The 144,179-nt window shown below is 40.0% G+C and overlaps 11 protein-coding genes and 1 gene segment (V, D, J or C); 1 reads left to right on the forward strand and 11 right to left on the reverse strand.

Annotated features, from left to right (window-relative positions):
• Nucleotides 1-12,115: 12,115 nt before the first annotated feature.
• LOC309703398 (uncharacterized protein) lies at nt 12,116-13,955 on the reverse strand. The gene is made up of 5 exons (XM_082528184.1): nt 13,804-13,955; nt 13,381-13,713; nt 12,719-12,844; nt 12,602-12,624; nt 12,116-12,503 (listed from the first exon to the last, which is right to left on the reverse strand). Exons 1-5 carry the CDS (start codon nt 13,922-13,924, stop codon nt 12,387-12,389), a joined length of 720 nt encoding a protein of 239 aa, XP_082384310.1. The 5' UTR covers nt 13,925-13,955; the 3' UTR covers nt 12,116-12,386.
• Nucleotides 13,956-23,647: 9,692 nt separating this feature from the next.
• LOC309703032 (uncharacterized protein) lies at nt 23,648-25,365 on the forward strand (the record flags this gene model as incomplete). The annotated part of the gene is made up of 5 exons (XM_082527739.1): nt 23,648-23,714; nt 23,791-24,135; nt 24,226-24,558; nt 24,954-25,174; nt 25,270-25,365. The coding sequence occupies exons 1-5, from the start codon at nt 23,672-23,674 to the stop codon at nt 25,363-25,365; spliced, it is 1,038 nt and encodes a 345-aa protein (XP_082383865.1). The 5' UTR covers nt 23,648-23,671.
• Nucleotides 25,366-27,163: 1,798 nt separating this feature from the next.
• Nucleotides 27,164-29,143, reverse strand: LOC309703033 (uncharacterized protein; the record flags this gene model as incomplete). Its single annotated transcript, XM_082527740.1, has 5 exons — nt 28,997-29,143; nt 28,576-28,920; nt 28,153-28,485; nt 27,343-27,468; nt 27,164-27,249 (listed from the first exon to the last, which is right to left on the reverse strand). The coding sequence occupies exons 1-5, from the start codon at nt 29,133-29,135 to the stop codon at nt 27,164-27,166; spliced, it is 1,029 nt and encodes a 342-aa protein (XP_082383866.1). The 5' UTR covers nt 29,136-29,143.
• A 7,512-nt stretch (nt 29,144-36,655) lies between these two features.
• On the reverse strand, nt 36,656-43,152 carry LOC309703850 (uncharacterized protein). Its single transcript, XM_082528767.1, has 8 exons — nt 43,048-43,152; nt 42,230-42,928; nt 38,402-38,476; nt 37,981-38,325; nt 37,564-37,890; nt 37,267-37,374; nt 37,136-37,167; nt 36,656-37,040 (listed from the first exon to the last, which is right to left on the reverse strand). The coding sequence occupies exons 1-8, from the start codon at nt 43,100-43,102 to the stop codon at nt 36,945-36,947; spliced, it is 1,737 nt and encodes a 578-aa protein (XP_082384893.1). The 5' UTR covers nt 43,103-43,152; the 3' UTR covers nt 36,656-36,944.
• A 2,152-nt stretch (nt 43,153-45,304) lies between these two features.
• LOC309703034 (uncharacterized protein) lies at nt 45,305-49,612 on the reverse strand (the record flags this gene model as incomplete). The annotated part of the gene is made up of 6 exons (XM_082527741.1): nt 45,305-46,006; nt 46,116-46,159; nt 46,248-46,364; nt 46,486-47,186; nt 47,309-47,380; nt 49,536-49,612. 6 exons carry the CDS (start codon nt 49,610-49,612, stop codon nt 45,890-45,892), a joined length of 1,128 nt encoding a protein of 375 aa, XP_082383867.1. The 3' UTR covers nt 45,305-45,889.
• Nucleotides 49,613-54,197: 4,585 nt separating this feature from the next.
• On the reverse strand, nt 54,198-56,312 carry LOC309704069 (immunoglobulin kappa light chain-like). The gene is made up of 5 exons (XM_082529013.1): nt 55,855-56,312; nt 55,036-55,737; nt 54,816-54,938; nt 54,679-54,722; nt 54,198-54,592 (listed from the first exon to the last, which is right to left on the reverse strand). Exons 1-5 carry the CDS (start codon nt 55,952-55,954, stop codon nt 54,506-54,508), a joined length of 1,056 nt encoding a protein of 351 aa, XP_082385139.1. The 5' UTR covers nt 55,955-56,312; the 3' UTR covers nt 54,198-54,505.
• Nucleotides 56,313-60,614: 4,302 nt separating this feature from the next.
• On the reverse strand, nt 60,615-61,719 carry LOC309703035 (uncharacterized protein; the record flags this gene model as incomplete). The annotated part of the gene is made up of 4 exons (XM_082527742.1): nt 61,204-61,719; nt 60,993-61,118; nt 60,866-60,906; nt 60,615-60,734 (listed from the first exon to the last, which is right to left on the reverse strand). The coding sequence occupies exons 1-4, from the start codon at nt 61,577-61,579 to the stop codon at nt 60,615-60,617; spliced, it is 663 nt and encodes a 220-aa protein (XP_082383868.1). The 5' UTR covers nt 61,580-61,719.
• A 6,812-nt stretch (nt 61,720-68,531) lies between these two features.
• LOC309703036 (uncharacterized protein) lies at nt 68,532-69,963 on the reverse strand (the record flags this gene model as incomplete). Its single annotated transcript, XM_082527743.1, has 5 exons — nt 69,906-69,963; nt 69,117-69,818; nt 68,906-69,031; nt 68,777-68,820; nt 68,532-68,651 (listed from the first exon to the last, which is right to left on the reverse strand). Exons 1-5 carry the CDS (start codon nt 69,958-69,960, stop codon nt 68,532-68,534), a joined length of 1,047 nt encoding a protein of 348 aa, XP_082383869.1. The 5' UTR covers nt 69,961-69,963.
• An 8,458-nt stretch (nt 69,964-78,421) lies between these two features.
• On the reverse strand, nt 78,422-92,584 carry LOC309703391 (immunoglobulin kappa light chain-like). 2 transcript variants are annotated; one of them, XM_082528175.1, is made up of 5 exons: nt 92,491-92,584; nt 91,638-92,345; nt 79,040-79,165; nt 78,910-78,953; nt 78,422-78,806 (listed from the first exon to the last, which is right to left on the reverse strand). In XM_082528175.1, exons 1-5 carry the CDS (start codon nt 92,552-92,554, stop codon nt 78,693-78,695), a joined length of 1,056 nt encoding a protein of 351 aa, XP_082384301.1. In that variant the 5' UTR covers nt 92,555-92,584; the 3' UTR covers nt 78,422-78,692. The 2 variants fall into 2 exon arrangements, with proteins under 2 accessions (XP_082384301.1, XP_082384302.1); XM_082528176.1 differs by lacking the exons at nt 91,638-92,345; nt 92,491-92,584 and adding exons at nt 79,247-79,945; nt 80,033-80,102.
• On the reverse strand, nt 85,956-87,158 carry LOC309703399 (uncharacterized protein). Its single transcript, XM_082528185.1, has 4 exons — nt 87,020-87,158; nt 86,797-86,922; nt 86,703-86,725; nt 85,956-86,607 (listed from the first exon to the last, which is right to left on the reverse strand). Exons 1-4 carry the CDS (start codon nt 87,117-87,119, stop codon nt 86,503-86,505), a joined length of 354 nt encoding a protein of 117 aa, XP_082384311.1. The 5' UTR covers nt 87,120-87,158; the 3' UTR covers nt 85,956-86,502.
• A 25,583-nt stretch (nt 92,585-118,167) lies between the features above and the next one.
• On the reverse strand, nt 118,168-120,009 carry LOC309703037 (Ig kappa chain V-II region 7S34.1-like). The segment is given in 2 exons: nt 119,965-120,009; nt 118,168-118,711 (listed from the first exon to the last, which is right to left on the reverse strand).
• Nucleotides 120,010-127,000: 6,991 nt separating this feature from the next.
• On the reverse strand, nt 127,001-142,431 carry LOC309703038 (uncharacterized protein; the record flags this gene model as incomplete). The annotated part of the gene is made up of 6 exons (XM_082527744.1): nt 127,001-127,087; nt 127,173-127,204; nt 127,288-127,413; nt 127,528-128,241; nt 134,996-135,364; nt 142,332-142,431. The coding sequence occupies 6 exons, from the start codon at nt 142,429-142,431 to the stop codon at nt 127,001-127,003; spliced, it is 1,428 nt and encodes a 475-aa protein (XP_082383870.1).
• Nucleotides 142,432-144,179: the final 1,748 nt, after the last annotated feature.

Below are 144,179 nucleotides of genomic sequence, written 5' to 3' on the forward strand. Positions count from 1 at the left end.
GCCTCCAAGCTCTTAACCATGCTGCCTTCAGTGAGCCCTTTCTGAGAAGTCGCACCTGTCGTTCCAATCCCAGCGGGCAGCCTTGTGGGGGTTTGAACAGCCGGTTCCGCTCTCTTAATTCTCCGATAAGCCAGGGCCAAGCCAGCTCCGATCAGCAAGAACCCTGTTATCATGGCTCCGAACAGGTAGATATCTTCAGCGTCGTCGATCGACAGTCCCGCCAGGCACACGATCCTCTGCCACCCGTCCATCGTGTATCCGGCAGGGAAAGTCCCTCCAGGGCACTCGGGTTCTCCCGAGCCCAGACTTCTCGTTAAAGGGTGTCAATAGCATTCAGAGACCAGTTGATCAAATCCATAATTCTCTTTTAGGTTTTAGACACAGACTGTGAGAGAGTGTTGCAGGGAAAGTAATACAAAAAAGACACGAGACTAGACAAGGACATAAGAACTAGCAGGGAAGATAAGGGAGAGGAGAAAAGTGCGTCCGCCTCCTCCGAGAGCCAAAGACTGATGATTTTTCACTGGAGATCTGCAGGCGGAAATTCTGGGAGCAGAAGACACTGAAGCATAGATGACTCCAGATCTACTCTGAAAAAACATGAAATATATATAGATACATCACACATGTTCTGACTGCTTGGACAAAGAGAGACAACAGCTCATATTTTATTTTATGAGGTAAAGGGCCATTGGTCCTCATGTAGTTATAGTTCAAATAAAATGTCAACACTTTTATGCTTGAAATCCCCTGTCTGTAATAGCATAGCAGTAAGTCTATTTATTCCCAAATAGCTAACATATTGCACTATAAAGCCAGTATTTACGTTGTTTTTGATTATGTACAAGGGCTGAAAACTATGACCACAAATCTGGCACAATGCTCACAACATTTTTCAAATTCTTAACTCTGAGGTTGCATTTCTCAAAATAGCTGATGCATGCAAACAGGAGAAAACAGGAATTTCTTTACAGCGATACTATTAAATTAAGTCAGCAGTGTAATGCATATGCATGTATAGATAGGTGGCAGTATATGTAGAAAGCAAAATCAAGAAAGCCAAAGAGCAGGCTGTAGGTGTGTTTGAGAGTCATAGAGACAAGGCGCAGGAAGGAGGGAGCTGAGCACACCAAGCCCACACCAAACCATCGAAGCTCGTGCAGCCAATGAATCTTCAGTTAACTCCTGCATGACAAAATATAGCACAAAAGAAAACAAAAGAGAGACACCTAGTGCCAGGATGATCTTGAGATAACCAAATGTGCAAAGAGGTGTAGCTCTCTCACAACCTTTAATTCATGTTTCAAAATGCCAATTTTCTTTGTATGAGAATAAACCATCACAATGATTGTAATACACTGTGTACTAAGGAATAATCGTTCACCTAACAAAGCAGGAAATATAAGCCCTGTCTTCCTGACAAGAAATTTAAAGCTTTACCCTCTTAAAATCTCAATTTCAAGAGATTAACTTGATTGACAGAGTCTGCAAAGACATTTAGAACAAAGCCTAACAGACACACAAAAGTCCACTATTCTGAGAAAGTTTCTAAAAACTTTGATGACTCCAGTTTCTATAATGTCAAGGAACCATGTTTGTTACTGCTGATGATTTATTCATCATCACTGAAATAAAGATTTTGAGTGATTTCAGGGATTTTGGAGACTAACTATAGTTTTTAGTTAAGTGTTTTGGTAAATGCACTTGGACCTCTTATTTAAAGGCTAAAACTAACACATTTATACTGAGTATAGTATATTTTGGATCTAATCATTGGTATATGCGGTTTGCATTTAGGTTGTAAGGTATCTAACTAGTGTGGAAAGAATAATATGAGCCTTTTAAAAAAAACTTTAGGGTATAAAACTTGCAGAATAAACAAAGGACAAAAGATACAAAAAACATTCATGCAATACTTGGCTGTCTTGTGGAGATCCATCAGATTCGGATGTTACTGTAAACAAAGATATAGACAATCAGTGGTAGTTACTGTATATATTTGAAATGTCAACATATAGAATCAAAGCATTATGTACTATAAAGTAACATTTAGCCTTTCAGCTGGATAGATAAAGAGAGAGAGCATTCAGTGTAAAGTATAATTTTACATACTTTTCAGGTCTTTTCCGTGATTCTTCCAATGTGCCCATGCAAGTAGAAGAGTCGTTATCCCAAGGATAATATTTGAAAGCATCAATGCAATAAAAGCAGGGCTGATATCATGTAATTTGGTGACACGAGAAGAATAAAGAAGAAATAAATAATTACATTTACATTACATCAGCTTAGGTATGTTAGACTTACTGATACAAAACATGCACGTCTTACTGCGAATTTTGATTGTGGTTCCATTTGCAAACATTGTATGTCCACATGAAGTCACAGCACAATAGTAGGTCCCAGCATCGTCCAAGGTGAGGTTCCATATGAACCTCACCTTGCTGATTTCAGTCCTCCCATATGGAAAAGATACATATAAATCTTATAAAGTTTGTATCTGTCTTGTGTGAAACTTGTATGAAAAGCATATAAGAGTGAAAACAGATATAAGATCCCTTGAAAAATTATATAATGAAACTAGTATGTTTCGGATACTTACTAAAACAATATATGAAAGTAATGAGAAAGTGGCCAATTTCATGAGTAAATCATGTAAGCCTTATATGATTTACTCATGAAAGTGGCCACTTTCATGAGTAATCACATATAAGTTTTTACTATTTCTTTTCCATATGGGCTCTGACATGTGTTCTCATTTTCAGATGAATAAATCATCTCTGGAGCAGAATTCTCAGAGTTTTTTATCCATGTGATACTAATATGTTCTGGTGCACACTGAGCAGAGGTAACTGAACAGCTGATAGTCACAGAGTCTGCTGACTGCACTTTCTGGGACTCTGACTGATGGATTACAGAGTCACTGATCAGGTTTGTACCTTGGAAAAGAAACCGTTGACCCAGTTATTAGCTTTGTAGTCAATTTGAGAGAAAGAAAAAAAGATAAATGAATGAATAAAAACTTTTGAAATGTAAACACATTGTACCTTTAATCAGGAGAAAGGTTCCTTGTCCAAATTCACACTTATTTAGTGTTAACACTCCACAGTAGTATGCACCAGTGTCGTCCTGTATAGTCTTGGATATGGTCAGATGACTCTTGAAGCTTTTAGATTTTAATAAAAAAAAATGCTGAGACGGTTCTTTGAATATTGTCAGATAATACAGATTTCTGGAAGAGCTGTACCACGAACAAGCCACTTACTAAAGGACCATTAGGTACACATAGAAACGTCCACTCCAAACTTACCCACCGTACACCTCCTATCAAGGAGAAGCAGCTGAAAAAACAAACTGTAAGAAGAACTACCTCAAAGCCAACTCTGAAGAACACTTAAAGGTTGGAAAGTCAGATTACGCTGATAACTAACCAATTACATCATGTTACAATGGATCTAAATACTTTTACTGAATTTTTCCATTTTTGTGTTTTGCACATTATATAGAAGCTAGTTTGTTACATCCATGAAATGCTGGTTTGCCATGCGCCATAATGTTATCATAATGTTGTCATAATTGGGGTGGCTGTGGCTCAGGTGGTAGAGCAGATCAGCTACTGATTGGAAGGTTGGTGGTTTGATTCCTGGCTCCTCCAGTCTGCATGCCAAATATCTTTGGGCAAGATACTAACCCCAAATTGCCCTCCGATGCGTTCATCGGAGTGTGAATGTGTGTGAACTTGAGTTTAGTGTGATTGCGTGAATGAGGCATGTTGTGTAGAGCGTTTTGAGTACTCCAGGAGAGTAGAAAAGCGCTATATAAGAATCAGTCCATTTACCATAATGTTGTCATAATGTTGCTATCTAAGGTCATTTAGGATACCGCAGAACAGGCCAGGAGAAAACAGAATGACATTATGGGTAAATGGTTTAAATGCATGGTTCTCATAATCCAGAATTGTGAAGGCTTTTTTTTACTCTACTGACTATATACTGCATTCACCTGCTTTTAGCACAGACAACAAATCAACCTCAGCAAACTGAGAGCCACAGATGCTGAGACATCCTGCTTAAACCACAAGGCATTTTTACTGTTAACAGCAAAGAGTCTATAAAAGTATCCTGCTTCTATAGTTAGAGTCAACAAGTAGAAATAACATGTCAAGACATATTTAGAAGACTTGACCTAATGTATGTTCACACCTTACACGTAATTACTGTGTGACAGAACCTGTTGGCTAACCTCACCAGCGCACAGAGGTTTAGGTGATTTCTTTTTCTTAGAAAAGGTCCACCCATTTGTGGTAAGTGCTTAAATTTGAGCTTCACTGCACCTAGCATTTGTTAGAAACTCTTTCAATAAGCAATGAATCAAATGTCATGAGTTACATTACTCTGATGAACCCTTGTCTTTTAAAAGTTCTGAATAGGATAAATAGTAATCTGTAACATATTGCATATCAAAAGTAACCCTCCTGAAACCTATTATTAAACGTGAACCCAAAACACAATAAATGGCCTGCATTTGTATAGCGCTTTTCTAGTCCATAGGACCCCAAAGCGCTTTACACTACATTCAGTCATTCACCCATTCACACACTGCAAGCTACATTGTAGCCACAGCTGCCCTGGGGCGCACTGACAATAACTGGATACACATGTAGAAACACATGTTTCTGCACATGTAGAAATCATGGAGATTGTGCAAACAGCTGTCACCATCCTTGTATCTTCTTCTGTGGTTCCCTATTACACACCCTCCTCTTTTCTTTTTTCTTTTTTGAGGGTTTGTTTCTTGTGTTTTTACTTCCTGGCTTTGTTCTTTGGGTTCCCTTTTAAGGTCTATTTTACAAAGAAAGTTTAACATGGACTGCATCTTTTGCTAATCTGCTTTCATAATTGTAACAGGTTACTTAAAATTCCAAGGAAACTCACCAATGAAATTGTACCATAATATAATCTTTTATGATTAGCTGATAAGGTCTGTGGCCCATTAGCCACTACTACCCAAGACTCTGTGAAACCAGCCATTTCAAGATGCTTGTCTAAGTGTGGTTGTATATAGACCACTAATTTGCACCTCCTCTTGCATGTTGAAGTGTCCTTAGAGAAGATACTTATCCTCAGTACCCCCAGGTTGTTTGTACACTTTACTTAAAAGGTCATTTTTAAATCAGGTCTCATGTTTGCCCCCTGCCTTGTGGAGTTCATTTGTCATTACAATACAATGTTAGGCCAGTATAACATTATGATGAAGTGCTTTCTTGCATGGCTCTCATAAACCACACATCAGAGTGCTTTTTTTTTGTTTTTACATGAGACAACAAATCAACCTGTGAAATACTGATGCTACAACATCCTGGTGAAACCACAGAGTATATTTTACTGTTAACTCCAAAGAGACTATAGAACAGCATCTCTTCTTTTTGATGGTACACATCAGCAAGAGGAAAGATGCTTCTCTGTGTAGCAAACAGAAAAATAACCCACCAAGAGTTGCTCATAATGAGTTTGACCTGGTATTTAGTAGATGTTATGCCAGTTAAGCAGCACTGAAAGATGGTTGGCTAATTTTGCATGCAGTGTGTTGAGGGGGCAGAATGCACAGCTGTGAATGTGAATCTTCTCTTTCAAATGTTGAGCTTGGTTGTTGACATGCATCATCATCATTCTGTGTTGAAACAGCATTGGTCACTTCATGCAAACCCCCCAAATACATTTTCAAAGAGCTTTTATTAATAAAGGGCAAACCTGTCATTTATACAATTTCAAACAAATTTAAAGTACATTCTTCTGAAACCTCCAGAGCAACTTAAATAAAGACAGTTTTGGTCCACTTCTTCACCTCTGTTCCTTCACACTGGAGTATACACACTCACTCTGGGTTTGATCTGTTTTTTTTCTTGATCTGTTAGTCTTGTGGTTGCGCAAAGCAGCGTAATGAAGGTTTTCTTTGTATTCGCTGTCTTGATGTAACTGGTGATAAAAAAAAAAGAAAAAATGGTCCACCATTATTGTATAAGACGTTATAAGAAATTATTGTATAAAGAGCTAAACTGCAGCAGCTTACAGGAGAGAAAGAATAAAGATGCTATGCTATTATTAGTTTTTATAGTAGAAAACGATTCCTACCTCTGTGCAAGTTGTAGAAGTTTCTGAAGGTGTTACAAAAGAAATTAAAACATTATTTAGATTTCAATGGAACAGGATGATCAAAACTTAATGTTGCCTTAAAAGTGTAACACTTACCTGCGCACCACCTGTGCTGTTTGCTCAGTTTGTACAACTTGAATGCCAGAAAACCAGTGAGGATGGCAGTTAATGCCAAGGCTCCACTGAAGAAATGCACCAAGAGAAGAGATTCTGCTTTTTCTGCAGAGAGCAACAAATATGACAGTGCTTTTAGCCTTTTTTTTTCTGGTTTAGGAAAAAAAGACTTTGACTACGTTCAAACAGTACTAAAATGCCTGTTTCTACTGGTTGATAGTGGTTGTTGCAAATTGCTGGTCTTAATCATGATTATCACAAAAAGACACCAAATTAAAGAAATTTACTTTAGGCTGATATAGGACAGAATTCCAAAGTATCCATGAAAATGCATTTTACAATTATCTCCAGCTAATATGGATGCAGCAAGTCGGTGAAGTGGTCAGCAGTTATGCCTCACAGCAAGAAATGTAAACCTGCTGATAAACAGGAACCTTTCTGTCTGCAACAGAAAGGTTTATATGTTCTTCCTGAACCTGTATGTTTTCCTTTGGTTTCTCCAGCATCCTCACACAATTCATTTTTAATGGTCAGATAAGAAAGGCTAACAGCAGCCTGAGTTGGAAAATATGTTTATGAAAAATCATTATTCTTGATGGGTTGTACGTATTATATCTAGATCTACTTTTATGCTTTAAGGAATTAATCCTACAAAGTTACTTACCCTTCACTGCAGTCCCACTTCCATACAGTATGTGTCCACATGAGGCCACAGCGCAATAGTGCTGAGAAAGATTCAGGCTCTTCATCGGCAAGTTGTACCCACAGGTGCTACCTTGTGTGTTGGGTTTCCTCTCACAGGGATTGTTCCTGCTTCCATTGGTGTAAATGATTCCTGGAAGAGTTGCTTCAGCCTTTCTGAACCAGTAAACACTGTGTTCTCCATCACAGGTCCCAGGTTGTACTGTACAGTTCAGAACCATAGAGTGCACTGGCTGTAGGGTTTCAGATGACAACTGGTAGACTAAAGCTTGGATGTTCTGATCCGAACCCTTTACACTGACAATTGTGCCTTCACAAAATTTAAAGTCATATAAATTGCTCATTACGCAGTAGTAAGTAGCTGAGTCTGAAGTTCTCAAATCTGATATCTTCAGTAAGTTTCCAGTACCCAGTGAAAAACGGGAAATGTTGAACGGATCCTGAAAAGTACCATTATGATTGTGCTTGTAGTATGTAGACATCAGCCTTGGTCTATTTCCTAAAGTTTGCTTATACCAGTAAAGCATCACTGCTGATTTGTCTTCACATTGGCATTCAAAAGTCAGAGTTTCCCCAACATGGGCTGGTTTAAAATGTAATGCTGTATTTTTCAAGAGCGTTGTATGAGCTGAGGAGAAAATGAGGACACAAATCACATAAATGTAAAAATAAATGTAATATATATCCAAAATATGCATCTTCCACCATAAGAATGCAACAAGCAAACATGTTGGTTTTAGGTTAAAATGAACAAGAAGGTACAAAGCACAACTTACCCATATTTGCCACGAGCAGACAGATGAAATACAAAGCACAGGTTGGAGGTGTCATCTTGCTTCAAATGCTGTGAGGAATGAACACAATCTGTATACGTTTTCCACTCTTCACAGAGAAGACTGTCTGATTGGCCAGTCAGTCTGAAGGTCCTATTTTGGAAACAGTCATGCACTCTCTCCTTAACAATAGATTGCATGGTTTATATATTTATACAATTCAATATCTATTTGAAATTCCAACAATATTTATATTAAGTCAATTAACTATGATTACATGTATAAAATATAAAACTTTATAAAGTTATATCAAACTTCATCAAAGCTTCAAAAGGTAAGTTTTTGTAATTAAACAAAACTATAGCGTTTAACTTTGTTATAACCCACAAATGAAGAAGAAATGAGGATTTACTTCCCTGCTTGGTAATATTAGTACAGTCCAGCAGCGGGACAAGCAGTGTATTCACTGAATTGGCATTGTTAGCAGTGTAACTTTAATTTTTACACTTTGTAAAGTTATTCGGTGGATTAGATTAAACCTTCAGGTCAGGGAATATGTTTGACAGCTCTGCACTAGAATAAGAATCACATATGGAAAAGAAATAGTAAAAACTTACATGATTTACTCATGAAAGTGGCCACTTTGTCATTACTTTCATATATTGTTTTAGTAAGTATCCAAAACATGCAAGTTTCATTATATAATTTTTCAGGGGATCTTATATCTGTTTTCCCTCTCGTATGCTTTTCATACAAGTTTCACACAAGGCAGATACAAACTTTATAAGATTTATATATATCTTTTCCATATGGTACCACATACCACACAATATACCACAATATCACAGTGGCCCATAGCGAGGGTGGGAGTAGGAGTCAATGCAACTACTGTTGGTTTGATTAGCTTAGCAGCATCAGAAATGTTCATGATTCAAGTGCAAATTTCTGAAGTAGTTTAGGACATGAATGTCTGTTTTCAAAAAATTAGTCACCTTCATTTTTCAATGGACACATTTGAGTTGGTTATGTGTACACATGATTGAAATGAGACAACTGACATCTGACCCATTTGGATAATCTCAAGAAGCCAGTGCACAATTCAAGCAACATATAACTTATAACTAACTGCCATCAGTGATTGCATTGGTAAGGGAACGCCTAAGACTGTTCACTGGTTGATAGACATCAACAGTATGATGTCTGTGATGCCCAACTCTTGGTTTTATTTCATCACTTTATAAACCACTTCACTATAAATTATGTTAAACAGTATCAAGTACATTTAGTGATTAAAACACTGCAAAGTGTTTGCCAAAGTAAATGAAGGAGCGCTTCAGCTCATGGAAAGCTGAATGTAACATGGTATTCGCTTCAATACTGCATCTCCCACTGCATTAAACATGAACGTGCTACTCCGTTCAGACATTTTCTAAACAGGGTTGTTGCCACTAATGAGGTAACACGCAATACACAAAATGGCTTCTCTTGACTCTTCTGTCTGAACTTGAGCACACTGTGGCCTAGAAGCCACAGGCCAGCCTTCCTGTACACAAGATACGTCTCAAGTTTCCACCAGTGGAAACCTGTTCTCACCTTATTCACCACAGGACTCAAAACAAAAGTCAACTGCTATGCGCTGGCTACTTTAAAGGTTGCACCCTCCACTCAAGTCACTGGTTACACGGGAGTATTAATAGATCAGATGGGTTTTTTGTGTTCGTCTTTGTCAGCATCTATTTCTCACCATTACATTACCTTGTTTCTACTCAGTGGTTTTGTTTGGTTTTGCTTTTTTTAACCGTAGTAAACAAACTGTACACTAATTTCTTTGTGTTGTGTCATAACTTTTGCAAAGTGTAAAGCCTCCTGTGGTCGTGGGCGACTGTTTTCACACATTTATTCCTGTTCACACTTCACCAACTACATTTAAGGTGTAGTTGAAAAATACTTTCACCACTGCATTTCATGCTGTTTTGGTTTTGCTTCCTGGAGTTTTGAGATATGCATCTATAAGAGACATCATATTTTAAGATGGTCAAAACTTTGTAAAATTGCATTAGATCTTCCACACAGCTACAGTGGGGCATAAAAGTACTTAGTCAGCCATCAATTGTGCGAGTTCTCCCACATAAAAAGATGAGCGAGGCCTGTAATTTTCATCATAGATATCCCTCAACTATGAGAGACAGAATTAGAAAGAAAAACCCTCAGAAAATCACATTGTCTAATTTTTAAAGAATTTATTTGCAAATCAGGGTGGAAAATAAGTATTTGCTCAATAACAAGACTTAATGTCAGTACTTTATTACAAACCATTCAAATGTTTAAACGTTTTCTTTAAGTCTTCAGAAGGTTTTCACACATTGTTGCTGGTATTTTGGCCCATTCGTCCATGCAGATCTCCTCTAGAGCAGTAATGTTTTGGGGCTGTCACTGGGCTAGACAGACTTTCAACTCCCTCCAAAGATTTTTTATGGGGTTGAGATCTGGAGACTGACTAGGCAACTCCAGGACCTTAAAATGCTTCTTATGAAGCGACTCCTTTGTTACCCGTGCGTTGTGTTTGGGATCACTGTCATGCTGAAAGACCCAGCCATGTTTCATCTTCAATGCTCTTGCTGTTGGAAGGAGGTTTTCAATCAAAATCTGACGATACATGGCCCCCTTCATTCTTTCCTTTACATGGATCAGTCATCCTGGTCCCTTTACAGAAAAACAGCCCAAAGCATGATGTTTCCACCCCCATGCTTCACAGTAGGTATGGTGTTCTTTGGATGCAACTCAGCATTCTTTCTCCTCCAAACATGTAGAGTTTTTACCAAAAAGTTCTATTTTGGTTTCATCTGACCATATGACATTTTCCCCATCCTTTTCTCGATCATCCAAATGCTCTACAGCAAACTTCACACAGGCCTGGACATGTACTGGCTTACGCTGGGGGACACAACTGGCACTGCAGGATTTGAGTCCCTGGTGGCGTAGCGTGTTATTGATAGAAGCTTTTGTTACTTTAGCCTCAGCTCTCAGCGCGTCATTCACAAAGTCCCCCCATGTGGTTCTGAGATTTTTGCTCACTGTTCTTGTGATTATTTTGACCCCATGGGGTGAGATCTTGCGTGAAGGAAATAATGGAAATAATTAGGTTGCTATAATAACATGTTACCATATGTTGCAAGTGCACTCCAGGCCAGCTACCTGTTAACCAGACTGTTGACAGCTAGCCAAGTGACCTTTTCAGTTTCAGCTGACTGCAGGTTTCCCCAACTTCATAAACAGATCATGAAACTGATGTCATTGTTAGTCAGTGGTGCCAGTTTCAGTCATTATGCAAATGTACTGTTTTTACGGTTGGGAAAATCTGCAGTCAGCTGAGACTGAAGAGGTCAAGTGGATGAGTGATGAAACATTTCTCTCATGGCTACGTCCAGATGAACAGAAATAACTTTTTGGGATTTTGTTACCTGGATGATTGAGCATGCATCAAGACATCTGACTTGTATAGTTAAGTTATAATTCTTTTCATAGCTATCGTATCTTCATCTCCTGAAATACAAAAACTTAATCAAAATTACGTTTTGAAAATGTAAAATAGATGGATAAAATTTACAGAATGTTTGAGCCCTCAGACAGACTGCAAATCAACTTTGTGTCAATGATTCCCACAAAGACGACAGTTTACTGTGTTAGCATCCCATCTGAGTGGGGTTTGAAAGTTTTTGTCCTTCTGTGGGAGATGTGACCAAGAATCTGTCGTATTACTAATGATAGCCTGTGCTGTCTGACCTGTACGTTCTTAAAACTATGATGGCAACTTTTCAAACAAATTTTTTACACTAAGGTGTGGACCCTCCTCTTTTGGAGTGCCCATTTTAAAGCACACTTTTGGAGGAGAGATGTAAAATGAATAATAGAAAATAGTTTGTTTTTGTGGACAATGTATCAATCACGTGAGAATAAGTGTGATAACTGCCTATGAGTGGCTTTTTATTTGAAAAGTCAGTAATGAGTGTGCAGTTTATACAGATGTGTTTTCAGGAGCTGAGCTTCACAACCTATTTCTGTCTCTCAGTAATATTGGTATTTGAATGTAACAGTGCAAAGAAGAGCATTTGCCCAACACAGGCAATAATTGCCACGTATGTATTAAAGTTATTTTTTATAGCGAGCAAAGTGGTTTGTAGAGTCACAGCAAACAATTCCACACGTTCACATCTCAGTCACCCACAAAAAGAAAGGTAGCACAGCATTCTTCAGGACAATTTGTGAAATGGAAAGACTTTCATCCAAAAGTAGCATTATTTTAAAACAGTAGATTTTGTTTCTACAGTGCAATGTACAGTAAATAACTGAAGAGAAATACATTCTGTTAGTGGTAAGCAGGGTTTTAAATATGACATTCCATGGAAATCATGCTGGTTTTTGAATCTTAAGTATATAAAAATATAGTTTAGGTGAAGTTGCCGAAATGTACTAAGCTTCAGTGACTGAGAAAGATCTCCAATCAGGAAGAACCTGCAGAAACTCTTAAAGGCGCAAGAAACAAACAAAACAAAATCCAGCAACCACCATGAGCGTTGCAAGACATCCCTTAGCCATTATTTATCATAGCTTGGTCGTATTCCCATGATGAAACTTTGATGTTCAGTTGTCAGGGTTTGAGTGTAGAGTAAATTACAGTGTCTCTATTGGCTTTTACTGTAGGTTGTCTGGGCCTGATACTACTGTGAGCCAAACCCACAGATGTATAGACGACTGTATCACCAGTCTGTGAACAAAGGAAATTCCAATAAAATAATCTATTGCTGTTTGATGACTGGGATAGGCCATCATGGGGTGGATGGATGGATTAAGACAAACTCTCACCTGATCGCCTTCATCGGCCGCTTCTGTGAAAAACAAAAGCATTAAAAGATACCAATAGTTAGTAGTTACTGCAGAATAACAGAATGTGGATATCGTCCTGCATAACTGTTTACACACCTGCAGATTTTTTCATTCTTGTCTTGCAAAATGTCACTACAAGGAGGAGCGTCACAGTTCCAAGAACCATGTTTGACAGCATCAGTGCAATAACGGTCGGACTCAGTGATATGCTTCCAGTATCTGCTGTAAACATGATACATGATTTAACATTTAAAATTTGATTTAGAGAAAGCTAATTGTGACAAATTGGATTTTTGTAAGTTTAGCTACTTACTCTGACCACAGGCATTTCTTTTTCTACACAAATGAGCCAAATTCAAACAGCAGAGAAACAGATAAAAATGAATAAATAAATAAAGTAAACACCATATTTAGAATTCCTTTTATAACGTTCTCTGTGATAACCTGTTGGCAAGTGAAAACCTTATCTCATCTCTGATCTCTTCAAAGCTACCACATTTCTTTGACAAACACTTATCTCGGAGAGGAGGATCTGCCACTTGACTGAGCGGTTTGTGGGGTTTGGGGGTATTGGTATTTTTAAAGGGTTTAATTTGATCTGACATTCTGATAAAAAGGACAAATCTGGCAAAGTTTCACAGACTTGTTGTCTTTGGATCTAATCTACTGGAAACTACACTTTAAAGAAACACATTTAAAAACTGTTGAACCTTAAAGTGGAAGCCTTAAAAAGTTGAAAAAAGCACTGTGTGTCTTACCATTATTGACTGTTGTCCCATTTCCAAGCAGTATTTGTCCACATGCATTGACAGCACAGTAGTAGACCCCAGCATCATCCCGGCTCCTGACGACAAAGTTGTACTCGCAGGTAGTTCGTCCTCTGTCAGTTCTCTGGGAGATGTTGTTCTTCTTGTCAGAGCAATAAATCATCTCTGGAGCAGAACGATCCGAGTTTTTCAGCCACATGAAACTAGTGAGTTCTGCTGTGCATTGAGCAGAGTGAACAGAACAGCTGAGAGTCACAGAGTCTCCGGACCTCACTGACTTTGATTCTGGCTGCTGGACGACAGAGTCGCTGATTGTCTTTGCACCTTGGAAAACAAACCATTTGGAGTGAGATTGTTAGCACTGTGTTCACATTCAATTGAAATTATTTGAAATGCAAACATGTCCAAACATACCTGTCAACATCAGAAATGTTCCTGACCCAAACTGAACCTCACTTATGTGTAAGACTCCACAGAAGTATGTTCCAACATCTTCCCATGATGTTTTATTTATGGTCAGATGATTGTTAGTCATGTCAAATTTAACTGAAGAACGGTTAACAAATTCTTCACTGAACTCTCTCACATTATACTGAGAATTAGTTTTTACCACCAGCTGTAGTTTCCTCCCTGTAGTCACCTTGTACCACAAGGTTTTCTTTGATGCGCTCTTTATGAAGCATTTAATAGTAGCTGAGTCGCCAATCTTCACTGTTTTCAAAGATTCAGGCTGAGAGACGTCACTTAACTGTGCTGCACCTGAAATAATTCAGACAGACTCAGTTTCACACAAATGAAGATCAAAAGTTTACACAAGTAAATTTCTTTTACTTACATAATGAGCAGATCAGGAAAACGTTCACAAAGAACATCTTCATCTTGTCTCCTTCTTCAGTACAGCAGTCCACACTTAATGAAGCAGCAGTATACTTCTCAGATTTAAAAACGCCAGCTTGTCCTACATTTTGCCACATCTGACAGGTCTGATTGGTTCATCACCATCACACTGCAAAACATGATTGGCTCTGTCGAGTAACGTGGCGTAATGAGAGAGATTTAGGTCCCCCTGGCCGCCCCCTGCCATCAAAGCTGAGGGGGTAAAAGGACTTGACATTCAGCCTTGTGTGTTAAAAAAGATCAGAGTGCTAAAACAGAACTTTTTCCTACAGTTTTTTGATCATCTTCATTCGTAATCAAAGACAAATCACAAATGTAAGTGATCAATATGCAGAGAAATGCAGTTTGAGTTTTGGAAATGTCTGTTCTAATGTTTAGAGTTTTGTGTGTAGACATGAGCCATAATCAACCTTTTGTATTCATCTGTTGGACTGAGAAGATAAGAACTGTGTCACCAACCCATCATTATACTTTTGAACGAGTGTCAAACACAGGTTGATGGTTCATGTGGTTTTTCCGGGATTGTATTGAGTAAATTGTGATTGAAAAACACAGTTTTAAAGAGAAAAAGTATTTGGATTAAAAGTGAATTTACTAATGAAATCTAAAATGAATGAAACTTGAAGTGAAGAATGATACGGTGTGGCGGAAGATCAGTTGACCTGATTGATTGACTATATATTAGAGAGAGAGAGAGAAGTGGCGAGTCAGCACTTGACAAAGTCTCAACTGGGATGGATGGAGGTGTTGTGGGTCAGTTCTCAGCGGTCCTGTGAGATTAACAGCAGAGTCCAGCCGAGATGCAAAGAGGTAGCAGACTGCCCACAATCTGGACTTCCTGTGATGTCAATAATCCAGTCATTCATAACACAAAGAAAATCCAGGCATATCTTGAGTATTTTTGAGTATTTTTACTGAGCACATTACATACTCCAGCTGTGGTTTGTGTATACTGAGGCGTAATAAAGCATTTGATTTTTTTCCCCATGTTTTTTACACTTAATGTTTCAGTTTGTACTTAACTGTGCTGCACCTGAAATGCGATCCACATTCGTATATACGCAGTTAATCAAGTGGTTGGCAGGCTATGACAGCGTCCTTATGTGCCGACACCGGTGTTTTAGCTAGCAAAGCGGTGTAGCTGATGTGGAGTGAAGCCACGTTAATGACAATGTGTACAACCATTGGAGATGTGAGCAGGACAGACGGAAATTGACGGAAAAATTGTGGACTTTATACCAGTTTTTAAATTGTGTTGATAGACCACGTAAAACCAGAGTTATGATAAAAATATGCAATGTTTTGTTTTCTTCCTGAATACTATCGTTGTTTATATTTACTGCAGGAAGAAACGGTAAAAATGGCGTTTTATAAGGAAAATGCTCGAAAGCGCTCTCCACCCGTGAGCAAAAACAAAACCGAAAAAACCCGACCCTTTCCTATTGGTGGAAAAATGTACCATGTTGACCAATCAAAAAATGATATGGCAACATGGCATTTAGTTGTTTAGGAAGGGGGAAGTTTTAGGAGTGACGGCGGTGTTTTGAGATGTGAGAGATTTGCGACGTTTAGCGCAAATCTTGTGTAGTTAGTGTGTAGTGTAGTCAATAGTTTTGTTGTGTGTGTCAGAACAATGAGGCGACTGCTGAATGTTACAGGTGTTACAGGAGTGATGCATCTCCTGTTATCAGGCCTGCAGGTATCAGGCTGTTGTTCTCCTTTATCTCATAGTGGACAGAAATTATTTTTGGAGTGGCACAAATAATTTGTGTGGCAGCAAATTTGATGCAGAACACCTGATTGTTCTGTAAATAGTTTGAAATGTTTATTTAAAAAAATGCCTTGGCTGCATTTTCAGGTAAACAGCTGCAAAACACTTTGTTTGCATAACTCAGTTACTTTTTTGAAGAAGTAACTATAGAATTAATTGCCCAACATTGGTCATTATATACTGTATTTTGCAGACAGAGAGTTACAGGAATCTCTCCCAGACCACAGACTCATAGTACAAGTCATATATATGTATATATATATATATATATTTTTTTTTTTTAGGGGTGCAACGATACACAAAATTCACGGTTCGGTTCGATACTTTGGTGTCACGGTTCGATATTTTTTCGATACAAAAAAGAATGTTCATGCCTTTTTAATTTGTCATTTATTAAAATTATAAATATATATTTTAACTCAAAGGTACAGTTTTTAAATTTAATGTTGCTGACACAACAAAGTAATAAAAAATAAATAAATCTATCTGATCGAGAAATCACTCATGTTTGGAAAAGAGAGTTTATTACAGAGAAATGGCTCTTTCCAAAATAAAAGCTATACTATACGCTTCTTCTGGGCTATATTCTCAGCAGCATATTAAACATATCAGGTCCCCATAAGGAGAATCATGTGCTAACGGCTGTCTAAATGACTCGGGTAAAGTTTGTAGCATGCGTGCTTGTTGTTTTTGTCTGCTTCCACTTGTCTTTGCACTAGGATGATGTCGGAGTAAATGTGCAGTCATATTCGTTTTGTTCCCTCTAGTGCTGTCAGCGTTAATCTCGTTGAAATGACGTTAACGCCACAACACGGCAAATCTCTGTTAACAAGCTACCGCGGATCGCCCCATGCGTGGGGCTGGATGGCGTCAACACGTTAATGAGCTAACTGCGCTAACGCAGTAGTTCCCACCAATGTAATTGAGCATTGCGTGGCACATCCAACATACTGTTTTACTTTTGTCCATGACCCGCTTACCTTCAGGGTCATACGTCACATGAAAACCAAAATAGTTCCAAACGCCAGATCTGAATCAGGGTGGGGGAGGTTCAATTTGCCATGTTGGAAGGAGAGCTTAACTTCTGTCTCGCTAGCTTGCCCTGCGCTCAGTGAATCTGCGTTCGACTACTCCGCCTAGGCTGCACTGTCGAGCGCAGATCCACTGAGCGCTCAACACAGACAGCATCATCAGAAGAAAAGTTGATAAAATAAATTAAAAATTTTGTATTGTTTGATACATATGCGTACCGAACCGAAAGCACTGTATCGAACGGTTCAATATCGATACGAGTATCGTTGCACCCCTAATATATATATATATATATATATATATATATATATATCCTATTTCAGGTCAGTTCCTCTCGCACTCAACGATCTTTCTCCTATCGCACTTGGGGCTATGTACCCAATCTGTTAGTGCAGCACTACGGACAATACCTACAACCACGATTACCGACACTAACAAGCTGATCTACAATACGGCAGCAGTGATCAGTGAGATGCTTGGGTACAAGTTGAACAGCCACAAGGGGCAGTACCCTCCATGGAGAAGGAGGCTAGAGGGCAAGATCAAAGTAGCACGGAGGGAGGTTAGCCAACTAACGGAGTTGCAGAGAGGTGCGACAAAGAAGGTGCATAAGAAATACAGCAAGCTGTCCATACCTGAGGCCTTGGAAACTGCCAAGCAAAGACTCACAGCCTTGGCCAGCCGCTTGAGGAGGTACACCAGGGAGATAGAAGGCAGGGGAATAAACCAGCTGTTCTCCACAGAACCAGCAAAGGTGTACTCTCAGTGGCAAGGGAACAATAATAATAAGAGAACAGCACCACCAAGGCTGGAGACGGAGCAATACTGGAAGAGCATATGGGAGAAGGACGCAACCCATAACGGCAATGCTCAGCGGCTAGTGGATCTGAGGGCAGACCACAGCGACCTCCCTGAACAGGGTCCAGTAACCATCACAGTGGCAGATATCCAAGAAAGGGTCTCCAGTATGAAGAGTTGGACAGCACCAGGGCCCGACATGGTTCACGCCTACTGGCTAAAGAAGCTGACTGCACTCCACGAGCGTCTGGCAGCACAAATGAACCAGCTGCTAGTTAACGAGAGACACCCGGAATGGCTAACCGAAGGTCGGACGGTCCTGATCCCCAAGGACCCCAAGAAGGGACCGGTCCCCTCCAACTACCGACCAATAACCTGCCTCAGTACTACATGGAAGCTCCTGTCAGGCATCATATCGGCTAAGATGAACAGGCACATGGGTCAATACATGAGCGGGACACAGAAAGGAATTGGCAAAAATACCACAGGCGCAAAACACCAGTTACTGGTAGACAGAACAGTCAGCCGAGACTGCAAGACCAGACTGACCAACCTGTGCACTGCCTGGATTGATTACAAGAAGGCCTATGACTCAATGTCCCACAGCTGGATACTGGAATGCCTAGAATTGTACAAGATCAATGGGACCCTAAGAGCCTTCATCAGGAACTCAATGGGGATGTGGCGTACAACACTAGAGGCCAACTCCAAGCCCATAGCACAAGTCACCATCAAGTGCGGGATCTACCAAGGAGATGCTCTGTCCCCACTGCTGTTCTGCATAGGCCTGAACCCCCTCAGTGAGATCATTAACAAGACTGGCTACGGATACCGACTACGGAACGAAGCAGTTGTCAGCCACCTCCTGTACATGGATGACATCAAGCTGTATGCCAAGAGTGAACGAGACATTGATTCACTGATCCACACTACCAGGCTATACAGCAATGACATTGGAATGTCGTTCGGACTGGAGAAGTGTAGTCGGATGGTAACAAAGAGAGGGAAGGTAGTCAGAACTGAGGGGATTGAACTACCAGAAGGCAACATTGCAGACATAGAGGACAGTTACAAGTACCTGGGGATCCCGCAGGCAACTGGGAACCATGAAGAGGCCGCTAGAAAGGCTGCAACCACCAAGTACCTGCAGAGGGTCAGGCAAGTCCTGAGGAGTCAGCTGAATGGTAAGAACAAGATCCGGTCCATCAACACGTACACACTGCCCGTGATCAGGTACCCTGCTGGGGTAATAGGCTGGCCAAAGGAGGAAATAGAAGCCACTGACATAAAGACAAGAAAGCTCCTTACCATGCATGGAGGGTTTCACCCCAAGGCAGCACCCTGAGGCTGTACGCTAAGCGGAAGGAAGGGGGCCGGGGACTGGTGAGTGTCAGCACCACAGTCCAGGATGAGACAACGAACATCCAAGAATACATTGGGAAGATGGCCCCAACTGACCGAGTGCTCAGTGAATACCTCAGGCAGCAGAAACCCAAGAAAGAGGAGGGAGACGAGGAACCATCATGGAAGGACAGGCCCCTGCACGGTATGTACCACCGGCAGATAGAGGAGGTGACTGATATCCAGAAATCCTACCAGTGGCTGGACAAAGCTGGACTGAAAGACAGCACAGAGGCACTAATCATGGCAGCACAAGAACAAGCTCTGAGTACAAGATCCATAGAGGCTGGGGTCTATCACACCAGGCAAGACCCCAGGTGCAGGCTGTGTAAAGATGCCCCAGAGACAATCCAGCACATAACAGCAGGGTGCAAGATGCTAGCAGGCAAGGCATACATGGAACGCCATAACCAGGTGGCCGCCATAGTGTACAGGAACATCTGTGCCGAGTATAACCTGGAAGTCCCGAGGTCAAAATGGGTGATGCCCCCAAGGGTGGTGGAGAATGACCGAGCTAAGATCCTGTGGGACTTCCAGATACAGACGGAAAAAATGGTGGTGGCTAACCAACTGGACATAGTGGTGGTAGACAAACAGAAGAAGACGGCCGTAGTGATCGATGTAGCGGTTCCGAATGACAGCAATATCAGGAAGAAGGAACACGAGAAGCTGGAGAAATACCAAGGGCTCAGAGAAGAGCTCGAGAGGATGTGGAGGCTGAAGGTAACGGTGGTCCCCGTGGTAATCGGAGCACTAGGTGCGGTGACTCCCAAGCTAGGCGAGTGGCTCCAGCAGATCCCGGGAATAACATCGGAGATCTCTGTCCAGAAGAGCGCAGTCCTGGGAACAGCTAAGATACTGCGCAGGACCCTCAAGCTCCCAGGCCTCTGGTAGAGGACCCGAGCTTGAAGGATAAACCGCCCGCAGGGGCGTGCTGGGTGTTTTATATATGAAGAAAGACAGTTGGGTTTTCAAAATTGGAGTTTCATGTAAGTGGGCTAAAGCAGTTAATTAAAAGTAGTCTAACATAAATGTAAATGCTGTAATTTGATTATTTTAATAAACCATGTAACTTGGATGGATTCGATGCTGCCGTGACCACAGTGTACACGTCTAATGTTGCTCACAGTGGTCCAAGAGACCGCTCAGGGAGTTTGTGTGTTTGCTCAGACACATGAAAAATTAGAGGGAACATTTCTGAACATTGCCCCCCACCCCCCAATTTCCTGATTTCTAATGTTTTTATTTTGTCAAATTTAAATTTACGAGATCATGAGACGAATTTAAATGTTTGACTTATGTTTAACTTATTGCATGTAATCTTTATAAGTAAAGATTACATGCAATTTCTAAATGATCGTGTTTATTATCAGGGCAAAAAACCCTACATGACCCTGTGTGAAAAGGTGATTACCCCTAAACCTAACAACTGGTTGGGGAACCCTTAACAGCAACAACTGTATTTATGTGATAACTGGCTGTCATGGTCCTGAGGCTGACTCAGTGTTTGTTTTTTGATTATTAGTATTGTTTGTGTCTGTGAATATCTGGTTGTATTTTAGTGATTTTTTTCTTTGTTTCTTTGCCTGTCCTGTGTTACATGTTTCTCGTCTAGTCTCCTCCGTGCCTCCTGGTAAAGTCTGTGTCTCCATGCCTATTTTGTGTTTCCTGTTTTACTTTGGTAGTCTTGCGTCCTGGAGAGACCAAACAGCCACTTCACAAGCGCATGGCACAACATAGAAGAGCCACCTCCACGGGACAAGACTCAGCAGTCCATCTGCATCTAAAGGACACAGGACACTCTTTCGAGGACGCCAATGTTCACATTTTGGACAGAGAAGACAGATGGTTTGAAAGAAGCCATTTATGTCCACTGTGAGCGACCATCTTTGAACAGAGGTGGTGGCTTACGACACCAACTCTCTGCCATCTATAATCCAGTTTTGAGTTCCCTCCCCAGGCACCTTATCACCCACTCACATCCTGGGCCATCTGACATCGAGAAATCACATGATAGGGTGGGGCCAGGTTTCACAATGAGCTCACCCGAAACCCTGGCTGATTGTGACCCACACCTGTTTTCACACCTTGGCTCATGTGATTAGGTCGAGGATCATCAGGGGGTCCTTTGTCCCTCTTTGGGGGGAAACTCCCACTGGGTTTAAATCTGGGACTCTCCACCATTTGACCTTAGAACTGAAGAAGCTTCTCGGATGAGAGGTGAAACGTCTTCAAGTAACTTGAAGAAGTCCAGACGCTTTTCTTTCCAAGCTCCTTAGACTACGATGACCTGGATGACTGAGAACCTTCACAGACATCTTGTGTCCTGTGTTCAGTGGTGTGTTTTGCTTCCCCCTCGTCTCATTAAGTCAGATTGGTCCCAGCTGTGTTTCCCATTCCCTTTTTACTTCCTTGTGTATTTTAGCCCTGTGTTTTCCTCTGCCCTTTGTCATGTTGTACCCTCACAGTGCTGTGTTTTTCCCTTTGTGTTCCTGGCCAATTCTACTCTGAGTTTCTTGTTTTTGGTCATGTGTCAAGTTTAGTTTCATTTTTGATGTTACAGTTTTTTCCCAGCAAATAAAGCTAGAATAGAGCTGTTGAGTTCACCTGTTTGTGTTCGAGTCCTGCACTCCGGTCCTATATTCTATATTGTCTAATGTTGAAATTTTTTTTGATGATCTGAAACATTTAAGTGTGAAGAACATAAAACATTAAAAACTTCTTATTTAATTAACCCACTCCGTGCTAATGATGATTGTGTTCATATCTTTGAGGGAGAGAGAGGTTGGTGGTGATAGGGACTTCCAGCACTGAAGATGTCTTCCACTTTAATGCTCTGTGTTCATTGATATAATGGGAAAAGGAGGACTTCTTGATAGATCCCACAACTTCTCAAAGTTTTAATCCACAGGGAAGGCCTTGGAAGTCTAGAGAAGCTGCAATCCACCTGGAAATGATCCAAGCCACTGAATTGCTAACCTCACAGGCTGCTGGAGACCGACCCAGAACACCTCCAGGCATCCCAATTTATGCTGTCTATTCTTGTGTAAAGCAGAAGAGTGGACAAGCTTTTGGTCTCAGTGTAGAAACACAGGACCTTATGAGAATCTCTTTGAACCCCCAAATCCAAATTAAAATTATTTCAAATTTTCTGATGTTTGTGTGTTTAGCTCAGAACGTGAGTGGAGTGTGTATACAGTGGTTTGAAAAAGTGCCCGCCCCCTTCCCTTACACAGCACTGTAAAAGACTGATTGCCAGCGAACGCTCGACTGCAGTTGTTGTTGTTGTTAAGGGTGGCCCAACCAGTTATTAGGTTCATTAGGTTATTAGGGGCAAAGGCGTTTTCACACAGGACCATGTAGGTTTTCTGTTCTTATAAATAAACACCTTCATTTGGAAAAGGCATTTTTTGAAGTTTGTGTTATCTAAAGTTTTTGATGATCTGAAACATTTAAGTGTGACAAACATAAAAAAAAAACATAAAAAATAAAAGAAACCACAGATGGAGTATGTAATTAGCTAAAAGTACTCAAGATATGCCTGGATTTGCTTTGTGTCATGAATGACTGGATTACTGACATAACAGCAAGTCCAGATTGTGGGCAGTCTCCTGCCTCTGAGCATCTCTGCTGAACTTCTGAGATCCAATCGTCTGAACTGTTAACCTCTTAACATCGACAGTTCTGTTACATTTGAACATTCAGTCATATATGAATAAGCTTTGCTTTATATTTCATTCATTTTAGATTTCATTAGAGCATTCACCTTAGCATATTCCTTTAATCCAAATACTTTTTCTTTTTAAAATTGTGTTTGCCAATCAGAGTTTACTCAATACAGTCTCCGTTTTAACGAAATCATGAACTTGAAATGTCAGATATTCAGAGATCAGAATATACTGTGTGCACTCTCATGTAGTCTCTCTCTCTCCTTTCTTCATATTCATATTAAGCACATGAATACAAAAGATTAATTATGGCTCATGTCTACACAGAAAACTCTAAACATTAGACATATGCACTACTTAAACTGCATTTCTCTGCATGATCACTTACGTTTTTGATTTATTGTTGATTAAAAAGAAAGATGATTGCCATACTAGTAGATCAGGAAAGGCTCTGTTTTAGCACTCTGAACTTTTAAAAAACACATAAGGCTGAATGTCAAGTCCTTTTACCCCCTCAGCTTTGATGGCAGGGGACCTCAATCTCTCTCTACGCCACGTTACTCGAGAGAGCCAATCATGTTCTGCAGTGTGATGGTGATAAACCAATCAGACCTGTCAGATGTGGCAAAATGTAGGACAAGCTGGCGTTTTTAAATCTGAGAAGTATACTGCTGCTTCATTAAGCGTGGACTGCTGTACTGAAGAAGGAGACAAGATGAAGATGTTCTTTGTGAACGTTTTCCTGATCTGCTCATTATGTAAGTAAAAGAAATTTACTTGTGTAAACTTTTGATCTTCATTTGTGTGAAACTGAGTCTGTCTGAATTATTTCAGGTGCAGCACAGTTAAGTGACGTCTCTCAGCCTGAATCTTTGAAAACAGTGAAGATTGGCGACTCAGCTACTATTAAATGCTTCATAAAGAGCGCATCAAAGAAAACCTTGTGGTACAAGGTGACTACAGGGAGGAAACTACAGCTGGTGGTAAAAACTAATTCTCAGTATAATGTGAGAGAGTTCAGTGATGAATTTGTTAACCGTTCTTCAGTTAAATTTGACATGACTAACAATCATCTGACCATAAATAAAACATCATGGGAAGATGTTGGAACATACTTCTGTGGAGTCTTACACATAAGTGAGGTTCAGTTTGGGTCAGGAACATTTCTGATATTGACAGGTATGTTTGGACATGTTTGCATTTCAAATACTTTCAACTGAATATGAACACAGTGCTAACAATCACAGTCCAAATGGTTTGTTTTCCAAGGTGCAAAGACAATCAGCGACTCTGTCGTCCAGCAGCCAGAATCAAAGTCAGTGAGGTCCGGAGACTCTGTGACTCTCAGCTGTTCGGTTCACTCTGCTCAATGCACAGCAGAACTCACTAGTTTCATGTGGCTGAAAAACTCGGATGGTTCTGCTCCAGAGATGATTTATTGCTCTGACAATAAGAACAACATCTCCCAGAGAACTGACAGAGGACGAACTACCTGCGAGTACAACTTTGTCGTCAGGAGCCGGGATGATGCTGGAGTCTACTACTGTGTCGTCAATGCATGTGGACAAATACTGCTTGGAAATGGGACAAGAATCAATAATGGTAAGACACTAGCAGTGCATTTTTCAACTTTTTAAGGCTTTCAATTTAAGCTTCAACGGTTTTTAAATGTGTTTCTTTAAAGTGTAGTTTCCAGTAGATTAGATCCAAAGACAACAAGTTTGTGAAACTTTGCCAGATTTGTCCTTTTTATCAGAATGTCAGATCTAATTAAACCCTCTAAAAATACCAATACCCCCAAATTCAAATTCTGCTTGGAAATGGGACCAAGATTGGTTTTAAGTGTAAGTAACTTTGCAGTAGAAAATCATGCATTTAAAATTTCCAAAATGCACATATGGTGGTTAACTTTTTAAGATCTTTTTTGCTTTTTATTTTATACATTAGAAGTTGCTTTGAACTGAACTTCTTATGCCTCCTTCTGTCTGCATTTGCAGACGGCATCAATTATCATGAGACACCAATACCATGCATCATCATCATCATCATCATGGGTGTTTATCTGGTTTTCGCTGTGTTCATGATCAGTAAGAGAAACTGCTACCACTGTACAGTAACCGATGCTGTTGATCTCTATACTGTATGTTCCACTGAGCATAACACCAATCACTTTGCCTGCTTTTCAGAGTTTAGCTCAGGACTTTCACCTCTGTCCAAGGTGTGTGCTGTTTAGTTGAATATTTATATAATCATTACACCATCCTAAGTGGCTCATAACTTTGATTTCATTCACATTATTGTACTGTTTCTCAGGTTCGAGGTGAAGAAAACCTCGAAATCAAGAGATCAAATGAACAGAGAGATGGTATCTGGAGTGAATGTGTGTACTCCAGGGTGAAGCTACACTGAACTGAAGCCGTTACGACTTTGATGCCAAATGTCTAGACATGAACTTATTACTGCAGCTTTGAAATGTTTAGGCTGTTCTCTAGCTCTTTCTAACATTATCCTGCTCAATCGGTTTAAAGCCTGCTCTTTTTTTCTTTGTTTTGTTCTAAATAAAATTTTTGTTATCTATTCTGTAAGACAGAGGCGTGTGAGATGAAAGCTGACATGTTGATGTAATCTCTTGCTCACTTTCTCTTTCTGTCATTTTTATATGACAGACCAGTTTCTTGATCATTAATAAACCCAAATCTTGACTTAAAGTAAAGCATTTTAATCTTTTCATGCATCGTATCTCAATTTTTTACTGTTAGCACGGAGGGGGTAAATTGGGTGTTTTTAAACTGTTGGTCTGCATCTATGGCCTTGTGAAGTCTTTCTTCTCTTTGGGGTTGTCTTTTGATCAATTATTAATTAATTCATGTTTAAACTTAAATTTGAGTTCTCATATGGGAATATTTTCAGTTTTGTTAACTAAAATTTTCAAGATTTTTTCTTCCAAAACATTGATCAGCAATAACTGCAGGCTGTATAGTTCTTCTTGCTCAACCTGAACTACTTCCAGTTGATATTTTCTGCAGGCAAGTATGTACAAAATGCTTTAGAGAAAGGTTCAAAATTATGATTCCCTGACAATTACAGAAGCCCTGAGCAAATTTAAAGTGCATGACAGCAGGTAAACAAATGAGCTTCTATTATGGCTGGTGGAAACACACGTTTTCCTATATCCTGCTTAAGGGTATACCTCTCATGGCTGTACACACTACATCACTGGCTCTCATTACTGTCAAAAACCAGCCAAGGACTGGTCAGGGATACAAACACAGTCCTATCACTGCCATCTTAACCTTCTGTATCTGTTCATGACTCTGTTTAACTTAAAATATTATATTGATTATGGAAGAAGGGTGTTATCGTTGGTGAGTGTAGGGTTTTTCCAAACATGAACATTTTTATTGTAAAACATTTTGCAGAAAAGATGCTCACTTAAAACATTCATATTAATCTGAAGAGAAAAGAAGAGAGGAATCTACATTTTAATATATTGTCGTGTATGATATAAGTCACAACACATTTCTCTGAATTAAAAGATTTTTTTTGTTACACTAGTTAGTGTAATTTCGTAACCAATAGCCTTGCTGCCAAATGCAAACCTACAGCAAACATCACATAGCAAAGTGTTCTGCAGGACAATTTGTGAAATGGAAAGAATTTCAATCCAAACATAAAAGTATATCAAAACAGTACATTTGGTTTTCACAGTGCAAAGCAGAGTAAATAATTGAAGACTTATACATTCCATTAGTGAGAAGCTGGTTGTTAAACGTGACAGTCCATGAAAAGCATGCTGGTTTTAAAATCCGAAGGATACAAAAATGTGAATTTAGCCTACAAAGAGGTGAAGTTGAGGAAATGTTCTAAACTTCTTTGATTATAGTTTGAATGCTTCTATGCACCACTGAACAGAGATATACTACCTATGAGGGTTGCAAGACATCCCTTAGCCATTATTTGTCATAGCTTGGTCGTATTCCCCTGATGAAACTTTGATGTTCTGTTGTCAGGGTTTGAGTGTAGAGTAAATTACAGCATCTTTGTTGGCTTTTACTGTAGGTTGTCTGGGCCTGATACTATTGTGAGTCAAACACACAGATGTATAGACGACTGTATCACCAGTCTGTGAAAAAAGGAAATTCCAATAAATAAATATATAATAAATATAGTCATGTCCTGACAAACAAATTAAAATATGTGAAATAATCTATTGCTGTTTGATGACTGGGATAGGCTGCCATGAGGTGGATGGACTAAGACAAACTCTCACCTGACCGCCTTCATCGGCCGCTTCTGTGGAAAAACAAGCATTAAAAGATACCTATAGTTAGTAGTTACTGCAGAATAACAGAATGTGGATCTCATCCTGCATAAAGTTTTACACACCTGCAGATTTCTTCATTCTTGTCTTGCAAAATGTCACTACAAGGAGGAGCGTCACAGTTCCAAGAACCATGTTTGACAGCATCAGTGCAATAACAGTCGGACTCAGTGATATGCTTTCAGTGTCTGCTGTCAACATGATACATGATTTAACATTTAATAAACACACATTTACTGATTTAGACAACACTAATTGCGATTAACTGGATTTAATGTAGAATTTGGCTACTGACTGTTACCACAAGCATTTTGTTTTCTACACAAATGGGTCAACAAAGTCAGACAGCAGTGAAACAGATAAAGATAAATGAAGTATATGGTATATTCAGATTTTTGGTTTTTTTACCACTTGCTGTGATAACCTGGTGCAAAGTGAAAACCTTATCTCATCTCTGATCTCTTCAAAGCTACCACATTTTCTTGACAAACACTTATATGAAGAAGATGATCTGCCACTTGACTTGAATGGGTGGTTTGTGGGTTTTTTATTTTTAATGCGTTTAACTAGATCTGACTTTCTGTGGACACCGTACGTACTTCACATTGCCTCAGTTAAAAATAAAAAAAATTAAAAAACTGAACTGATCGGTTTTTCACCCTCTCATTTATATATGTTAAGGTAAAGACTTTAAAAATATTTTTTACAAATAATCAGGTGGCAAAATAGTTTTTGTAAATTTGGACTTTTTGTTTCAGTGAAGGTTTTCTAACTTTTGAACAATTTGTCAACTGCACTTTGAAGAAAAATATTTCAATACCTTTGAACTTTAAAGTGAAAGTAAAAACTTTAAAAATGCACTGCTAGTGTCTTACCATTATTGATTGTTGTCCCATTTCCAAGCAGTATTTGTCCACATGCATTGACAGCACAGTAGTAGACTCCAGCGTCATCCCGGCTCCTGACGACAAAGTTGTACTCGCAGGTAGTTCGTCCTCTGTCAGTTCTCTGGGAGATGTTGTTCTTATTGTCAGAGCAATAAATCATCTCTGGAGCAGAACCATCCGAGTTTTTCAGCCACATGAAACTAGTGAGTTCTGCTGTGCATTGAGCAGAGTGAACAGAACAGCTGAGAGTCACAGAGTCTCCGGACCTCACTGACTTTGATTCTGGCTGCTGGACGACAGAGTCGCTGATTGTCTTTGCACCTTGGAAAACAAACCATTTGGACTGTGATTGTTAGCACTGTGTTCACATTCAGTTGAAATTATTTGAAATGCAAACATGTCCAAACATACCTGTCAACATCAGAAATGTTCCTGACCCAAACTGAACCTCACTTATGTGTAAGACTCCACAGAAGTATGTTCCAACATCTTCCCATGATGTTTTATTTATGGTCAGATGATTGTTAGTCATGTCAAATTTAACTGAAGAACGGTTAACAAATTCATCACTGAACTCTCTCACATTATAGTAAGAATCAGCTTTTACCACCAGCTGTAGTTTCCTCCCTGTAGTCACCTTGTACCACACGGTTTTCTTTGATGCGCTCTTTACGAAGCATTTAAAAGTAGCTGAGTCGCCAATCTTCACTGTTTTCAAAGATTCAGGCTGAGAGACGTCACTTAACTGTGCTGCACCTGAAATAATTCAGACAGACTCAGTTTCACACAAATGAAGATCAAAAGTTTACACAAGTCAATTTATTTTACTTACATAATGAGCAGATCAGGAAAACGTTCACAAAGAACATCTTCATCTTGTCTCCTTCTTCAGTACAGCAGTCCACACCTAATGAAGCAGCAGTATACTTCTCAGATTTAAAAACGCCAGCTTGTCCTACATTTTGCCACATCTGACAGGTCTGATTGGTTCATCACCATCACACTGCAGAACATGATTGGCTCTGTCGAGTAAAGTGCCGTAATGAGAGAGATTGAGGTCCCCTGGCCGTCCCCTGCCATCAAAGCTGAGGGGGTAAAAGGACTTGACATTCAGCCTTCTGAATAGAATAGAATAGAATAGAATAGAATAAACCTTTATTATCCCATCAAATTTGTTGAAAAATGTGTTGTGTAAACATCAGAGAGCTACAACAGAGCTTTTTCCTCCAGTTTGTTGATCATCTTTATTCTTAGTTAAAGACAAATAAAAAATGTAAGTGATCAATATGCAGAGAAATGCAGTTTAAGTTGTGGAAATGTCTGTTCTAATGTTTAGAGTTTTGTGTGTAGACATGAGCCATAATCAATCTTTTGTATTCATGTGCTGGACTGAGAAGATAAGTGCTGTGTTGCCAATCTGTCATTATACTTGTGAACAGGGTTAAACACAAAATTATGGTTGTGCTCAATAGTAATCAGAAAATATTTGGTTAAAGATAATTATGTTTAAGTTGACAATTTTATATTGTGAAAAACTAATTATTATTTTAAGGACAGGCTGTGCTGAAAGCCTGTGTACAAAATGCCTTCAGACATGTTTGTGTGTGTGTGTGTGTGTGTGTGTGTGTGTGTGTGTGTGTGTGTGTGTGTGTGTGTGTGTGTGTGTGTGTGTGAGAGAGAGAGAGAGAGACTAAATGAGAGTGCACACAGGACATTCTGATCTCTGAATGTCTCAACTTTAAAGTGTATGATTTAGTAAAAAGGGGATTATATTGAGTAAATTGTCACTGAGAAACAGTTTTCAAGAGAAAACGTATTTGGATTAAAAAGGATTACGATAAAGTGAATGTTAAAAATGAAAAGTGAAGCTTATTCAGATATGATTGAATGTTCAAAAGTAACTGAACTGTCCATATTAAAAGACATAATAACAATAAAAAATTTTATTTAAGAAAGCATCTTTCAAAAAACTCAAGGACACTGTACACAAGCAATAACAAATAGATAAACAAATAAATAGGGAAATAGAGAGAGAATGATAAGTTGTGGCTGAGGATCAGTTGACCTGATTGGTTGACTAGATATTAGAGAGAGAGAGGTGGGGCGAGGTGGGGCGAGTCTAAACCTGGATGTATGGAGGTGTTGTGGGTCTGTTCCCAGTGGTCCTGTAAGATTAACAATTTAGACGATTGGATCGAGAAGAGATGCTCAGAGAGTGCAGACTACATTCTGGACTTGCTCTGATGCCAATTAGCCAGTCATCCATAACACAAAGCAAATCCAGGCATATTTTGAATATTTTTATGGAGGTAATTACATATTCCAGCTGTGGTTTGTATTTACACAGAGCTGTGACAAAGCATTTGGCCACTACCAGATTTCCTGTTATTTTATATATGTCACACTTTATGTTTCAGTTTTTACTTAACCGTGCCGCACCTGAAATAATTCAGGCAGGATACACTCAGCTTCACACAAATGAAGCAGAATACAGTCACACATAGCAAACCTAGGAGCTCCGCCTTACTTTGAAATCTATTTAACATGCACCATGACAGGACGAATTATTAATTAATTCATGTTTAAACTTAACTTAGAGTTTTTATATGGGAATATTTGCACTTCTGTTAAATTAAACTTTTATGTTTCTTTTGTTTAGGAGCAACAGAAAAACAGGAGCACTAGGAGTCCAGAAACAACAAAAACAAAAAAACTAGGCACAAGAGTCAGGGCCAGCTGCGTGAAAAGTGGCAGCACCGACACAGTTCAGCGGGCCGACTGCGTCGAAAGCCACTGTAGCATAGGTGAAGCAGATCCCGACTCAAGCCACATGGAAACCCGCAACGGTGACACAGGTGTGGATGCCGACTGCTTGGAAAGCGCCAACAGTGAGACTGTCCAGGGCACTGGCCGTGAGGACAGTGGCAGCAGTGACGTTACGTAAATGAAGCAGGTCTGGAGGCTGACCGTGGTGGCAACACAGTTCAGGAGGCAGCCCATGACGATCCTAAGCTGATGGCCTGGAAAGTGGCCAGCGACGGTGAGGTGCAGGCCGTGCTGGACGTGCATGTGCAGGCTTGTCTGGATGAGGACGTGGTCATGGCCGTGGGCTCATGGACAGCTTGGCTAACAGCTGGTATGCAGGACCAGACGAGACGGGACCAGAAGAGGCAGGACCAGACGGTAGCATGGTGTTTGCAGGTGGTGGCACGGAAGCCGTGTATGGTGGCGCTGACGGTGGTGCTGATGGCTGGATGGGCTCGCCTGAGCTCCAAGCAGGAACAGAAAACAACTGGGTGGACTCTCCAGAGCCCCCAGTCAACACTGATGGTGGCGTAGAAGTCACGGATGGCTGAACCGACTTCTTGGAGTCCCCACCAGAGACAGAGAGCTGGAGTAGCTCTCCAGAGCCTCCAGCCGGAACAAATGGTTGGACAGACTCTTTGGAATCCACAGCAGAGACAGATGGCTGGTGAGGCTCACCAGAGCCCCCAGCAGAAACAGAAACAGGGCCAGCAGACACAGGGAAAGCAGGTGCAGAGACCCCTGGCTGAGACAAAGCTGGCTGGAGCTGTGCAGGGCATTTGCTCTCCTCAGGCAATGACAGCAAAATGAAGTCCTCAGCTGGCTGAATAAGCTCAGTAGAGCTTCCGGCAGAGGATGGAGGTGGCTGGAGTGGCTCACCAGAGCCAGCGAGAACAGGCAGTGGGCCACAAAGTGCAGAGGCCCCTGCCTGAGGCGAAGCAGAGCCAGCAGGTGTGGAGAACCCTCCCTGAGCTGGCGGCTTAGGAGGTGGATGAGCAGAAGACTGAGCTAGCAACTGAACTGATGACTCAGGTTGTAACAGAGTAGATGTCTGAACTGGTAACAGCGCTGTTGATTGACTCTTAGCTGCTCTTCTCTGGGGAAGTAAATACTGGATAAATACTTATATTTAAGTTTTTATTGTTTCACAAAAGGTTAGAAATGGAATGTCCACAGTTTAGAGTTTATTTGCAGATGTTTTTTTTAAATAAGCTTGGCAGAGGCAAAGAAAAAGCAAAAATAGAAAGAATAAAGAAAAGAATAATGAAATCACGTCAATTCTACTTAATTAACTCTGAGCTAATGATGAGTTTGCAGTGAGGTGGAACACATCTTCAGTGCTGGAAGTCCCTATCTCACCACCAACCTCTCTCACTCCAAAAATAGGAACATAGTGCAGATCAATTAAATGCATCACACTTATATCAGAATATATCAGTTCTCCCTGAGCTGCATCTTCTTAATCTAAATTGCGATGCTGTTGTAGAAACCTACAGTGTATCCAGAAAGTATACAGCGCTTCACTTATTCCACATTTTGCCATTACAGCCTTATTCCAAAATTGATTAAATAAAATGTTCACCTCAAATTTCTACACACCTTACCTCATAAGGACTTGTTGGTGAGGAAGTCTTCCCCCTCACAACGACCAGACTCTGTGTCTGACCTCGGCTGATGTGAGGAAAACTCTTCACAGAGTTAACCCAGGGAAAGCTGCTGGTCCAAATAACATCCCTTGGAGAGTACTCCGAGAACGTGCAGACCAGCTGACAGATATCTTCACTGACATCTTCTACCTCTCCCTGAGCACTGCTGTCGTCCCAACGTGTCTCAAGACCACCATCATCATTCCTGTGTCAAAGAAGTCTTCAGTGTCCTGCCTCAATGACTACCTTCCAGTTGCACTCACACCCATCATGATGAAATGCTTCAAGAGTCTCCTGATGAGTCACGTTAAGACCAGGCTGCCACCCACACTGGACCCACTGCAGTTCACCTGTCGCCTCAACCGGTCAACAGATGACACCATCGCCACCACTCTACATCTTGCCCTCACCCACCTGGACAATAAAGACACATATGTACAAATGCTGTCCATTGATTTCAGTTCAGCATTCAACAAAATCATTCCTCAGCACCTGATTGGAAAACTGAGCCTGCTGGGCCTGATCACCTCCCTCTGCAACTGGAGTCTGGATCTGTAACAGCATCTCCAACACAGCCACACTGAGCACTGGAGCCTCTCAGGGCTGTGTGCTCAGCCCACTGCTGTTCACTCTGCTGACTCACCACTGTGTAGCAGTGCACAGTTTGAACCACATCATCAATTTTGCTGATGACACGACTGTGGTGGGTCTCATCAGCAAGAACGAGTCAGCATACAGAGACGAGGTGAAACTGCTAACAGACCGGTGTAGAGTCAACAACCTGTCTGTAAATGTGGACAAAACAAAGGAGATGACACTCTTCACCCTGCTGTCTTCTGGAAAGAGGCACCAGAGCATTCATGCCCTCACTGCCAGACTGCGAAACAGCTTCTTCCCCCAGGCAGTGGAGTGTCTAGAAAATTTTTGTTGGTGGGGGCAGATAGGGGCACAGATTTGGAGAAGGGTGGCAGATGTAATTGGCAGATAATGTTAAAAACAATTCTACCAACCGTTAACCATAATTCAATAACCCTGTAAACCTAATAACCGAATGCGCTTTTAACTCCTATTAGAATGAGATTTTAACTACTATGGTGCAAAGTTTTTAGATACTGCGTTGATAAAGTACAAGAGATACAATCAGTCAGTGTTTATTCAGCAAGTAAATACTTTCTATGCTGCCTTATGGTAAACTTTGGTAAAATTGATGTATAAAGAACAACACTGGCTGATGATGACATACAGTCAGCTGGCATGGTGACACTGCCAGTATAACCTGCAGGGCTGGACTGGGACAAAAAAAATTGGGCATTTTCACTACAGACCAGCCCACCAGGTATTAAAGCCATAAAGCCTTTGAATGAAAACAAACGCTGTTGTGACAGTGATGTACACTGTCTTTTTGGTATATGGATGATTTCTATACATTTTATGTTAGATAAAAACTTTGTTCGCAAGATTCAGATAATTATTTAATAAAAGCTAGGTATTTGAATTGAGAATAAAAAAAGAAAAGTATTTCTTGGTGCCCCCCTTTCCCTGTTAATGCCCTACCTGGCCCCCTGGCAACACTTTGCCGCCCCTGCACAGTTACCAGCTGTCAGCTACTTAGAAAAGATCCTGGTGTTATTTGTCTCTCAGAAACAGTTAATAACTTCCCTTCAAGTCATTCATGTTAACTAAAAGGTAAACCTGTTTCTACATCACAGCTCTGATGATCCAGTAAGGACATCTCCTGGTTTCATCTTCATGTTTCCCTCTCATCACATATACAAACCGACATCATGACCAGCAGCTTTACAGCTGTGGCTCCAGCAAACATCAGCTGATACTAGAAATTAATATTAAATAAATTCTAACAACAGCTGATCAAGCTTAAACGTGCTGCTGTTGTTTACCACAACATCCGCTGGTTTCCTGTTTCTGGCGCAAAGTGGGCGATAAACAAACAAGAGAGAAAAGCCGATCAGCTGATCACTGATCAGTTTCATGATTGAAGTAGCAATAGAAGAGGCAGCTGTAAAGACAGGATAACTCCAGCTTTGTGTCTTTTTCCATTCTAGCTAAAGTCCGGGACAAACTGCGTCTCTTCTCAGCTCAATACGGAACACGTAAATTTTTCTCTGAATGAGGGACCATTCCATTTTTTAAGGAGCTGTTGGCAACTCTACTAACTAACCTTATGAATGAAATAAAGTTCACTATCAGTAACATCATAGCAACCGAACAGCTGTATAGAAACTCGTCATGCTAGCTCACGCAGTATGAGTTATTGTAACTGACTGTAAAAAGTCAGCACAACGAAAATAAACTGCACCTAAACTTGGTTTATATCTGACCCAGATAGACTGCAGGTCGTAACTTCTTACCTGAAGTTCACCTGACACTTGGACCGGCGGCTGCCTCGGCGCTCTCCTCCTGCTTCACCTTCCCTCATCCACCTGTTGCCTCTGTGGAAGCTCCGCCATAGCCACCACCAAACAACTGAGTTATTTTTACACATCGGCCAGCATCTGGCCAATCCACCACCTCTCATAAATAAGTCACCAGCCCACGTGCAAATGTCCGATGACTAGTCCAGCTATGTTAACTTGTTAATCTTTCGCCGAAAAAATGTTTTCTGCGGTGCCATCTTTCGTGCTTGGCTCGCCTACCTTTGCTAACATGATGCTCATAGTGCAGAAGCCGGTGCTGTATTCACTTACCCTCGGATATCTGAGCTTCACTGTGAAACCATAATCGTACATTTGATATTTCATTAAATTTTATTGTTTTAGCTTCGGGGTGGCACCTGGGGTGGCCAGTCTGGTTGAGCCTGTACCCCCCCAGGCCACCCCGCTGGACACGCCACTGCCCCCAGGCTACACACACACGTATCGTTCTGTTCTGTCTGGTGTTGAACTTTTTTTTTCTTGCAATTTTTGCACCTTGCACATTATGTAGTCACGTGTTTATTGTCTGTTATATGCCATATGTAGCGCCATGGTTTTGGAGGAACGTTGTCTCGTTTCATGGTGTACTTTACCACTACACATGGTTGGAATGACAATAAAACCACTTGACTTGACTTGATCACTACCAGCAGCCATGACTGTCGACATGAGGCAAGCTGGATCCATGCATGCAATGCTGAAAATCAGTCAACTCAAAAATAAATTAACTGTTAACAGTCTTTAAATTGTTTGATTTTATTGTCTGATCAACTTTTTTTATTAACTTTTTTAGTATTTCCGCAATGATTTATAATGTTTCACAACATTTTTTGGCACATGGCTGTGTAATTGCTAACATGAATAACATTACAACAACAGACGGTGCGTTTTTGAAATTATCATTATTGTTTTAGCTTTAGACAGTTCCTTACCTTATCTGATTATAAAATCTGCTTTTAAATATTGTTTTTAAAGGGATATTTATTCTGTTGACCAAATTCAATTTTCCCCCTTTATTTCCATGCAGTACCTGAGGCAACGTTCTTTAACTAGAAATGAAAAAGCAAAAGTCACATCCTCCAGGATTTCATTGAATAATTGAATTTTATCTAACAGTGGAGTGAGTGTGATTGCTATTGTGACAAATGGGACTATTGCTGTGAACCAACAACACGAGGCTGAGAGATCTCAAACCAAGTAACTCTCAGAAGTGTCTGAATCAACAGTTTATTATAACAGTGACACTAATGGATCATTTCTGGATCATCTCTGTGATGAAGAGCCCCTTTACATCAGCCACTGAAATGAAGAAAACTCAGCACGAAACAACAGCAAAGAGTATTACTGAGTATGGATTATAATATATAGGGTCTAACTTACAATACAAAGCACCTTGAGGCATTGTTGTGATTTGGCGCTGTATAAATGGAATCAAATTGAACTGAAAGAGAAGACTTCACAAGGTCACAGATGCAACCTAACAGTTTAATAACACACAATTTATAAACTTACTGCTTACAGTAAAACAGTGAGATATGCTGCATGAAAAGCTGAAAATGCATTTTTTTAAAGGCATGATATGTGTTAATGATAAAAAAGAACTATCATATAGAAATGATGAAAAGAGAGAGAGAGAAAGCAAGCGAAAAATGTCATCAGCGTGTCAGCTTTCCTCTCACATGCCTCTGTCTTACAGAAAAGATGCTAAAATATAAGTAAAATCAGTTAACAAGAAACTTTAGACTTAGAACAAAAAAAACTGGAAAAAAAAGAGCAGGCTTTAAACCGATTGAGCAGAATAATGTTAGGAAGAGCGAGAGAACAGCCTAAACATTTCAAAGCTGCAGTAATAAGTTCATAACTAGACATGTGGCATCAAAGTCGTAACGGCTTCAGTTCAGTGTAGCTTCACCCTGGAGTACACACATTCACTCCAGATATCATCTCTCTGTTCATTTGATCTCTTGATTTCGAGGTTTTCTTCACCTCTAACCTGAGAAAAAGTACAATAATGTGAATGAAATCAAAATTATGAGCCACTTAGGATGGTGTAATGATTATATAAATATTCAACTAAACAGCACATACCTTGGACAGAGGTGAAAGTCCTGAGCTAAACTCTGAAAAGCAGGCAAAGTGATTGGTGTTATGCTCAGTGGAACACACAGTATAGAGATCAACAGCATCGGTTACTGTACAGTGGTAGCGGTTTCTCTTACTGATCATGAACACAGCAAAAACCAGATAAACACCCATGATGATGATGATGATGATGCATGACAGGGTTCTCTCACGGACACAAAAACTCTCGTGATCATTGGTGTCGTCTGGCAATACAGACAGGAGACATTAGAATTTCATTTCAAACCAATTTCTAATGTATGAATTGAAAAAGCAAGAAAGAGGTTATAAAAAGATAATCATCATATGTGTATTTGGGAAATTATGAGTTTTAAACACAAGATTTTCTACTGCAAAAAAATCTTAAGTAAATTATACTCCAAAATTACTTATACCAATCTTGGTCCCATTTCCAAGCAGTATTTGTCCACATGCATTGACAGCACAGTAGTAGACCCCAGCGTCATTCCGGCTCCTGACGACAAAGTTGTACACGCAGGTAGTTCGTCCTCTGTCAGTTCTCTGGGAGATGTTGTTCTTATTGTCAGAGCAATAAATCATCTCTGGAGCAGAACCATCCGAGTTTTTCAGCCACATGAAACTAGTGAGTTCTGCTGTGCATTGAGCAGAGTGAACAGAACAGCTGAGAGTCACAGAGTCTCCGGACCTCACTGACTTTGATTCTGGCTGCTGGACGACAGAGTCGCTGATTGTCTTTGCACCTTGGAAAACAAACCATTTGGAGTGAGATTGTTAGCACTGTGTTCACATTCAGTTGAAATTATGTGAAATGCAAACATGTCCAAACATACCTGTCAACATCAGAAATGTTCCTGACCCAAACTGAACCTCACTTATGTGTAAGACTCCACAGAAGTATGTTCCAACATCTTCCCATGATGTTTTATTTATGGTCAGATGATTGTTAGTCATGTCAAATTTAACTGAAGAACGGTTAACAAATTCATCACTGAACTCTCTCACATTATAGTAAGAATCAGCTTTTACCACCAGCTGTAGTTTCCTCCCTGTAGTCACCTTGTACCACACGATTTTCTTTGATGCGCTCTTTACGAAGCATTTAATAGTAGCTGAGTCGCCAATCTTCACTGTTTTCAAAGATTCAGGCTGAGAGACATCACTTAACTGTGCTGCACCTGAAATAATTCAGACAGACTCAGTTTCACACAAATGAAGATCAAAAGTTTACACAAGTCAATTTCTTTTACTTACATAAAGAGCAGATCAGGAAAACGTTCACAAAGAACATCTTCATCTTGTCTCCTTCTTCAGTACAGCAGTCCACACCTAATGAAGCAGCAGTATACTTCTCAGATTTAAAAACGCCAGCTTGTCCTACATTTTGCCACATCTGACAGGTCTGATTGGTTCATCACCATCACACTGCAGAACATGATTGGCTCTGTCGCGTAACGTGGCGTAGCGAGAGACTGAGGCCTGGCCGCCCCCTGCCATCAAAGCTGAGGGGGTAAAAGGACTTGACATTCAGCCTTATGTGTTAAAAATGTGTTAATAAAAAGTGGTAAAACAGAGCTTTTTCCTATAGTTTGGTCATCATCTTTGTAATTTGTCATTTGTAATCAAGGACAAATAAAAAATGTAAGTGATCAATATGCAGAGAAATGCAGTTTAAATTGTGGAAATGTCTGTTCTAATGTTTAGAGTTTTGTGTGTAGACATGAGCCATAATCAACCTTTTGTTCGTTGGACTGAGAAGATAAGGACTGTGTCACTAACCAGTCAATATACTTTTGAACAACAAAAACAATGTTAAATGTTGTAAACGTCAAACACTCAATTGTCAGTTCATTGTCATTGTGCTGACAGTTAAATGTGCTCAATACTAATTAAAAAATAATCAGTTAACGTTAATTATGTTTAGGTTGACAATTTTAATATTGTGAAAAAAAATGACTTTAAAGACAGGTTTAATCCAGGCTGCGCTGAAAACCTATGTAGAAAATGTCTTGAGAGATATGAGTGTGCGAATGTGTGTGTGCGTGTGTGTGTGTGTGTGTGTGTGTGTGTGTGTGTGTGTGTGTGTGAGAGAGAGAGAGAGAGAGAGACAGAAACTAAATGAGAGTGCACACAGGACACTCTGATCTCTGAATGTCTCACAGTTAAAGTGCATGACTTAGTAAAAAGGGGGATTGTATTGAGTAAATTGTGACGGAGAAACAGTTTGCAAGAGAAAAAGTATTCGGATTAAAAGTGAATGTGAAGAATGGAAAGTGAAGCTTATTCAGATATGATTGAATGTTCAAATGTAACTGAATTATCTTTGATAAAAGAGAGAGAATGATAACGTGTGGCTGAGGATCTATTGACCTGGTTGATTGAGTAGATATTAGAGAGAGAGAGAGAGATGGGGCGAGTGGGCACTTGACAAAGTCTAAACTGGGATGTATGGAGGTGTTTTCGGTTTGTTCCCAGCGGTCCTGTAACATTAACAGTTTAGATCATTGGATCTCAGAATTCCAGCAGAGATGCATAGAGGGAGAGAGGACTGCCCATATTCTGGACTTGCTGCGATGTCAATAGGCCAGACATCCATAAAAACAAAGCAAATCCAGGCATATTTTGAATATTCTTCCTGAGCTAATTACTACTACAGCTGTAGTTTGTGGCTACACGCATTCAGTGGTGTGATCAAGCATTTGTCCCCTTCCTGATTTCCTGTTTTTTTGTATGTTTGTCACACTTAACGTTTTAGACCATCAAACACATTTAAATATTAGACAAAGATAACACATATAAACAAACAAGGGACTTTCCAAATGAAGGTGTTTACTATTAGGAAGAAAAACCCTACATGGCCCTGTGTGAAAAAGTGTTCACCCCGTAAAACCTAATAACTGGTTGGGCCACGCTTAGCAACAAACAAAGCGTTTGAGGGCAATGAGTCTTTTACAGTGCGGTGGAAGGGAAGGGGGCGGGCACTTCAAACCACTGTATTCACGCTCCACTCATACTCACGTCTGATCTCAACACACAAACGTCAGAATATTCAAAATATTTTTATTATTTTGGTTGAGAGGGGGGAGGGACTAAAATTCACGATGCAAAAAAAAAGTGATCATTATTATCATGATATTAAAATACAAATGCACATAATTCTTTTATATACATAACAGACACTTTTAATAGTCTGAAATACAAATGTCATTATTGTCCATGTTAAATTGTGGTGTGAGGAAATGAATGAAATAGTAACTTATAAATGTCTTTTATAAGGGAAGTCATGCTTCAAAGAGAACCTCACAAGGTCCTGTGTTTATACACAGAGACCAAAAGCCTGTCCACTTTACTGCTTTACACTAGAATAGACACATTTACTCCAGGTGTTGTCCATCTGCATTTCTGATCTGTTCATCTTCATGTCCCTCAAAGGTTTGAAATAGAGGTAGCCTCCTCCTTGGTCACCCTGGGGATGAAAAACAGTACAACAGCTGAGTCACTTTCACATTTATTAAAAAAAACTAACAAACATGGATGGAACGTAAAACTGTGCTTTTTCTTTCAAAAGAAAATGCACTTACATTTGCTTTGAAAAAGGGGGAGTTTTTTGCTGGATAATCTGGAAAACAGAAAACTGTGTCAATATAATGTCAAATTCACCGGAGGATAAAAAACAAACATAAGGAATACTAAACCACTTGCCTGTGTATGTGCTCCTGTTTTTCTTTCTTGTCATGCACATTAAGGAAGCCAGTAAAACACTCAGGACGCTGGTGAAAGCTGAAACCCCCCTCCAGAAATACAACAAGAGAAGAGTGTCCCCTTCATCTACTGAGATAGTAACCCAACAAATAAAGTTAAAACACAGATGTTGTCTTGTCAGCAAAACTGGCTTGGTTGGTAAAATGCTAAATGGCCTGTATTTGTATAGCGCTTTACTAGTCCCTAAGAACCCCAAAGCACTTTACACATTCAGTCATCCACACATTCACACACTGGTGATGGCAAGCTACATTGTAGCCACAGCCACCCTGGGGCGCACTGACAGAGGCGAGGCTGCCGGACACTGGCGCCACCAGGCCCTCTAACCACCACCAGTAGGCAACGGGTGAAGTATCTTGCCCAAGGATGCAAAGACCGAGACTGTCCAAGCCGGGGCTTAAACCGGCAACCTTACGATTACAAGGCGAACTCCCAACTCTTGAGCCACGATCACCCACTAAATAGACTGATTCTTATAGAGCACTTTTGTACTCTCCAGGAGCACTCTATACAACATGCCTCATACAGACAAGCACATTTTTTTCTGTTTAAGTGTTTTTGAATTTCTGTAACACACTCACTCATTGATGCATCAGAGAGCAGTTTGGGGTTAGTGTGTTACATGTAGACTGAAGCAGCCAGGCAACCACTCATACACCCACCTCATACAACGCAAACTGTGCCATAGACAAACAGATGTCGACCATGTCTGGTAATACTGATGACACTATTTTTTTATTATGGGTCAATGTCTGCTGCAAGTAGCGGACAGAGATTAACAATACTGCATGGACATTTTTAAATGTATTTATAGTTAAACAATTCTACCTAATAACATGTGACCATTTAAATTTACCATTTTAAAGCGTGCTGGATAATAAGCGTATTTGTCTGTACTGTTAGAAAGGCTGTCTCCCTCCTTATGTCAGCATTATAACAGCGTTGTCTAGCCTTATTTGTGTCTTAATCAGTTAAGTTATAAAGCAAAAGGTCATTAAGCTAGGGACCTAATACGTATTTACTTGTAAATGTCTGAACAATATGTTTAAAGGTTTTCCCATGATTATTTTTATGTTGGCTGGAAAGAAAATATTTTTATTTTCCGCTGTTAGTGCAGCTTAGTGCAAGTTACTACAACTTCTGCATGAATGTCCATTTCATGCTTTGGAGAGGCAAAGTGGGAAATGCTTTAAAAAGCAAAAGGTCATTAAGATAAGCAGTTAATATGTATTTACATGGTGGACTGGCCTGCCTTTACACACTTTGACATGATAGTGAGTAGCTTGTTCAGATAATAGAACCTTTCCCAAAATTACTTACCCTCAACATTCAGCTTGGTCCCATTGCCAAACAGTAAGCGTCCACATAAAGCAACAGCACAGTAGTAGGACCCAGCATGAGAGACATTCAAGTTCTTCATTGGCAGGCTGTACACACAGGTGTGTGCTTGTGCCTCAGATTTCTTCTTGCACTCATCATTCCTGCCTCCATGGGTGTATATGAGCCCTGGATGAGATTCTTCAGAGTCTTTGAACCAGTAAACCTTGTGGTCTTCATCACAGGTCCCAGTGCGGACTGTACAGTTCAGAGTCACAGAGCCTCCTGGCTGGATGGTCTCAGATAGTGATTGTAGGACAAAAGTCTGGATGTCCAAACTGGAACCTTTTACATTGAGATATGTTTCTTTGGTAAACTCTAAAATAAAAGTAAAGCTTGTTGCGCAGTAGTAAGTAGCTGAATCTGAGACACGCAGATCTGTTATTTTCAAGTGATTTTTACTGATGCCAGTAACTAACGTAAAGCGTGGATTACTTTTGAATTCATTATAAAATATGCCATTTCCCTCATATCTGTAGTAGGTAGAGATGAGTCTTGGTTTTTGTCCCAGAGTTTGTTTGTACCAGTAAAGTCTTGCAGCTTCACCTTCGTAAGAACAGTGCAGAGTTACTTCATCACCAACATCAGCAGAAACAAAATCAGTCTCTTGATGAAGAGATGAGTGCGGTTCAGCTGGCTGAGCTGAAACAAGATACAAGACAACGCACACACATTTCTTTCATTGCATATATATTTAGTGCAGTGGACATCTGAAACCTAATTGAGAAATGACATCTCAAAACAGCAAAATTAGAACTCACCTATTATTCCTACGCACACACGTATCAGATAAACTACAAATATTAAATGTGTCATTATGGTAAAATAATTTTTCTGCTCTTCAAAGAGGAAATTTCATGTGACCGGCCAACCACAGAATATGTGTAATGTCCCGTAAAGGAAACATGCTCATCGCTGTCATGTTTAGCGCTTGAAAAATGAAAAACCACAGACATCCTTGGTTGTGCAACATTGTGGACGTAAAATGGGTCGTGCTTTCTTTGAAGATTTGCTTCAGTTTCCATTTAGAGAAAGAAAACTACGACGCTCATCTGGTTTGCTTTGTTTCAGATGTGACACTGTGTGGCACTAACATTAAAGTGGTCCTGTCATTACTAATTTCAAACTCAACTCTATCTATCTTCTATTCTTTGACTCACATAAAATAGTTGGTTATTTTGACCACCTGGGATTAGTTTAAAAACGTTGTGGCGCTGCCGTGGTTTAAACTCGGCCTTCCTATTGGTCTTTCTTCCCGTGCCTAACTCATACTTTGCCTTCTGCAGCAGGCTTCTCCCTGTAATGATAAGAGCATTAAAATAACACAAACACACCACACGTTTTCCTCTAGGTTATCCTCACACCTTAAAGTTTCTGTGCCTTGCTGCGTCAGGACACCATCACCCTATAGTCGTGGTGATGGTGGGCAGGCTGTGAGACAAAGCTGTGTGAAAGGTACAGCCACGTTGCTCGGTGATAGCATAATAGCCTGTTTTAGCTAGCTGAAATGTATTGTTTGGGGGCAAATACAATAGTGTTAAAAATGCTTATATATGAATATTCAGTCCAGTACACCTAAAACTATGTTGAGATCGTGAAATGTTGGCATAGAACTATGGCGCAAGCCTGAAAACGTCCCACAAAAACTGAGCAAACAGGTGTTTTTTAACCTTTTTTTTAAACTGTGCTGCAATTAATTACTGCACAACTAATTTTGACTGCATCTCCACACAGGATGTGCTTACGAAGATGGAATATGGGGGCGAGCAGAAGTACGTTAAAGTTCCACAAAGTGATGAATGGAGGACATGCATATTGTATTGAAGAAAAGAGTAATGAACATGCTGTCATTTGCATTGACCAGCACACCTATGTCAGACCCTTTGATAAACAATATTCCAATGAGAGCGTGTACACTGTTCCATGTTTTAGAAAATGATTGAAAATTGAGGTTCACAGTTCAAAATAAATGTTTTTCAGAAAAACATTGGCTCTTTTTAATAAATGTGTATTTCCCAAGGAATTTCTGAAAGTTCAGAAGAGTAAAATTTAAACATTTTAGAATTAATTAGAAGATAACTCTTATGTAGTTAAAATAAAATACTCTGTGAGACTTGATATCTAAACTCTTAACACCTAGTTAGCATTGATAAGTGTTAAATTATCAACTCCAGACAGATTTGGTATTTAACACTAAATCTGAGTTAAGATACCAACTCTCCAAAAAGAGTTAAATTCACACTCTTTGGTGTGGACCCATATAGACACTTTAATAGTGTTGAAATCAAAGCTGACAGTGTTAATTTGTGTATACTGGATTTGCTGTGTACTAGGTACTTTTTTAGTACATGCTCGCCCGGGGTTTCCAAGAGTCTGACTAAAAGCCACAGACTGAGCAGCATTTATATTTTTGCGTCAACCGTTACCTTTGTGGTAGTGTTCCCATCACATATTAATTACGATCCCGGACTTGGTAATCTAGAGCAGAATGATCAAAATTTGACAGTTTCAGGCCTGAGCAGAAGAGCCGAGGAGGTGAAGCTGTCGACTGAGGCAGAACGGCGTGCATTGCAGAAGAGAAGCTGCCGGGTTAATAGTCAGGCAGATGTGGATGAGATGATAAATCCTGACTGTCGTCGTTTTATAATAATCATTTAACATTTTAAAACCAGCTGTAAGGTCAGTTTTAAAATAAAGCCATTCAGATAGTTGCAAATAAAATAAAGATGGTATAAAAACAGAACATTTATTGTGAAACAAATTCCACACATTATTCAAAATCAATTTTGAACTTTTCATAATGTTCTTCTGTAAAAATAACATCCTCAGATGTTGGTATACCGTTTATTTATTCTATTCTAATTTTAATGTTACGATCTATAATAGAATGATCAAAATCAGTGATAAAACTAACAAAACCTCCAAATACTTAAGTATTTTTTTGTCAAATATTATAATACTCATACTTATACAAATATTATCATTATTATTATAATAAGTATAAAACTTGTGGAAATCAACAACTTAATGTCGGTTGCTCAGATCGACACTTTAATAGAAACTGTTTGTCTTTGACATTAACTGTAATGATATTCTGTACAACTTGATACAACTCTAACTGAACACTCAAAGCACTTTACACAACTTGCCTTATTCACACATTTACACAATGTAAATGATTTCTATTTAACATTCACACACATTCATACTTCAGTGAATGCATTGGGGAGCAACTTGGCATTAGTATCTTGCCCAAGAGTATTTGTTACATATATTTATGTATGTAGCAAATACTGGATATTGACATAACAAATTTCATATTAAAATGATACCGTTTTAGTATGTCAATAATTTATCAGCCAATTAGGAAATATAGACTCTGTGAATAAAAAAAGAAAACAAGCATTTAATGTTTGGACATTCAGCAAATATTGCGATGTTATAATCAACTTTTCAGTTGTAATTTATATTAGCAATAAATGAGAAAAAGAAGAGAAATACAGCAACCAATGTACTTTTAAACTAGTCATATTTGAGACAAAATTACACATGATACTGCTACGCTTAAGCCCTATTACACAGAAGTAAACATGTAAAGTTTTATTATTTGATACTAGAATACAGACATTTATCCTCTGGATTCTCTCTTTTTCTTGTAGATCTGCTGGTCTTTTTTACCCTCAAAGCAGCATAATGAAGGGTTTCTTCAGGTTCACAATTCTGATAATGAAATAAATCCACAAATCACAATATGGCACATGTTATAAAATTTTAAAAATGACAGATATTTGTCATAATAACAAAATGATTTAGAATTGTATTATTCTACCTCTGTGTTTGTTATAGAGGAAGCTGAAAATTTTGCATTAGACCCTGAAACAAACAGACAGACACACAAATCATATTTCAACCATACTGGATGGTAATTTTATATAAATAGTATATGAACAGCAACATTTACCTGTACACTGCCATCTGCTTATACCATAAATTAAGAAAGCCAGTATAAAGATCAGGATTGTGGTGAATGCCAAGGCAGCAATTAAGAAATACACAGAGAGAAGAAAAGTCTCCTGAGCTGCAGTAACAAATATGACAATAAGATATTATGTTAGCAGCTTTTCCAATTTGTAATAACATTTTAATTGTAAACAGAACTATTCATCAGTAAAAGAAATGTGTGCTAAGCTTCTACTCACACCCAAAATCCAGCTCGGTCCCATTTCCAAAAAGCATGTATCCACACGAGGCAACAGCACAGTAGTAGATCCCAGCATGAGAAACATCCAGGTTCTTCATTGGCAGGCTGTACACACAGGTGTTTGTGTGTGTCTTTGGTTTCCTCTCACACTCATCATTCCTGCCTCCATGGCTGTAAATGAGTCCTGAATGAGGCTCTTCAGAGTCTTTGAACCAGTAAACACTGTGTTCTTCATCACAGGTCCCAGTGTGTACTGTACAGTTCAGAGTCACAGAGCCTCCTGGTTGGATGGTCTTAGATGCAGACTGCTGAATTAAAGGCCGGCTGTTCAAACCTGAACCTTTAACACTCACAGTGATTCCTTCTGCAAATTCAAAACTTACCGAAAAGCTACTCGCGCAGAAATAGGTAGCTGAGTCCGAAACTTGAAGATTTTTTATCATCAAATGGTTTTGAGCTTTTTCAGTAGACAGTGTGAAGCGTGGATTGTTCTCACATTCATCATAGAAAGTGCCATTTTTATCATACGAATAGAAGCTAGAAATGAGTCTTGGCTTCTCTCCCAGTGTTTGCTTATACCAGTAAAACCTTGCTACCACTTCACCTTCATAGAAACACTGCAAAGTTACACTCTCCCCGACATTAGTGGATATAAAAACTCTGTCTTGACGAACAGACGGAGTTGATGACTCTTCGGAGCTGAAATGATAGAAGGAAAGAAACAAAACAAAGAAAACTGATTTAAAAAAAGTAGAACTCATGTCACTGAGTGACCTTAATCTCTAAAAGATAAAAGTTACTGAGGAAAAAACACAACTCACTCATTTCCCCAAAGAACAACAGCATCAAATAGAAAACAGATGGTGGAGATATCATCATGTTCAAATCCGTGACTTGAATGGAAAGAATCTTTCTGTTCATAGTGTCTTCAGGGGCAAGACTGTATTTGATTGGTTGATTTAAAGTCACACTGTATGCAAGGAAACAGCTTCACATTCACAGCATAGTGTCAAAACGTGATGAGAGATTCACATGGAGAACAAAGTGGCTCTTGAACTTTCCACTGAACTTCAAGTTATTGAAATTTAACTGACCACTCAGTCTTACTCGGATTGCACTTCACGGATCTTACTGATCTAAATATTATTTTTTAATATCTAGTCTAGTACAGGAAAATGTAGCAACTTCAACTTAGTGTAAGTGTTGTTTGTACAACAAATAGCTCAGTGGTGAAGGACACTGCTGGCAGTACCAATTTCCTTCGCCACTGCCTGAACTTATAATCTTTACCCTTTTCTGTGTGCATGTTCTTACATGTTGTTATTGACATTTTTTTGTAACTAGTTCAAATCAAGAGAGGAGGTTCATTGGGGAAAAAATGCATATTAAACAAAAAACACCTTGGATCAAATAAGAGCATAAGGAAACTTTCAGATAAGCATGTCTGAAGTGACTTTGGATTTGCACTAGTGGCTAAAAATAATGTATTTCTATCACCATCTTTACTATATAAGAAAGTGATCAATTCGCCACTTTTACATGTAACCTACATATCAAGGAAGTGTACAGTTTCTTTATTCTATTCATAAGTAAACTGAAGGTTATTTTTAAATGCATTTAAGAGATTTAGAATTTTTTTTCAGTTATTCATTTCCTTGAAAAATGCAAAATATTTCACGCTTTAACCTGCAATATTTTGTGTATCTTAAAACCAGCTTATTTTTAACAGGGTTAAAAATAAATCCATACTGGTTCCAGCAATATAAATCATATTTATCCACAGTTATTCATGATGACCAATTTTATCAATGTTTTTTTCCGATCTTTGATGCATTTGTCAAATATTATATTAATTGACATTACTCTAAAACAGTGAGTATAGTACTGCTAGATGTTAGGAGATGAGTCAAAGAAAGAAATTAGAACGAAGAACTGAAGAAGTGCCATTTGGGAAATGTCACTGTATGATCCTGTGGTTTTTTCTTTGTGCTATTTACTACACTGTAAAAAAAATATATATAATATAAAAATATAAAAGTATTTTACTGTGTATTTTACAGTTTTGTACTGTTTTTTTTTAGAATATCATTAAAATTACATAAAGAAACTGTGATTTTACATTTCAAATGTAAATTAACATAAAATCAAAAAACAATTTTCTTGTTTTTTAAATGTATTTGTCTGTACATATGCATATTTAGATTGTTAAAATACATTCACGAATGTATCATAATTTCACAAATATTTGTCCGTTATTTCAAAGATTGAAGTGTTAAATTCAAATGAAATGCTATGGAAAAATATATAACATGATTCTAACTGATGATTACATGATTGTAACTTTTGTTACATCAAATAATAATTATTATTATTATTGTTATTTAGGGCGATCGTGGCTCAAGAGTTGGCAGTTCATCTTGTAATCAGAAGGTTGCTGGTTCGAGCCCCGGCTCGGACACTCTTGGTCGTTGCGTCCTTGGTCAAGACACTTCACCTACCACCTACTAGTGATGGCCAGAGGGGCCGATGGTGCGATATGGCAGCCTCGCCTCTGTCAGTCTGTCCCAGGGCATGCAATCCATTATTATTTAAACCAACTGTTAACTGTATATTTCTGTACATTTAAGTATTATTATTCATATTGCCACATTCATTGACTTTGTTTATAGGTAATTTCATTGTTTAATCAGATTAAAATGTTCCTAATTTAATGTTTAAAAGCACTTGAAAAAGGCAAAATCCCATGTAAAATTAGGGCAACAAACTGTATTGTCATTTCTGAAAATAATCATATTTTTATGAGAAAGTTATTTTCTGTTATTTTCTGGTATTATTTTGGCGCCCCAGCTGCCGGAATATTACTGTTTTTCTAGGATTTTTTTTTTTTTACAGTGTAGTGTAGATCTGCAGAACCAGCACCCCAATGCAACATGCCTGTGTCGGCTCTCTGTTTAAAACATCCCATCCTCTGACCCTATGAGTACTAGCCAAGGCAATGCAGAGTTCAGATGGAACTGGTGTGGGTGAGAGGACTCGCCCAGTTCTCACTGCCTAGAAGTCCAGGTGTGTCTTCCCTGTTTCATCTGATAAGCCACACCGTTAGCAGGAACTCCCCTCTCAGTCATGGTCCTTGGAATTTCTGGGCTGATTTTAGAGGCCTGGATTTGTATGGCCATGGGACTGTTATTTTTAAAGGGCTGGTGTAGGATTCATAAGATTCACATTTTTACTTTTACTTGGAGCAAGCTTGGAGGAGAGAGCACTAGAGAGCACATCGTTCAATGTTAAACAAAATAATCTAACAGGAAAGCAGGACTTTGTGGATATTCAGCCCTTCAGGAATACAGTGGGATCCCAAATCTTCACATAGTTGGGAAAGGCTGCGAGAAGCTTGGGAAGCTGCAATCCACCATGTAAGCAATGAAAGTACAAATTCTTCTCAGAAATACAATCCAAAACACCAATGATGATGATGAGCAGAGCCAAAGTCCAATTTGGAAATCCAACATCTGGGCAGCGAATGATCCCACTGGCATCTCTGCTGGAATTTCCAACTGCTCATCTTACAGAAGGCGCAGGGAGCCGTTCAAGAATGTCTATGGGTGCTTTAATGTATGCTCTGTCAAGAGCCCACACACCTCTCCCCCTTATCTAGACAGACAATCATGTTGTTTACATGAAATCTTCTGCTGTCCAGCCAAACCCTATCATTCTCTCTCTATTTCCCCACATACATGTTTTAAAACAAAGTTTAAACTTGAAAATCGTTTCATCCCTTTTTTCATCACTACTTCAATTAGATTTGTCTTTAGCACATTCTCACATGAACATTCATTTTAGCATAATTCCTTTTCAACTAAATCACAGAGGAATTCATTCTATTACTTTTTCTCCTTACAACTCTGTTTGACTTCAACCTCTCTTGATGCCACCTTTGATTTGTATTCAAAGTGTAGTCGCCTTCACTGTTCAGGGTCATTTACCTTGTTGTAGTAAAGCTGTCCCTCTGCAGCATGAAATAATTGTGTACATGGGGAAATGACAGTTTGTGCTTTAGATTATAAGGAGAGAAAAAAAGATTTCTAAAAACTGTGTTGATATGTAATACACAACATAACACACAAAAAGAAAGACGGCATGGTGAAAGATGTTTTATGCTGCATTTGAACTCACAACTATCAACATACAAGAGAGAACAGAGTGTGTCAAATCTGCCATTAAGCCAATAGACAGTACAAAATTTTGAAAATCTGAATAGAGACACAGCACACAACTGAGCCAGTCGCTTTGAAGTATGAATGGTCTTTTAGTCGGTGAAAAAGAAGTAAAATGGCAGACGCCAATAACATATACTGGGACTGTTGCAAATCCCAGCCCAGTCACTTTCTATCCCACCTTCAATGAGTCTGTCAGTTTCATTTCAGTGTGCTTTACTGATCTTCGTGCAGTCACTGGTTATTGGTGGGATTGTTGCACTGCAGCAATTCGTGGATATTTGGATGTTAGTCTGTTCTTCTTATTCAATACTGACATTATTACTGTAGTGCAATATTTTTTTGGACCACTTTCTGTGAGTCAGTCAGCTTCTATTCTGTGTGCTTTACATTTATGTGCTCTTCTTCTTCCCCATCCTCATCTCACTCTGGTCCCTCAGAGAGCTACCCAAGCCTTCATCTTTATATCTGAGATGACAGCATAGCTACAGTCTTTCAGTTGTGGTGAGAATGTTAATGGAAGCCAACATCTGGAGTTTACTTCCCAGCCAAATGCCATTCTGTTTGTAGGTATTGGCTATAGCTATTATTAATGGACTACACTTAATTGTGAACAACAACAACAATGATAATAATAGTAATAATGATGTGGGAAGTATTTGCAAATCCCAAACACAGATTTCCCACAGCTGTTTTAAATGCACAGACTAGATAACTATAAGCAAACAGTTTGTTTTCTCTAACTAATGTTGAACTAGTGATGGTAAATTTGATTCTTTTTACTGAATCGAGTTTTAATGAGTCACTCACCAAAGTGAATCGGGTTTTTTGAGTCATTTGATTCACTGAAAATCATTCATCTTAGCAGTGGGATTTACAGAGAGTGCAAAAAATTTACATTTTCACTCAAACTTAATTTGTTTCTCTTTTCATGTAAATCCCACTGCTAAGATGAATGATTCTTAAAAAAAAACCCAACTATTTTATAGAGCAAAAAAGAGCAAAAACATTTCTAAAATTAAGCAATTTCCTATCAAAATTGCTTAATAAACATTTATTTTGTTTATTTTTATTTTATTAGTATTTTCCTTAAATGTGTTAAATATATATTTTCTCATCTAAATGTCCACTGAGCTGTGAGCCAGGGGACGGTAATGCGCCTTAACATTGGTTGCCAACCAAGAAGAAGAAGACGCTGTGAGCCAGGAGGGAGGGGGTGAGTGAGTGAGTGATTTGTTCGTTCGCTCTATGATTCAGCACAGGAGGGAGGGGGTGAGCGAGTCCTGAGTGATTTGCTTATGCTTACGATTCAACACAGGAAGGGAGGGGGTTGTCACTACCCGATCCGTACCGGAAACCCGATCGGTACCCCGCATGCACGAAAGGTGTCTACTTCCGGTCGTAGCATTTTACGATAGTTATGGGTTAGAGTATCTGTTAAGACATTAAGAATAATAAGTATATCTTAAAATGTTTGCAATAATGAAGCATTTCAGTACAATGTAGACAAAAAACGAAAAATAAAAAGATACTTAAGGATCGGGACTCCCCGATCCTTACTGCGCATGTGCAAAGTCGGACCGTACAAATCGGGTCTACCCGATCCATACCGCGCATGTGCAGATGTTTTCTTCTTCTTCTGTTCGTTTAATGGCAGTTTACTCCCCAGTGTACGAGGATACTGCCACCTGCTGACCGAGCGAATGAACCCTATTTTAAACTGAATTGGCGTCATTACAAACGTGTGTTAAATTTGATTTAGTGATAGTCGAGTGTGTTTATGCTTGTCTGTTTGGAGAGGATTGACTGATGATGATGTCTGCTATCACTGTCAATTGTCAGTAAACACTTAATCCGGCTGATGAATCTTCACGTGACACATTCTTCTTATTTTACGGCGCTGTTGTTCAATCGGGGGACGCTCTCTGTTGAGGAGAAAAGCATGAATTTGTTTGTATACGGAGGTGTCCATTGTTTAAATGTCCCGGGCAGTCGAAAAGGAGGCAGAGCTGTTGACAAATGCTAGGAGCTAACTGGGCGCTAACCGTATCATTCAAATATATTAAATGTCGCAATGTTGGCAAAGAGAGGAAGTGACATAAGATTTGCGCATGCGGGGTACCAATCGGGTTTCCGGTACGGATCGGGTAGTGACAACGGTGAGTAGCTCAAATGTGCTGTTAGCATGTTAGCAGAGCGATGCTACTGTGAACCGAGGAGCTATTTTCTTGATGTGAGCTTCTACTCAGGGTTTTTTCTTCCAGTTCAGAGCAGAAATGCTTTTGTTAAGAAACTGGCTGTTGTGTGTCTCCCCCCCCCCACAATTTTAATTATAAGCTAGATATATTTCTACTAAGCGAATTAGTTTGCTAACCGAAACAGGGATGAGTCAGTGAGTCAGTTGGGCTTGTGAATCATGATTCACGAGTCAGTAAAGTGATTCTCGAGTATTGAACGATTCGTTCACGAATCGAACATCACTATGTTGAACTGATATTGGTTATTATAGATGGCAGTTAAAAAGGTTTTGTTCAATAAATCACAGCATTTATAGAATGTTCTCTCCAACTTTAGGTAAAATATAATTAAACTATTATGGTTGTTATGTTTTTATATCTTATGAAAAAACAGAACATGAAATTGTTTGAACATAAATGTTTTTCTCTAAAAATGGGCATAAATTAAAAGTACCAAAGAAAATCAGTCTTTCACCTTTCACCTTTCATCTCAGGCAGCGCTGTCATACAGCTCCTCTCCTGTCAATCTTTTACATTTCTACCATCATTTGTCCATAGTCAGATTTGTTGATGAAATCTCCGCTATATTCATAGTGATACATTCAAAATTGACTGTAATGACTGAGGTCAGCAGCTTTTTTCTTGTGGTTTGTGCATGTTCATTGTGCAAAAACCACTTGTCATTCAAGGTAAACTGATGGGACACCAGCATGCTAGGCAAGGTGGGAATGGCTCTGTTTCCAGTGTTTTTCGATCCATGATCTGTGCTTTGTGTTGCATTAGCATTAGCAACTGAGGCATCATCATAACAGATGAGTTTCTTCTTGCCAATCACCTTGGCCAACATGTCTGATGTAAAGAAGCTGGAGGGTAAAAAAGTTGTTAGTACCTCCTTTAGTATGTTAGCAAAGGAAGCTGAGCGTGATGGAGAGGGGATGGCTGGTCTGACTGTGTCCAGTTTAATAAAACAGACACGTTAGATTAGCATCTATGAGAATGTCTGAATGTAAAGTGTTTAACAAGCTTAATTTTTTATTTTGTCCCCTGTAGATTTTATCCATCACACACTGTTCAAACCATTTCATTCAGCTGATTTTGTTGTTATTTATATATTTTAATAAACTCAAAATCCAGGTCTGTGTTTCTGAGCTCATGAAAGCGGTCAGTGGTGGTCCACCTGTAATCATCATGCTTAGCTTTCTGTAAAAGTCACCACACACTAGGATTAATCATACATTTATTCATGTCAGACAGGGTATTTATACATTTTAATTGATCTGTAGCTCAAAATCTGTTGTATACATTTATGAGTCTTGTGAAGGCCTAGAATATAAACAGCATGTAAGGTTAAAGGCAGCTCTGAAGGCAAAAAGTTGTCTCCAACTGACAAGTGAGTGTATATCAGAAATCCACTTGTGTTCATTTTCTTTTGAAAGGTTTGTTTAATAATTTTTTGATGCAAAACTCTACAGTCATCACAGATGTTTGAAAACTTTACCATGATATACTTTAAAATGAGAAAGCATGATCTCTTGTTCTGTTAAACACAGATGAAACATTAGTTTTACTAATTTACACTGAAGTAAACACATTCACTCCAGGTGTCATCCCCCTGTCTTCCTGTGTTGTTGATCTTGTTCGCACTTTCATAGCCCTGGTAAAGAAAAGATGAAAATCACAAATGTGGTTAGTGGGGGAAAAACAACAACACAATTTCCCATCAATCCAAGAAGACATTACCGTTTCATTTGTCATGGTGAGATCTGAAAATCTTCTGTGAGATTCTGGAAAGCCAAAGAATAGATTTGATATCAAAGTAACATGAAATTCAGTGTATATGCATCTTGTATATATGCATACATTACAGCACAAGTTACCTGTGCAGAGACAGTGTTTTATCTTCTTCAAACTCATTGAGGAAATTAGAAATACAATCAGGATTGTATTGAATGCGACTGCTCCATGTAAGACATACGCCAAGAGAAGAGAGTCCAGCTTGTCTACATATTCAAACAGCAGGAGACATTACGGAGTTTTCAACTTTGTTAAAATATTGACTTCAAAGTGGGAGTAAAAACTTTTCTTAACTGTACTTACCCTTAAAGTCCAGCTTGGTCCCGTTTCCAAAAAGCATGTATCCACACGAGGCAACAGCACAGTAGTAGATCCCAGCATGAGAAACATCCAGGTTCTTCATTGGCAGGCTGTACACACAGGTGTTTGTGTGTGTCTTTGGTTTCCTCTCACACTCATCATTCCTGCCTCCATGGCTGTAAATGAGTCCTGAATGAGACTCTTCAGAGTCTCTGAACCAGTAAACACGGTGTTCTTCATCACAGGTCCCAGTGTGTACTGTACAGTTCAGAGTCACAGAGCCTCCTGGTTGGATGGTCTTAGATGCAGACTGCTGAATTAAAGGCCGGCTGTTCAAACCTGAACCTTTAACACTCACAGTGATTCCTTCTGCAAATTCAAAACTTACCGAAAAGCTACTCGCGCAGAAATAGGTAGCTGAGTCCGAAACTTGAAGATTTTTTATCGTCAAATGGTTTTGAGCTTTTTCAGTAGACAGTGTGAAGCGTGGATTGTTCTCACATTCATCATAAAAAGTGCCATTTTTATGATACGAATAGAAGCTAGAAATGAGTCTTGGCTTCTCGCCTAGGGTTTGCTTATACCAGTAAAACCTTGCTACCACTTCACCTTCATAGAAACACTGCAAAGTTACACTCTCCCCGACATTAGTGGATATAAAAACTCTGTCTTGACGAACAGATGAGAGTTGATGACTCTTCTGAGCTGAAATGATAGAAGGAAAAAAGCAAAGACAACTGATTTAGAAACACGTAGGAACATCACTGACAGTGACCTTGATCTCTAAAAGATAAACGTTACTGAGGAAAAAACACAACTCACCCATTTCCCCAAAGAACAAAAGCATCAAATAGAAAACAGATGGTGGAGATATCATCATGTTCAAATCCGTGACTTGAATGGAAAGAATCTTTCTGTTCATAGTGTCTTCAGGGGCAAGACTGTATTTGATTGGCTGATTTAAAGTCACACTGTATGCAAAGAAAGAGCTTCACATTCACAGCATAGTGTCAAAACGTGATGAGAGATACACATTGAGAACAAAGTGTGTGACCTGAGCGGCGCATAGTGCATGAAGGTTGCTAATGCTCTACATAATCAAGAAGAGTTTCAATCCTAGCAGAGGTGGGACCAAGTCATTGTTTTGCAAGTCTCAAGTAAGTCTCAAGTCTTTATCCTCAAGTCTCAAGTCAAGTCTCAAGTAATGTCAGGCAAGTCAGAGTCGAGTCTCAAGTCACTGGTGTAAAAGTCCAAGTAAAGTCACAAGTCTGACATTTTGAATTTCAAGTCCTTTCGAGTCTTTAAAAAAAACAACGAAAAAAAGCATGTTGCAGTTATATGCTAAATGTAAATATTAGACCATGTAATTTTTAAATCTGTGTTTTTCTCAACACATGACAAAATAGTGAACTTAGAAAATATACACAAATTGTGAAATTGCACCTCTTTAAAATGCAGCTCAATTAAACCTAGCTCCAAGAATAATTTTCACCGACAGTTCTGAGATAAGCTGCATGTTATTCTTGGATGCGGTTGTAGGACCGGCTTTAAAACCGCATGACAAAAATATCATACATAAATAAATGATATTTTTTTTAAAATATCATTTAAAAAAAAACTGCATCACCAACGTAGCCTGGAAAACATTTGCTAGTTAGATGAAGTCAGCTATCTCATCGTAGCATATTTATATGCATATTTATAATTATACGCTTCTTGGAGTGAGTGCATACACTCATGAAGTTTAGTAACTTCCGGTCACTGCAACAAGCCCAGGTACAGTTTACCGACGGATGGGTACAGGACCTTGAAATGCACCGTGTAGAACGAAAGACCATCGTACGTATCATAAGTTTACCAGTCTCACAAATCGTCGTCATAAATACACATTCCTTAACCGTTTATTAATAGGACCTTTGAGCTCAATGGTAATTAATTAGCAGTGGAAATAATTTCTGGTAGCATCACAGAAATGTAGCAGTGACAACAATATTGTATGCTGTAATCGTACTGGGCAATTAGTGATACAAAAAACCTGTTTTATCCTGTGAATAAAAGTATATGTTTTTGTCAATGTACCATAATAACAGAAGTGAAACGCAATATTGTGTCAGGATAATTTACTATTTATGCACAATAAACACAATAAATAAAGGAGCATAGCGCGACAATTTCTGTTCAGCGCCAGACTTGCTTGTAACCTATATCACCAATTATGTTAAGAAAAATGACGTATTAACAGAGGTGTGGACTCGAGTCACATGACTTGGACTCGAGTCAGACTCGAGTCATTAATTTTATGACTTTAGACTTGACTTGAAAAAATGTTCTAAGACTTGTGACTTGACTTGGACTTTTACACCAATGACTTGGGACTTGAATTGGACTTGAACCGGTTTACTTGAAAAGACTTGATATTTTACCCCAAATATAAAATTTAACATGCATATTATATAGAGATTGAAAATGTGACGTCATTCACGGGTAGAACCGCAAAGGATTCTGGGAACTCGTGGCAAGCGGTAGTAGCGCACGCAGGCTTTCAATTGAAATCAGTCACACAGCGATAAAAAGAAACACAAAAAATGGCAAGAAGCTGTTGTATTATTAACTGCAACAGCCGGTCGCATGACAGCCACGGGAAGCCGACGGGTAAAGAGATCGGTTGTTATCGGATTACGTCGTTGAGGAGAAATTGTTCAAGCCATGTTTCCGAAGTAACAAAGACGCGACGGATGGCCTGGATTGCAGCCATTCAAAGATCAAATATAACGTCCCAGAACACTCCAGCTCACAGGTTAGTCTGCTCCAAGCATTTACACGAAGGTCAGTGTTTTTTAGTAGTTAATACGTCATTTTCATAACATAATTAGTGATATAGGTTACAAGCAAGTCTGGCGCTGAACAGAAATTGTCGCGCTATGCTCCTTTATTTATTGTGCATAAATAGTGAATTGCCCTGACACAATATTGCGTTTCGCTTCTGTTATTATGGTACATTGACAAAAACATATACTTTTATTCACAGGATAAAACAGGTTTTTTGTATCACTAATTGCCCAGTACGATTACAGCATACAGTATTATTGTCACTGCTACATTTCTGTGATGGGTACCAGAAATTATTTCCACTACTAATTAATTACCGTTGAGCTCAAAGGTCCTATTAATAAACGGTTAAGGAATGTGTATTTATGACGACGATTTGTGAGACTGGTAAACTTATGATACGTACGATGGTCTTTCGTTCTACACGGTGCATTTCAAGGTCCTGCACCCATCTGTCGGTAAACTGTACCTGGGCTTGTTGCAGTGACCTGAAGTTACTAAACTTCATGAGTGTATGCACTCACTCCAAGAAGCGTATAATTATAAATATGCATATAAATATGCTACGATGAGATAGCTGACTTCATCTAACTAGCAAATGTTGTCCAGGCTACGTTGGTGATGCAGTTCTTTTTAATGTGTATGATATTTTTGTCATGCGATTTTAAAGCCGGTCCTACAACCGCATCCAAGAATAACATGCAGCTTATCACAGAACTGTCGGTGAAAATTATTCTTGGAGCTAGGTTTAATTGAGCTGCATTTTAAAGAGGTGCAATTTCACAATTTGTGTATATTTTCTAAGTTCACTATTTTGTCATATGTTGAGAAAAACACAGATTTTAAAATTACATGGTCTAATATTTACATTTAGCATATAACTGCAACATTCTTTTTTCTTTTTTTTTTTTTAAAGACTCGAAAGGACTTGAAATTCAAAGTTTCAGACTTGTGACTTGACTCGGACTTTTACACCAGTGACTTGAGACTCGACTCTGACTTACCTGACATTACTTGAGACTTGACTTGAGACTTGAGGATAAAGACTTGAGACTTACTTGAGACTTGCAAAACAATGACTTGGTCCCACCTCTGCGTATTAACTACAACAGCAGACTGACCTTCGTGTAAATGCTTGGAGCAGACTAACCTGTGAGCTGGAGTGTTCTGGGACGTTATATTTGGTCTTTAAATGGCTGCAATCCAGTCGCCTCTTTGTTACTTCGGAAACATGGCTCGAACAATTTCTCTTCAACGACGTAATCCGATAACAACCGATCTCTTTACCCGTCGGCTTCCCGTGGCTGTCATGCGACCGGCTATTGCAGTTAATAATACAACGGCTTCTTGACATTTTTGTGTTTCTTTTTATCGCTGTATAACTGATTTTAATTGAAAGCCTGCGTGCGCTAGTACCGCTTGCCACGAGTTCCCAGAATCCCAGAATATCAAGTCTTTTCAAGTAAACCGGTTCAAGTCCAATTCAAGTCCCAAGTCATTGGTGTAAAAGTCCAAGTCAAGTCACAAGTCTTAGAACATTTTTTCAAGTCAAGTCTAAAGTCATAAAATTAATGACTCGAGTCTGACTCGAGTCCAAGTCATGTGACTCGAGTCCACACCTCTGAATCCTAGTCTAGCATTAATGCTGACAGAACAAATGCGTACTGGGAGTTTTGTGGCATGTATTTCCATGGATGAGCAGCTCCTGCAGCAATGTTTAGTTGGCCCCATATTTGAATCCATATAGTGCATATAAAGCAATATCAAGTCCGAAATCTGAATGTTAATATGGTAAAAGTAATGAGAAAGATTGTAGAAGATTACAGTTCTAAAACACAATGTCAAAAATTTATTACATTCATGCTCTCAAACATTGTGTTTGGCAGCTTTATGAAAACAGTGTTAAATGGAATTTTTTTTTGTTAACTGTATTTTTACATTTCTTTTAATAATTCCACTTTTGAAATGTAAACAAAAACATCAAACAAGCAAAAACAGAGCAGAACAAAACTGCTCACCAGGCTTAATAGAATAAAATGCACATGTTCAATAGCTGATCACATACGACATGCACCAACGCCAATATAATCAGTGCCCAATGTAACCATGTAAAAAAAACAAATCCTAAATTTGGGAAGGTTCTATTTTCATCTATGTAAAAATACAGGTCATGTATAACAGTAATACCTTTAACTCGTCCATGAACTTTTGTAGTGAAAAATTATCATCCTTTTTAAATATATTTTCCAATGCAAATGGATTTAAGTCATGACTATGAAACACTGCCCGATGCAGATTCTCTGCACACATAACAGTACTTTATATTAGATTTTCTTAGTGTACAGAATGCGATCAGTCGATCTGGGCTCCTGCTGCTCTGACATTTACTGCTCTTTGTGAATATACATAACTGAATTTCACAAGATGTAAGCAGATGTTTCATGAGATGTTGTGGCTGATTTGTATCCTCTTGTCTTTTTTTTAGAAATTATAATGGAATAAGGGTGGAATTAAGTGAATGAATCTAAGCATCATCAGTTAAAAGTCATATTAACCTTCGCTACACTTGATGTGATCTAACTCTGACCTCCAGTCCAGCTTCAAAACTCTTACCTATGTTAAAAGCAAAAACTGTTTTGTATTTGGTAGAGACTGATACAGAGCTGGACTGCTCATCTTATGAACAGACAAACAAACAACAAACGCTTTAAAGACATCTAAAGTATTGATATAGATAAGAAACACGTCCACTTCTACTGCTTTATGCTTGAGTAGACACATTCAGCCTTGCTGTTGTTTCTCAGTCTTCTTGGTCTGTCAGCCTTGTGGTGCCTCAAAGCGGCATAATGGATGTTTTCTTCATTTTGAGCGACCTGATTATAAAATATCAAATGCAAAATTATTTAAAATTGCTCAAAATAAAATAAAAAAAATGAAAACAAACTGAGTCCAAAATGTTCTGGTTATGTTAACATTTTAACGTTAACCCCCCCAAAAAAATTACCTGTGCGACTGCTGAAGAAACAGGAATTCTTGAACGAGACTCTGAAGAAAAACAAATAAAATGTTCTTACTGTAAAGCTGTGTCAGTACTGATTAGATAATGTCAATAACAATAAAGGTTGCAGTACCTGCGTGTTTAGTGCTGTTTCTCTTGTGGGTCACATACAATATGAAAGCCATTAAAAGACTCAGAAGTGTGGTGAATGCCAACGCTCCACTCAAGAAATACACAAAGACACAACAGTTCCTCTCATCTGTGGACAGACACCAGGAAATATTATAGATCCTGTAGCTTGCTGCTATGTAAGATTGTAATATATAAACAAAACAGTTACTCACACTCCAGCTTGGTCCCGTTTCCAAACAGTATGTGTCCACATGAGGCGACAGCACAGTAGTAGGTCCCAGCATGAGTCGTATTCAGGCTCTTCATTGGCAGGTTGTAGACACAGGTGTGTGTCTGTGTGTTGGGTTTCCTCTCACACTGATCATTCCTGCCTCCATGGGTGTAAATGATTCTTGGGAAAGAATCTTCAGAGTCTCTGAACCAGTAAACACTGTGTTCTTCATCACAGGTCCCAGTGTGTACTGTACAGTTCAGAGTCACAGAGCCTCCTGGTTGGATGGTCTCAGATGCTGACTGCTGCACTAAAGTTGGGATGTTCGACCCTGAACCTTTTACATCAATGACAGTACCCTCTGCAAATGCAAACATGTACCCATAGCTGCTTGCACAATAGTAAGTAGCGGAGTCTGAAATGTCCAGATCTTCTATCTTTAAGTCAATGTTGCCTTTTTCAGTATTCACTGTGAATTGTGGATCAGTGTTGAATTCATCATGAAGCGTGGGTTGGGTGTCCACTTTGTTGAGAACAAATGAGGAAATGAGCTTTGACTCCTTTCCCAAATGTAACTTATACCAGTAAAACCTTGCCACATCGTTACCTTCATAGAAACAGTACTCATAGGGTCAGAGGATGGGATGTTTTAAACAGAGAGCCGACACAGGCATGTTGCATTGGGGTGCTGGTTCTGCAGATCTACACTACACTGTAAAAAAAAAAAAAATCCTAGAAAAACAGTAATATTCCGGCAGCTGGGGCGCCAAAATAATACCAGAAAATAACAGAAAATAACTTTCTCATAAAAATATGATTATTTTCAGAAATGACAATACAGTTTGTTGCCCTAATTTTACATGGGATTTTGCCTTTTTCAAGTGCTTTTAAACATTAAATTAGGAACATTTTAATCTGATTAAACAATGAAATTACCTATAAACAAGGTCAATGAATGTGGCAATATGAATAATAATACTTAAATGTACAGAAATATACAGTTAACAGTTGGTTTAAATAATAATGGATTGCATGCCCTGGGACAGACTGACAGAGGCGAGGCTGCCATATCGCACCATCGGCCCCTCTGGCCATCACTAGTAGGCGGTAGGTGAAGTGTCTTGACCAAGGACGCAACGACCGAGAGTGTCTCAGCCGGGGCTCGAACCGGCAACCTTTGATTACAAGGCGAACTGCTAACTCTTGAGCCACAATCGCCCTAAATAGCAATAATAGTAATAATTATTTGATGTCAACAAAGTGTATAGGAATCATGTTATATATTTTTCCATAGCATAACATTTGAATTTAACAGTTCAATCCTTCACATAACGGACAAATATTTGTGCAATCATGATACATTTGTGAATGTATTTTAACAATCTAAATATGCATATGTACAGACAGATACATTTAAAAAACAAGAAAATTATGTTTTATTACATTACAGTGATTTTACGTTAATTTACATTTGAAATGTGAAATCACAGTCTATTGATGTAAATTTAATGATAATCTAGAAGAACAGAACAAAACTGTAAAATACACAGTAAAATACTTTTATATTAGGACTTTTTCTCACAGTGTAGGAACAACAAGTAAGCCTGCAGTGCGAGTGTGAAGTTCTCTAATAGTGTATTATGGTACTATGAGGTCATTAAGATAAGATGGGGCCTGATTGTTTAAGACCTTGTATGTGAGGAGCAGGATTTTTAATTCAATTGTGGATTTAACAGGAAGCCAATGAAGGAAAGCAAATATAAGAGAAATATGCTCTCATGATAGCTTTTATATTTTGCAACATTTTTTGTTGCATTTTTTATGTTGCCTGAAATGCAATGGGGTTTTTTGAGCATCTATGAAAGTAAAAGCCTTACGTCCTGTAAAACCACAATACTTGCCACACTGAAAGAAAAAGAACAATGTATAGGGGGTCAGCAGATCTCCGAGTGATAAACAAATCTGCATATTGCCAAAATTGCCATATCTGCAAATGAGCTACAGTATATCAACAGAACTACAGAACAGAACAGAACTTTTCAGAGACATAATAGTCACAAAGCCTGAACAACATTTACAACACAATATCAACAAAGAAAGATGTTAAAAACAGAATTTAAGGTAAAAAAAATAAAAAATAAAAAATAAAGGAATATCAGCAGAAGGCCTGATTGACCAGGAAAGGTTTTAACTTTTTTTAAAAGACTCCACATCTAAACTGAGCTGGAGTGGTAAACTAAAAAGTGACATGGTTCACATTGTATGTTTCATGCATTTCATGCCTTTTTGTAATATTATGTTCTAGTTTGTATAATTTGGCTTTTGTTAGTTCTGTCGGAGTTCTCTGTTTTCCTATTTAGTTCTTGTCTGTCTAGGTTCCTCCCATGTCTTTGTCTTCCCTACTATGTTGGTTATGGTGTCTTCAGTATGAGAGTCTGTCAAGTCCCCTGTGTTTTTCGTCTGTGCGTTTCCTGTTGCACTTTCACAGACTTGTTTTATGTTCAATGTGTTCAGTTTGCTTCCTCCTGTCTTGTCATTGTGTTTGTTCGTCCCAGCTGTGTTTCCCGTGTGTTTCCTTTTCCCTTGTCACCCACATGTGTATTTATTAGGGGTGGGTTAATGTATCGAATTAATTAGATACATTAAAAAAATGTATCAAATTAATTAGATACTTTGTAATTAATTAATCTTGATTAACCACACAAAAATTTTGCCCCAAAGCACAAATGTTTTTTTTTTTTAATTTAAAAGGGTTTTGGTCGGCGACAGAATCAAATAATTTACATGGACATGAATATTGTAAAATCCAGCTCTTTTAATATCTGAAAAAAAAAAGCATTTAAACTGCATTTTGATTTGAAACAGAGAAACAGTGAAAGAGAGAGAGTATGAGTGAGAGTATACAAAAGGATAACAAACGTAAACAGAAGTTTTCCCAACCCTACTAATGAATGCTATTGTCATGGTCCTGAGGCTGTCGACTCAGTGTTTTGTGTTTCTTTATGCTATTGTTTATTCTGATTAGATATTCCATTATGATTCGCCATTTGTTAGGTTTCTGCTCTGTGCCTGCCCTGGTCCTAACTTCCCCTGTTTCCCCTGTCTGTCCATGTTGTCATTATGTCTGCTTATGAGTCTGCGTCTGTTAAGTTCTGTGTCTCGTCTAGGTCTCTGTGTCTGTCGTATGCTTCCTGTTTTATTTTGTAGGCCTGTGTCTTATGTCAGTGCGTTCAGCTTTGTGCTCTCCCTGTCTTGTCATCTGTGTCAGCCGTGTCTCCCAGCTGCTTCCTCTTCGCTCCGTTCACCTCTTGTATTTAGTGTCTGCATCTCCCCCTACTCATTGTTGCGTCGTACCCTCACCTTAACTGTGTGTTCCGTCTGCTCGCCTGCCTGTTTAGTTCATTTCTGTATTCCCAATTATAATTTATTTCTACTCAGATTTTACATTTTTTGTCAGAATTTAGATCAATTGTACTAATATAGTATGTCTAAATGAAAAAAAATGGTAAATGGCCTGTATTTATATAGCGCTTTACTCATCCCTAAGGACCCCAAAGAGCTTTACACATTCAGTCATCCACTCATTCATTCACTGGTGATGGTAAGCTACATTGTAGCCGCCCTGGGGCGCACTGACAGAGGAGAGGCTGCCGGACACTGGCGCCACCAGGCCCCCTGAACATCACCGGTAGGCAACGGGTGAAGTGTCTTGCCCAAGGACACAATGACGAGACGTTCCGAGCTGGGGCTCAAACCGGCAACCTTCCGATTACAAGACGAACCGCCAACTCTTCAGCCACGATCGTCCATAAAAGAAATTCTATTTTAGATATTTGAGGTTGTGCCAGCTGTTTATCTTGCCAAACAAGGCAAGATAAACAGCTGGCAGCACCTATGGTTGGTACTTGGACTGCTAGCGCTAACAGTTCCCACAGTTTCTGTGTTCACTGCAGCATGTTTTGCATTTAGATGGTACCGTAGGTTGAAGTGCTTCAGTGCTATGGAAACTCCTTTTTGCACAGTTTGCACAAACCCATGCTTTTATCAAGGCTTCTGTCGAGTAGTCTTTTGAAATTAAATTTTCCTCCGATTAGTCCTAGCAACGCGCTTTCTTCTGATTCTCTGATGTAGTTCTAATGTGTGCGTCAGTTTAATTGTTATACCAGGAAATTGTGCACTGACAAAAGTTCCCCTTTGCTTGGAATGCAAGGTGCGATAAAATGCGTTATTTTTTAAAAATTAATTAATCACAATTATCATGTTAAACTCCCACCCCTAGTGTTTATGTGTTTAGCTGTCATGCATTCATTGTCTTAGTTTACCTTGTTTAGGTTGTTGTTCAGTTTCTCCTTGGTTCGCCTTTGCCATTTTTGTTTTATCTATGCATCTGCTGACTGTGACAAAAAAAACTGCAAGATGCACAGGACATCTTTGGCAGTATTATCAGATAAATCATCAACATGAATGCTGAAGTCTCTGTCAATGATGATCGCGGACAGTATAACAGGCAGAATTTGGAGAGTGAATCTTATCAGCTTCATTATATTAAATATGTATTGACGTCTGCTATGCTTGATGTAACCTCACAGCGACCATCAACACCACCCTGTTCTGTACAAGCTGAGTATAGTGCATGTCTGTAAACCTCACTACAGTACTGTAATTTAAACTTGCCTGCATAGCTGTCAACCTTTGAACAACACCAAATTAGTGTACTACAGGTTGCTTCAGAAGTTATCTGCAAACGTGTTTCTTCTTAACAGGCAAGACAGACAAATGCCCATGGCCCAAGGCCAGTGTGTGGACCTGAGGACTGACAAACTTAACTAGCACGAAAACATAATGTGTTCAACTCACCTGGCTGCGGTGTGAAAGACTGTGTTGTGCAATAGAAGTGGTGATGCAATGAAACAAGAAGAATGTGTAAGAAGACAATCCTCTGAGACAGGACTGCATCTAACAATAATAATCTGAATAATAAACTGGACTGGAGCCTCAACACTGATGCTATTTACAGGAAGGGTCAGAGCAGACTCTACCTGCTGAGGCGCCTGAGGTCATTTGGAGTCCAGGGAGTGCTTTTAAAGACCTTCTATGACTCTGTGGTGGCATCTGTCATTATTTACAGTGTTGTATGTTGGAGCAGCAGTTTATCAGCAGCTGAGAGGAAGAGGTTGGATAAACTCATCAGGAAGGCCAGCTCTGTTCTGTGATGCACCCTGGACCCAGTGCAGGTGGTGGGAGACAGAAGGACTCTGGCCAAAATCTCTGATGGACAGTCTCCCACCCAATGCATGTAAATGTTGCTGAACTGCAGAGCTGCTTCAGTGACAGACTGCTGCATCCTAGATGCATGAAGGAGTGCTTCCGCAGGTCCTTCCTCCCTGCAGCTGTCAGACTGTACAATCTGAACTGCTCCCAACAAACATAGAGGCTTACATCAGCGCTGGAACTGACTCACACTACAACCTGGATTTGCCTCTTATCTGTATTTAATTTTATTTAATTTAATAACGGGACAGTACTCTGTCTTCGGTAACCATTGCCCTTGATGTAAATATGTAAAAAAAATGTGTATGTTTCTGTTCTGTGTCTTGTGTACTGTTTGTTTGTATATGTGTCTTTCTGGCTGCTGTTACATCCAAATTTCCCCTTGTGGGACAATTAAAGGATTATTCTATTCTATCTGGGGTCTTAGTCAAGGAGGTGACCAAGAACCCAATGGTCACTCTGACAGAGATCCAGCATTGCTCTGTGGAGAAAGGAGAACCTTCCAGAAAAACAACCATTTCTGCCAGCTCATTGCTTAGACTATGCTGTAATTATATAATATAAAGTTTTCATAATTTCACAGAAATTAAAAAAAGAAGACTTTCATAGCCAGAGGTGGAAAAACAAAATGTTATGATTATTAATTATTAATTATTGTGGTTTTGAAAATGTCTATGGGGGATCTTCTAAGAAAAAAATTATGTTTTTTGACCCCTTAAGCACGATTATATAACAGAATAATTAATCTATTTTCTTTCAAGAACATACCAAAAAAAATTGCTCCCAAAGTAAATACTGTTTTGTCACTGTGTATGTGATAAAATCCTCCATATAAATATAAAGCTGAGCTGTATTAGAGGTCAGTAAGCCTGGAAAAACTAAAAAACTAAATAAATAAATGACGCTTAAGTCAAGTGAAAGCAGTGTCAATTGTAAAGGATTGAAGCATTCTGCTTGGCTGGATGGTGAGAAATATATACAAATATATACAAAATTACACTTCTAAAGCATAATGTAAAAAACAACAAAACAGTTTTCTTTTTCTAAATTCACACTCTCAAACTTAGGAAGCATCTTTGCTTAAAATTTGTGGTTAGCAGCTTTATGAAAAGAGTTTGAAAGGAATTTTTTTTCCCTTAACTGTATTTTTACATTTTTTTATTTGAATTTTTTATAATTTCCTTGAAAAAGTAAATAAAGACAAAAGACAAGAAAAAAACAGAGCAGAACAAAACAGCTCATCGGGTTTAATACTGCCTATATGCAAATTATACATTACTATGCGATCAGCTATTGAACGTCTCATTAAAGAGACAACCCAGAAACCAGCAGATAGTCACGCAGAGAAAATCTACAGTCATTTGTAATACTCACACATCTAATTTCAAACTAGTCCAAAAGGGTCCATCCACTCCACAGATGAAGCAATTGCTCCCAATGCCATTTGTGAACACATACAAACCCAGTATAATCAATGTCCGATGCCCAATGTTACCATGGGGAAAACCCGCTAAACTTTATTATATAAATATAATAAAGTGTGTCATCTATTTTCCAGACTGGTAGAAATACGAGTCGTATTTCAGCCATTTTGGAAAAGCCTTATTTATTAGCTTTTGTAGTGCCAAATTATGAGCCTTTTCAAATATTGTCATGGAACTGAAGTCATGAATATGAGACAGCCCAATGCAGATTCTCTGCACAGCATAGTTAACATTGTGTCATGTACTTTCCTTGTTTTACGTCTGAGAGAATAGACAGTTTTAATCACTCATCACTACAACTGCTACAGTAAAAAGTTTTCATTAAAAAAATGAATTTAAAGGTAAATATGGCTTCACTTCTGTGTATTCAACCTCACAATGCACTGCAAATTTTTGAATCCTGCCCAGATTTAAAACACTTACCTATATTAAAAGCAAAAACTGTTTTGTATTTGGTAAAAATGTAACTAAGGTTAATACAGAGCTTGCCTGCTCATAATATGTACAGACAAACAGAAAGGAAATGTTTTCAAGACATCGAAAGTATTGATATAGATAAGAAACACGTCCACTTCTACTGCTTTATGCTTGAGTAGACACATTCAGCCTTGCTGTTGTTTCTCAGTCTTCTTGGTCTGTCAGCCTTGTGGTGCTTCAAAGCGGCATAATGGATGTTTTCTTCATTTTGAGCAACCTGATTATAAAATATCAAATGCAAGATTATTTAAAATTGCTCAAAATAAATAAAAATGAAAACAAACTGAGTCCAAAATGTTCCAGTTATGTTAACATTTTAATGTTAACGCCCAAAAAAATTACCTGTGCGACTGCTGAAGAAACAGGAGAAATTCTTGAACGAGACTCTGAAAAGAACAAATAAAATGTTCTTACTGTAAAGCTGTGTCAGTACTGATTAGATAATGTCAATAACAATAAAAGTTGCAGTACCTGTGTGTTTAGTGCTGTTTCTCTTGTGGGTCACATACAATATGAAAGCCATTAAAAGACTCAGAAGTGTGGTGAATGCCAACACTCCACTCAAGAAATACACAAAGACACAACAGTTCCTCTCATCTGTGGACAGACACCAGGAAATATTATAGATCCTGTAGCTTGCTGCTATGTAAGATTGTAATATATAAACAAAACAGTTACTCACACTCCAGCTTGGTCCCGTTTCCAAACAGTATGTGTCCACATGAGGCGACAGCACAGTAGTAGGTCCCAGCATGAGACATATTCAGGCTCCTCATTGGCAGGTTGTAGACACAGGTGTGTGTCTGTGTGTTGGGTTTCCTCTCACACTGATCATTCCTGCCTCCATGGGTGTAAATGATTCTTGGGAAAGAATCTTCAGAGTCTCTGAACCAGTAAACACTGTGTTCTTCATCACAGGTCCCAGTGTGTACTGTACAGTTCAGAGTCACAGAGCCTCCTGGTTGGATGGTCTCAGATGCTGACTGCTGCACTAAAGTTGGGATGTTCGACCCTGAACCTTTTACATCAATGACAGTACCCTCTGCAAATGCAAACATGTACCCATAGCTGCTTGCACAATAGTAAGTAGCGGAGTCTGAAATGTCCAGATCTTCTATCTTTAAGTCAATTTTTCCTTTTTCAGAATTCACTGTGAATCGTGGATCACTCTTGAATTCATCATGAAACATGGCTTGATTGTCCACTGTGTTGACAGTACTAATGAGCTTTGACTCCTTTCCCAAATGTAACTTATACCAGTAAAGCCTTGCCACATCGTTACTTTCATAGAAACAGCGCAGAGTCACATCGTCCCCAGTATTAGCTGATACAAAATGTCTTTGTTGATGAACAGACAAGGAGAATTTGAGGTCATTTGTGTGAGCTGAAATTAAATGAAAGAACGTAAATGAACATTTGAGACACAAGGAAGGACGGTAAAAGTTTTATAAAGCAGTTTTAAAAAACTCACCCTTTTCCCCCAAGAACAAACATGTCAGATAGAAGACAAACTGCGCAGGTGTCATCGTGTTCAGACTCTGGTGCTGAATGAAAAGATTCTTGAACCTGTCTTTGCTTTTCAAAGAAGACTGTGTTTGATTGGCCAACCACAAATGACACAGCATGTCCTATTTAGGGAACTTGATCACGTGTCAACTGACACCTATATGTTAAGCTCAGTGTCTGGACTGTTAGGAAACAACATAAATGATGGTAAAAGAAGGTATATAGCTCAGTAAGGGACGGCAGGTTACTGCATTTTCGAGGACCTGTGTTTCTTGTTAACCATTTCATTCCATGTTTTTTTGCAGCATACTTTTACTAAGCTTCATTTTCTTTTTTAGATATGATGTTCAGTATTGGCTGTTTTTATATAAGAACCTTTAAGTTAAACAATCAACGTGTCATTAAAGTTTAGACTTTCAACAGGTGCAAGGCCAGGTGCATCTTCTGATGGGCTAACTCTGGCTAACCCTCTGTCTTGTTTTATCACAATCAGTGTTGGTCAAGTTATTTGAAAAAAGTAATCAGTAACTAATTACTGATTACTCCCCCAAATGTAATCCTGTTACTTTACTGATTACTTATTTTTAAAAGGAATTAATTACTTAGTTACTTTTTAAAAACATGATTTACAACCTGAATAGGTGATAAAGCGATAGATCTTTCAGCCCAATTCTACTTTTTCTGCACAATTCATCACATGAAATGTAATCAAATGAAAAAAGTCTCTTTTTAAAACTTGTTTTATTAGTTTTAATCTTTTAACTTTATGCATCAAGCAAAATTTTAATTATATGCAACATTCTCTGACTGGAAGAAATTTGTTTAATATTTAAACCTATTTTCTGCATATTCCAGCACATAACATAAAATAGGTTTTTGTGTTTACACTTTTTCAAATAAATGCAAGTAAAACACAGCAGAAAATAAATAAAATCAAAGATTCAGCGGTCCTGTTGCTCTATTTTCATCGGCGGAGTATATTAGGCGGAGGTTTGCCCTGGTGCAGGTGTGCCGCAGCGGTCAGTGGAAGAATCCGCAAGTTTGTCTGTGAATCTCCCATTCCATGGTAGCGTACTTGCTTGGAAGTTACGGGGTTTTTCGCTGTAAAAAGTTTTCTTCCCTCGCAGTGAACAGCTGACGCTAATGTTTTTGTCACTTTTTACGGAATCAAACTCAGTACTTCCATCATTGTCATGAGACACTCTCACAAGAAAATCACGGTATTAGTAACACAGTAACGCAGCGTGCTTACGGGAAAGTAACGGTAATCCAATTACCTTTTCTAATCCCTTAATATCCTCGTTACTTGAAAAAAGTAATCAGATTACAGTAACATGTTACTGTACTCTGCCCATCTCTTGTCACAATAAGCAATAACATAATTAAAGGTTACATATTAATAATCCTAATCATTAAATCTCAAAACAAGCGGTATGCTTCAACAAGTGCTCATACAGCAAGTGGTACAAACTTCTGATCTAAAAGTTTATGTGTTACATAAAATTAGAATGTATGGGTTAAATGCAGTATAACCACTTCACACCTTCTCATAGAATACGTTACTGTGTTAAGTGTACGCATCTTGTCAGTCTGTGTGTTTCCTGTTTTTATTTTGATAGTCTTTGTCCTCTGTCAGTGGAGTCTGCTTTGCTTCCTGCGTCTCTTTACATCTGATTAGTCCCAGCCATGTTTCCACCTGTTCCCCATCCTCTCATTATCCTGCCTGTGTACAGTAGTTTAGTCCTCAGTCTGTTGTCGCGTCGTACACTCTGCCCGTGCTGTGTTTTCCCCCTCGTGTTCCAGGAAATATCCTTGCTCTCACTTCGGGTTTGTTTTTCTCAGGTTTCCCTGATTACTCTGTGGTGTATTTCAGTCCTCCGTCATTCATAGCCTGTTCTCACGTCATTAATCTTCATACCCTCTTTTTGTGCTGTGTTTCAAGTCTGTGCTTCCTTGTGCCTAGTTTCCAGTGCCAGTTTAGTTTATGTTTCACACTTGAGGTTTTGGTTTATTTTTTAAGTGTTTATTTCCATGAAGATCATCATCCGGCAATAAAGCTGCACCCTAAGTTCTATCCTTTGTTACCGAGTCCTGTATTTGGGTCCAATCTCCTGCCTGCCACACAACACACCCTGACAACAGCCAAGAAGAAACATATCAGAAGGCAAATCGTGCAGATGTCATTTTACTCAAACTGCTGTGCTATATGAAGAAATCCTTAATACTTTTTTCGCTTTAAAACTAAGACTGACTGGATAACTAGAATTGACACGATATGCTTTTTATGAAAAAAACCTTGATGATGCCCTTCTGATACTGTTAAGCTCAGACAGACAGGCATAATTCTGCTTGGATATTTGAGCGCTCACACATAATACAGTTTATTTACATTGGTTAGTATCCATGCACCTTTTTCTCAAGCCTTTTTCTTATAGTCCTCAAATGTTTGAGGTTGAGGACAAGACCTGTATAAACTATGACCACAACTGTGTGTTTGTGTGTGTGTAAGTCATAGCTAGTGCTGTCAAAATTAATGCGTTAACACAGATTAAGCCGTCATCATGAAAAATGTTAACACTATTAACGCATTTAGAGTGCAGAATGACTCGAAATCCCTCAAGTGTTTATGTTAACGCGTTTTGGACAGTTTGTCCAAGTAGAGTTACCTATGCACATGCGCAAATGGGCAGCTGATCTGGTAAATGGTAAATGGCCTGTATTTGTATAGCACTTTGCTAGTCGCTAAGGACCCCAAAGCGCTTTACACATCCAGTCATCCACCCATTCACACACTGGTGATGGCAAGCTACATTGTAGCCACAGCCACCCTGGGGCGCACTGACAGAGGAGAGGCGGCCGGTCACTAATGCCACCGGGCCCCCTGAACACCACCGGTAAGCAACGGGTGAAGGATCTTACCCAAGGATGCAAAGACCGAGACTGTCCAAGCCGGGGCTCGAACCGGCAACCTTCCGATTACAAGGCGAACTCCCAACTCTTGAGCCATGATAGTAGTGGTAGTGACGGGCAGGTGAACCAATCAACTCGATATGGAAGATGATAAATGCACATTGGCCCTCTCGATGGGAAATTTGAGTATTAAAAAAATAACAAGACTGAACGGTCGACCGGTATAAAGTATTACGCACATTGTGTAAGAAGGAATTTTCTTTTCACCAAAGCACTTCCAGCTTAAAATATCCCATTGATGCGAAGCATACTTTAGTCGGGCATGCTGCTAGGACTTTGGCTAAGGCGTCACCCAGCTTGCAACAAACCACTCACGGAGCATTGGGGGCTCAATAAGTACCTCAGACATGTTGACTGACACAATTGCCAAGTGGATTGCGACAAACTGCAGCCATGTTAATTTTGTTGAGAACACGCACTTTACATATCTTTGGTTCCACGTTTCTAGGACTTTTCTAGGATGCTTTCTAGGACTAGAAGTGCCTCCAAGAGTGACAGAGAGAGAGGATAAATGTTTACAGAGTTTTTGTTAATATGAATGTTCAAGATGTTCAATAAACATGTTAAGTGCGTATATTTCCCTTTTTTCTCAAGTCTGTTTGCTCATGTAAAATGTCATATGATTAATATAGAATAAAAATGAAATGATATTTAATTGTGATTAATCAAAATTAATCCATAGTAACCCAGTGATGAAGCTGTTAAAAAATTGTAATTGTTTGACAGCACTAATATATATTATGCCTATTACCTATTAGTATATACGTTTTTTTAAAAGTTGTATTTCACAGGAGATAACCTGTGTTAAAAGATTAAAGAAAATTATTCAAATTCTCTTTGAATTTAAGCATACATTCTTTGTGTTTATTCTCCATGTACTGCATTATACAATGGCTTGCAAAAGTATTCGCCCCCCTTGAACTTTTTCACGTTTGGAATCATGTATGATTTCTCACATGTACACCACTTTGTGTTGGTCTTTCATGTGGAATTCCAATAAAATTGATTCATGTTTGTGGCTGTAATGTGACAAAATGTGGAAAAGTTCAGAAGTTCCAAATACTTTTGCAAGCCACTGTATTGCATGAATGTCAGTTACAAGCTTAAGTATAAAGTTGAAAAAGTGTAATTGCAGCCAGGCTATTGATCAAGTAATTGCAATTAATTACGATTAATGATAGAAAATTGTGAGATTCATTAGTTATTTTTTTTAATTTATTGTCAGCACTAGTCATAACATAACTTACCTATATTGCCAAAGATAAAACATTTCAGATTTATGCCTGGCAATGTCACTGTGTTGCTGTGTTGAAAGAAAATAAATTTTACTGCCATTAAATCTTTACACAAGATAGTTAGCTAATCATGCGCCCATATAGAAAATGTCACGAGTTTACTCACACCTCCAGTGAAGCCCCCCCACATCTGCCACACTAACAGAAGAAAACAAAAGAATGTTAAGGCGGTTAGCAGGTCTCAGTGAAACAAGACGATGTTTCTCCAACACCATGATGCTACATATGACATATAACAGACAATCAACACAGGACTGCATAAAGTGCAATCTGCAAAAATCGCAAAAAAACCAAAACAAAGACAGTGCAAAACCACGTGATACAGACACAACAGTGCAGTAGAAATGCGCAAAAGACTGAGTATTGTGCAAAAAGTCTTGCTTTGCGGATGCAGCCGGTGCAATAAGTGTCTGTGATGGAAGGTAGAGAGGCTCCAATGAGCTTCTCAGTGTTCTCACTTTCCATTGTAAGGTATTGCGATCAGGAACTGAATTCTTTGAAAGTCTAAAATTTGTATGAATCTGCGTGGACATGCATAGTAACAGCAAGATGACCACTTCACATTTGGCAAACATCAAGTAGTCTTTTTCTGGCAGCTTTTTGTGCATTCAAGGTAAAACACACATTGGAGGCTTGTTCTTAAAAGTTACTGTATATATTGTTAGCTTAGCAGTCCATGCAACAGATAATCCATTTTTTCCAATCCGCACATTTTCCATGCTCCAACAGTAATGATCCTGCCTAGTTTAATAGTGGAACATAAAGGTTCTTGAAAATCTGAGAGAAAAGAGGTAGCAGACCCAGATGGACAATATTAAAACACTTTACAAAAGCTCATTGCTTCCAATTTTAGTCATTGTCATCCCAAAATTGATATAAGAGCTTCTGAGAACAGTGTGGCATAAAAATGTCTTTTTAAAAATAACAGCAGTTCTGCCTCAAAATGAACTGTCTCCAGGACTCAGTCCTAACAGATGTGCAACTTCATTCTCACGCTGCCACATCTTAGAGATAAAAATAAAATCCAACTTCTCACGACAGAACAAGTCATTTAAAAGAAAGGACTTGTTAGCAAAAGAGCATTAGTCATTTTAGCAGAGAAGTACAGTGAAGAAGCTGGAGCGAGGTATGGTGGCACAAAAGCAAAGCTCCGTGAATCTGCTTGCTTGCTCAGCTTTTCTGTCGAAGTTTCTGAAGTGAAGTCGGGATCCTGACTTTTAACAACAGAGGTATACTGAGGTCTGCCGCATGCTCTAACCACAGTGGAAAAACAAACTTGTTTTGATGAGTCTGGAAACTACGCATGGCAAATGTGATTGCTATTAGTGAATGGTACTCATATGTCTAATGATGTGAAGAGGCAACCTTTTCATATCAGTGACTTTAGTCTCTGACACAGTTTTGTTCTATCAAATCAAATCAGGAGTTTTTAAGAAGCTGTCTGCATGTGGTCTTTAATTTGAAATATTCTCTAAGACTTTCCTGTGTCCTTCTTTCTGCCCTCCTCACCTGTTTTGTGTAGTTTGGCCCCCGACACTATTTTGTGAAGCAGAGATTTTTTTCTGAAACATTTCTAGTTCTGCAGTAGAGCTGGTAGAGCTGCAAACACTTTCTTGAGTAATACAGTTGCACCCAGTTTATTTCAGAAGTTAGTGTTTATTTCTTCTGTCAGTATCAGAAATCCTGAGGTAAATATAAACTGCAAACACACTTGTATGAATTGTTTAAGAGTTTTATTGAAAAGCAGCAATCTAAAGTCATCACATTTAGCTGAAATCTTAAAAAATAAAACTTTAGAAAAGTCATGATAAACTTTAAAAAGTGAAAATATTAGGTTCTGCTCTGTTATAAAGAAACAAAGATGAAACATTTTCAGTTTTACTGCTTGAAGCTGAAGTACACACATTCACTCCAGAAGTCACCAGTCTTGCTCTTGTTCTCCTGGTAACAACAAAGTACAAAGATTGAATTACACATTCGATGGTAAATGCAGCTCAGAGCGCTTTTTATACAACATGCCTCACTTACCCATTCACACAAGCACCTTTTTTCGATGTTCAAGTGTTATAGTTTCTAACATTCACATCTTCATAATCTGTTGTGACTTATGAAACAAAGTTGTTTTTTAACCCAAGAGTTACCTCTTTGTGTTTCATGGAGAAATTTGAAAAGCTTGGATAACATTCTGGGCAGCAGCAGCTGTTTATCTTGATGATCACACACAAAGTGGAAACCAGTGATATAGTCAGAACGGTCATGAATGCAACAGCTCCTTTCAAGACAAAGGAGTCCATGTTATCTGCAGATAAAGGAGGAGAAATAAAATTGCGTTCAGCTGTATGAATTTAGAGTGGGAGTAGATGTTCTTCTTGAATGTACTTACTTTCAAAGTCCAGCTTGGTCCCGTTTCCAAACACTATGTGTCCACATGAGTCAACAGCACAGTAGTAGGTCCCAGCATGAGACAGATTCAGATCCTTCATTGGCAGGTTGTAGACACAGGCGTCTGCTTGTGGGTTAGTTTTCATCCTACGATGATCATTTTTGCCTCCATAAGTGTAAATCAGTCCTGGACGAGATGCTTCTGTTTCTTTGAACCAGTAAACACTGTGTTCTTCATCACAGGTCCCAGTGTGTACCGTGCAGTTCAAAGTCACAGAGCCTCCTGGCTGGATGGTCACAACACAGTGAAGGACACTTTCCACCCCTCACATGGACTGTTTCCCTCCTTCCATCTGGCAGACGGTTTCGCAGCATCAAAACCGTAACGACCAGACACTGCAAGAACTTTCCGCCCCCAAGCACTCAGAGCCCTCAACTCACTACCACCAAAGGACCGAAAAACACAAACAGTTTTACAAACACGTCATAAAACTCACCAAAAGACTCAAAAACAACACAAAATTCCACAAATTTACTACAAACTGGAGGTGGGAACAATATGCTTATCTGCACACCTCAGTCACATAGTTACTGTCGTTGTGTATTGTACATAGATATAGTTAGTAATAGTACCTTTTTAGCTCTTATTTTATTATAGTTTTATATCTCTTGGAGATAATTTGTTTTATATTCTCATAAATGCACCATGCGGGGCTTGGGGTGAAACGGCATTTCGGTACGCTGTATACTGTGTATATTTTTGTACTGACCATAAAGACCTTAAATCTTGAATCTTAAATTAATGACTGAGATTAATGACTGCTTCCTTTGTCCATCCAGTAACCATGGACATGACCAGTGTCCAGCACCAGTCTGCCCAGCTGGTTAATCCCTCTGTTGTCCCTGCTAGAATTTCCAGCAGTGAAATTCTGGGATCCAATCTTCTGAACTGCTCATCTCGCAGAAGACGAAGGGAACAGCAGAGTGTCTCCGGACGTTTCAGTTTATACTTTGTCAAGTGCCCACCTTTCTACCTTAAATATCCAGTCACTGATCTTCAACAACACTTTATAATTTTCTCTCTTTTAACATGGAAAATTTCATTACATTAGAACATTCAGTCATATATGATTAAGCATCACATGACGATTTATCCAGTTTAGATTCCATTAGCACATTCACTTTAGCATAATCCTTTTAATCCACATACTTTTTCTCTTTAAAACTGTTTGTCAATCACAATTTGAGACTGAATTAAGCTTGTCTTTAAAATCATTCGTAACTTTTCGCATTATTATATTGCTCAACTTAAACATAAATCAGAGTTAAACCATTGCAACATTGAAAACTATTCTTTTTGTTCAAAAGTATGGGTGATGCTAGGGTTGGCGACACAGTCCTTCTCAGTCCCAGACATGAATGAAAAGTTAAACTGTGGATCATGTCTACACACCTAAAATCTAGAAATTACAGAAATCATTTCCACTACTCAATCTGCATTTCTTTGATAACATATTGAGCAGACATATATTTTTGATTTATCTTTGATTTAAAAAAAGATTATCTACATAGTAGCAGATAGAAAAGCTTTGTTTTAGCACTCCTTTTCATTTTTAACACGTAAGGCTAGGTGTCAAGTTGTTTTACCACCTCAGCTGTGATGGCAGGGGGCGGCCACGGGGACTTCAATCTCTCACCCACTCAGCTGTCCAAAAAATCTGGTTAATCATAGTTAATATGTTTGTATTGTATTGTAATTTGTTGTATTTACTTAAAAAAAAAATCTTTGACTAATGTTAAAAGACTAACGCTAAAAGAAATGAAATCAGGAAAGTGGCAGTTATTTTTTATGACACTGTTTATAAGCATTTAAATCAAATGCAGAGCTGAGTACAGGATCTACTACATATAAACACTGTGATTTTCAGATTCCAGCACACAGGCTAAAAACTGTTTTGTTTGGAACAAAATCAAACTCATCTTAATATAAAGTTGCAAAACTCATATCAGGAAGTTCACAGACAACAAATGTCTTTAGGTCTTTAAATGCTGAAGCCTGTTAAAAATAACAAAAGCACAAAAACAGATAAGAAACTCATCCAGTTCTACTGCCTCATACTAGAGTAGACACATTCAGCCTTGCTGTTGTTACTCTTTCTTCTTGGTCTGCCAGCTCTCGGATCCCTTAAAGCCGCATAATGGATGTCTCCTTCATTGTGCTGATAATAAAATATAAAATATATACAGTTGCATAAAATTACTTAAAAGACTGAAAATAAATTGAGTCAGTTGTTAACATTTGAATGTCAAGACAAAAATTACCTCTGTGTCTGCTGAGGAAAGAGGAGACGTTCTTGGATGAGACTCTAAAAAAAACAACGGATGAAGTTCTCTGACTATGATGCTGGGTTGATTCAGTTTATATTGATAGTAACAATAGCAGTTGCAGTACCTGTGCACGTGGTGCTGTTTCTCTTGTGGGTTACACACAATAAAAAAGCCATTAAAACACTCAGAAGTGTGGTGAATGCCAACGCTCCACTCAAGAAATACACAGAGACACAACAGTTCCCCTCATCTGTGGACAGACACCAGGAAACATTAAAGATCCTTGACTATACTATTATGTACTTTATAATAATATTGCCAAGTTACTCACCCTTAAAGTCCAGCTTGGTCCTGTTTCCAAACAGTATGTGTCCACATGAGGCGACAGCACAGTAGTAGGTCCCAGCATGAGCCGTATTCAGGCTCTTCATTGGCAGGTTGTAGACACAGGTGTGTGTCTGTGTGTTGGGTTTCCTCTCACACTCATCATTCCTGCCTCCATGGGTGTAAATGATTCTTGGGAAAGACGCTTCAGAGTCTCTGAACCAGTAAACACTGTGTTCTTCATCACAGGTCCCAGTGTGTACTGTACAGTTCAGAGTCACAGAGCCTCCTGGTTGGATGGTCTCAGATTCTGACTGCTGCACTAAAGTTGGGATGTTCGACCCTGAACCCTTTACATCAACAAAAGTACCCTCTCCAAACTCAAACATGTAGCCATAAGCTCCACAGTAGTAAATAGCAGAGTCTGAAATTTGCACATTTGTTATCTTTAAGTAGATTTTTCTTTCCTCAGTAGCCGCTCTGAATCGTGAATCATTCTTGAATTCATCATGAAGCGTAGCATTGGTGCCGTACTTGTACAAAGTAGAAATGAGCTTCAGTTTGTGTCCCAAGTTCAGCTTGTACCAGAAAAACTTTGCCACATCGTTACTGTTATAAAAACAATTCAAAGTCACACTTTGCCCAGTATTAACTGATATAAAACGTCTTTCTTGATCAACAGACAATTTCAAATCATTTGTGTGAGCTGAAATAAAATGAGAACCAAGTAAGTACACAGGACACAAGAAGGCATGGCAAAAAGGTTCAGACGGTAGTTTAAAGAGAAACTTACCCATTTGCCCCAGAAACAAACATGTGAGATAAAAGGCAAACTGTGTCGATGTCATCATGTTGTGGTGAATGGAAAGAGTCTCAATCCTGTCTTCACTTTTAAGAGAGAAGAATGCATTTTATTGGCCAACCAGAGATGACTCAGCATGTGCTATTTAGGGAGCTTGATCACATGTCCACTGAGACCTATAGTGGTAAGCTTTGATTCTGGATTGATGAGAAACAAAGTTAACGCTTTTTCATTTGAACATCAAATATTTTATTTACAACTCCAACTCCTGTAGTGTGATTTCTTTATACAGAATCACACACTAAGACATGCAAAAAGAAGATAATAGTATTTTAAATGAAACACAGGAAGATGTATAGTTATGTAAAGCTGGACAGATTTTATATTTTTACGTGACCACTTTTTAAAATTTTTTTTAAAAAGGCTTTAAATAAATGTTATCTTTACTCTTAATTTGTTGTTCAAAATATTGGTTTTGAATAAAATATTTTGAATCTTCACTTAAAATTCACATCTTTTTGCAACATTATTCATTTTGAATTATTTTACATGAAATACATATGTTTCACATATGTGTGAACTAGAGGACTAATATGGGTGCAGACTACAACTTCATGAGGTGATGGGTGCATACAAATTTGTCTACAGTCAGGACACAGCCATCAGTATGTGGGACATGCTCTACCAGGTGAGTATGCTTGGTGAGGGATTCTTGATGACAATGCTGCAATACCCCCAATTTTCCAGGTATTTTTTCAGTCTGTTCTAAAATTTTGAGTTCAATGACACAGTGTACCAGAAGAAGAGACAATTGTTTTCCTGAATTATCCATTATTCTTTACTTCTTTTCAGAATTTTCATTTGCAAGCACAATTCAATTAAATTTTATTTATATAGCGCCAAATCACAACACAAGTCGCCTCAAGGCGCTTCATAGGTGCAGAGAAAAACCCAACAATCATATGACCCCCTATGTACAAGCACTTTGGTGACAGTGGGAAGGAAAAACCTCCGGCAGAACCAGGCTCACGGAGAGGCGGGGCCATCTGCTGCGACCGGTTGGGGTGAGAGAAAGAAGACAGGACAGTTGAACTGTCATGAGCAACAATTGTGATGTGGTTATGAAAGCATGCTGATGTCATGATATGTCCATCCATAAGCCAATTCAAGGTCATGGTGTTGCAGGCTGGCTCTCTCAGGGGATGGACCCAAAGGCAGGACTCCAGAGAGAAAGCAAAAACTCTGATGATAACTTTCAGTAATGGGATGTACAGTGGCGAAGCTTTGGAGTGTGTTAAATCCAGGAAGTCTTTAATGAAACATGTATTGACGTCGCAAACAGGTGAGCTTGATTGCTTCAGGTGCGTCCAGGAGGAAGATGGAGATCCCAGAAGGATCCCACCACACATCCATACAGACAGAGAGAGAGGCAGGAGGACTAGAGGACCATGACAGTTGGTGTGATTTATGAACATAAATATATTCCTTCAAATTTTGTGTGAAAAATGCTGACAGGTGAAAGGACATTTACCGTCCCAGGACCTGAAGCTCAGTAAAGCACTCCTTCGACAGCCACACCCATCTGTTCTCTGATTGGATTGTTAAAATTGGGATTGACATTACATTGACCAATCACCAGCAAGGAAGAAAAACTGGGTCAAAATTCATACTTGCAAGTAGTGACGGAATTTCTGGCTCTTTTTAGAGAACCGGCTCTTTCGGCTCAGCTCACTAAAAAGAGGTCTTCTTTTGTTGCTTTAATTAATTAATTATTAACAACAATATAAAAATATGCACAAAAGGAATTACTAATGTAAAAAAGAAACATGGTTTTATTTATATATGTTTATATATAAATATATGTGGTGGCCCATAGAGACAAAGCACGTACAAACTCCAAAACACATTTGTAGCGTTAACTGAACTTCCAAAACAGAGCTACCGAGATCACTTAAATTACACAATTGAAAGCATATGTGTATGGTTTGTGTATTTATACACAAGCACTCATATATATTCAAATAATTAAAAAAATGTTCATTTACCTGTTACTACCACACACCAAATCCGGTCGTTGGTACTTCGTGGCTTGTGTAGCCGCTAGGTAACAAAAGCTCAACACCGTGCCTAGCATCCTGGAGCACTTCTGTTGTGTTTTGTATGTGTTTTGGAGTTTTTACATGCTTCTGAGTTTTTACATTTTGGAGTTTTTATGTGCTTCGGAGTTTGTACATACTATGGAGTTCGTACGTGCTTTGTCTCTAGCGGCCACAGTAAATATACTTTTATCTATTCACTCCACATAAAATGTTTATTGGTATACAACACCAGGTGCCCTCTCATACAAGTGAGAGGGCAAGGGGGATCCAGGGCACAGGGGAATCTGGAAAAGGAGCTCTTCACACACGAGGGACTCCACGAAACACAGCACATCACCAATCTTGCACACCCAGGGCTCCAAGGGAAACGGAATTCCTGTTCACGGAAAATAAGCGATTAATCTCATCAATCAGCGACGTGAAAAGACAACAAGGAACTAGTACTCCGGAGATTACTACCGAGGTTACTCAATAATCCAGAAACTAGATGTTTCCAGCCACTGCCTTAAGTAGTCGATGAGGTTACGCGATGAGCCACAATATAATTTGTATCTAAATTATATCTATCACTGTAGCTATGTTTATACATGTTCTCCTTGTTTATTGTGTGGGGTAAGTGATGATGGGAATAGTGGGATTCAATAGAATGTTGAGCATGGGGTAGGGATTAATAAGTATGTTATACTTCTTCCTACTTCATTTCAGACCTAATAATTGTCGTTTTATTTTATTTATTTTATTTTTTTTGTTTTATCTGAGCACATACGTGTGTGTATTTACATATATATTTGTATTTGTAAATGCAAGTATGTGTACTTGTGTATATATTGTTTTTTTCTGTATATGTCTGAAATAAAGATACAATACAATCTCAGGTGCGAGGGCCAGGCGCGGGAGCTTGCAATGAGCTCTGCCCCGGTGAGACAGGGCAAGCGTGAGAGAGGCAGATGTAAACAAGAAACATATGTAGCCAACCTGAGTCCGCCGGGCAGACACGGGGAGCATGACAAAATCATATAATACAAAAACCAACTATTCACTAGGGGTGCAACAATACTCGTATCGATATTGAACCGTTCGATACAGTGCTTTTGCATCGAACAATACAACATTTTTAATGTATTTTATCAACTTTCCTTCTGACGATGCTGTCTGTGTTGAGCGCTCAGTGGATCTGCGCTCGACAATGCCGCCTAGGCGGAGTAGTCGAACGCAGATTCACTGAGCGCAGGGCAAGCTTGCAAGACAGAAGTTAAGCTCTCCTTGCAACATGGCAAATTGAACCTCCCCCACCCTCATTCAGATCTGGCGTTTGGAACTTTTTTGGTTTTCATGTGACGTATGACCCTTTAGGTAAGCGCGTCATGGAAAAAAGTAAAACAGTATGTTGGATGTGCCACGCAATGTTCAATTACATGGGTGGGAACTAGTGTGTTAGCGCAGTTAGCTCGTTAACGTGTTGGCCGTCCAGCCCCACGCACGGGGCGATCCGCGGTAGCTCGTTAACGGAGATTTGCCGTGTTGTGGCGTTAACGTCATTTCAGATTAACACTGACAGCACTAGTGGGAACACAACAAATATGACTGCACATTTACGCCAACATCATCCTAGTGTTAAGACAAGTGGAAGCAGACAAAAACAACAAGCATGCATGCTACAAACTTTACCCGAGTCATTTAGACAGCCGTTAGCACATGATTCTCCTTATGGAGACCTGATATGTTTAATATGCTGCTGAGAATATAGCCCAGAAGAAGCGTATAGTATAGCTTTTATTTTGAAAAGAGACATTTCTCTGTAATAAACTCTCTTTTCCAAAGATGAGTGATCTCTGGATCAGATAGATTTGTTTTTTTATTACTTTGTTTCAGCAACATTAAATTTAAAAACTGTACTTTTGAGTTAAAATATATATTTATAATTTTAATAAATGACAAATTAAAAAGGCATGAACATTTTTTTAGTATCGAAAAAATATCGAACCGTGACACCAAAGTATCAAATCAAACTGAACCGTGAATTTTGTGTATCGTTGCACCCCTACTATTCACATTTCAACTTTTAATTATTTACATTTTCAGCTCTTTCCTTTGAAACAAATTTAAAGTGAAACAACACAAAACACTGCAAACCACAACACAATTAAATATAAATGAAAATATGAAAACAAAAAGAAGATGCACATTCTCTGTCATATAGGCCTGCATGAATAAACTTTCTGAATCCTTTATCATCTGCAACTGAAAATAGTTGTGGATGATTACTATACCTTTCTAATGTGACGTTGTTGTCCCCAGTGTTGCCAACTCCTCAGTAAGGAAAATCGCTATTGGTTGTCCTAAAAGTCGCTAGAAGTCGCTAAATGCCATCACGTAATGTCGCATACTGCTGTTTCTGATGTCATTTAAAAAAAAAAAAAAAAAAAAAAAAAAAAAGAAGTCGCTAAATGACGTCATCGCCTAATTTGCATAATTGGTCATGCTAATCTAATTGTAACCTACATTGTTGGAGAGAGAAATAACATCGTGGAAGAGACATAAAGTGAGTATAAAACGTCCTAAATGCATTTAGAGTTTATTTAGAACTACAAATTAAATTTCTTTTAGCAATTATTGTTTTTTTTAATGTCCCAATTCCAACCCTGCTCCTTTACAGGGACCGGCAAAAGTGACCCGAAATAGGCACTCTGGTGGAGTTACTTTGTGTGTGTGTTTATAAGTAATTTTAAACCTTGTGATCCACAAAACAGCATAAGAGTAAAAGAAGAACTGACTGCGTTACAGCACCCGCTGCTTGTTGAGAGTAAAAGCGATACGCGCTTTCACGTCTTTTTTTAGCGACTCTTTTTAGAAAAAAAGTCGCTAAGGGGTCTGAAAACTCGCTAAATATAGCGACAAAATCGCTAAGTTGGCAACACTGGTTGTCCCTGGCTCTCGTTCTCTCTCTCTCCCTCCCACTCTGTTCCTGTGCTACTGTGAGTGTAACTACTGCCCCTCCCCCCTCTGCCCAGTGCAAAGCACAAGGCTCGTGTGCGGAGTGAAGCGGAAAAAAGTGCGAGAGAGAGGGTGAGAGAAAGAAAAAAAAAACCCACGAGTCGGCTCACATCATTCAGTTCAAAGACCCGGCTCTAGGGCTGTTTTGTTCGTGACCGACACATCACTACTTGCAAGTTGGAAGTCACACACAGCCAGGGAACTAGAGTGTGGAGTTTTACACATAGTTTTTTGCTATGCATCTGTAACCAGACCTTAACAAAAATAATTTGTAACTTGTGTAAATATTTTTTGCAAACACACACACAAAGAAGACATACAAACAGGATGTATGTAGATGCACAAACATAACACTTTCAGTTTACATGGTTACAAAACTCAGTTCACAACTACGCATTTGATTTACAAGTACAAAATATTTATGACCACAATTTGAGCCCATAGAGCGGCACCCCAAGGCAGATCAGCAAATATACTCCATAAACACTCATGAACCATGGATCCCCAGACTAAATCTGTCCTACAACATCTTTCAATCTGAAGAGCACATGATGACCAAACCCCCCCCCTCTCTTTCCTGTTCAGGGTGATGTTGTGATGCACAAAAACAATTTAAATAAACAGGTTGGAAAGCTCGGGCTCATTATAAACATGTCATTATCAGGAGAACTAAAAAGACAGCAGCGGTGTACTCTTTACAGTCCTTTATTTTTATGATATACTGGAACAAGAGGCTTTCATTGACAGCTGATGCAAAGAATTGGAGGTAAAATTTTACTCTCCAGTACTGTTAAAAATATGACTGTTCTTACAGCCTGATATCACAGTTGCTCATTACATTATGGAAAAGTCAAATCATGGATCATCAACTTCATTAAAACATTTAAAGTGTGAAGGCTGATCTTTGTTATCCCGTAATTATTATTTTTATTTCAATTTAATGTTGATGAATGACTACACAGGTATGATGGGTCACATGGAGATAGTTCTTAAAATCTGCAAAACCTCACAAAAAATGATCAAGCTTCAGCTTTTGACACTGAAACAAAGAATGATCCTAACAGCTCTATGTCGTTTGACAGTGTGCCATGCTTAATATTTAAAGTAAGTAGTTGTTTGCCAGTGAATAACATTATTTGTGTTCATTTTTTTCTGTCTATAAAACAGTACCAGAATACCTGGGATGGGTATAAACTGGAAAAGCACTTGCATGTTTGTTTTTAAAAAGCTTCTTCAGTAGATTTATTGGAAAGAACATCTCTACAGTTAGCACGTTTAGGTGAAATCATAAAACCAAAACTATAGGTAAAGGAATTCTGTACTTTGTCTCTGTATATCACAGCGTTTTAAAACAAAGATGAAACATTTTCAGCTCTTCTGCTTTACAGTAAAGTAGATGCATTCACTCCAGGTATCATCCCGCTGTCTTCTTGATCTGTTTGTTTTGTTCTCCCCTAAAATGTTCTGGTGATCCTAGTAAAGGGCAACAAGTAAATCACAAATGTGCTTCTTTGAAGGATAAAAATTGCTGAACCAAAACAGAACAGAATCTTCATTTCTTTAGTTACCTCTGAAAAGCTTCCATGAGACTCTGAAAAAAAGAAGAAAATCTTTTTAGCACATGACATTCAATGCATGAATCAACTTTACAACAACACTTACCTGTGAAGTGGATGCTTTTCTTTTTGGTCATTACAAACAATGTGGACATCAAACACAAACTAAGGACACAAGTGAATGCAACAATTCCATTCAGGACATGCACCAAGTAAAGAAATCCCACCTCATCTGCAAATTGAAAGAGAAGAAGAACATGCAGAATCTTCAGCTGTGTTATAGGAATGAGCTGAGAATGGAATTGAATATATTTTTGAATGTGACTCACCTTCTAACTTCAGCTTGGTCCCGTTTCCAAACAGTATGTGTCCACATGAGGCCACAGCACAGTAGTAGGTCCCAGCATGAGTCGTATTCAGGCTCTGCATTGGCAGGTTGTAGACACAGGTGTGTGTCTGTGTGTTGGGTTTCCTATCACACTGATCATTCCTGCCTCCATGGGTGTAAATGATTCTTGGGAAAGACGCTTCAGAGTCTCTGAACCAGTAAACACTGTGTTCTTCATCACAGGTCCCAGTGTGTACTGTACAGTTCAGAGTCACAGAGCCTCCTGGTTGGATGGTCTCAGATACTGACTGCTGCACTAAAGTTGGGATGTTCGACCCTGAACCTTTTACATCAATGACAGTACCTTCTGCAAATGCAAACCTGTACCCATAGCTGCTTGCACAATAGTAAGTAGCGGAGTCTAAAATTTGCAGATCACTTATCTTTAAGTCAATCTTTCCTTTTTCAAAATTCACAGTGAACCGTGGATCACTCTTCAATTCATCATGAAACATGGCTTGATTGTCCACTGTGTTGACAGTACAAAGAAGCTTTGACTCCTTTCCCAAATTAAACTTATACCAGTAAAGCCTTGCCACATCGTTACCTTCATAGAAACAGCGCAGAGTCACATCGTCCCCAGTATTAGTTGATACAAAATGTCTTTGTTGATGAACAGACAAGGAGAATTTGAGGTCATTTGTGTGAGCTGAAATAAAATGAAAGAACGTAAATGAACATTTGAGACACATGGAAGAACGGTAAACGTTGCATACTGCAGTTTTAAAAAACTCACCTGTTTCCCCCAAGAACAAACACGTCAGATAGAAGACAAACTGCGCAGATGTCATCGTGTTCAGACTCTGGTGCTGAATGAAAAGATTCTTGAACCTGTCTTTGCTTTTCAAAGAAGACTGTGTTTGACTGGCCAACCACAAATGACACAGCATGTCCTATTTAGGGAGCTTGATCACGTGTTGGCTGACACATATATCTTAAGCTCAGTGTCTGGACTGTTAGGAAACAACATAAATGATGGTAAAAGACGGCTATTACATTATAACCTGTTTCTTTTGCAGCACACTTTTAGTAAACGTGAAATATAATGTTCATTATTGTCTGTTTTCATAGTAAGAACTTCTTTGGACGAATACAATTGTTTTGTACTTTTGCCTCTGAATTTTAAATTAATCCTTTAAGACGTACCATAGAACTCGCTGACATCTATTCCAACATAGGAAGTGTTATGAACAGCTAATCGGATCAGCAAAGCGTGTTTCTGTAATATTATGTTTTTGTTACTGCAAGTACTTTTAATACAATTTTTGCAAAGCTATATGTGGAAGGAAACCGTGACCTAGGAAAAGCTGATTGCATAAGATGTAAGTACAGCTCCTCCGGTTTCATATGCAAAAAAAATTATTGCGCTAGCTTACGTGGTTGCAGTTCTACCAGGATTTTAAAATAGTTACACAAAACGGAGCGTGCCCGCTCCGACCGGCTTTAAAGGGTTAAACTTCAGTCAGGGTTTGCATGAACTGTTTAGGAATTAAACACATTTTTCTGTTCACTGTGTTCAGTGTTGAGTGAGTGGAAAAGTACAAGTTGTCACCGAGTGGGAGATGGAAGCATGTAAAAATAATAACTAATGCAGCCAAAAAGAGTGCCTGACGAGCGCAGTTGTAAGTAAGCTATTAAGACTCGACTGTACACTGTGTTCGTGTGTTCAATTCAATTTATTAACCTACCTCTGAGATGAAGTGCAGCTGTGAAGAACGCTACAGCAGGCAATGTGGTGCTCTTAATGTGTCTATGTTAATTTGAGCTCCCTGAAACCGCAACAAGCAGGTATTTATGTTTCTACAATTTTATTTGCTGGGTTTAATTTCATAACAGCGTTATTGCAAACGATGTTGCATGATGGTTTAAGTTGATTACTTTCACTGAAGATGTAAGAAAAGCTAAAGTAGCATTATATTTTTATGTTTAAGATACAGTGACGTTCCTAAATGTAACTTCCTTTATTTTAATTTTTTCTCACAATGACGATGCTGAGCAATCCTGTTGGGGAACTTGGATTCCGGTCTTTTAGTCTGACGTGATTTGCCGTTTCCAGGCGTATGTACCTTAATCGAGCCATGTAATAATAACATGTGCCGGAACATAATAGAGTAAAAGAAACATGTTTGTTCAGACAGTGAATGGACTGATTCTTATATAGCGCGCTTCTATTCTCCCAGATTACTCAAAATGCTTTATACAACATGGCACATTCACCGAGTCACACACACTATCTCTAAACTCAGTGCTTCTTAAATACGTTCACGCTCTTGACACACAGACTGGAGGAGCCAGGGATCGACCCACCAACCTTCCGATCAGTAGGTGACCTGCTCTAAATCCTGAGCTACAGCCACCTAGTGGTAAACATGAGTAAACCCTCACTAGGTTTTGGATAAAGTGTACACTCAAACCTGTCAAAACTGCATTTGTAAGTTGGCTATCATAGCAGTATAGTATTTCAACATGGCATTTAGATCTTCTAACTAAAATAGGAACATAAACAGTGCCATAATTGCCAGCTTGATGCCAGAATCGACCCAGACCTGTTTTCTATAAGCCTGGGCCACATAAACCAAACCACAATCGGGCCAGATATGGCATGCAGTGCCATCAACACCAGGCCTGGCTCCTATCTGGATGACATACTACTTACCATGCCAGAAGTCAGCCAGTAGTGCCTGCTTGACACCAGATCCGGGCCACACCTGTCTGGTATGTGGGAAGTCTGTCATGTCTTAGGGTAGAGGCCTGACAAAGTGCAACCCAATTACATGACAAAAACAGTTATCCAGAGCACCTCACCCAATCCCCACCCCTTACCTGCCTGGATTGCCTCTATGTGCCCCCTTTACATTTCTGTCTGCCCCCTCATATATGCCTGTCTAGAACCAGCCCAGACCAACATGCAGGTAATGTCAGATGAAAAGCTTCTTTCATGTCAACAAATATCAGAAAACACCTAAACTGTGTGCAGTTTGTCGCATAGTATGTTGCTAGTTAAGGTCCAGCTGCTGTATTTCAGAGGGAAAGAAAATAAAGAGAGCCAACTTCACTCAGAGATAGAGAAAGATAATAAAGACAGAACAATAGAGGAAGAAGACAGGTTAGATTTAAAGGTAAGGACTGCACTGCAGCTGCCACACAGTGACGTGTGGGCAAGGCCTCAAGTAAACATACACTAAAGCTACAAGAAATTGATGTTGTTCAGATAAATGGAAGAAAGGGTCTACTGGGTACATAGTAATTGCCAGGGAACTCAATGTGTGTGTGTGTCTGTGTGTGTGTGCGCACACAGATGCATGAATCTTTTCTTGTGTGCATATGGCAGTTTGACAAATGAGGATGTGCCTGAATTCATTTATTTACGCCAATTGTTTCCTTCCCCACTCATTTCTCATTGTTTTTTTTGTTTTTTTCAGCTAATGCCAAATTGTACAGATTTTGGCTAAAATCAGTGGCATCCTGATGTCATTGCTGTAGTGGATTGTAATTCCATCCATTTTCTTAGTAAAGTAGTTGTAAGCAGCAGTTATAAGGAGGTTTTGAACAGGAAACTGTTAGGTTAGGAACCAATACTTGTACTTAGTGACAAGATATGACCTGTTTGAAATAAGTGATAGAATTGGTTATTCTTTATGGTTAGTCTGTAGAAACAGTAGAGAAACTGATTCGTTTTTTTGTATTAAAAAAGTAAAAGGTCTGCTCATTATTTGTCCGAATTTATTGTCACTGTAAAAGTATTGTGTTATAGAAAGATAAAACACTCAAGAAAGCAACAACTTCCAACAGATACCATCTCATACAAATGCTTCAAAGGTTGAATTCCAGCACACACAGTAAAAAGTGTTTTATTTGGCGAAAAAACTAAACATGAAGTTACAAACCTGCAATGCTTATATCGTGTCAGTGTCTTATTCTTTAGCATTTAAAGGCTTTGAAGAAATATACTAAGTATAAAAACTACCAAGATAACTATAATACACAAAAACACACACTGATTTCTACTGCTTTATACTTGAGTAGACACATTCAGCCTTGCTGTTGTTTCTCTGTCTTCTTGGTCTGTCAGCCTTGTGGTGCCTTAAAGCTGCATAATGGAGGTTTTCTTCATTTTGCTTGACCTAATAATAAAATATAATTGCAAAATAACAATATACAACTTAAAACAGGCTAATAATGTTTTACAATGATAGTGTGCAAAAGTCAACACCAAAATTTACCTCTGCATTTGTTGAAGGCGGGGAAATTCTTGAATGAGACTCTGAAAAGAAAATGATAAAGTGTTCTTACTATTATGCTATGTTGGTTGACTAGATGTTGACAATAACAATAGCAGTTGCAGTACCTGGGCATTGGTGCTTGGTGCAGTTTCTTTTGTGGGCCATATACAATAAGAAAGCCATTAAAACATTTAGAAGTGTGCTGAATGCCAAAGCTCCACTGAAGAAGTACACAGCATTCCTATCATCTGTGGACATTAAGACACCAGCAAACATTATATATCTTCCAGCTAGCTCCTATGAAATATTATAATATAAGCCATCCGAGTTACTCACCCTTAAAGTCCAGCTTGGTCCTGTTTCCAAACAGTATGTGTCCACATGAGGCGACAGCACAGTAGTAGGTCCCAGCATGAGCCGTATTCAGGCTCTTCATTGGTAGGTTGTAGACACATGTGTGTGTCTGTGTGTTGAGTTTCCTCTCACACTGATCATTCCTGCCTCCATGGGTGTAAATGATTCTTGGGAAAGACTCTTCAGAGTCTCTGAACCAGTAAACACTGTGTTCTTCATCACAGGTCCCAGTGTGTACTGTACAGTTCAGAGTCACAGAGCCTCCTGGTTGGATGGTCTCAGAAGCTGACTGCTGCACTAAAGTTGGGATATCCAACTCTGAACCTCTTATGTTGATGATAGTGCCCTCTCCAAATTTAAACTTAAATGAATAGCTACTTGCACAATAGTAAGTAGCAGAGTCTGAAATGTCCAGATTTGTTATTTTTAAGTAGATTTTTCCTTTTTCAGCATCAACTGTAAATCGTGGATCACTCTTGAATTCATCACTAAAGGTGGCGTTGGTGTCAAACTTGTAAAGAGTAGAAATGAGCTTTGGTTTCTGTCCCAATGTCAGCTTGTACCAGTAAAACCTCGCAGCAACATCTCCTTCATAGAAACAAGTCAAAGTCACGCTGTCCCCTCTGTTAGATGTTATGAAACGTCTTTCTTGATGAACAGAAAAAGAGAATTTGAGGTCTTTCGTCAGAGCTGAAGTGAAATGAAAGACAAAGTAAACACAATTATGGTCTCATGAAATCATCGTCATTCATTTTAAAAGATTCAAACTGCATTTTATAAAACACACATACATGCACAAACACAAACACACACAAAAACACAAAAAAAAACTTACCCATTTTCCCTAAGCACAAACATGTCAAATAGAAGGCAAACTGTGCAGATGTCATTGTGCTCATATCGTTCTGCTCATTGTAAAGAGTATTGACCCTTTCTCCTCTTTTAAGAGAGAAGAGTGAGTCTGATTGGCCAAGCAGAAGTGACATGGTATGTCCTGTTAAGGAAACTTGATCACATGTCACCTGCTACCTATAGTGTTGAGCTCAGTGTCTCAGAAATATTGCATGGTGAGAGCTATATAAAATGTAATCTCTTGACATATATACATATCTTACAGTCAGTCACTTTGCTAGCGATGCTATACCTGTGGATTTCAACTGAATGCCAGGTAAGCAACAACGAAGAATCTGATGTTGGTTTAAAGAAATAAATCAACCAGTTTCTTTGTTGATTTAAAGTCAATAAATATTCATCTCTGCATACATGTGCTAATGAAAAGGAACACACTGAAAGTAAATATTGTAATTATGTATTAATTTATGTATTTATTTATTACTTTATTATTTAAACAATAAAGACAAAAAACATACCTGATTTAAATTTGGCCAATCTCATTCAAGGATGAGTTTCTATACTGTCAGACTCTCACATTAAATCTAATATCTACTTGCATATATAAATCTTCAGTGCATGCTAGAGCTCCTCAAGTGCAGCATAAATTATATAGGTCTGAAAACCCTCAGCGAGAACTGGCTACAGATACAGACTATGGAATGGAGCAGCTGTCAGCCACCTCCTGCATACAGCTTGATGACATCAAGCTGTATGCCAAGAGCAAATGAGACATTGATTCACTGATCCACACCAGCAGGATATACATCGGAATATCATTCGGACAGAAGAAGTATAGTTGGATAATAACAAAGAGAGGGAAGGTAGTCAAAGCTGAGGAGATCGAACTACCAGAAGGCAACATTGTAAATATTGAGGACAGCTACAAGTACCTGCAGATCCCACAGCCAAATGGGAACCATGACGAGAATGATATGCAAGCTGCAACCACTGAGTACCTGCAGAGGGTCAGGCAAGTCCTGAGGAGTCAACTGAACGGTAAGAACAAGATCCAAGCTATAAACATCTACGCCCTGCCCGTGATCAGGTACCCTGCTGGGATAATAAGCTGGCCAAAGGAGGAGATGGAAGCCACTGACACCAAGACCAGGAAGCTCCTGATCATGCATGGAAGGTTTCACCCCAAGTCCAGCGCCCTGAAGGTGTATGCTAACTGGAAGGAAGGAGGCCGGGGACTGGTGAGAGTCAGCACCACAGTCCAGGATGAGACAGTTTACATCCACGAATACATCAGGAAGATGGCCGCAACTGACCGCATGCTCAGTGAATACCTCAGGCAACAGAAACCCTAGAAAGAGGAGGAAGCGGAGGAACCGTATGTACCACAGGCAAACAGAGGAGGTGGCTTTTTTTTAAACATCAGGGACACATATTATTCCAAGCTAATCTCTTACAGCTATTTATTGTAGCATGTTTTTATTTCAGTACTTACTTCAGATACACCATATTTATTAATGTAAATTTGAACATATAGGATTCTGTAGTTTTAAGGATGCAGGGATTTTCCATTGTTTAAACATCAACACACAGACCTAAGCCTGGACGTAATTTGCTTTCCAAAATTCAGCAACAGTGCTGCATGTCGCCAACAGCTCCACATTTTCTCCCTCTGTACCTGGATGGTGCCTCTCTGCAGCACCAAAGGACTCCACGAGCAAAATGCTTTTTATGTTGTTTTTGCCAAGCCATATGTGGAAAGAAACCCTGACTTAGGACAAGCTGATGGCATAAGATGTAAGTACAACTCCTCCGGTTTCATGTGCAAAAAAGATTATTGCGCTCGCTTACGTGGTTCCGGTTCTACGGGGATTTAAAAATAGTTATGCAAAACAGAGCGTGCCGCTCCGACCAGTTTTAAAGGGTTAAAAATGTCTCACTTCTACTATTACTGGATGTCATCACAAGAGCTGGCTTTTCTATGAGGTGCCCTGTGTTTATGTGTTTATGGAGTTTAGTTTCTCCAATGTCTGAGCACTCCTCGCTGCACTGCACAGCATACACTATGTTACTTTTAGTTTGCTCAGAAGTAAAGCACAACATAAAGCAACCATCATTGAACAGAGGGGGTGGTTTACGACACCAACTGTCCGCCACCTACAATTTAGTCTTGAGATCCTGTCCCAGGTATCTAAACCCCCACTCATATCTTTTGTCCGGTGACCTCAATGGGTCACATGATAGGGTGATGCAAAGTCTCACAATGGTTTCACCCAAGACCTATGGTGATAATGATCCACATCTTTTTTCACACCTTGGCTCATGTGACAACCACCACTAGGGTTTAAGTACCTGGAACACTCCCCCATTTGGTTTTACAACCAAAGAAGCCTGTTGGATGAGAGGTGAAATGTCTTCATGAAACTTAAAGAACTCCAGTCGCTTTCTATCCACACTCTTTAGACTGCCATTAGTACTTGCTTCAATCAGCTCAGCACAGCTCCACACGGTTTTTAGGATTTTCCATTAGGCAATAATACTTGATACCAGGTACCACAGATTAAGCAGCAGGTATAAAATCACCGTGACATCTGTCACGGTGCTGCGTCTTTGACCAAGCATTTTGAGTTTATTTTTTCATATTCTAGGCTTGAGGAAGATTATATAGGTTTAAGTTCCGTTTTATTTTGTCTTCAGTTTAGTTCTTGTTATGTCTCTGAGTTTATTTGTACTCTGGTTTATGGGTTCTTGTTATCATCCCCATGTCTCCAGTGAGAGTCTGCCGTCTCCTCTGTGTTTATTTGTTTCCCCCCAGGTCATGTGCTGTTTTTCATGTTTGTGTTGGTGTCCTGTGTCGTCCTCCCCCCCATGTTCCATCTTCATGTATCCCCATCTGGGTGTCAAGCTTGTGTGTGTTTTTGAGTCTCTGTGTTCGTGCTACTTCCTGTTTTATTTTGACAGTGTCTCGCCCTGTATTCAGTATTCAGTGCATTCAGTTTTGCTTCCCCTGTCTCGTTATTTGTCCCTCCTGTGCTCCCATGTGCCTCCACTCTCCCTAATCACCCTTTTGTGTATATATTGTGTGGGTTTCCCTGTTGTTCCTTGTCAGGTCATCTGTTCTTACCCCCCTGTGTCTCTATTCCTTCGTGTTTCCCAGTTTCGATTAGCTATTAGTTGGGTTGTCTGATTTGTACTTTTACATTCAACCTAATAAACAGCACATCTTTGGTTAAAACTAGTTCCTGTTCTCTTGTGTTATTGCGCCTTGGTCCTCTCTCTGCTTCACACAATCTGCAGCTGCAGATCATGACAACTCCCACCTTTGTTGTAGCGTTCGTGTCACATACAAGTGAAGTTGTGGGACAAGTCCCAGTGTATACTGTACAGTTCAGAGTCACAGAGCTTCCTGGCTGGATGGTTTCAGATGCTGATTGTTGGACCACAGCCTTGATGTTCAAATCTGAATCTTTAACACCAACAGTAATGCTCTCTGAAAATGTTGATGTGTACAAATTGGAACATATACAGTAGTAAGTTCCTGAGTCAGAAATGCACACATCTGAGATTATTAAGTCATTCCAGGGTGAAGCGTGGATCACTCTTGAATGTATCATAAAATGTGGGATTGTTTTCATATACATAGAAGGTAGAAATGAGTCTTGGTTTCTCTCCCAAAGTTTGCTTATAGCAGTAAAACCGTGGAGCTCCATCACCTTTACTGTAACAATGCAAAGTCACGCTGTCCCCAGTTTTAACTGATATGAAATGTCTTTCTTGAGGAACAGAAGAAGAGGTACTCAGGTTGTTTGTCTGAGCTGAAGTGAAATAAAAGACAGACCAAATGCAGGTTATGGACTCTTTAAAGCATGAAAATACATTGAAACTTTCAAAATCAAACTCACCCATTTCCCCCGAGAACAAACATGTGAGACAGATGACAAACTTCGCAGATGTCATCTTCTTGAAATAATCATGCTGAATGAAAAGAATCTCAAACCTTTCTTCACTCTTCTTACAGAAGACTGTGCCTGATTGGCCAAGCAGAAGTGACACAGTATGTCTTTTTAAGGAAACATGATCACATAGTGGGAAAAAACAATGTAATGTTTGGTTTTCTTCCTGAATGCTATCGTTATTTATATTTACTGCGGGAAGAAACGGTAAAAACAGCATTTAATAAGGAAAATGCTCGAAAGCACTCTCCGCCTGTGAGCAAAAACAAAACCAGAAAACCCCACCCTTTCCTACTGGTCGAAAAAGGACCATATCGACCAATCAAAAAATGATATGGCAACATGGCATTTAGTTGTTTATGTGGCAGGATGAATGTTATCCCTCGGTCCAACCCACTTTGAGCCTGGCCTATTAGGGGGCGCTGGTATAAATAGTGGCCATTTGAGTGTCTCTGCATCACTTGCCTGTGATCTCCTTTTTGGTCACCTGACTTCCTCGGTGTGGTAGAGATCGTTTGTGGGTTACTCCTCTGAAGTCTCCATCGCGGCTGGTCGCAGCTATAGAAGCCTCCTCTGAGCTATTCTGCTTACGTTCTATGACACGGCTTACTTGGTACGTAATCAACTTTTGTTACGCTCTCTGCCTTCTATTGTTCTTTTATAGTAATTATTTATTATGTTTCGCAGGAAGTGTGGGCCTTAGTTTTGCGCCAAGCTACGCGAACTGAAGTGCTGCTGTTTTGCCTTGCTGTGCTTTTATCGTCTGTTCCCGTTGTGAGATTTCTTTCCCTGCTGCTGTCAGCTTTTACAGTGGACGTCGGCGTGGACAACGGCCATATGCATGCCGGTTATCGGAGTCAGCTGGCGTGCATATTGATTGACTGTTAACTTGTCGTCGTGTGACGGCAAGTTGGAGCAGTACGGCGATTCCGTTTGCTCCAGATTTTAGAGTTTTATCCAGATTGTATGTTGTTTTATTGCTTTTGATTTGTAGTTTGGATTTTTGTTATACCACTGGTGGGAGGCCCTTTTTCTAGCTGTAGATCACCAGTGTGGTCCTGCAGTTGGGTTATCCCCCGGTGCTACACATTAGTTTGTTGTAATATATTAAAATTTTCTTTGTTTCTTTTATTCAGATGTGGAGTGCCGACGTGGAGGAGACTAGGGTGCCTTGGTGGTGGGATCCCTTGAGTGTACACACCCGCCTTGTTTAGTTTATTAGTGTGAGTGTGTGATAGTGTGATGCACCTGTGTGTTGGTGTGTTTTCTTTCTTTAGTTTGTGTGTGGCATCCCTGCCCCTCCACTGGTAAGCCTCAGCTCTGAATACCTTTTTAAGCATATTTGTACTTGAATATTTATGATTGTGCTTTTATATGGTGTTTTAAATAATTATTAATAAATTGTTAATTTGTTGATCATTGAACCTCGTCTCTGGATTGAGTATAGCGAACCTAAGTGCCTTTCTGGTGACTTAGTGTTACTTTCAGTATTCTCTGGGTGAAATTCCCAGGGTGGCGTTGTCTTTTTAAAACTGTAAAGAGTATTTACTTTATTTCTACCTCGTCTCGCCACATTTAGGAAGGGGGAAGTTTTAGGAGTGATGGCGGTGTTTTGAGATGTGAGATTTGCTACGTTTAGTGTAAATCTTGTGTAGTTAGTGTGTAGTGTAGTCAATAGTTTTGTTGTGTGTGTCAGAACAATGAGGCGACTGCTGAATGTTACAGGTGTTACAGGATTGATACATCTCCTGCTGTCAGGCCTGCAGGTATCAGGCTGTTGTTCTCCTTTATCTCATAAAGGAGAACAACAGCCAGAAATTACTTTTTGGAGTGACACAAATGATTTGTGTGGCATCAAATTTGATGCAGAACAGCTGATTGTTCTGTAAATAGTTTGAAATGTTTATTTTAAAAAACGCCTTGGCTGCATTTTTAAGTAAACAGCTGTAAAAAACTTTGTTGTTTGCAAAACTCTGTTACTTTTTTGAAGAAGTAACTATATAATTAATTACCCAACATTGGTCATTATATACTGTATTTTGCAGACAGAGTGTTACAGGACTCTCTCCCAGACCGCAGACTCATTGCTCATTGCTCACAGTGGTCCAAGGGGCCGCTCAGGGAGTTTGTGTGTTCGCTCAGACACATGAAAAATTAGAGGGAACATTGGATGTCACCCATAAGATATACTAAATTTGGAATCAGAATCAGAATCAGAATCAGAATGGGGTTTATTGCTAAATGTTGAGCAGGTTTACAACATTAGGAAATTGCTGCGGTGCTTCAGTGCAAACATGGTGTCATAAATAACACTTAAATAGACATGGAAAAAATAAAAGTAGGGATAAGAATTAAAAGTGCTACGTGGAAAGATATGTGCATGAGATATACATGAGATATATACATGAGAGTAAGAATTAAGAGTGCTACGTTGAAAGATATATACATGAGTGCAGGTGGTGATCAGTGCCAAACATGGAATGATACAGTGAACACAGCGTAGGGTCATGTGTTAGTGGCGGGGACAGTCATATGGTTATTGTTCATGTGTCCAACAGCAGAGGGGAAGAAACTGTTCTTATGGCGAGAGGTTCTGGTGCGAATGGACCGGAGCCTCCTGCCTGAGGGGAGCAGGTCAAACAGACTGTGTCCAGGGTGAAAAGGGTCAGCTGAGATCCGAGCTGCACGCCGCAATGTCCTGGAGGTGTACAGGTCCTGCAAAGATGGGAGTCTGCAGCCAATCACCTTCTCAGCAGAGTGAAGTGATAGTATAGATAGATAGGATAGATAGGAAGTGATATGCTGGCCTTTATTTGGGTAACTGTAAGGTGCTTCTAGATATCATTGTCTGCATTTTTTCCATTTGAAGCTTGATATCTGAGAATTACGAAAGAATTAAGAAAGAATCTCTGTCTGAGGACCAATGATCAAACTGTTTGTCCAATATTCAGAAAGGCTCAATAAGTGCCAGATATGAACTAATCCAGTTTAAAGTCATTCACAGATTACATTTTTCTAAACTTAAACTTAACCAGATCTGTAATTCTGTATCCCCCTTATGTGATAGATGTAATATCGGTGAAGGTTCCCTTGCACATCTATTTTGGCATTGCCCTGTCTTGAAAGCTTTTTGGAGCCAGATTTTTACGTGGTTTAGGAAAAAAGTACCACTTGATGGTACACTGGCTATACTTGGATCATTTGCATCTATCGAATCTTTTTCCTTTTCACAAAAACAGATAATTACAATGGGTATGCTGGCTGCAAAGAAACTTATTCTTTTACAGTGGCGGTCTTCTTCGGCCCCGTGTTTTAAAAGGTGGCTTAATGAGATGGTGTCTGTGGTGTCATGGTCCTGGGTCGGTGACCCAGCGCTTTTAGTTATCATTTTCTAGTTTATGATGATGATGATGATGATTATTATTATTATTGTTTGAGTTCTGTGTGTTATATTTGGTCTGCCTTTGAGTCTGTCTCTGCCTATGGTGTCACCCCATCTGTTTGTGAATCTGTCTGTTTAGTTCAATGTCTTGTCTGGTTCCATGTGTCTGAGTTTCCTGTTTTATTGTGAAGGTTTGTGTCATATGTGAGTGTGCTCAGTCTCGTCAGCTGTGATTTCTCCCAGGTGTGTTCCCCTCCTGTCTCTCATCCCTTGATTACTGCCGTCTGTGTATTTAAGCCCTGTGTTTCTCTGTGTCAGTGTCGCGTCGTACCCTCAACTAGCTGTGTGTTCTGCTTCTATGTCCCTAGTGTTTGGTCTCCTGCTCCAGTTTAGTGTTTCTTTCCAGTGTTTCAGTCCTTGGTTCCTCTGTTCTGACTTTTGGTTTTCTTTTGGTGAGTTTAGTTTGTACGAGGTTTTTCCCAGCAATAAAGCTGCGCCTTAAGTTTCACTTCCGTGTCTGAGTTCTGCATTTTGGGTCCACCACTCCTGCTTGCCTGCCACACAGCGATTCATGACAGAACGACGCGACCAGTAATGGATCCAGCGGACTCACCGTGGAAGCGCAGCTCCCGTTTTGACGGGACTCGGCTAGCGCTTGGAGGCCCTCCGTGCTGCCGTTCCTCACTAGCTGCTTACCCTTCGGTCCACTCACCTGCTTCCTCCCCGCGGACGCCCAGGTCTCGCAGAAAACGCTCCAGCCGGTCCCGGGAGGATTACTACGAGCCTGCAAGCAATCAGCTCACGCCTGCACAAGCCTTTTACAAGATGTTAGGGATTATTATCGTGCCGCCCGACTCACCCAGCGTTTCCACTTCACAGCAGGAGCAGCCACAGCCGAGCCATTCCTTGTCACATTCTGCCAGTGCTGCTTCCTCTTCTACTTGGAAGCGGCGAACGTGCCGCCAGCACTCACGGCTCCGGCAGGAGCCTGGGACTCTTCTCGACCAACCGCCTAGGGTGAGTGACAAAGTCCCCCTACATTCGCCTTCTGTGTCGAGGGATAAACGTACCGTTTCCCCCAAGGCCGCTAACGTCAGCTTCATGAACTCTAGATCTTCTGTTCCGCCTGTTCCAGAAAATGACAGTATTCATTTTGAGAGCGATCGTTTCCACTTTGGTTCAAAAGACTGTGCTTCTGATGCTCCCTCGGACCCAGGAGTTAAGACTGTTTCATCTGGAACTGTTTATTCTGGAGCTATGTTTATTCAGTCAGCTGCCCGTCCGCTTTCAGCTCAGTCCCCTGCTCAGCAGCCACCTGTAGCTCAGTGTCCTGTGTTTCCTGCTCAGAAGCCGCCTGTAGCCCAGACACCAACTCCACCACCACCATTTTCGCCCCAAGCTCAGTTAGCCACCCGGCCCGAAGCTCAGTTAGCCGCCCGGCCCGAAGCTCAGTTAGCCGCCCGGCCCGAAGCTCAGTTAGCCGCCCGGCCCGATGCTCTGTTAGCCGCCCGGCCCGAAGCTCAGTCGCCACCTCCACCACATTCAGCCTCGCTTCCCATAGCACAGTCACATCCACAGCCTGACTTACTACAAACCTTATTTCAATCCTTAGCCCAGTCAATAGCTCAGTTGGTAGAGGAATCATCAGCCTTATCGTCAGCTCGGTTTCAAACTTCACAACCATCATTTTCCCGACCTTTTCTTCAGTTGCCCTCAGCTCAGCCACCTATACAGCCATCATCTTCACCTACACCTCCGGTACAGCAAGCTATGTCTATCCAACCCTTACAGAACTGTTCCACAACCTTGAATCCTAATCAGAGAGACAAACCAAACAATATTGTTATCAGTCCTCAAAAGCTGGCCAGTTCTGAGACTGAGATTCACTCCAGGGCCTCCCCAGAGGCTGGGTTTCAGCCCCCAGCAGACTCTGGACCCCTGGCGGTTAAGAAGCCAGCTGAGGACCGCACCCGGCCGTTGCTGCCTGAGCAGACTCAATGCTCTGTGCAGTCTGCCATGTGTTTGCCAGAGGCCCGTGTGCCTGCTGGTCCTGTTCTGTCCCTGCCAGAGGCCCGTGTGCCTGCTGGTCCTGTTCTGTCCATGCCAGAGGCCCGTGTGCCTGCTGGTCCTGTTGCGTTCCTGCCAGAGGCCCGTGTGCCTGCTGGTCCTGTTGCGTTCCTGCCAGAGGCCCCCGCGCCTGCTGGTCCTGTTGCGTTCCTGCCAGAGGCCTCCGCGCCTGCTGGTTCTGTTGCGTTCCTGCCAGAGGTCTCCGCGCCTGCTGGTTCTGTTGCGTTCCTGCCAGAGGTCTCCGCACCTGCTGGTTCTGTTCTGTGTGTGCCAGGGGCTCCAGTGCCCACTGGTTCTGAGACTGTTTTTGCTGGGGGGCCCGAGGAGCCCATCCAGCCTCCTTTCTCGTCAGTTGGGGGGCCCAAGGAGCCCATCCAGCCTCCAGCTGCTCCACCAGCAGCCTCATCCACGCTTGCAGCAGCGGTTTCATCCATGCCGCCACCTGCTGCAGCGCCTCCGTCTGCATCCTCCACGCCGTTGCCTGGCCCGGCCTCTGCTGCATCCTCCACGCCGTCGCCTGGTCCGGATTCAGCATCCTCAGCGTCGCCTGGTCCAGCGCATGCTTCGGCTTCATCCGCTTCACCTGGTCCAGCCACTGCTTCATCCTCGCCTGGTCCAGCCTCCGTGTCTTCATCCTCGCCTGGTCCAGCCTCCGTGTCTTCATCCTCGCCTGGTCCGGCCTCCGCGTCTTCATCCTCGCCTGGTTCGGCCTCCGCGTCTTCGTCCTCGCCTGGTCCGGCCTCCGCATCCTCATCAGCTGCTTTGCCTGGTCCGGCCTCCGCTTCTGCTTCCGCCTCGTCTGGCCCAGCCTCGTCATCCCCGTCTGGCCCAGCCTCTGCAGCCTCGTCATCCCCGTCTGGCCCTGCCTCGTCTGGCCCTGCCTCGTCTGGCCCTGCCTCGACTGGTCCTGTGCCCACCAGGCCATGGCCAGCACGCCTGGGACTGGAGGGCCGCCGCCGCCTTCCGCGCGGTCGGCCCCCTGAACTGCTCCGTCGTCTCCTTCGCCGCCGCCGCCGCCTTCCGCGCGGTCGGCCCCCTGAACTGCTCCGTCGTCTCCTTCGCCGCCGCCGCCGCCTTCCGCGCGGTCGGCCTCCTGAACTGCTCCGTCGTCTCCTTCGCCGCCGCCGTTGCCTTGCGCACGGCCGGCCTCCTGAACTGTTTCCACGTCTCCGCCGTTGCCTTGCGCACGGCCGGCCTCCTGAACTGTTTCCACGTCTCCGCCGTTGCCTTCCGCATGGCCGGCCCCCGGAACTGTTTGCCCGTCGTCGCAGTTGCCGTCCACACGGTCGGCCCCCGGAACTGAACCGTTTTGGCCTCCTGCGCTGTCGGCCTCCGGGTCGGCCCCCTGAACTTGACCTTCTGGGTCTTTCTGGGCTCTGTCCCTCCTTCCTGGTCCCCCGCCGCCCGCCCTGGTGGGGTTGTTTTCTGTTTTTGGCTGTTTTTTGTGCTTCTGTTGGGCGGTCTGGAGCCCGCCCTTGAGGGGGGGGTACTGTCATAGTCCTGGGTCGGTGACCCAGCGCTTTTAGTTATCATTTTCTAGTTTATGATGATGATGATGATGATGATGATGATGATGATGATGATGATGATTATTGTTTGAGTTCTGTGTGTTATATTTGGTCTGCCTTTGAGTCTGTCTCTGTCTATGGTGTCACCCCATCTGTTTGTGAATCTGTCTGTTTAGTTCAATGTCTTGTCTGGTTCCATGTGTCTGAGTTTCCTGTTTTATTGTGAAGGTTTGTGTCATATGTGAGTGTGCTCAGTCTCGTCAGCTGTGATTTCTCCCAGGTGTGTTCCCCTCCTGTCTCTCATCTCTTGATTACTGCCGTCTGTGTATTTAAGCCCTGTGTTTCTCTGTGTCAGTGTCGCGTCGTACCCTCAACTAGCTGTGTGTTCTGCTTCTATGTCCCTAGTGTTTGGTCTCCTGCTCCAGTTTAGTGTTTCTTTCCAGTGTTTCAGTCCTTGGTTCCTCTGTTCTGACTTTTGGTTTTCTTTTGGTGAGTTTAGTTTGTACGAGGTTTTTCCCAGCAATAAAGCTGCGCCTTAAGTTTCACTTCCGTGTCTGAGTTCTGCATTTTGGGTCCACCACTCCTGCTTGCCTGCCACACAGCGATTCATGACATGTGGCCTGGGTGGAACAGATAAGATTTGATAGGGGAGACTAAGGGGAAACCGGCGAGTTTTTGTATGATTTGGCAGCCATTTCTAGAATTCTTAAAAATTAACTGATCATAATTCATGCCTCACTCCGCGTGAATTTTCTTATGTTATTTTACTCCTTATTTAGTTAATATTGTTATAATTTTTTCTTCCTCTTTTTTCTCCTTTTTTTTTTCATGCTTATAAGTTCACAAATGCTAAATGTAGTAATTGCCCTCAGTTGAATCTGTATAAGCATGTTGTGTTTAATTTAAAAGCAAAAAATAAAAATAATAATAAGTCTTAAGAAAGAAAGAGGCAGACCAGACCTCATCAGTAATATTACGTCCGGCAATCACAATGAAACCATTTCCTTTTTCACATTCCCCTCCCCGGACACTCCGCTCATCAATGGGTTCCCAGGGTTACAAAAGCACAACCCACAGATTCACTGGGCCAGGAAAACGATTGCTAGCTGGAGTCTTTTTGTCTCGCTAACCGCACTAAGATCAGTCGTTCCCGTAAACACAGGGTTCTCCTTCCCACAGATCTCACAGCCACCTGGTCTTTCCTGTATACCCTCTGAGTATCATTTTACAGGAAGTATTCAGTATGGATAAAATGCTCTAACTCCCACCTCACCGTCCATATGATTGTGCTATTGACCTATTACCCAGAGGTCTGCTGCTGTCTGGCTGACTTTACAACCTGTCTCAAATCCATGGAGAAGTACATTCAGGAGTCGCTGCCAGCAGGAATTATCAGACTGTCCTCTTCACCGGAAGGTGCTGGCTTCTTTTTTGTGCCTAAAAGGGATGGGTTTCTCCGGCCATGTATTGATTATAGAAGGATGAATGACATCACAATAAAGAATAAATACCCACTCCCACTCATTTACTCAGCTTTTGAGTCAATCCAGGGAGCCAATGTCTTCACCAAGTTAGACCTCCACAATGCTTACCACCTCGTCCGGATACAGAAAGTAGATGAATGGAAGACAGCGTTTAACACACCTCTGAGACATTTTGAATACCTCGTTATGCCATTTGGGTTAATTAATTCTCCCGCTGTCTTCCAGGAGCTTGTGAATGACATGCTCAGAGACTTTTTGGATGTATTCGTTTTTGTCTGTTTTAAGGACACTCCTAAGGACATTTTATGACACTGTGGTGGTGTCTGCTATTTTCTATGTTGTGGTCTGCTGGAGTGGTGGAATGGCAGAGAGGGACAGGGGGAAACTCAACAAACTGGTCAGGAGGTTCAGCTTTGTCCTGGACTGTCCGCTGAAGTCCATCAAGCAGGTTGGGGAGGAGAAGATGTTTTCTAAGCTAACATCTATCATGGACAACACCTCCCACCCCCTACATGAGACTGTACGAGCACTGAGTAGCTCGCTCAGCAGTAGACTTTTACACCCACAGTGTAGGAAGGAGCGCTACCGCAGGTCATTCTTACCAGCAGCTGTCAGACTCTATAATGCAGCTTAACATTCTTTTGGTCATCTTACTCACCAGCTTGTTCGTTTACTGTACATTTTATACATAGCTCTGTAGGTTTTATACATAACCCTGCACATTTTAAACATATCTCTGTACAATTTTTTAAAAATTTTCTATAGATATTCTGTATATTGTTACCTGTATATACCTGTGCATGCAAACTTCGGTTGCTTATGTTTATAGGACCACTTTGTGCCCTTGTTAGGGAAAATGTTCTAAAACACTTCTTCAGCAAAGACTCAGAGAAGAGAAACACACAGAACTTCTTGCTAGCAAGGGCAGCCTCCAGACTGAGACTCGCGCTGAGCTTTGCCCTGGTCTTTATTTATACTTCAGTGGTGTGTGTGTGTGTGTGTGTGTGTGTGTGTGTGTGTGTGTCCTGCTGATCAAAGGGTCATAAAAGCACAAAAGGTACATCCTTGGTCAGGAAAGGGTAGTCTCCCCCTCACCCTAAATAACATGGTGAGGGAGTCCAGCAGTTCATCTATATGTAAAGAAGCACTTAAACTAAAACAGACATAGCTACGTTAATCCTGCCGTAAAACAATAAGAGAAGGTATGACCTCTCTCGTGCTCCCAGGATGTGGGTGTGCATTCTAGTGTGGAATACACACCAAGCCTTTGCAGCCTGTTAGAGATCACACACAATTAATTATATGCCTCTAAGTATACATGGTTGAATATTTCCTAATACAAATAACTACATGCAGTATTCTACCATATGCAAACTTATATCACTAAAAGATTATACTGACTACTAAATACAATTTTCCATTAACAGCCCTCCTTTTATATTTTATTTTCCCTTACTGTAAGAGCTCCGTAACACCGAAATTTCTCATCTGTGGGATAATAAAGGTCTATTCTATTCTATTCTATTCTATTTCAATCAGGTATTAAAGCACTTCACAGCTGAGTCTGCACTTTTGAGAGTTTTTAAATGATATCTTACTAACTGCTGAATCTGGGAATTCCGTCTTACTTGTGCTTTTGGGTCTCACAGCAGGTTTTGATACAGTAGATCACAACATATTAATTTCTCACCTAGAACATCATGTTGGAATTAGAGGCACTCCCTTGGAGTGATTCAAGTCATACCAGTGTGACAGAAGTTTCTTTGTCTCAATTGGGAAATTTTAATTATCCTCCGCCCCCTCCCATGTGGTGTACCTCAAGGATCCATCCTCGGGCCCCTTCTTTTTTAGCATTTACTTCCCCGTGGCCATATTATTAAAAAACATAAAGTCTCATTTAATTTTAATGCAGACGACTGTCAGATTTATCTACCCCTGAAAAACAATGACCGTAAGATAAATACAGTGGTGAGAAATAGCTTTTTTCAGCTGAGGCTGCTCTCTAAAGTCAAACCTTTTATTTCTTTTTGTGACTTAGAGAGTTTTAGATGGATTTGTGACCACACACCTTGATTATTGTAAGGCATTTTATTGTGGTTTATATTATATCAGGCTTCACTATCACGCTTGCAACTGGTCCAGAATGCTGCTGCTCGCCTGCTGACAGGGACACGCAAAAATGAGCACATTACCCTTGTTCTTGCCTCTTTACACTGGTTGCCTGTCCATTTTAGAATTCATTTAAAAATTCAATTGTTTGCTTTTAAAATTTTAAATGGCCTGGCTCCAACTTACCTGTCAGACCTTCTACACCTATATACTTCGAAACTGACCAGTCACTCCTTGGTGTCCCCATGCCAAAACTGAAATAATGGGGGTACTGAGCTTTTGCTGTTGTGGCCACCAAATTATGGAATGAGATGCCCCTGCATATTAGGCTGGCCCCAACTGGCCACATCACTTTTACAAACACATATTTTTTCCAATGCTTTTTAGGAGTAGTACTAGTGTCAGCTAGTCAGTTTTAGTCAGTTTTTGGTCACTCTTAATCATTTTTTATTTTGTTAATTTTATTTATTGTATACTTTATTGTCTATTTTAAATTTAATATATACTGATTTATTTTTAACTTGTTTTTTTCATTTATGTATTTATTTTATTGTTATTTATATTTATTTCTTTGTCTGTTTAATGTATGGTTTTTACCTTTTATCACAGTTTTTTGCTGGAAAGCACTTTGGTCAATCATGTTGTTTTAAATTGCTTTATAAATAAAGTGGGATTGGATTGGAATGTTAAACAGGTGAGAAAAAACATGCAGGGGAAAGTCACTGTCAACAGGAACACTACTCCTCACAATAATATTATACATTTTTACACAAAAACTAAGCCTCATCATGTGAATACAGTAAATACCGTCACAAAAACCTAATCTTATCACAACCATTCAACAATAAAATATGGAATCAAAACAAGTGTCCAATACTGAACCCACCATAATAAAGAATCACAACTTCAAATGATTAATAAAAACCTCAACACAACAACAAATCCAAAAAGACAACTAAAAATTTGAAACTTCAAAAATAAATTAAACCCAAAATCCAAAACAAATTATCTACTAGAATTACATTTACGAGAATTTCAAAAATATGCAAGTGATCAAATTCTGTTAGCAGTTAAATAAAGAGAAGATGCCAAAATCATCACTACAGCAGAAAGGTAATACTAAAAATCATTATATCCATTATGTTTACTTTATACTGGAGTACACACATTCCTCCTGGGTGTTGCTCGTCTGTCTTCTTGCTCCTTTTGTCCTAATTTTTCTCAAAGCAGCATAATGAAGGTTGTCCTCTTGGGTGCTCTGGATACCAAAAGAATCAAAATAACAATTCAACAAGAAATGTCATTTCCTAAAAACACATGAACTTCCACACTTTAAAACTCACCTCTAAATTTACAGAATCGTTTGTGTTTGAGTCTGCTGAGAAAAAAAGCAAATAATTTAAACTTAAATGCCACTATTTTTAAACACAAGAGTAAAATATGAAACCAGATTCTAACCTCTGGATTGGCAGTTGTTCCTCTTTTTCATCTTATACACTGACAAAGTTGATAACACACTGATGATGGTGGTGAGTATTAAAGCTGCGCTTAAGAAATACATCAAGGCAGCAGAATCTTGCCAAACTGTAAAACCAAGAAATGACAGAGCTTTTTAGCTCTGAGTTCATTAAATGTGATCTGCTCCTATTTATAATACCATGTGAGTCACCTCTGCTAGAAAACCGACTTACCCCCAAAGTCCAGCTTGGTCCCGTTTCCAAACAGTATGAGTCCACATAGGGCGACAGCACAGTAGTAGATCCCAGCGTGAGACACATTCAGGCTCTCCATTCTCAAGTTATAGACACAGGTGTGTGTTCTTTTGTTGTCTTTCCTCTCACACTGATCATTCCTGACTCCATGGGTGTAAATGAGTCCTGGTTGAGAATCTTCAGAGTTTTTGAACCAGTAAACACTGTGTTCTCCATCACAGCTCAGCATAGTGTGCACCATACAGTGCAGACTTACAGAGCCTCCTGGCTGGATGGTCTCAGATGCTGACTGATGAACTAAAGTTCGTATGTTTAAATCTAAATCATTGACATTGACAATAATGGTCTCTAAGAATGTTGATGTGTACCAGTAGGAACATATACAGTAGTAAGCTGCTGAGTCTGAAACACTTAAGTCTGAGATAATCAAGTCGTTTTTTCCTTTTCCATTATCTAGGCTGAAGCGTGCACTATTGTTGAATGGACCATGAAATTGAACAAAATTTGTTTCTGACTTATAGAAGGTAGAAATGAGTTTTGGTTTCTCTCCTAAAGTTTGTTTATGCCAGTAAAAACGTGCAGCAACATTCTGTTCATAGTAACAATGTAAAGTCACGCTGTCTCCAGATTTAGCTGATATAAAACGTGCTTCTTCATGAACAGAGGAGGATAAATGCAGGTTGTTCTTCTGAGCTGTGGTGAAATGAAAGACAAAGCAAATACACATTGTGGAACATGGCAGCCGAGAAAAAAGACCTTAAAAGAATTAGACTGTGGTTAAACACAAACTTACCAATTACACCCAAGAACAAACACATCAGGTAGAAGACAATGTGTGCAGATGCCATTGTTCCAAACAGTCGCACTGAATAAAAGAACGGCGACTCTTTAATTTTAAGAGTGAAGAGTACATTTCCCTGGCCAATCAGAAGCTACACAGTACATGGAAAACTAGATCACATGATCAATGAGATCTGTAGTGTTAAACTTAGTAGCTGAGAAAAAAACAGAAGAACATCATAGTTTAGATCAGAGGTGAGATATATTAGATGTCAACTCGCTAAATATCCTGTAGACAATGTGTTTGTGTGGGGCAGTGTGAGACCCATAGTTTATAGTGGGTTTATGTATTAAACCATGAAAAATAATACACAAGCACACAAAATATAACATTACCTTTTTAATGTTTGTTATGTTAGAGACATTTTGGGAAGTTTTGATCTTTTTATATTTTTGAGTTTGTGTTTAGGATTTTCTGTTTTGTAGGATTCAGATAATTATTTATTCAAAGTTTTTAAATGACATAACAAAGAAAAATATTTATTTGTGCCCTCTTTTCCCTGTTAATGCCCTACCTCGCCCCCCGACAAAACTTTGTTAGACCAGCCCCTGCACAGTTACCAGCCATCAGCTATGTAGAAAAGTATCCTGGTGTTATTTGTCAGAAACAGTTCATAACTTCCCTTCAACTCATTCGTGTCACCTAAAAGGTAAACCTGTTTCTCCATCACCTGCTCAGCTCTGATGATTCAGTAAGGACATCTCCTGGTTTCATCTTCATGTTTCCCTCTCACCACATATCCAAACCGACATTATGACCAGCAGCTTTTACAGCCATGGCTCCAACAAACATCAGCTGATACTAGAAAGTAATAGTAAATACATTCTAACAACAGCTTATCACGCTTAAACGTGCTGCTGTTGTTTATCCGCTGGTCTCCTCTTTCTAGCACAAAGTGGGCGATAAACAAACAAAAAAGACGGGACTTGCGGCAGAAAAGCCGATCAGCTGATCGTTGATCAGTTTCATGTTTGAAGTAATAACAGGAGAGGAAGGGGTAGAGAATGAAAGAAGTAGATGCAACTGTGCAGCAAAGACAGAATAACTCCAGCTTTGTGTCTATTTTTTAATTCTAGCTGAAGTACGGGACAAATCGCTTCCTTTTCACCTCAATATGGAACTCTGATAGCCAGTCCAGCTGTGGGTCAATATATCAGTTGTTAAGCTTAATGTGGAAATACTCTGCAAACATTCAGGGATGAATTTACACACTCGCTTTACTTCTCTGGGATAGTTTTCGCCGAGATGAAATGCCGCGGTTAGGAAGCATGTAGCGAGGCTCCAAATGCTCCAACAGACCGCCAACAGGTCTTGCAGACAACAGACGCTCTATCACATGACACATACTGCTCCGATGCGCCGAGCTGAGTTATGCCAAGTAGCGCGTTTTGTGAGATGATTTTGTGATACTTCGGATCGGATTACATTTTTTATTTCTCTCCAATATCCGATCCAGTTATTTAGGTCAGTGTCAGACCAATAAGTAATATCGGATCGGTCCATCTCTACTTTAGACTGTCCCACTATTTTCCCATGTTGGCCCCCAGGGTGAGGACAGCCACGACACAACGTGCTGCCGCGCCTGTAACCACTCCTTGGGTGGGAGCAGCTGGTACTTGGCAGGGGCCTGCACCCATTCTGGTTCCCCAGAGGAGGGTCACTAAGCAACCGCCAGACTTACCAACGTCTCACGCACCTCGCCAGCTGGAGGTGGAGAGAGGGTGGAGAGACCCCGGTCTCTAAGGACCAGGGAAGACCTGGGTCGCCGCCCCAGTGGAGCCTGCTCTTCCTGAGTGTAGACAATGCCTGGGGAGGACTGGCTCAGCGTGAGCTGGCGGGACCTGCCAAGCTGGAGACGGAGGTGGATGTGCTGCCCGGTCTGGCCTCTCTTCCATCAGACACGGGCCAAATAATGTAGCGAGTGAAAGCCACCGAGTAACCGCTAAGGGCCTCTATACTACTTGTGCAAACTTTCAGGCCCAAAGCTCTCACAGGAACGAGCCCAGAATAAACGGGACAAGAGGGTCAATATCAGTCAGATATGTTAAAATTTATTATTTTAAAAGAACACAAAGGGTTTGCAAAAGGCCTAAAACATCAAGATGGGAAAGGTCACTAACGACCACAAGATAGTGTTATTGGTGCAACCTGCCAGCAATGCAACTATCACCTGAGGGCTTGCTCTCCCTTGGCGGTCCCAGATGCTCGTTGCTTTAAAAGAAACAAATCCACCCCAAATAAATACGAGCCCAACAGAACACTTATCGCATGCACTAAGTGCTAGTTCAGGCAATAATCGGTGGCACTAAAAATCACTCTTAATAAAAACTTATTCACTGCAAATCCACACGGAGCACCTCTAAAAATCCTAATTCCCCTAAGGTAAGAGCCCCGCTCAGGGATTGCACATTGCCCGACTAATATTGCACCAGCCCAGTAGAAATAAAAACAAACCCGGCATAAAAAACAGTTTTAAAAGGTGACCCTACCAAAACCAAAAACACAACAACAAGGAGAAGGAGGCACTTGAATGGACACTTTCCTGTCGCTGGGCCGGGGGGCCCTGACTGTCCGGGCAGGTTCACTCTCCCACTCATGCGCAGGATGGGGGAGCTCAGTCGGGCGATGGGGGTATGTGGCACGCTGTGGTCTCCAGTGCTGCTGCAGGGGAGGCGGACGCAACTAAGCGGCATTCGCAATCACACTTCACCATCTTCAAAGCTGAACTACGTCCTGCAGCGTTATTGTTGTTGTTAGTGTGTGTGTGGCTGCAAGCTGCAAAGCGGTGTGTAAAACAGCAAACGTGAGAGTGTAGAATGTTTAGCTGATATAGAGTTTAGAAATGTGTTAACATAGAATGTAGAACTATTGTAGAGACACTGACACTGCCCTTAATATAATAAAGGCCTCATTGTGTTGTGAACTTAGGAGTAGATTGTAGGAGACCCCTCCCCCACTTGAACTGTGAAAGTAAAACAGAGAGGAGTTAATGCTGAGTGGAATTTCCCCAGAGGATGTTTGGGTGGGGGTCTCAACATTTGTAACTGGATAACTGTGATCTGGAAGGGAGATGGGTTTTTATGACCTCTAGGGAGTCACCTACCCCCACAGTGTTTTAACTGTCACGCACACACATCCACACGCACACTCACTCATGTGCACTCACACATACACACAGGTATGCGTACACAGTCACACACGAGCACTCACATAGATACGCGGGAACGCGCACATGTAGGCATTCACAGGTTCGCACACACACAAGTGAAAGTATGTAAACATAGTACGTAGTTTTATGGCACCTTGTAGAGGGTTTAGAAGGGGGGTCACTGATACAAAACTGCATGTAACAGACAAAGGAGTTGAGATCTGCAGAGGAGTTCCGGGGTCCTGTACATCTCCCTTCTAGAAGGTGTAATCAATAGGTATAATCAATAAGTGTGATCAATGAGTGTGGATTAATAAAAGTGTTGTGAATTGACTACTGAGTCCCCGGTGTTCTTTCTGGAGGCCTGAGGAATCTACGAACCGGGCGAAACTGTGAAAAGGTAACAAGAGTTAATACAAGTAAATGCTGAAAAGCATGAGAATGGTCGTCGGGTCTGCCGTGGTATGTTTACAAGTAGAAAAATAAAGAAGTGAAAAAGAGTGCCGTAGAGAATACATGCTAACTGTCATGAAACAGCTGTGCAGGCAGGCAGGAAAGGACCTAAATGCAAACTCACAGAAAATGGGATTTACACTCAAAATACAGCTTTATTAGCTGAAAGGGAAAAAAGGCAATACAAAAATAAACTGGGACTCTATAAACATGAATACACGAGGAAACACAGGGAGAGACACACTGCCATGAGGGAGATTGCGACACGAGATTGAGGGAGATGCTGACATAAATACGCAGAAGGATAAGGAGGAAATGAGAACACACGAGCAACACAGCTGACACGAATAACCCTAACGAGACAGGGGAAGCAAAACTGAACAAAACATGGAAACACAAGACCTTTACAATAAAACAGGAAACAGAGGAACATGATGCAGGAGTGGAGGAGAGGCAGACGGGATAGAGCGAGGGAACACGAGGGAGTGTGAGGGAGGACGGGAGAGAGACATGGCGCGAAGGGAGACAAAACATCATAACATGTCACATGGACTGGGAAGACACAACACTCGGGAAAACAAGAAAGTCTAAGGAGATAAACATAGATGGGAAACATGGAATGACACACACAAGGAAGGGAACATGGGCATGTTGTGTATGTGTTTAGGACTAACACACCTAAACACATACACACAGAAGGGGGCACAGAGGGCAAAGACACGAGGGGAGCCTAAATGTACAAAGGTTGACATAGACACAACATAGACCACTAAGAATAATAAAGCATAACACACAAAGTCATAAAAACACAAGAAACACAAAATGATGAGTTGCAGAGAATATCCTGACTGCCAAAAGGTGAAAGGAGGGTTACACCCTAAAAAGGTTGCCATTTTTCCGCCAGGTTAACACAGAGCTGTTTTTGGACAATGAATGATGCCCTTCTCTGAGTGGCAGGCAAACTAGGACGTAAATGAAGGACTAAGTGAACTCAAAAAGGCAGCTTTAATACTGAACACTTTCCAGAAAACAGAACAACACAAAACTCACATAAAGCAAGAGCCACATATTCACAGTGTAGGAACGAGGTGATTTGGAGCAGAACAAAACAAGAAGTATGTTTTGTACTGGCTTATTTCTTCAAAACATTGATTCAGCAAGGTAAATGGTAAATGGTAAATGGCCTGTATTTGTATAGTGCTTTTCTAGTCCCTAAGGACCCCAAAGCGCTTTACACATTCAGGCTGCATTTGTAGGCCGATTACATCACAGTAACGCACTAAAGGCTGTCCAAATTCGTAGACTCCTCCGAATGCAGCCAACAAATGCGTCCTCCTTTTCCCGGAATTTGAAGGATGGGTCTGGTATGTCCTTCGTAGCCCACCCAGAATTCATATTGCGGCCCAGCCAAACTCCAGTTTCCGGCAATGGCGGCCGCTACTAAGTTTTAAAATTACTGTTATTAATCTTTCTGGGCTACAAAATAAACTTTTAACATATTTTCAGGCGAGAATGTGGGTGTGTAAACTTCAAATATCTGCTCGGTTTATCAAGATATTGCATATTTGCAAAAGTGCTTCGACGCTTTCGGAGAAGTCTGTTACCCACCAGCTCAATAGCTAGCTGAGAGCTTGAGGGTTACTGAAGCCGCCGAGAACGGCACAACTCCCGGCACATCATTTTCAGATCACCGCGGACTTTCGCTACTCAGGTTAAACGTAATATATAAGTAACTTAGACAACCTAAAAATGTTATTGTTGGGCTTATTTCAGTGTTTTATTTGTTCGTGAGTAAATCGGTTTGGCTGAGATTAAAGTTATTAGATTAAATTAGATAAAATAAAACTTTATTTATCCCTGGGGTGGGTTGTCTTTCGATACAGTAGATCACAACATTTTAATTTCTCGCCTAGAACATCATGTTGGAATTACAGGCACTGCCTTGGAGTGATTCAAGTCATACCAGTGTGACAGAAGTTTCTCTGTCTCACTTGGGAAATTTCATTCATCCTCCGCCCCCCCTCCCATGCGGTGTACCACAGGGGTCCATCCTCAGGCCCCTTCTTTTTAGCATTTATTTACTTCCCCTTGGCCATATTATTAAAAACCACAAATCCAATTTTTATGCAGACAGCTGACAGATTCATCTATCCCTGAAAAACAATGACCTTAACCCCCCCAGGCCCTGGTGTCCCACCATCTGACTTGGGTCCTCTCACATCCTGTGTCAAACCAATTGTCATCAACCTTGGACTAAAAATTCCTCCTTATATTGTTTTATATTATATCAGACTTCACTATCACGCTTGCAAATGGTCCAGAATGCTGCGGCTTGGGAAACGCAAACATGAGCACATTACCCCTGTTCTTGCCTCTTTACACTGGTTCCTTGTCCATTTTAGAATTCATTTTAAAATTTTATTGTTTGCTTTCAAAGTTTTAAATGGCCTGACTCCCACTTACCTGTCAGACCATCTACACCGATACACTCCACAAAGGTCTCTTAGATCAACTGACCAGTCACTTCTTGCTGTCCCCATGCTGAGACTGAAACACCAGAGGGACCAAGCTTTTGCTGTTGTGGCCCCCAAATTATGGAATAAGCTGCTCCTCCATATGGGGGCGATTGTGGCTCAAGAGTTGACAGTTCGTCTTGTAATTGGAAGGTTGCCGGTTCGAGCCCCGGCTCGGACAGTCTTGGTCATTGTGTGCTTGGGCATTTCACCCGCCTCGCCTCTGTCAGTGTGCCCCAGGGCGGCTGTGGCTGCAGTGTAGCTTGCCATCACCTGTGTGTGTTGGCTTCATCTAGGCACAAAACCATCAAACTGCACAAGACCTAGCTCTTTGTGTTTGTGGCTCACAAGGGAAGTCAGTCAAAGTTGAGGAAAAGATTCCTTCACCTGAACTCAACTAACTTTGACTGATTCCTTCACTACAGCCCTTTTTATTGTCAGCAAGCAATCATTCATGAATATGCAATTACAAATACACGTGACATTCTTAAGCAGGATCAGTGTCTATATTCTGTGTGTGTGTGTAGATGCATGTGTGTGTGTGTGTGTATGTTTCCAGCTATACCATACATAGACATACGACCTTTCAATGAACTTAAACTGTATGCAGAAAAGCATAAGTAAACGTCTTGCTAAAATATAAAAACATGAACTTTCAATAGGACATTTAAAGGTGTGAAGTCTTAGAGTTTGAGATAACGAACAAGACAGTTTGGTTTCTACAGCTATAATGAAAATTATAACGTCAAGGCTGCTTCCGCTCATCTCATGGTACACAAGTGCACATACACTCTTATCAGACCTACTAAGGATAAGATACTTTATCAGCACACAAATGATTATATATATATCTAAGCATAAATGATTATATGTTTCTAAGCACAAATGACAAGACAAAAAATATCAATTCCAACAGTGTGTGTGAATGGGTGGATGACTGGATGTGTAAAAGTTCATCTTGACAGGAAGTTAGGGGATCATTGAACTTATTATCGTGGCAAATGTGGCTCAAGAGTTGGCAGTTCGTCTTGTAATCAGAAGGTTGGCGATTCGAGCCCCCGCTCCGACAGTCTCTGTCTTTGTGTCCTTGGGAAAGACGCTTCACCCATTGCCTACTGTTGGTGGTCAGAGGGCCCGGTGGCGCCAGTGTCCGGCTGGATGTGTTAACAATTTGGGGTCCTTAGGGACTAGAAAAGCGCTATACAAATACAGGCCATTTACCATTTTACCATCCATATTAGGATGGCCCCAACACTTGAAATCTTATAATCACTTTAAAAAAACACACACATTTTTTCCAAGGCTTTTTAAGAGTACTACCAGAGTAAGCTTGAAGTCAGTTTTGATCTTCTTTTTTCATTCATGTATTTATTTTATTGTTATTGATATTTATTTATTTGTCTGTTTTATGTATGGCTTTTAACTTTTATCTGAGTTTTTTGCTGGAAAGCACTTTGGTCAACGATGTTGTTTTAAATTCATCTATAAATAAAGTGGGATTGGATTGGAATGTTAAAAAACAACATGCAGGTGAAAGTCATCATCAACAGGAACACATGTGAGACTACTACTCACAATAATATTAGACATTCTAACAAAAAAACTAAGCCTAAGCATTTTAAATACAGTAAATACCACCACAAAAACCTAATCATATCACGAACACAAAACCATAAAATAGGGAGACAAAACAAATATCCAATACTGAACCCACCATAATAAAGAATCAAAACTTCAAATGATAAAAAAAACCTCAACCCCAACAACAAATGTAAACAGACAACTAAAAATGACTTCAAAACTTCAAAAATACATCAAACCCAAAATTAAATTTTCTACTGGAATTACATTTACAGGAATTTCAAAAATACGCAAGTGATCAAATGCTGTTAGCAGTTAAATCATTTTTCTTTCAGACCAAAGAGAAGATGCCAAAATCATCACTATAGCAGAAAAGTAATACTATAAATCTTAATTTCTACTGTTTACTTTATACTGGAGTACACACATGTATCCTGGGTGTTGCTCGTCTGTCTTCTTGCTCCTTTCGTCCTAATTTTTCTCAAAGCAGCATAATGAAGGTTAACCTCTTGGGTGCTCTGGATACCAAAAGAATCAAAATAACAATTCAACAACAAATGTCATTTCCTAAAAACACAAGAACTTCCACACTTTAAAACTCACCTCTAAATTTACAGAAACATTTGTGTTTGAGTCTGCTGAGAAATAAAAGGAAATGATTTAAACTTTAATGCCACTATTTGTAAACCACAAGAGTAAAATATGAACAGAAATTCTAACCTCTGGATTGGCAGTTGTTCCTCTTTTTCATCTTATACACTAAAAAAGTTGATGAGACGCTGATGATGGTGGTGAGTGTTAAAGCTGCGCTTAAGAAATACATCAGGCCAGCAGAATCTCCACGAACTGTAAATCCTAGAAATGACAGAGCTTTTTAGCTTTTCTTCCTGAGTTCATCGAATATGATCTGCTCCTATTTATAATACCATGTGAGTCACCTCTGCTGGAAAAGTGACTTACCCCCAAAGTCCAGCTTGGTCCCGTTTCCAAACAGTATGTGTCCACATGAGACAACAGCACAGTAGTAGATCCCAGTCTGAGACACATTCAGGCTCTCCATTCTCAAGTTATAAACACAGGTGTGTGTGCTTTTGTTAGCTTTCCTCTCACACTGATCATTCCTGACTCCATGGGTGTAAATGAGTCCTGGTTGAGAGTCTTCAGAGTCTTTGAACCAGTAAACACTGTGTTTTCCATCACAGCTCAGCATATTGTGTACCATACAGTGCAGACTTACCGAGCCTCCTGGCTGGATGGTCTCAGATGCTGACTGATGAACTAAAGCTCGTATGTTTAAATCTAAATCATTGACACTGACAATAATGGTCTCTAAGAATGTTGATGTGTAGAAATAGGAACGTATACAGTAGTAAGTTGCTGAGTCTGAAACACTTAAGTCTGAGATAATCAAATGGTTTTTTACTTTTTCATTATCTAGTCTGAAGCGTGCATTATTCTTGAATGGACCATGAAATTGAACAAAATTGGCTTCTGACTTATAGAAGGTAGAAATGAGTTTTGGTTTCTCTCCTAAAGTTTGTTTATACCAGTAAAAACGTGCAGCAACATTCTGTTCATAGTAACAATGTAAAGTCACTCTGTCTCCAGATTTAGCTGATATAAAACGTGCTTCTTCATGAACAGAGGAGGATACATGCATGTTGTTCTTCTGAGCTGTGGTGAAATGAAAGACAAAGCAAATACACATTGTGGAACATGGCAGCTGAGAAAAAAGACCTTAAAAGAATTAGACTGTGGTTAAACACAAACTTACCAATTACACCCAAGAACAAACATATCAGGTAGAAGACAATGTGTGTAGATGCCATTGTTCCAACAGTCGTACTGAATAAAAGAACGGCGACTCTTCAGTTTTAAGAGTGATGATTAGATTTTACTGGCCAATCAGAAGTTACACAGTATATGGAAAACTAGATCACATGATCACTGACATCTGTAGTGTTAAACTTAGTAGCTGAGAAAAAAAACAGAAGAACATCATGATTTAGATCAGAGGTGAGATATATTAGATGTCAACTCACTAAATATCCTGTAGACAATGTGTTTGTGTGGGGCAGTGTGAGACCCATAGTTTATCACTTTGAAATATTTAATATATTTAAAAAAAAACATGAAAAAAAAATACATAACCACGCAAAGTATGCTAGTAGCTTTTTTAATGGTTTTCATGTTAAATAAATGTTTGGAATTTTTGAAGTTTGTGTTTAGGATTTTCTGTCATGAAGTTGTGACACCTGTTTGTGCCAGGTTCTGTTTTGGATATCTGTTTTTATTTATTTGTTATTTTACTGTGACTTTCCATCCATCCATTTTCTTCCACTTATCCGGGACTGGGACGCATGGGCAGCAGCCTAAGCAGAGAAGCCCAGACCTTACTCTCCCTGGCCACCTCCTCCAGCCTGTCCTGGGAAATACCAAGGCGTTCTCAGCCGAGTGACGTAATCTCTCAAGCTTGTCCTGGTCTCCTCCCAGTGGGAGGTGCCTGGAACACCTCACCCGTAAACCAACCATAAATGAGGGTAGGGACGTAGAATGACCAGTAAATTGAGCTGTAGCACCAATCCATCTGTCGATCTCCCGTTCCCCTCTCCCAGGATGTTGTCGAAGCTCTGCCAGAGTCTGGAGTTAAAGATTACACTGACGGGTCTTCTGCCAGGCATTCTTCCCCCACCACCTGATCCAACTCACCACCAGCTGGTGATCAGTTGACAGCTGAGCACCTCTTTTCACCATAGTGATAACTACAATATTATTAGGTCTTTCCCTTTCCTATATTTACTGTTTTCTAGCACTTAATTATCTCAGACCTAAGTGTTTCTGGCTGCACTCTGAACAGGTTGCCATTTTTCCGCTAAGTCAACACAGAGCTGTTTTTGGACAGTGAATGATGTCCTTCTCTGTGTGGCAGGCAAAGTAGGACGTAAATGAAGGACTCATTAAACATTAAGTGAACTCAAAAAGGAAGCTTTAATACTGACCACTTTGCAAAAAACAGAAAAATACAAAACTCAGATAAAGCAGGAGCCACGAATTTACAGTCTAGGAACGAGGTGGGATACATAAGGCTGGAGATTTTAGTGGGGACCACGTGGACCGGTGGTAGTGCAGGTGAGCGAACTGAGGTAAAATGGAAAGGTAGGCATTTTGATGCCCAGAAAACTTCAGGCTTAGAATGGCTGGACAGTGAGCATCACAAACTGCCAGAAAACCGAAGGTGATCCATGAATGTCCTGCTAATCAAAGTAGTACATAAAAGATGGTTGGCCTGTTACCACTTGAGAATGAGACAATAATCCGACACCCAAGAGCTGTCACACTACTCCTTAAATAGCCTATCAAATGATGCCTGATGCTCTGCAGGTGCATCAGGAAAACCCTGATGATCACAACCATGACCGCCTGCACTAAAAAAGGAAAAGACACACAAGACAATAGAACACATGCAGTCCCAAATCCTAACATAAACTGATGAAAACATGACGAAAGGCATGGGAAACACAGGAGAAGCATGATAACTAAGAAAAGTCTATAAAGTGTTGGGTTTTTTGTGTGGTTTTTTGAGAGAAGACAAAGGTGCTCAAATGATAAGTTTTCACATTTTATTATTAAATGGTTAGAATGTCAAATTAGTTTTACATGGCATGGTGGACTGCTGTCTCTCTGGCTTGGAGGCAAAAGCTGCCACACGCAAGCAGTAAACACTTTAATTAGGTGTGGTAAAAACAGAGCGTTAACATGATTGGTCAAAAGTTGGAGAAAATCCTTTAGACCCCATGTCCTGCTTATGTTTCATCTCCTGCACCTTTCAGACATCTCCCTTTATGGAGTTGACAGTTCTGCAGGCAACACTCCCATCACCATGGCAACCACCTCTTTTCCTTCCTGTAGAGTTAGAGAAGGGGGAAAAGAGCATTCCCTAATAACCAAAATGTATTGCCCTGTTTTCCTCTAGCAGAGTCAGCCTTAAAGTTTTATACCTTGGTGCCATCACCAGCCCTAGCAGACCCCTCACACATTCCTTAGAGACAGGACTAGACCAGCGGCGTGAACTCAAGGGAGGTAAGAATACACAGGGATTCAAAGAATACAGTATAGACTGAAACTAAGAAAAGGCTAGATATTAAAAAAACAAAAAACAAAATTGGGAATCTAAATATAACTGAGAAGAAGAACCAGGAAATCTCGAAATCAGGTAGACTCGAAACACCAAGTGTTAGAACCAGTGTTTGGAGGCGTTACATTGGTGTTTGACCTTTTTGTTTTTTAGATTAGATTAGATTAGATTAGAAGTAATTTTATTAATCTCTCGGGTTCCTCCTGGAAATTCAGTTTCCAGTAGCACAGCACCGACAGAAGTTGCATGTTACAGATACAATAAAGATGAATGAGAGTAAGGATATGAGCATAAATATACCATATATACACATATACACATATATAAATACAGAATAAATAATAGCGATAAATAGGAATACCAGCGTATTGCACATTTGAGTGAGTCTATTGCACAGTGATTATTGCACAGTCGAATATAAGAAAAAATATTGCAAATATTGCACAGTGAAAAGGGCATTACAACTCAGTTGTTCCCGCCCTCCTTTGTCCTCATGTTTCCTCTCTCCTCCAACGAGGAGTTAAACAGTTTCATGGCGTGTGGGACAAAGGAGTTTTTAAGTCTGTTGGTTCTTGACTTTGGGAGAAGCAACCTGAATAGGCTCCTCTGATTATTTATGGCCATGCGCAGAGGATGCCCAGCATTGTCCATAATGTCCAGCAGTTTCATTAGTGTCCTTTTCTCTGCCACTGTCACCAGAGTGTCCAGCTTCATGCCGACCACAGAGCCAGCCTTCCTGATCAGTTTCTCCAGCCTGCATGAGTCCTTCTTTGCTGTGCTGCTCCTCCAGCTCACCACAGCATAGAAAAGTACTCCTGCAACCACCGACTGGTAAAACATCCTCAGGAGCTTCATGTAGATGTTGAAAGACCTCAGCCTCCTGAGGAAGTACAGTCGGCTTTGTACTGTTTTATACAGGTGCTGCATGTTGCATGACCAGTCCAGTTTGTTGTCCACCCACAGACCGAGGTACTTGTACGTGTTGACCACCTCCACCTCCTCTCCCTCTATCTGAAATGGCACTGGACCTGGTCTGGACCTCCCACAACCAGTTCCTTGGTCTTTGAGGTGTTGAGTTGCAGGTGCAGCTTTGTGTGAGTCCGTGTGACAAAGTTCCTCACCAGACTTCTGTACTCCTCTTCCTGATCATCACAGATACACCCCATGATGGCTGTGTCGTCTGCAAACTTCTGAATATGGTATAATTCAGAGTTATAGCAGAAGTCATAGGTGTACAGGGTGAAGAGAAGAGGGGACAGCACAGTTCCCTGTGGTGCTCCTGTGCTCCTGACCACAGTGTCAGACGTGATGTCCTTCAGCCTGACGTTTTGTGGTCTGTCAGTGAGGTAGTCGGAGATCTTGTTTTTTCAGAAGCAGACCGGGCCGGATTATATTAAAGGCACTCAAAAAGTCCAGAAACGGGATCCTGACCGTGCCTTTCCCCTCGTCCAGGTGTGTGTGTGCTCTTTGTAGGAGGTATAGAATGGCATCCTCCACTCCGACATCCGCCTTGTAGGCAAACTGTACTGGGTCCTGGGCATGTTGTACCTGTGGTTGGAGGAGGTTGAGGAGGAGCCGCTCTAGAGTTGTCATAAGATGTGACGTGAGTGCCACCGGTCATTCAGCTCATTGGGATGATGTAGGATGTCTTCCAGATGGCGGGCACTCTCCCCAGTCACAGGTTGAGGTTGAAGACTTGTTGTAGCGGCTCCCCGTCACCTTTAAGGTTCTTGTTTCACCAGGGAGTCAAACTACTGTGCTTTCTTTTTCAAATGAAAAGCAAAATTCCTAAAGCTCGTATTTAGATTTGTTATTTGAACTGGAGCTCAACTGCAAATCCCAAAGTCAGGAGAAATTACAGAGACTTTTTGCTTTTAGATATCTATTGCTGTCACAGTTTATCATACAACGTCAGTTACCTCTACTGGAAGAAGAAAGCTTCATAATGGGGAAATCCACATGTTTTATCTCTTTTTGCAACATTTTTTTCTTTTTGCTGAGATTTTCTTAAAATGCAGTGCATTTGACCTGTCACGGTCACTGTAAATTCCACTGGTTTTCTTCATTCCCATCCAAAACTCAAGCAACATTGTTTTCTTTTTAAAACCCTTGTATGGTGTTCGGGTCTGTGAGACCCGTTTTCAGTTTTTTTCAAAAGAAAAATTAAACAATTAACTATTTTTTCAACCTAAAATTCATTGGCTTTGGCTTATTTTCTGTGAAGAACATAAATCCGAACAAATTTTCGATGACCGCATACTGTACCTCCCCCCACGCATTTACATTACATACAAGATGTTGGGGTCCACTGGACCCAGGTCTAATAAAAGTGTTGAAAGTGTAGGTCCTGTGTTCCCACACTCTGTCTTCCTCCTTTCTGGTGCTGCTGATAGTGTTTTCTTCCCCTCCTGCTCCCGCACAAAGTTGCAACATTGTTGAAAATTTAACTATCGACACCGTCTGCTCTTACACTCCCACACATTTTGCCCTCTTTCTTGAGTTATCCAAATTTTATTTTCTCATACCCTGTCCAACCTGCAAATTAGGGGCATAATACTTTGAATGAGACTTTACCAGTGTGGTTCCTTATCACAGCTGATCAAGATGGCAAAAAGATTATCTGCTGCGATGGCCTTGCAATTTGATTTTGGAAGAGAGAGGAGCTTCTGATGATGATGTCGAGGAAGAGGTTTCAGAATATGAGGATCACATTTCTGAAAATTCAGAGTCTGACAGTGACTTTGAAGAAGTGGATGAGGTTGAGCACCATTTAGTAACAAAACAAAGACGAGTACCCCATCATCAGCCAGCTCCAGAACCAGCCTGTCAGTAGCCAGCTCCGGGACCAAAACAAGCCCACCAGACGGCAAGTGAAGAAATATGTATGTCAAAAAAAAAGTGAAATTGAATGGTCTTCTTGCCCAAGAAATGAGCCACCCTGCAGAGCTGCTAATGTGATAAGGATGCAACCAGGGCCAACACGGCTGGCAGTTACTCATGTGCAGGACATCAAGTCTTCATTTGAGCTTTTCATCCCAGATTCCATCCAGAAAATTATTCTGGATTGCAGTAATTTAGAAGGATGGTGTGTTTTTGGAGAGAGGTGGAAGAAGATGGACCAAATTGATCTGCAGGCCTACTTTGGGGTTCTTACCCTTGCTGGAGTTTTCAGGTCCAATGGGGAATCCACAGAATCTCTGTGGGATGCAGAAACCGGCAGAGAACTTTTCCATGCATCAATGTCTCTGGAAAACTTACACAAAATTTCCAGGATTATTCGTTTTGATAACCGAGACAACAGACCAGCTCGACGGCAGAGAGACAAGCTAGCTGCCATCAGGACAATGTGGGATAAGTGGGTGCACCGCCTCCCCCGTTTTATAACTCTGGGCCTAATGTCACCATTGATGAGCAGCTGATGCCATTTAGAGGCCAATGCCCCTTTAGGCAGTATATACCATCAAAACCTGCAAAATATGGTATAAAGATATTTGCACTTGATTATAACTGATTTTATTTTTTTTATAACATTTTATTAAAAAAAACGAGAAGCACATTAATTCATAAATGTCATCTAACAAAGGTAAAGGGAAAAAATTAACCATGTTTGCTGTTCACATGGCTCGTAATTGGGATGAAGTAAACATCTGTTGAGTAATTTAACATAAAATTGTTTGATAGTGTTAATTGGAAAGCCAAAACTCTAGCGGGTCCACCAGACCCATGAACACTGGCTGAGTAACAAAAATACGAACACCACACAAGGGTTAAAGAGTCCAGAAGGTGACTATATACTACAAGATAACTACAGGCTTATTTAATAAAGAAACAAAAACCCCAGATCATATTACACACTGTTATACAATGAAAAATGCAGTAAACATTATTGTGTACACAATTTGGATGTCAACATCTAATGAATGTGTGAATTTTTTTTTCCGCTGGATTGGAAAAAATATAACCTGCTGCTTGACACTGGAGTAAACACATTCATCTTGGTTGTTCCTCTGTCTCGTTGAACTGTTGGGTAGGTTAACACTTAAAGCAGTGTAGTGGACGTTGTCTGCATCATGGTGTAACTGACCGGGACTTGACCCACTGTTCTTAACATAGACAATTGGTACCGATTTTTTTTCCACCTTTAAATTCAGAAAAGACCAAAGTTATTGTTATCATAAAAATCTCATACATATTTTGTCTAACCAGGTACTAACTCTAAATGGCATTACTAATACCTAACACATGTCCTAGTTTGGATTTGGGCGACCTCTACTTTTAAAATTAGGTGACAAACTTTCCTTTTTGGTCAAGTTTAGAGTTATACATGGATCAGGTGACACCAAACCATCCCTTACTCATGCTTCTATTTTCATTCCCACGTGGTGATTCACCACTACAGCATGTCATAGTTTGTATGTTGACATCGTCTCTCTGTGCTCTTCCATTTTCTCTTCTCTAGCCCCTCTTTTCCAAAGCCTTCCTCAGCTTGGTTCTGCTGGAGATTTCTTCATTTTAAAAGTGAGTATTGCTGCTCACTGGGGATTATCTTATTGTTGGGATAATCTCTATTAAAGCTGGATTTTTACATTTTAAATATCCAATATCCAGCCAGTATCCAACACTCATTTTTACAGCTTTATTTCTTCAAAACATCAATTCAAAAAGGTGCTGAAAATTTTGCTCAGACATATTGGTCCATACAGCTATGATAGCATCTGCTGCAGATTTGGTATCTGCACATCCCCAATATGAAACTCGCATCTCAAAGATGCTCTGTGCAACTGGAATCTGGTGACTGTGGAGGCCATGTGAGTACAGTGTGATGTTTCCATGTTTCAAGTACTTCACAAGTACAATGTATTCTTCCTTCACATGATTGATGCCAAACCTGTCACAGTTTGAAGAATTAATGACGCAAGTGTAGGACTGAAGGCAGACAGAAAGCTAATCTTTTATTAGGTTGCAAACAGAATTACAAAATAGAAAAAAGCAGGAATCCAGAAATCATTTTAGAGATCCTCAGAAACCAGAGGAAAAAGAGGGTGGAGATATACAGCCACAGAGACAAAGAATAAAAGGAAGACAGGATTATAAATACTAACTGGGAATGTTAAACTGGTCAGAAATAACATGCAGGTGAAAGTCATTATAAACGGGAACACTTGGGAGACTAATACTCACAATAATATTTTACATTTTTACACAAAAACTAAGCCTCATCATTTGAATACAGTGAATACCGCCACAAAAACCTAATCATATCACAAGCATACAACAATAAAATATGGAAGAATCCAATATTAAACTCACCAAAATTAAGAATCAAAACTTCAAATGATAAAAAACAGTCAACACAACAACAACTTCAAAGAGACAACTAAAAATTACAGAACTTCAAAAATACATCGAACCCAAAATCTAAAACAAATTTTCTACTGGAATTACATTTACAGGAATTTCTAAATTATACAAGTGATCAAATGCTGTTAGCAGTTAAATTATTTTTTAAATATCTTTTCTTCCAGACCAAAAAACGAAAAGATAATCAAATCAAGAAAAAACAAAATCATCACTACAGCAGAAAAGTCATACTAAAAATCATAATTTCTACTACTGGGTGTTGCTCGTCTGTCTCCTTGCTCCTTTCGTCCTAATTTTTCTCAAAGCAGCATAATGAAGGTTGTCCTCTTGGGTGCTCTGGATACCAAAAGAATCAAAATAACAGTTCAACAACAAATGTCATTTCCTAAAAACACAAGAACTTCCACACTTTAAAACTCACCTCTAAATTTACAGAATCATTTGTGTTTGAGTCTGCTGAGAAACAAGGAAATGATTTAAACTTAAATGCCACTATTTTTAAACCACAAGAGTAAAATATGAAAACAGATTCTAACCTCTGGATTGGCAGTTGTTTGTCTTTTTCATCTTATACACTAAAAAAGTTGATAACACACTGATGATGGTGGTGAGCGTTAAAGCTGCGCTTAAGAAATACATCAGGCCAGCAGAATCTCCACGAACTGTAAATCCTAGAAATGACAGAGCTTTTTAGCTTTTCTTCCTGAGTTCATCAAATATGATCTGCTCCTATTTATAATACCATGTGAGTCACCTCTGCTGGAAAAGTGACTTACCCCCAAAGTCCAGCTTGGTCCCGTTTCCAAACAGTATGTGTCCACATGAGACAACAGCACAGTAGTAGATCCCAGTGTGAGACACATTCAGGCTCTCCATTCTCAAGTTATAGACACAGGTGTGTGTGCTTTTGTTAGCTTTCCTCTCACACTGATCATTCCTGACTCCATGGGTGTAAATGAGTCCTGGTTGAGAATCTTCAGAGTCTTTGAACCAGTAAACACTGTGTTCTCCATCACAGCTCAGCATAGTGTGCACCATAAAGTGCAGACTTACAGAGCCTCCTGGCTGGATGGTCTCAGATGCTGACTGATGAACTAAAGCTCGTATGTTTAAATCTGAATCATTGACACTGACAATAATGGTCTCTAAGAACATTAATGTGTAGAAAGAGGAAAATATACAGTAGTAAGTTGCTGAGTCTGAAACACTTAAGTCTGAGATAATCAAGTGGTTTTTTCCTTTTCCATTATCTAGTCTGAAGCGTGCACTATTCTTGAATGGACCATGAAATTTTACTAAATAGTGTTCTGACTTATATAAAGTAGAAATGAGTTTTGGTTTCTCTCCTAAAGTTTGTTTATACCAGTAAAAACGTGCAGCAACATTCTGTTCATAGTAACAATGTAAAGTCACGCTGTCTCCAGATTTAGCTGATATAAAACGTGCTTCTTCATGAACAGAGGAGGATACATGCATGTTGTTCTTCTGAGCTGTGGTGAAATGAAAGACAAAGCAAATACACATTGTGGAACATGGCAGCTGAGAAAAAAGACCTTAAAAGAATTAGACTGTGGTTAAACACAAACTTACCAATTACACCCAAGAACAAACTTATCAGGTAGAAGACAATGTGTGCAGATGCCATTGTTCCAACAGTCGTACTGAATAAAAGAATGGCGACTCTTCAGTTTTAAGAGTGATGATTAGATTTTACTGACCAATCAGAAGCTAGACAGTACATGGAAAACTAGATCACATGATCATTGACATGTGTAGTGTTAAACTTAGTAGCTGAGAAAAAAAACAGAAGAACATCACAGTTTAGATCAGAGGTGAGATATATTAGATGTCAACTCACTAAATATCCTGTAGACAATGTGTTTGTGTGGGGCAGTGTGAGACCCATAGTTATTAATTTTGAAATGTTTCATGTATATAAAAATGGTGAATTAACTACACAACCACACAAAATACGCCACTATCTTTTTTAATAGTTTTCATGTTAAAAACATTGTAGGATTTTTTTGTTATCTTTTTGAATTTGTGTTTAGGATTTTCTGTCATTTGAAGTTTTGACTTTTGTTTGTGTCAGGTTGAGTTTTGGATATCCATTTTTATTCCTTTGTTATTTAATTGTAACTTTCCATCCATCCATTCATTTTCATCCGTTTATCTTTGACTGGGTCGTGGGGGCAGAAGCCTAAGAAGAGAAACCCAGACCTCACTCTCCCCGGCCACCTCCTCCAGCCTGTCCCGGGAAATACCAAGGCATTCTTAGCCTAGCCAAGAGACATAATATCTCAAGCATGTCCTGGTCTCCTCCCAGTGGGAGGTGCTGGGAACACCTCACTCATAAACCAACCATAAGTGAGGGTAGGGACATAGAACGACCAGTAAACTGAGCCACCATACCAAACCATCTGTCAATCTCCTGCTCCCTTCTCCCAGAATGCTGTCAAAGCTCTGTTGGATGATCTCTTGTGCAGAGGCTTCTGCCAGGCATTATACGTTTCGGTGCACCAGGTCTGTCCAACATCCTTCCCCGCCACCTGATCCAACTCACCACCAGTTGGTGATCAGTTGACAGCTCAGCACCTCTCTTGACCGTAATTATAACTACAATATTAATAGGTCTTTCCTTTTCCTATATTTACTGTTTTCTAGCAATGAGGCCTATTTTTTTTTGTTATCTTGTGTTTGGGCAGCTTGCACTTTACCATCACGATCTCGTCCTTTAGTGCAACACAAATAAAAGTAAAGTTCATATCCATGCTGCACACTGCACCACAATTTTCCAGACAGACTAACAATTCCAAGAAATTGAAGTATTGAACGACATAATTTTAATGGAGTGGTTTTTTTATTCATGGAAACCAGCTGCATCAAAGCCTTACATGATACATCTAAATGCACCGCATCAGATTCATGTAAGGCATGCCACCACTGGATGCCAGAGGAGTGGAGACGTCTTCTCTGCAGGGACAGATCACACTTGTCCGTCGGACAATCTGATGGTAAAGTCTGGACTTCCCAGGTGTGAGGAGAGCAGTACTTGCCTGACTGCCCTCTACCAAGTGTAAAGTTTAGTGGGGGGGAGTTATGATGTGGGGTTGTTTTTCAGGATCTCAACACAGCCTCAGTGATAGAACTGTTAATGCTTCAGCACACCAAGACATGTTGGACAATTTCATGCTTCCACCTTTGTGGGAACAGTTTAGGATGGTGACCATTAATCACAGTACAGATATGAGATTTTTTTGCCTCATGGGATCTGTACACGTTTTAGTGGTTAATTTATCTCTCATAATAATTTATGCCATGTATACACCACAGAGCGCCTTGGTTCCCAACCAGCGTACTCTGCCAAAATCCCCCAAAATTACACAACGTAATCGGCCACACTCTTCTGCTCTTGTTGCAAACGGAACAAACAAGCTGTTGTCGCAGGCATAGTCTGCAGCACTGGGCTCATTTCCTCATCAAAGACACTTCTGAACTCACTGCTAAACTCAGCACAACACAAATCCTTGCTGTAGTTGAGAATGGCCTAAGCCCATCTGAGAGTCCTTCCTCTGAGGAGGTGAACAAGGTAAGAACTCTTTGATTCATCTGCTGAGTAAGTGAGACAAATGTGTCTAAATACTAGTGAGCACTGTGTGAGGAAACACACAGTGGTTTTTACACACTCACACTGATATATGAGAGAGGGAAAACGTGGAGGAGAGAGAAAGAAAATGGCATGTCAATCCTAGATATACAAGAATATAATTTTAGAGGAAAAAAAAAAGCATACCATAATAAGACAACCACAAGACACAAACTATGGGAAAGAGTAGAAAAATACAGAAGTGGAAAGAGTGTAGTGGAGAAGACATGTTAAGTTCACTATGGGAAATCTCCCAGCAGCTTGAACCTATAGGAGTGTAACTGAGGGTTGGCTCTTGGTCTCTGGTTTCTACATTTCTTTCTTTTCCTTCACTTTCCAATTCATAGTTGCAGAGAATATCCCAACTGCCGTTGGCTGAAAGGAGGGTTACACCCTGAACAGGTTGCCATTTTTCCGCCAGGTTAACACAGAGCCATTTTTATAATAATAATTGTCACAGTCTCACTGACTGTATAGAGTGAGGAGTGGACCTAAAATGCAGACACAAATGAACATGAAACAAAACTTGATATAAACAAAAAGTGAGCTATTTATTGAGGGCTGGCAAAAAAACTACAAACAAAGAGGGCAAGGGAAAAACTGAAACCTAAACTGGGTGACCTAAAGCACAACATAAAAGATCCTGACATGAACACAGATAATCTTGGACATGAATACCTGAGCCGTGGAACATGGAAACCTTGAAGCATGGCATAGAAAACAACAGACAACCTGACAAAGACTGAATGAGAAAACACAGACTAAATACACACAGCTTTTAGTTTTGTTTGTTTGTTTGTAGAGCTCTGGGTAGCTCTCCAGCTGGGTCTAGACTGGGTCTAGAGAGTATTTTAAATCCAGGGAATTTAAAATAGAAAGTAGCTCGTCCGCAGAAGGACTGGTAGCTCCCCTCTTGTGGGTTTAGAGCTCTGGGTAGCTCCCCAGCTGGGTCTAGACTGGGTCTAGAGAGTATTTTAAATTCAGGGAATTTAAAATAGAAAATAGCTCATCCGCAGAGGGACTGGTAGCTCCCCTTACGATAAGGGTTCGGATCGTGCAAACAGGTGTGAATAACACAACCTAGACTGGGTCTAGAGAGTATTTTAAATTCAGGGAATTTAAAATAGAAAGTAGCTCATCCGCAGAGGGACTGGTAGCTCCCCTTACGATAAGGGTTCGGATCGTGCAAACAGGTGTGAATAACACAACCTGTGCCAGAAACACGACGCTGATGAGCCTCAACTGTCGCTCCAACAACAGTATGCGACACAGGAGCATGCAAAACAGTTTTGAGGCAGCCACCTAAGAACTTCTGGTGGCAGTTTGTTTGTTAATTAGTTGGTTTGTTTGCTTGCTTGTTTTAATCAATTTTAAATCATGCCTTTTATCTGTTTTTGTTTCTAATGTCTCTGTAAAGCACTTTGAATCACCTTGTTGTTGAATTGTGCTATACAAATAAATTTGCCTTGCCTTGCCTAGCAGACTAATGAGGGAAGTGGGAACACAGTGGGGAAACAGCATAAACAAATGACCATAACGATGTCACAGGGGAAGTGTAAAACTAAACACAATGAACACAGGAACTCTTCAAAATAAAACAGGAAACATAATGAAAAGCAGACATGACAACATGAACTTGATAACAAAAGACATACAGACATGAAACACATAAAGGACAATGGAGATGTAACACTGGGGTTGAAAACATAAAGGGAATCTAATAAACAAACATCAACATCCAAATAAAGTAAAACATAAAACTCTGGGTCAACAGACCTAGACAATGATGTCCATCTCTGAGTGGCAGGCAACGTAGGACGTAAATGAAGGACTCATCAAGTGTCCGGCAGCCTCGCCTCGCCTCTGTCAGTGTGCCCCAGGGCAGCTGTGGCTACAATGTAGCTTGCCATTGCCAGTGTGTGAATGTGTGTGTGAATGACTGAATGTAGTGTAAAGCGCTTTGGGGTCCTTAGGGACTGAGTAAAGCGCTATACAAATGCAGGCCATTTACCATCAAGCATTAAGTGAACTCAAAAAGGCAGCTTTAATACTGAACACTTTCCAAAAAACAGAAAAATACAAAACTCAGATAAACCAGGAGGGAGTCACATATTCACAATATAGGAACGAGGTGGGATACATAAGGCTGGAGACTGAAGTGGGGACTACGTGGACTGGTGGTAGTGCAGGTGAGCGGGGAGGCTGAGGCCCAGAAAAATCCATCCATCCATCCATCCATCCATTCGCGTCCGCTTATCCTTTTCAGGGTCGCGGGGGGCGCTGGAGCCTATCCCAGCTGTCATAGGGCGAGAGGCGGGGTACACCCTGGACAGGTCGCCAGTCTGTCACAGGGCCAACACACAGGGACAGACAACCATTCGCACTCACACTCACACCTATGGGCAATTTGGATTAACCAATTAACCTATCCCCACTAAGTGCATGTCTTTGGACGGTGGGAGGAAGCTGGAGTACCCGGAGAGAACCCACGCAAACACGGGGAGAACATGCAAACTCCACACAGAAAGACCCCGGCCTGATGGTGGAATTGAACTCAGGACCTTCTTGCTGTGCGGCAACACCACCGTGCCACCGTGCTGCCCAGAAAAATGAACTGAGGTAAAATAGAAAGTTAGGCAGATTGATGCACAGAAAACTTCAGGCTGGGAATGGTTGGACAGTGAGCGTCAAGAACTGGCAGGAAGCAGAAGAGAAGGCGATCCGTGAATGTCCTGCTAATCAAAGTAGCACAAAAAAGATGGTTGATGTGTTACCACCTGAGACTGAGACAATAATCTGACACCCAAGAGCTGTCACAATACTACTTAAATAGAAGAGGTAAGAGAGAGGGAAGGACCTGTCCCGGCCAACTTAGTCTTTCTGTGCTCTTCCATTTTCTCCTCTATAGCTCCATTTTTCCAAAGCCTTCCCCAGGTTGGTTCTGCTGGAGATTTCTTCCTTTTAAAAGTGAGTATTGCTGCTCATTGGGGATTATTGTTGGTATACTCTCTATTAAAGCAGGATCTTTACATTTTAAAGCACCTTGAGTTGATTGTTGGATTGAATTGGCAATATTTACATAAAACTGAATTGACATTGAATTTAATTCTGTGTATCAGTATCCAACACTGATTTGAACTGCTTTAACTGTTCAAAACATCGATTCAACAAGGTGCTGAAAACCTTGCTCAGACATATTGGTCCATACTGATATGATAGCATCTGCTGTATATTTGGAATCTGCACATCCCCAATGTGAATCTCCCATTCCACCACATCCTAAATATGCTCTTTGGGATTGGAATCTGATGACTGTGGAGGCCATTTGAGTACAGTTTTATATTTCCATGTTTCAAGTACTTTACAAATACAGTGTGTTTATCCTTCATGTGTTTGATGCCAAGCCTGCCACAGTTTGAAGAATTAATGATGAAAGTGTAGGACTGAAGGCAGACAGAAAGCTAATCTTTTATTAGGTTGCAAACAGAATTACAAAATAGAAAAAAATCATTTTAGAGATCCTCAGAAACCAGAGGGAGCAGAGGTTGGAGATATACAACCACAGAGACAAAGAAGAAAGGGAAGACAGGACTATAAATACTAACTGGGAATGTTAAACTGGTCAGAAATAACACACAGGAGAAAGTCATTATAAACGGGAACACTTGGGATACTACTACTCACAATAATATTTTACATTTTTACACAAAAACTAAGCCTCATCATTTGAATACAGTAAATACCACCACAAAAACCTAATCATATCACAAGCATACAACAATAAAATATGGAAGTATCCAATATTAAACTCACCAAAATTAAGAATCAAACTTCAAATGATAAAAAACAGTCAACACAACAACAACTTCAAAGAGACAACTAAAAATTACAGAACCTCAAAAATACATCAAACCCAAAATCTAAAACAAATTTTCTACTGGAATTACATTTACAGGAATTTCAAACATATGCAAGTGATCAAATTCTGTTAGCAGTTAAATCAGTTAGAAAGGTAATACTAAGAATGATCATTTCTACTATGTTTACTTTATACCGGAGTACACACATTCCTCCTGGGTGTTGCTCGTCTGTCTCCTTGCTCCTTTCGTCCTAATTTTTCTCAAAGCAGCATAATGAAGGTTGTCCTCTTGGGTGCTCTGGATACCAAAAGAATCAAGATAACAATTCAACAAGAAATGTCATTTCCTAAAAACACATGAACTTCCACACTTTAAAACTCACCTCTAAATTTACAGAATCATTTGTGTTTGAGTCTGCTGAGAAAAAAAAGCAAATGATTTAAACTTAAATGCCACTATTTTTAAACACAAGAGTAAAATATGAATGAAAATTCTAACCTTTAAATTGGCAATTGTTACTTCTTTTCATCTTATACACTAAAAAAGTTGATAACACACTGATGATGGTGGTGAGTGTTAAAGCTGCGCTTAAGAAATACATCAGGCCAGCAGAATCTCCACGAACTGTAAATCCTAGAAATGACAGAGCTTTTTAGCTTTTCTTCCTGAGTTCATCGAATATGATCTGCTCCTATTTATAATACCATGTGAGTCACCTCTGCGGGAAAAGTGACTTACCCCCAAAGTCCAGCTTGGTCCCGTTTCCAAACAGTATGTGTCCACATGAGACAACAGCACAGTAGTAGATCCCAGTCTGAGACACATTCAGACTCTCCATTCTCAAGTTATAGACACATCTGTGTGTGCTTTTGTTAGCTTTCCTCTCACACTGATCATTCCTGACTCCATGGGTGTAAATGAGTCCTGGTTGAGAATCTTCAGAGTCTTTGAACCAGTAAACACTGTGTTCTCCATCACAGCTCAGCATAGTGTGCAGCATACAGTGCAGACTTACAGAGCCTCCTGGCTGGATGGTCTCAGATGCTGACTGATGAACTAAAGCTCGTATGTTTAAATCTGAATCATTGACACTGACAATAATGGTCTCTAAGAACATTAATGTGTAGAAAGAGGAAAATATACAGTAGTAAGTTGCTGAGTCTGAAACACTTAAGTCTGAGATAATCAAGTGGTTTTTTCCTTTTTCATTATCTAGTCTGAAGCGTGCATTATTCTTGAATGGACCATGAAATTTTACTAAATAGTGTTCTGATATATAGAAGTTAGAAATACGTTTTGGTTTCTCTCCTAAAGTTTGTTTGTACCAGTAAAAACGTGCAGAAACACTGTGTTCATAGTAACAATGTAAAGTCACTCTGTCTCCAGATTTAGCTGATATAAAACGTGCTTCTTCATGAACAGAGGAGGATAAATGCATGTTGTTCTTCTGAGCTGTGGTGAAATGAAAGACAAAGCAAATACACATTGTGGAACATGGCAGCTGAGAAAAAAGACCTTAAAAGAATTAGACTGTGGTTAAACACAAACTTACCAATTACACCCAAGAACAAACTTATCAGGTAGAAGACAATGTGTGCAGATGCCATTGTTCCAACAGTCGTACTGAATAAAAGAATGGCGACTCTTCAGTTTTAAGAGTGATGATTAGATTTTACTGGCCAATCAGAAGTTACCCAGTATATGGAAAACTAGATCACATGATCATTGACGTCTGTAGTGTTAAACGTAGTAGCTGAGAAAAGAAAATAGAAGGACAACATGGTTTAGATCACAGATCAGTGGTGAGATATATTAGATGTTAACTCATTAAATATCCTATATTATATATATATATATATATATATATATATATATATATATATATATATATATATATATATATATAATATAGATAATATAAATTATATATATATATATATATATATATATATATATATATATATATATAAATATAGATAATATAAATTATATATATATATATATATATATATATATTGAGGAATTAGAAGAGCTGTCTCCAGAGGCACTTCTGTGATATTTTAGAGAGGGAAAACTTGGAGGAGAGAAAGAAAGAAAACGGCATGTCAATCCTAAACATACAGGCAATAAATAGAAGAAGAAAGCATACAATAATGAGACAATCACAAGACACACTTTCTACCTTTCTTTCTTTCCCTTCGTTTGTTCTTTATTTTCTAATGCTTGTCCATTTCATGGTTGCAGAGCATATCCCGACTGCCATAGGGTGAAATTAGGGGTACACCCTGAACAGGTTGCCATTTTGCCGCCAGGTTAACACAGACAAAAGGACATCATTCACACTTTAACTGTCCAGAAACAGCTGAGTGGTAGGAAACAAATGCAGACTCATTAAGCATTACAGGGAGTGCAGAATTATTAGGCAAGTTGTATTTTTGAGGAATAATTTTATTATTGAACAACAACCATGTTCTCAATGAACCCAAAAAACTCATTAATATCAAAGCTGAATGTTTTTGGAAGTAGTTTTTAGTTTGTTTTTAGTTTGAGCTATTTTAGGGGGATATCTGTGTGTGCAGGTGACTATTACTGTGCATAATTATTAGGCAACTTAACAAAAAACAAATATATACCCATTTCAATTATTTATTTTTACCAGTGAAACCAATATAACATCTCCACATTCACAAATATACATTTCTGACATTCAAAAACAGAACAAAAACAAATCAGCGACCAATATAGCCACCTTTCTTTGCAAGGACACTCAAAAGCCTGCCATCCATGGATTCTGTCAGTGTTTTGATCTGTTCACCATCAACATTGCGTGCAGCAGCAACCACAGCCTCCCAGACACTGTTCAGAGAGGTGTACTGTTTTCCCTCCTTGTAAATCTCACATTTGATGATGGACCACAGGTTCTCAATGGGGTCCAGATCAGGTGAACAAGGTGGCCATGTCATTAGTTTTTCTTCTTTTATACCCTTTCTTGCCAGCCACGCTGTGGAGTACTTGGACGCGTGTGATGGAGCATTGTCCTGCATGAAAATCATGTTTTTCTTGAAGGATGCAGACTTCTTCCTGTACCACTGCTTGAAGAAGGTGTCTTCCAGAAACTGGCAGTAGGACTGGGAGTTGAGCTTGACTCCATCCTCAACCCGAAAAGGCCCCACAAGCTCATCTTTGATGATACCAGCCCAAACCAGTACTCCACCTCCACCTTGCTGGCGTCTGAGTCGGACTGGAGCTCTCTGCCCTTTACCAATCCAGCCACGGGCCCATCCATCTGGCCCATCAAGACTCACTCTCATTTCATCAGTCCATAAAACCTTAGAAAAATCAGTCTTGAGATATTTCTTGGCCCAGTCTTGACGTTTCAGCTTGTGTGTCTTGTTCAGTGGTGGTCGTCTTTCAGCCTTTCTTACCTTGGCCATGTCTCTGAGTATTGCACACCTTGTGCTTTTGGGCACTCCAGCGATGTTTGCAGCTCTGAAATATGGCCAAACTGGTGGCAAGTGGCATCTTAGCAGCTGCACGCTTGACTTTTCTCAGTTCATGGGCAGTTATTTTGCGCCTTGGTTTTTCCACACGCTTCTTGCGACCCTGTTGACTATTTTGAATGAAACGCTTGATTGGTCGATGATCACGCTTCAGAAGCTTTGCAATTTTGAGACTGCTGCATCCCTCTGCAAGATATCTCACTATTTTTGACTTTTCTGAGCCTGTCAAGTCCTTCTTTTGACCCATTTTGCCAAAGGAAAGGACATTGCCTAATAATTATACACACCTGATATAGGGTGTTGATGTCATTAGACCACACCCCTTCTCATTACAGAGATGCACATCACCTAATATGCTTAATTGGTAGTAGGCTTTCGAGCCTACACAGCTTGGAGTAAGACAACATGCATGAAGAGGATGATGTGGACAAAATACTCATTTGCCTAATAATTCTGCACTCCCTGTAAGTGAACTCAAAAAGGCAATTTTAATACTGAATACTTGAAGAATCAGGCCTGGTTGAAGATCTGGTTTTCTTTATTCACATCCAAAACTTGCTTAGAAGACTACAACCACACATCATTTTCTTTAAATGAGTTCAACAATATTGATTACAAAATAGAAAGAGGTGACTATAATATATAAAACACCCAGCACGCCCCTGCGAGCGGTTTATCCTTCAAGCTCGGGTTCTCTACCAGAGGCCTGGGAGTTTGAGGGTCCTGCGCAGTATCTTAGCTGTTCCCAGGACTGCGCTCTTCTGGACAGAGATCTCCGATGTTATTCCCGGGATCTGCTGGAGCCACTCGCCTAGCTTGGGAGTCACCGCACCTAGTGCTCCGATATATATATATATATATATATATATATATATATATATATATATATATATATATATATATATATATGGCAGGCAACATTGCAGACATAGAGGACAGTTACAAGTACCTGGGGATCCCGCAGGCGAATGGGAACCATGAAGAGGCCGCTAGAAAAGCTGCAACCACCAAGTACCTGCAGAGGGTCAGGCAAGTCCTGAGGAGTCAGCTGAATGGTAAGAACAAGATCCGGGCCATCAACACGTACGCCCTGCCCGTGATCAGGTACCCTGCTGGGGTAATAGCCTGGCCAAAGGAGGAGATAGAAGCCACTGACATAAAGACAAGAAAGCTCCTTACCATGCATGGAGGGTTTCACCCCAAGTCCAGCACAATGAGGCCGTACGCTAAGCGGAAGGAAGGGGGCCGGGGACTGGTGAGTGTCAGCACCACAGTCCAGGATGAGACAACGAACATCCAAGAATACATTGGGAAGATGGCCCCAACTGACCGAGTGCTCAGTGAATACCTCAGGCAGCAGAAACCCAAGAAAGAGGAGGGAGACGAGGAACCATCATGGAAGGACAGGCCCCTGCACGGTATGTACCACCGGCAGATAGAGGGGGTGGCTGATATCCAGAAATCCTACCAGTGGCTGGACAAAGCTGGACTGAAAGACAGCACAGAGGCACTAATCATGGCAGCACAAGAACAAGCTCTGAGTACAAGATCCATAGAGGCTGGGGTCTATCACACCAGGCAAGACCCCAGGTGCAGGCTGTGTAAAGATGCCCCAGAGACAATCCAGCACATAACAGCAGGGTGCAAGATGCTAGCAGGCAAGGCATACATGGAACGCCATAACCAAGTGGCTGACATAGTGTACAGGAACATCTGTGCCAAGTATAACCTGGAAGTCCCGAGGTCAAAATGGGAGATGCCCCCAAGGGTGGTGGAGAATGACCGAGCTAAGATCCTGTGGGACTTCCAGATACAGACGGACAAAATGGTGGTGGCTAACCAACCGGACATAGTGGTGGTAGACAAACAGAAGAAGACGGCCGTAGTGATCGATGTAGCGGTTCCGAATGACAGCAATATCAGGAAGAAGGAACACGAGAAGCTGGAGAAATACCAAGGGCTCAGAGAAGAGCTCGAGAGGATGTGGAGGGTGAAGGTAACGGTGGTCCCAGTAGTAATCGGAGCACTAGGTGCAGTGACTCCCAAGCTAGGCGAGTGGCTCCAGCAGATCCCGGGAATAACATCGGAGATCTCTGTCCAGAAGAGCGCAGTCCTGGGAACAGCTAAGATACTGCGCAGGACCTTCAAGCTCCCAGGCCTCTGGTAGAGGACCCGAGCTTGAAGGATAAACCGCCCGCAGGGGCGTGCTGGGTGTTTTTTTTATATATATATATAATACAACATAACTACAGGTTTATTTAAAAAAAGAAACACAAAAGCCCCAGATCATATTACATTGCACACAATTTGGATGTCAACATCTAATGAATGAATGTGTCACAGCTGCAGTGGCAGACATGTGAAGTGATGAGGGAAGGCCCCAAGTGCAGGAACTGATAACTGGCATACACTGAGTGAGCTTTATTTTCAGTGTGGATGAAGTACAAAGAAAAGTAGAGAATGGCAGTGACTTAAACTAAGAAAGACCTAAACTGGGAAAGCTAACAAGAAACATGTAACCTGAGACAAAGAACTAGAAAAAACCTAACCCACAGAGGGAACAACGCAAATGAACAGAGAGGATGACAAGCAGACAAACCATCAACAGAGGACTACACAGGGCTTAAATACATGGGCAGGAAAACAAGAGGATGGGGAACAGGTGGGAAAACACTCAAGTCTAAAAAAAGCATGTTACTACGTGGAGATCTGGAAGGCTGCTCCAAAAATGATCCGATTATATTTGAAATATTTGTTCTATTCTCTTCCAAACACCAGCTGTGTATTGTAGGTTTTGAATGTTTACTAAAATAAAAATAAAAGCATCCTAACCTAACATCTCACTTGTTTGTCTTTATCCAGGCATACATGTGTACTATGTTTATTAAGAACAGTGTTGGGAAGGTTACTTTTAAAATGTATTCCACTACAGATTACAGAATACATGCCCCAAAATGTATTTTGTAACGTATTCCGTTACGTTACTCAATGAGAGTAACGTATTCTGATTACTTAATATATTATCATGCTTTTTACAACTACATGAATGTACTATTGCTGTGTAATTTATCACTATTACTGAAGATAACTCGCCATACCAATAACAACTGGATTTTTAAATCTTAATATAAAATGAGTAACAGTAGGGTGGGCATTAGGTAAGGCTGCACTTTTTGCAGCGATCTCGTATAGAAAACTGTTTCACGCGTATATAAAACAGGTCCGCAGCTCCGAACCGTAGTAAAGGGACCTCTGGTTAATACGTCGGGTTCGTGTCGGGCTCGTAGCTGAAAACTAGCTTTACTTTGTTGTCTCGGTCAACTTTGCTAGCGAGAGACAGAGAGAGGAGTTGAAAGGCTGCTTCAACAGAACTTATTGCTTGGAGGAAAAGACGAACACAGTGTACAGTCGAGCCTTAATAGCTTTTACTTACAACTGGGCCTATGAGGGGCATTCTTTAGGGCTATGCCTGTAACACTCTGCATATTGCCTCCATATTAATAAATTTTTGAACAATATTTTTTAAAAGTATTTTGTCACGTCATTATGCGGGCCGCAAGTAGGGGTGACATGGGCCACATTAGAGCCTCTTAATGCCTGTTTTGTTTGGGTTTCCACCGGAGTGGAATTACCAAAAATAGAGAGGACATAGCCTAACACATGAAAGATCCGCAAAGATGCAGACTTGACAGACTCTGGAACAGAGGGAATCTTAAGCACAGAGACAAAAGTAACTAGACGTGGAACACAGAGACGACATAAAGACAGAAACTAAGACTAAGAATACAACTCACGGAGAACAGAATTAAACTTTTACCAAGAACAAAGAGGAGGCACAGAAACAGAACAGAAACCTAGAAACCAGCAACTATAAATATATTACAAACAGAAAACCATAATCCACAGAGTATAACTTAAACCAAAAACACAAACCCCGTGACAGTGTGGATTTTTTGTCTCACTAGAGTGGAAAAATGTAACCTACTGCTTGACACTAGAGTAAACACATTCATTCTGAGTTTTCCTCTGTCTTTTCAATCTGTTGGGCAGGTTAATGCTTAAAGCAGCGTAGTGGAGGTTGTCTGCATCATGGCTACCCTGGTAAAAACAAATTTGAGAGGTAGATCAAATTACAGTTTCTGGAAAAAAATATTTCAAAGTAATATGTGCTAAAATATTTTTCAATATTACTTTAATCTGAACAGATGAAACGTACCTCTGCAGAGGTAGTTGAAAGTCTTGTTTGTTGATGGCCTGAATGTAAAATACAAAAACAGCAGTCTCACTTAAAAGTCCAAATCAGTGAATAAAAACTGTCAAATGCAGCACTTTTTTCCAGTACCTGATTTGAAGTGGTTTCTTTTGCTCATCTTGTAGAGAAGAAAAGCCAGTAAAACAACCAAGGTGGAGGTAAAAGTCAATGCTCCACTCAAGACGTACACCAAGACAAGAGATTTTGCCTCATCTGTAAAGAGCCAAGAATTCTGAGCACAGACTTCTCTATATTTTAGGTTTTCTTTTCAGATAGATAATAAAATAACAGTCACAGATATGGGTTCTATACTGCTACTTACCTCCAAACACCAGCATGGTTCCTCCTCCGAACAGTATGTGTCCACATGAGGCGACAGCGCAGTAGTAGATCCCAGCATGAGACACATTCAGGCTTTCCATTGTCAAGTTAGAGACACAGGTGTGTGTTCTTTTGTTGGCTTTCCTCTCACACTGATCATTCCTGCCGCCATGGGTGTAAATGAGTCCTGGATGAGATTCTTCAGAGTCTTTGAACCAGTAAATACTGTGTTCTCCATCACAAGTCCCAGTGTGTACTGTACAGTTCAGAGTCACAGAGCTTCCTGGCTGGATGGTTTCAGAAGCTGACTGTTGGACCACAGCCTTGATGTTAAAGTCTGAATCTTTAACACCAACAGTAATGCTCTCTGAAAATGTTGATGTGTGTAAATAGGAACATATACAGTAGTAAGTTGCTGAGTCTGAAATGCGCACATCTGAGATTATTAAGTTGTTTTGACCTGTTTGAGTATCCAGGGTGAAGCGTGGATCACTCTTGAATTCACTGTGAAATGTGGCATTTTGTTCATATACATAGAAGGTAGAAATGAGTCTTGGTTTCTCTGCCAATGTTTGCTTATACCAGTAAAATCGTGGAGTTACACCATTTTTACTGTAACAATGCAAAGTCACGCTGTCCCCAGTTCTAACTGATATGAAACGTCTTTCTTGATGACCAGATGAGAAGAACTCCTGGTTGTTCACCTGAGCTGAAGTAAAATAAAAGACAGAGCAAATACATTTTATAGACCCTTAAAAGCATGGAAATATATTCAGACTGCAGTTTCAAAACCGTAAACTCACCCATTTCCCCTAAGAACAAACATGTTAGACAAAAGACAAACTTCGTAGGTGTCATTGTCTTTAAATAATCCTGCTGAATGAAAAGAATCTCAAACCTGTCTCCACTCTTGTTAGAGAAGACTGTGTGTGATTGGCCAAGCAGAAGTGTCACAGTATGTCTTTTAAGGAAAGATGATCACATGTTCAGAGCAGCCAATAGTGTTAGACTTCATGATTGAGGCAAAAATAAAAAATAAAACTGTTCATAAATAAAGAAAACAGCACTGATCAATCAACTCTTTGTACACACTTTTCTTAAAAATTCTAAAGGCCCGTTTTTCATCTGAGTATGTGGACCAGGGATTGCCCCCATCTCTAATCCACTGATTTTCAGGCATGGAGGAACAAATGAACCGTCCATAGGAAAAAAGCAAAGAAGATATCAGACACGGTGGTTGAGCCCTGACTGACCAGTTTGAGTCTTTCCGAACTGCTGACTTAATACGAAAATATGATAGTGAGTGATTTTACCATTCACGTAGATGCTGAAAACAACAGCCTAAACAATGCATTTAATTAGCTAGACTCAAAATCTAAATGAGCCCACCCACCGCTTTAATCATATTCTGCATCTTGTGCTATATGGTGTAGAAACCAAACACTTAACAGTATCCCCTGAAAAGTCAGACCATTGCTTAATAACATTGAAACTTACAAAAATAGGCTACACAGCAGTGGGGAATAACTTTGATTAGAGTAGATATATTTCTGAAAGTGCTGTAAGTAGATTTAAGGATATAATTCTTCCACTTCTTCAATGCCATGTGCCAACACAATAGAGAGCAGCTACCTAAACTTTACTCCCACAGAGGTCAGTGATGTTGTGAACAGTGCTACATTCTCTCTCCATATGACTCTGGAACTTAGAACTTCTAAGTATAATAACATCATGAGGTCATTCAACACCACTCAACCACAAACTGTAGACAATATTTACATAACCTGAATATGAACAACAATATTTATATAACAACAGTTATCTGTTACTTATGTCTGAGGAAGACACT

The sequence above is a fragment of the Aulonocara stuartgranti genome (genome assembly GCF_965226115.1).
Source record: "Aulonocara stuartgranti genome assembly, chromosome: 3".
Taxonomy (NCBI): domain Eukaryota; kingdom Metazoa; phylum Chordata; class Actinopteri; order Cichliformes; family Cichlidae; genus Aulonocara; species Aulonocara stuartgranti.

Coding starts and splice junctions, on each gene's coding strand:
- LOC309703398 (XM_082528184.1), bottom strand. CDS start 13,924: ATGACTAACAATCATCTGACCATAAATAAAACATCATGGGAAGATGTT. Junction 12,845..13,380: donor TGGGACAACAGTCAATAATG/GTAAGACACACA, acceptor TCATGTTTACAG/CAGATACTGGAAGCATATCA. Junction 12,625..12,718: donor AAGAATGAAAAAATCTGCAG/GTGTGTAAACAG, acceptor TGTTTTTCACAG/AAGCGGCCGATGAAGGCGAT.
- LOC309703850 (XM_082528767.1), bottom strand. CDS start 43,102: ATGACACATTTAATATTTGTAGTTTATCTGATACGTGTGTGCGTAGGA. Junction 37,168..37,266: donor TTTTGCTGTGTTCATGATCA/GTAAGAGAAACC, acceptor CCTGCTTTTCAG/AGTTTAGCTCAGGACTTTCA. Junction 37,041..37,135: donor GACTTTCACCTCTGTCCAAG/GTATGTGCTGTT, acceptor ACTTTTTCTCAG/GTTAGAGGTGAAGAAAACCT.
- LOC309704069 (XM_082529013.1), bottom strand. CDS start 55,954: ATGAACAGAAAGATTCTTTCCATTCAAGTCACGGATTTGAACATGATG. Junction 55,738..55,854: donor TTTGTTCTTTGGGGAAATGG/GTGAGTTGTGTT, acceptor CTATCATTTCAG/CTCAGAAGAGTCATCAACTC. Junction 54,593..54,678: donor TCACCATGACAAATGAAACG/GTAATGTCTTCT, acceptor TTTCTTTACCAG/GGCTATGAAAGTGCGAACAA.
- LOC309703399 (XM_082528185.1), bottom strand. CDS start 87,119: ATGCAGAGCCTGAATACGACTCATGCTGGGACCTACTACTGTGCTGTG. Junction 86,923..87,019: donor GACCAAGCTGAAGTTAGAAG/GTGAGTCACATT, acceptor TTCAATTTGCAG/ATGAGGTGGGATTTCTTTAC. Junction 86,608..86,702: donor CTCATGGAAGCTTTTCAGAG/GTAACTAAAGAA, acceptor GCCCTTTACTAG/GATCACCAGAACATTTTAGG.
- LOC309703391 (XM_082528175.1), bottom strand. CDS start 92,554: ATGAGCACAATGACATCTGCACAGTTTGCCTTCTATTTGACATGTTTG. Junction 79,166..91,637: donor GACCAAGCTGGACTTTAAGG/GTGAGTAACTCG, acceptor GTCTGTCCACAG/ATGAGGGGAACTGTTGTGTC. Junction 78,954..79,039: donor AAACAGCACCACGTGCACAG/GTACTGCAACTG, acceptor TGTTTTTTTTAG/AGTCTCATCCAAGAACGTCT.